This window comes from Pagrus pagrus (genome assembly GCF_965226575.1).
Source record: "Pagrus pagrus genome assembly, chromosome: 18".
Lineage (NCBI taxonomy): Eukaryota > Metazoa > Chordata > Actinopteri > Spariformes > Sparidae > Pagrus > Pagrus pagrus.
Window position 1 is genome coordinate 13,563,210 of NC_140202.1, and position 144,179 is coordinate 13,707,388.

A 144,179-nucleotide genomic window follows, 5' to 3' on the forward strand; every position below is an offset into this window, starting at 1 on the left:
ACCAGTCAGGGAGCTCGCGCTTCCTTGTTGTCCTCTCTGTTTCAGCATGCGTGGTCAGAGTTGCGTGAAGACCTGCCTTTGAACCTACCTGCTTTAATGTTCGCTAATGCAGGATTTCATCAGATAGGACCAAATTACTTCTATGACATGCATAATGTATTGTTATGTCTTTACACATCTCGATCAAGATGAAGAAAATGTACTTATGTAGAAGAAAAAAGGTCAGCCCTTCCTGCTGATTTCCCACCGGCTGCAACCTATTGTGTTCCCATCCGTAAGGCAGTGATATTTGTCATAGTAAAGTGATTAAAGGGCTAAAAATGTTACGGTGGGGGGTAATCACGCAGTGAGTTGAATTTTAACTTTTTACAGCTACTGAGTTCTCGTACTGTGTCGTGATATTACAAGCGTATCCACTGTGCTACAGCACAGCGAGTGAACATAATGTCGCACAGACAGACCTATCTCCACAGTGCTGACTGGCTGCACGCATTATCACTCTGCTATAGTGGGAAAAAATGCTTTGACTTGTTTGTATTTTTGAAAACCAATCACAATCGTCTTGCCGTGATGGTGCCCCTGCAAAACAGAGAGCAGTAGGGATGACGTATTTTAGTAGGCTAACCTTGAAGTAAGCATCACTCAAAAGCTTATGGGATTTTTCCGATTAGATTTTAGATTGTTTGCAGATTTTTTTTTTTTGGCAAATACAAATTTATGATACTTTAATCATTTTTGAAGTATAAATGCAATTGCCGGAAGTAAAAAAGCGAACATAGGCAATACAGGAAGTGCAATGTGGTCGTGTGACAGGTTGTTATGTGACAGGAAGGAGTAGCTCATCACAGAGTAATTCAACTCCAGGTCGATCCAGTGTGCGGTGATCTGTTGGTAATGCCTCGGGGCTCCGGTAGAGGGAGACGCTCCGCTTCTTCAGTTGAGTGAGTGCAAGAGCTGCGTGTGGTCCTCCTCATTCCTCCGTCACCACTATTCCCCCTGTTTAAGGTAATTACTGTACATAAAGCACTGTAAACTCGACAAAATATGTTAGCAACAATTTTCGCGGTGCTACTGTGAAGTTATATGAAGTAAAGAGTACGTTTTGTGCTGGTTTGACGACGTGTGTACTGGCTCCTGGAGAGTGCGTTGCCGTATTGAACTGTGCTCAGCCTCGACATTTAAGCTAGCCACTGTGGTGTGATATGTCTGTGCAGTAAGATAAAATGTTTATTTTGTTATTGAAGGGATAGTATTGTTAAAAACACATTACATGTCATCGCTCATGTAATAATTTTATTAACAATAGCATTTAAATATTTTAGGAGAAGTTAAAAACGCATGTTTGAAAAGGTATCTGTGGTCCTGACACTGAAGGTGTTGAAAGTGCTCCTGGTTGGACGTAAATAAGTCCTGTTTGTGTTACTTGAGAAATGAATACAGATGAAGAGTGAATGCAAGAGCTGCCTGTGGTTCTCATTCCTCTCTCACCACTATTCCCCCATTCAAGGGTACAACAGTCGCCTCCCACAAACCTTCTCACCACAATACACTAAAGACACTACTGTAAGATGGTTGATCTACAAGTTGAAAAGTAAGAGCTGGAACAGATCGCAACTTAAGTCAGCCTGTACGGACGAACTGGTAAGTAGATGAGTCTCCGTGCTTGACATAATGGAGTGTAATGTCCCTGACAACTTCCATAGATCATTTAGCCACTTGTAAACAACCGCCTTTTTTAAAGATATGTTAACACTTTAAAATTCACAAGTGGGTTATTTATTGACATATTTTATGTTGTTAAATAAAACATGAAATCTTATTTCAGGCGTCTTTCTGAAAAACCCCTTTTAAAAAATTAGACGAGGGAACTGGACAGGCTAAAATGCTAACTTTAGACCGTATTCACGCAACAGCCATTTTCCTTTGACTCCATGCTCAGGGTGGGTAACTCAAATACTGGTCAATGTTAAACTGCTGTGTTTGACGTGAATTTTATAAATGCAGGAAATCTGACAAATTATTGCTTCCTGATTGCTTGTTGCGATTGTTTGATCACGTCCAGTGCGTTTTCACTTTCAGGCTTAAATAAATGCTCATATTTTAGAATTGATTTTCCTATCGCATTGTGTCACACTATCAAACAGTAATCTTAGCTAGGAGTCGGCTCAGTGCTAATGTTAGTTCTTGTTTAACGGAAGGCTAACAGGTTATCAAACGTGTTTTACCTTGAAAATGAATGTGAATATGGTTTGTAATCACTGGGGGAACTCGTCATGGCACATGGAGACATGAGCCTAAGTAGGCCTACTAAATCCCTGCAAAAGAAAAGCTAACAGCCGCAAGCTTGTTTAGTTTTGTACCTTTTAGTGTGTGTTCAGGTACAGTAAGTCGCCATAGCTTGCTAGCCTGGAGGTTGTTGTAATTGCTTCACATAGAGACAGGGATTTTGAAAATGCTAACAAGTGGATTGCAATAGGGGAAGACTGAAATAGTCGACACAGGCTTATACCCACATCCGATGAATAAACTAAAGTAAACAGGCAAACTCCAAAGTTTTTATTGGGGTCAAAATAACTACATAAATATTATTGATGGGGTTTAAGTCCAGATCTGTGTTAATCAGATAATACCATTGGCCTTCAACCATACTATCAGGTTTGATTTAACTTTAAAAGTTATAAATAGTCAATTAAAGCATAAAGTATGTGCACAGTGACCTAGAGCGCAGATTAATGTTTAGGTGCTCAAAAAATTGAAACCTAAGGCTAATTTAATTTAACACATTTTTTTAATAGTTAGAAATATTGAACACGTTTTTCTCTCTTTTAAACAGGGCTCTGCTTCGCTCTGGGCTGTAAGAGGCACCGTGTTTGTTCTCACAGATGAGTCCCACAGAGAGAGTTATTGGGCACCGGCCTCGTGGCGAAAAGGAAGGTAATTCTTCAAAAAGAACCATGGTGTGAGGAAGCCTGAAGTCCACCAGTATGTCTCTGCTGCAATCTTACACATCAAACTGTCTCTGATATGACCTTCCTTATGGCGGATGAAATCGCAGAGGTCTTAGTTAACTGTAAATCCTATCGCAATGAATATTTCTCCGTCACTTTGCTGGGAAATCAGTCTGTTAAATCTATTTAAAAAATCTGACAACAGCCTTTGTTTTTTTATTTTTTTCTCTATGCTGATGCCAAGTTTTTGATTCCTGTTTTATGACATCTCACTGTGAATCATGTAGCCTGTAGATTAGGTGTATACTTGTGTTCCTCAAATCAGGATTGCTCATCAGCTTGCCAGTTAAACATTCCCCACTTAAATTATACCAATCTCAAAGAGAGTCATATTGACTACGACAGAACCGTATGGTGTCATAACTAATAACTCAGCGTCTTGATTTACCATCCATAATTCACTCCAGCAAGGCACTTACTGTCTTGGAATAAATTGGAATATTTAAGCAAACAGATATATGCCTTGTGGCATTTAAATAAGTAATACATCTGCCTCCCAAGTGTTCTCAATTCTGAAAAAGAGTGCAATCCAGTATACAAGTTTGATGCACCGCTCACCAGAATGAGTGTTTTATTTTTCATGCTTTTGCCATCCATTAGCTGTGTTTTTGAACCAGGTTGACACACTTTGAAAATACAGTTATTCAAAATGTTGGAGTCAAATTGAACATTCATTTGCCATGCGGTATGTAACGATGCGTATGGATGCAGTGCATCAAGGGCTTTGCGCCTCCCTCCAAGTGAGTTAATTTGTGTGCATTTGTGACAACTACTTGGAAAAGCACATGGTAGTGTCGTGTGAGTCTGAGAAGCCCATACTAAAAACACAGTGCTTTCTTTCATTTCTGATCAGTGCTTTTATCAACAACAGAGTTCAATTCCTCCATTCTTTTCTGCATAATCATTGCTAATCTGAAGCTGCGATAATGTAGATATGACTCCACAACATGCTCCATTCAACAGACCTCTGCCTGAAAGGTGCTTAAGGCATGGGGTTGGATGGGTGGGGGTGCATGGGGGTGGGGGCCTTCCACCTCCTCCAAGCTCTTAAGTCACTCTCCAGCTCCGACCCGTGAGTTACTCACTGAGCTGGCTCCTGCCTCGCTTTTTCAAATGCTAATGACGAGCGGTGCTGAAAGCCTCAAATTGGGCCATGCAATTCAGCCTGTGGTGTTTGGTGAGGCCCTGCTCATGTTGGAGACCGTGGTCTCTCCCCTGCCTCCCCCCTCCTGGTCTTTTGTGTGCTGCGGTAATAGGCACAGATGTTCCTCTTGCCTCACACAGGGCCACTTTTCCCCTAATCGCCACCTTGTATGCGGACAGCTTTCACCTGCCCCAGCAGCTCCCTCTCCTTTTTCCTCACTCGCTCTCCAATTCTCCCCCACCCTTTCTTACACTTTATCTTTTTTTTCTTTCTTTCCATCACTCCCCCGACCTCTGTGAGAAGGCCTTCCCTGATGCCCCAAAAATTTCTCCTTCTCTGGAGCTTGATTGTTTAAACGTTGAATTGTGGCGATGGAGAAAAGGCAAAGCGAGAAGGGGATGGATGGACGGAGGGTGTAAAAAGAGGCCAGGGTGATTTTTTTTTTGTGATTTGGGAATGGGTTAAAAAGAAAAAAAAATATGGGCGAGACTCTCCTCGCTCCAGCTGGAGAGAATTTGGAACATAATACTCTTGTAGCAGCTCAGCCAAACCTCAATGCTGATGGTGCATTTAGGCTGCCTCCCTCTATTGGGCTAGTGGATTGAGGAGCAAGAGGGGAGAGGAGAGGGGGCTTAAAAATTGGACCGAAGAGCAGTTTGCTTCATGGCCCCTGTGGTGTGGTGTGATTTTTCGTCGTGCTCTCAAACTGAGTGTGGAAATGTGTCAAAATTTGGTCTCTGTGGGGACCTCGGCGAGAAAAAGAAACTCGCCCTCTTGCCGGTGTTTTTCCAGCAACCTAACTTTGATAAGTATCTTAATCACCTTGAAATGAGACCATGGCAGGTGCCTGTGAAGCTTAATGGCACATTTGATATGAGTTATGTTCAAATTCAAAGTTGGAAAAACACACATTTTGTGGTAACGTTTAATAAAAAGCAACCCAAAACCACCTTATTACCTCAGAAGATCAAGTTACATCACATTTTCTTTTCACTTTCTATCTTATTCTCACTCTTCACGACAATTTAGATGTACAGTTCACTCAGAAAGCTCCACTTTTTTATACAAGTGGGCTTATTTTCAGAGCACTGCTTGTGTCTATAGTGCAGTACGTGCGCTACAGTGAAAATCAGTTGTTATCCTCGGTCTCCAGAAAGAACCTGACTTTCCCCCAGTTTGGTAGATGACTGGAGAATTAATGCATAGATAAAGAAGAGCTGCAGTTGAACAGCTAAGGATTAAATCAATGGATTCTCTTTGGTGGCTTAGTATACTGAGTATCTGCCTTATACTGTATTGCTGTTAGGGGAAAGAAGCTTCTAAGAAACGCCAGTCTGAGGCCAAATAATTGATCATTACTGTGCATGGCACTATAGCAGGAGCGAGGGATTTTAAAATCAATATAGTTTTTCTGTCTTCCAACACATATTCATTTAATGCAACACTCAGCCCGTGTCAGGTTGAGGATGTGATGATTGCTCGGAGAGCAGAGTGGGAGAAAGAGTCTTATTTTTGTTGTGATGCTGCGCGTGGTGCATCTGACACTTTTGTGATGTATCTTGACAGTTTTATGGTTCAGCAGAGACCTCTTTATTGCATGCCTTCGCTGAGTGCATCATACTGTAATCATAACTTAACCACGACCTTGGCCCGGCTCGGGTGGGAAAAGGAGGCTGCAACCGTTACTTATGATGCAACACGAGACGAGATAAGAGCTCATGGAGGTCATTGATTTGATTTTTCACACAGATGCACGGCCTCTTTGCTTTCCTCTCAAGGAAATCCCAAAACAAACTTGAGGTGAGGGCAAACTAACTTGCTCGGTTACATCAGAGTTTAGCACTAAACTTAAAGGGTAACACCACCATTTTTGCACATTTAAGTGTTTTTACAGGCTTTTAGGAGTACTTCTACATATGTGAAAAAGTTGTACAAAGCCTTTTGTGGCTCCAGAGGAAGCTGAATGTAATCGTACAGTGATGTCACTCAGTGGCTAAGTTGCATTGTGGGTAATGTAGGCGGCAGGTTTTGAAAAGGAAGAAGAATAAAACAATAAATGAGAATAAAAAAGGCGAAATCACTGGTTCCGCTGTCTTGATTTTGATCATTTTCTTTTTTTACAATGAGTCCAACAGTGTCATAGAGTCCTGCTGGGATGACATAGTTTTGTAGGCTAACCCGGAAGTTAGCATCGCCCTGGTTCCCTATTCAAAAAGCCAGTGGGATTCTCAATTGAATAACTGACTTATTTCTGGGTCATTCCTGCGGCACTTTACAGGAGTGCAATGCCAGACCAGTGGACTGCTTTTTAAAACCTGGCGCCAACATCACCCACAATGCAACTTAGCCACTGAGTGACACATCTGGAGGCAGTTCATCAGATTACATTCAGCATCTTCTGGAGCCACAAAATACTTTTCTTCACAAACGCAGTAGCACTCCCCCAAACCTGTAAACACACTTTAATGTGTAAAATGTCAGAGTTACCCTTTAATTTATCCAGGAGGCAGAAGGATGTCACCAAAAAGGTCCCAGTGTTATTCACTTAAACGGCATCTGACAATGAATGTGAACTTTACTGAAGGTGATGCTCTTACTGTACAGTATTCAGTAGCTCCCACACAAACAAACACACACACACACACACACACACGTGCTATGCCCAGCACATTCAGAGCGGTGTGATTATTCAGCCTTTCGTCAGCTGTTTGATTGCTTCTCTCAAAGGGCAAAGCCCTGCAGTTGCTTGCATGCAGGATAATTAGTGTTGTGATTGTACTCAATAACCACGGGTGCCTGTCTGCGAGAGCCCACAGGCCACTTTGGTCAGTTTGACTTGATGCACACCAAAGGAACTTGCACTTATTGAGCCAATCAAGCGAATTATTGCAGGTTACAAGGGTTTTGATGATATATTTATGCAGCATATGTATGACAAGACTGCTGATTCTGTAACAGCAACAACAGCCGCACCTTCCATCTGCTGAATAGTCTGATTCATATTCTGCGGAGGCCTGAAACTTTCCAAGGCTGTAATAGAAAACACTGTCATCTGATCACTTTTCACACGCTCAGTTAATTGGATTTACCTCTCTGCGAGTTTAATTGCAGCTCATTATTTGCGATTTCATAAACTGGTGTGTGCAAGATTTAACTAAAGATGCTGTTTGTAAGCTTTTCAGAAAACATCGCCTCTCTCGTGCGTTCAAGCATCCTGTTTCTGCCTGTAGCCACTTACGGTACCTAGTGACCAAACAGCTTCGCCGCACACGAGATGTGTGTCAATATTTGACCATTTTCCTCCAGAAGGAAAGAAAACATTTGTTTGTGTGGTAGACAACAGATTTTGAAATCGCCACAAAATACTGTTTAATAGTGGATTTACCTGGAGGGGGGGTGTTGAATCATGAATCATTTCAGTGATATTTCAAAGCAAGTCTTATTCAAAGGATGTTTAATCAATATTCAAGGCATTTTAAAATGTCTTCAGTGGCAAAGGTAGCATAGTGGAAACAGGTCGACGATCTAAAGCATAATTAAATATGTTTTCTCTTAAAAGTGTATTTATTTCATTCACTCTGAAGAAAGAGAAAACAGCCCACTGTGTCCACTGTGCTTCACAGGGACACATTTGCATTGCGTGATTAGGTGATCGACATATTTCTCTGACATCCTTGTGTCAGACAGCACATTTGCAAAGTCTTTGCAGGTCTTAATGAATATTGAGTGGTCTATCTCTTTTGCCTCCCAATTAATGAATAGATGTTGGTAATTATTTGACCAATGCCTCTCTCTCATGACATGTCCCATATCCATCACTAAGTTAAAAATAAATTAAAATCAATACAGCCGGCAGACTCTTAGGACAGTGTCAGTGCTTCCTACGGAGGGACCCATGCAGGTCTGAATAACAACTATTGATCCTCCTTGAGGAATATTCTCTTTTATCACCTCCCCTCCTCTACATGCACACACATGCACACACACAAGATAAGTGTTTCTTTTCCCTCTTTTTTCTCCACCCTAGTTACACACATTGGCAGCCGCTGACAAAACCTCATCTTGTTTGTTCTTATCGTCCCATCCGGCGATAAAGAATGCAAAAAGATCGGAAAAGTCGGAAACAAAAAAAGGCAGAGCTCTTGCCGATAAAAGCCGGCGCGGTTGTGATTTATATTTCAAACAACTCCCTCGCCTGTCCCCGTGCCTCCGTCCCCTGTGTGGTAGGTGGCCATTGTGTAAACAGCTCCTTGAAAAACAAATGGCTCCCTAAATCGTTGTAAAGAGCTGTGGCAGCTCGATCCGAGCGGAGGCCCGGGGAGAGAGAGGACGGGAGATAACGTGTGTCAGCAAACATTGACCGGGCTTTATCACAATGAGGTTTCTGTGTTGGAGGAGCTAAGAGGCTGGCCAGCTAATCGTCCTCCACAGAGAGCACACATTCCTACAGGTCAGGGCTCAGGGTTATATGTGTGTGTTTGTGTGTATGTGTGGGCAGAAGGACTTTCGGTATGTTTATGCTCAGACTCAGAGAAAAATGCAATTTTGTCAATTTTTTTCCCTCCACACACTGCCGGCTAACTTTGCATGCTGTGACCTGCGATAAGCCCAGACGGAAAAGCGGTGTTTGCAGTTATGACTGTGATGACTATTTGTTTACCCTTATCTAAACTGTGCGATAAATCACAGACGAAAAGTAACATCTGGCGTGGTAGGAGTCGAAGAGGAGACGAGGACTGTGTGTGTGTTTTGTTTTGCCTTTCTTTAAATGGAGGGGTCACTCTCAGCTGCCGGGGAGAGGGTGAGAGTTTACTGCTCAAGGACAGACCGGGGAATTAAGTTTCACACAAGCATGAAGGGGTTTACTCTCTTAACAAACGACATCCGAGGAGAAAGACACACTAAAAGCACTCAGGGTGATTCCGCTTCAGCTGTGAGGTTAGCCTCGAGGCATCTTTTCATCGCGGTTCATGACTCGGGAGTTTTGCCCCTTGTGTGTCTTTAAGTGTTTTCTGCTCCGTTCTTCTAGGGCACCGCACCTCAGTGCAATAACACCCCTTCTGTCTGTCCTCCACTCAGCTGCAGTTGCAAATCCCAGCCAACAGATGTCAGCCTCTCCAGTTGATTTCAAAAACACTGCTTTGAAAAAAAGCCATGCTGTCGGTGCGTTCAAAGCCTCAGACAGTGCACTGAGACTTAGAGAATTAGCAATGCAGAAGACATGCTGGTCTGAGATTTACTTTGATATACATCATGTATGTTAATGTAATTCTTTATTGATCCCCCCAGGGGAAAGTCTCTTTTTTTTTTGCTCCGTCCCAATGGGGGAGGTCAGAGTGCGGGGTCAGATACAGCATCACCCCCCCCACCTCACCCGGAGCTGGTAGGGGACCAGTGTCTTGTTCAATGACACTTCAACACGATGAATGCGTCCTGACACGGGGGTTTGAACCCTGGTCATGTGATTGAAAATAGCCTATGGGTATCACCACCTTTCTAGAAGGAAATGAAAAAACAATCTGAATGTTAGTGCGCACTGGGTTTCCTCAGAGGGGGTCAACTTTGCCCTATCCCTAAAAAAAAATATCGCTATTCGCTCTTTGCCTCGCATAAAGCCGAACGGTTTAATCCTGTTTAGCCGTCAGGCCTGTGATACCTCCTGGGGAATCGCTGCTATCCTTATCGTATTTATCCAGTGATGACAGATTAGTGGGCGTTAAATGCACTTCACATACAGTAGACATCGGCCCCGATTGGTACAGCGAGTTTCAGGGAGGGAGGGCGCAGACACAGAGCATCTTTTTCTGTTGTCAAAAAAGATGAATGAAAACCCACTCACTGAGTCGGGCGCATACTGGAACAAGATAATTCTTGGCAATAAGTCTCAAAGTGAACATCGTAATAATTCAGCGGCGGTGCACACACGCAGATAGATGCGGCGTTCTTCTTGGTGACTGCTGCATCTTGAAACTACTGCTCCAACAAACTGATACAGTTTGCAGTGGAGAAATATCCTGTCGGGGTTTGCATGGACACTGTGGGTTTTGCATGCCGGGAAGTGGTTTTACAAGGTTCCAGCATGGAGTTTTGTGCTTATGCTGTTCAATTACTATGAAAAAAGCTGTTGGGATAATGCTCATGAGCTCACATACACACACACATACACACATACTAAGAAGCTGAATGTGCAGGGTGAGTCTGTTCCTTCCAGGCAAGGGGCTTGTCTGAGAATCTAAGAGGCAGGCAGGAAGGCACGAGGTGGAGACCTCTTCAGATCTGGCTGCTATTAACAGTCTTGTGATCTGCTCATGTTTACCTACTCTCACAACACTGGTACTTGGGGCTGTGTGGAGCATGGGACGCGGGGCCCGGCCCCTTTGAAGTGAAGTTGATCCCTCAGACTACGCTCTTGGTAATTGCACCTTCTCTCTCTCTCTCTCTCTCTTTCTCTCTTTTCTTTGACCCCCCACCCCCTTCTCTCGCCTTCCTTTTTTTTCCCCATTTTTTTTTTCTTTCTCACCCAGTGAGATTTAGAGGATGCAGATGGGGAGCTTTAAATGTGATTGCAGGCCTCTTCACGTCTCCCCTCCGTTCCGCACCAAATAAAATAGCGAAAAAGTAAAACATATACAGTATTTTCGAGGTGCTCAAAGGTGTTTAAGTGGAAAAACATCTTGGTTATAAACGCAATAGTGAGGGATTTTCATGTGAGAGAGCTTATCGCCGCCGCTGATATACTGTAACTCCCTCTCTTTTTTTTCTCCGCTGCACAGCTTAAAAAAATCATGTCTTTCCTCTATAATTCACTCTACCAGATTTAGATTATCATAATTGAAAAGTGGAAGCAAACGCAATGTGAACAGACGGAGCATAAAATGTCCATGTTAAGCAGCAGATGACAAAAAATGCCATTTGTTTGTGCACTTACTGTCTGTCGATAAAGTAGCCGTAATGACACTTGATTTGAATTTTTCTTTTTCTTTTTTTTTTTAGCCAGAGATGTTTACTCCATCCACTGTCACTGACGTGCGCCGTGTTCAGTGGCGTGCAGCGTGGAACACCTGTGTGTTGTTGTAATTACTTTGATTATACCTACTATGGGGTATTACAGCAGTCTGGAGAGAGGGTCCAATTTAACCTGCAGTGAATTTCAATTCTAACCGAAAACAAGAGAGGAGAAAAAAATAAAAATTGCTTGCTGGAATATTTAATCAGCGGAGAGATATTCATATGGTTGCACGCTGTGAGCTCCTGTGTGTGTGTGTTTGTGTGCGAATATAATAAGCAACAGGGATGCATATTGGACTGTGGAGTTCAAGGGTTGCACTTTTCCTTTGCTTTTGATCAGTTTGCCGTGATGGGTATTGGTCTGCATCCAGACATATGACAGTCCAGGGGGCCTCATTGGTGAAGCCTGCTCTCCCAAAAGATGCCAGGTGCCTGATTCGGAACAAATGCTCACAAACAGAAACACAAACACACCAGAGGGACCCCGTGTGTGTGTGTGTTTTCCCCTCTTTGACTAGCAGAAGGGTAAGGATGGCAGGTATTGAACTGCGTTGAAGTAGAACGAGCAGCCATGGGCATCTCCCGGTTCATGACGCTAGTCAGAAAACTGACAAACCAAAGCTGCTTTTTATTCTGCAGCTACAATGTAAATGGAGCTCCCTCCTGTCCCTCATGCAATCACCCCAGACCCTCTAACTGTAGACAGTGTGTTGGATTCCCTCTCTTTCTCCCTCACTTTCTCTTTTCCTGTCTGTCTCTCGCGGTCTTTATATATCTCCGTCTCTCTCCCTCCACTCTGCTCCCCCTTGTCTAGTTAGAGGGCAGATATACCTTTCTTGCCAGACAAGAGAAACCTATACTTTATCACTGCCACATACGGGGAAAGGTATTTTCTCCCAAAGGGAAAACTGGCGTGCAATTATAATGTTCTCGCTGCCCCAAACATCCTTCGCAAAATATATAGCATCCTGTTTTTGACTTACATGAGTTTATGATCTCTTACATGGCACCGCAGTGCTGCACGTCTACTGTGGGTGTTTCCCTTTATGTCCCCTCATGGCTGGTTCACTCAACAATGCAAAGGCTTTTTAAACTGACCTGCAACTGTGAAATGTTTGTCATTTGTCATTTATTTGGAGTATGACTATATTCAGAATTTGATACAGGTCATGATTTGGCTTTGGATATTCAGATATTTTTGGATATTGTTCTGGTTTTTAAGCAGTGGCGATGCTAGAGTCTGTTGGGGCCCGGGGGGAAACAAATTTCCAGGGTGGCCCTCCAACCAGCATTCATCACCATTATGTTATAGTCCAAAAAAAATTAATGAAATCAAAACTTTTTTTTTCAAATATTCCATTAAAAAAATAAGATATAAATAGCATCACAAACTACAGCAACAGGTCAGTGACTAAATAACTTCAGAGATGTAATGCAAGTTAAATGGGAATCACATGGTGGGGCCCCCTTAGGGAGGTTTCCTACTGAGATGTCCATTCAAATAATCCATTGGTTTTTCAAGGGTTAAGGGTTTGTAATCACTAGGTATCCCATTTTGAGACATTTCTCTGGGGTAAAGTTGCTCTTTGCCTGTTAGGGTCAGCTCTGTGCGTCGCTTAGTCAACAGTTTGCTTGACTGGGGTAGAGATGCACATGTACAAAATGACAGTCCACATTTCCAGTCAGAAGGAGAAACACCCCTACTGCTAAACATTATAAAGACTTTGATATCAAATGGTTTTTGGATGTGCACAATTATTGCGGTTGAACGGATGAAATAAGGAGGCTGTCTTTGTTTATACACAGCAGTATGTAGATGGAAATGTTAGTGGAATATTCCTTTTCATCAGCCATGAAACAGCTAAGTAGGAATAGGATAATTCTATGGAATAATGGCGAAAGACAATATTTTATGCATGCAAATGTCAATTAACCAGGTGGTTTCATACAAGGCGCCATTAAATCTGTTGGCATCCTTTCCATCGAGAAAAGCCTTCACCGTTGTTCTTTGCATTATTTTTTCGATAAAACAGACTCTCCAGTTCTGCAGCATCTATGCTAACCGAGCCCCGAGAAGCAGCACAAGGCTTTGAAGACAGTTTTTCTAGTGGCTAAACTGTGTAACTACGTCGTCATGTTGGCACCCAAAAATACTTTTTTCCCATAAAGTTACATTGTGAAAGAAGTGGCTGTAAATACATTACATAACGTGAATACATTTACTTTTTGAGCATCACAACCCCCACAAAGTGACTAGTTTCACTATCATAATGTGATCCATTTGGTCCGATAACATTTCAAAAGTCTAGAAGAGCTGCAAGATTAAATCATTTTATATCTATTCAAGTTAGCAAGCCAGAAGTGAGTCAGCTCGACTAGTGGAAGTCTCTACTGCACAAGCTTTATGGGCCCCACAACGTGGGTACTTTTATGCCCTGGAAGTCAAGATTATTTGGCTTCATGTGCCACTGAGCAGCTTTCATAGGAATGAACAGGGCTCCATCGCCAATGTTATATCTAGATTTTCCTTGTTAGATCCATGACGCTAACCCCATGAGGAGCCACCATTGTTGTTTTCAAACGAACAGTTGCTTTGATGCCCGTATCCACCAGCAGTTCCTCATAGGACACTGATTTGTTGAACCACTGTGGTTCGCCCACAAGTGCATATCTTGAAGCCTAGGAGGATGGATTTATGAGTTCACGTGATCACGCGACCTCATGCTCCAGCTGCCGCCCAAGGTAAGTAGTCACTGACAGAATAAATGCTTTTCCGGGACAAGATGGATTGAAAACAGCCTTTGTAATTAAAAATGTTTCACATCTAAACAATGTAACCTTTAGTTTCACGTGCGTTTTATCCATATAAATACTCTCACGGAGATAGTGCAAACACACCTGTGATAAGTTGTGGTAAATTGCAGACAAATAAATTGAACAAGTAAATGGACAAAATTACAGATGACAGCACTTTGAGATGTCTGGAAGCAGTTTCTGGAGGCTGCACACTGCTGCAGCGTGCCCGTCATACTAGCCGGCTCTCACCCATCAGAGTGGTAAAGTGGGACAGATGTTGAGGGTTAGAGAGGCCCCAGTGGGATAGTGAGAATGATGGTTTGGCAGGGAGTGCGGGACAATAAAGGGAGGAGACGGGAGAGGCCAGGGTTTTCCTTTCACTACACCTGACCTGCCCTGGAACCTGTTCAGCCTCATCTGAAATGAAAGAAAGGTGCCCTTTGTCGTGCCCAACACTAATTTACATTTACACTCGCAACAAGGATTCTCAACGTGCCTCGTGAGAACGAAGAGGAGACGAGGCTTCGAAATGCTGGTGAAACCGTGGAGGAGTGTGGGTTTCAAACATTTAAGAGGCGCCTGCGTAGAATAACATCCCCCTAGAAAGACGGGGAGTGGAGAGCTTCAAAGTGAGAAGACATAAAAGTGCATTCTGAAGAGTCCAGTTATCAATTCCCGATTCATTGAGGCGGTGGATCAATAACTGTCCTCTTGAATTACAGGACAAGCCTTTGAAGTGAGCAGTGGGCGTACAGTAGAAGCATAATACTGTATATTTTGTTTTCCTGCAACTGATGCTCCACGGATTTTATAAACCAAGTATCAAACTTCACAGATTTTTTATATTCCCAACGGTGCACCAAACATATCTAATAAATGAACATCAGTTACTCCAGTTTGCATGTCTCAGATTGAGCTCGAGTTTCAAGTTTCAATACATTCAGAGCAATAAAAATGGATGCACTGGGTTTTACTGGAGAACTTTTCTCTTTGTGGCTATAAAAACACCCTGTTTCTTTTGTAGGAAAGGCGCTGTTTTGTCAGATTGGTATTCAAGTTATCGCCGGATGCTGCATAATTTTAGGCTGCAGCTGCCAGAGCATGGCAGACCTTCCATTGGTTTTACATTTTATGAGAGTTTACATACGCCATGTTTCTTCAAGTGGAAAATTGTTTTCTGCATGATGCCAACAGGTGGACTCATTAGAGAGTCAACATAATCTTGGTAATCATTCCTCTCTGCAATTAGAAATATTGATCATTTACATATTATCCCAAGCCACGGTTGAGTTTATTGTTTTACTCACTAATGTTTCGAGAGCCAAACATCTGTAGTAAACAGCAGTCAGGATGGGTGTTAGAGACGTGGACTGTGCTTTGACTTGAATTTGAACATCGACAGGATTTTATTTCTCGTTTGTAGTCACTACAGGGGACATAAAGGAGAAAAATAGGCAATATTGTCTGAGAGAAACAAAGTCCACACAAGGAGGAGGAAGGGGTTGGTGGACGTGACAAATGAGCGCTGGTGTTTCAGGAGACCGCTGTTTGTGTCACATGCAAAACCAAAAGTCATCAGGGAGTTCTTTTAACTTGCGTAATATGCTAAAACTCCACCACGTACTGTATCCTTTAACTATCATAGCTTACTGATATTAAACCAAACCTTGATCTTTTCCTAAACCTAAACCTAAGTTGTTTTTAGGCCTAAACCTAACCAAACTGTCGAGGCGAGCCATACCATGCAGTGGAAAAATGTCTATACAGGTGAACGAGTGTCCCCGAGTGATGAACATGAGCTCTCCTGTTAAGCACAGTTGTTGTGGCTCGTGTTCACTTCCACCCTCTCCGTCGCCCAGCCCCAATCGGCTTGCAGATGTTGACCGTGGACTAAAAGGTTGGCTCGGGGCATTTTAGTTCACTGCACTTTGTTGTCTACCTCTCACTTTGCGAACCAAACCTCGCTGGCCTGGCCTCCCAGGTCAACCACAACATTGACTCGCTCCCAGCTTGTCAACGTGTCAGGGTGCATGCAGGCGTGCTTGAGAGGATGGAAGGGCTGAGGCGGAGTGGGAGACAGACACATGAAAGGCTCGCATGTTGTGAAGATGGTAGTTGGAGATGGCCCTCTAAAACACTGTTCACATTATGCTCTGCCTAAAGAAAAAAAAGAGCAGTCCAGTGGAAATGAAATGACCCCTCTGGACCTGCTGTCATGTGACATCTTTGTTTTCCAAGGCTGCGGTCCAACCTATACGCAGCACAGACCTATTCCAGCAGCATGAATCAAATTTCCTCTCCTAATCTATTTTTGGTTGCTTCTGTGGACTGGAAACTAATTAATTACTGTGCTATACCTACTTGACAGCTATGGATCATCATGTAAATGTTCCCACAGCGGCTTCACCAACCCTGCATTTTACTGCAGCCCTAGTATAATCTCTACATGTGTTCGCAGACACATTAAAACTGTTCTCACAACAAGTCCTGTCATTCTGCTTCAACCGAAAACATTTCCAGCGTCACATCACATTAGATCAGTGAGCAAAAAGAGACACCGCACTTTAAAAAACATTCCTTTTTTTAAACACTTCTCTTCTTGTGGGATGAAGCGGGGATTTGAATCGCGGAACGTTTAAAGAGGATTTTCACCGCGGGGAAACAAATCCGTCTTTCCGAATAGGTCTGTTTGAAACCTGTGCGATAATAAGTCCTGGGCCTCTCATTTACACCACAGTCGCACACAGCGTAAACAGATGTTGTCCTGGCCAGTAGGGACAGATGCACTGGTGGACGTAAACCACTGTGTCCCCTCTCTCCATACAGTTTAAGTCACTGTCCAAACAGGATTAGTGCCGTACTTCAAAGTGTCAAAGCAATTACAGCACCGACATCAGCGTGATTTGGGGGTTATGGCTAACGGTGATGAACGCCTACTAGCTCTCAGTTGTCACCGCCCTCTCTCCACCTCCATCTGCTCCTTTTACTCATGCATCAGATTGGGCATTTTTGGGACAAAAGATGCACCGGTCCATCAGAGTCCTGGGAGGATGATCTGCTGGGTTGATTAAAGATGGCCGTTGGTCATCAGCAAACCCAATCCAGTGCTTTTTTTTTATTTCCAGGGTAGCTAATGTATTTCCATGGTGTTTTCTCTTATCTGATTGAGGAGACAAATGGACAGATGCATTAAACAAATGGTGTCTGATGCAATCAAACCTAGATGGTATTTATGGCGCATCCTAAAGGTAATAACATTGTCAGGAATTAATGATAAATAGCCTTTATTGTTTTTAATTCTAAAGAGGAGGAAAAACAATTAAAAAACTTAAACGTGTGCTGCATATCCAGCAGAGAAGAACGGGATCTACAAGACATAACGCTATCAGAAACTGCAGAATCTGCCATTTTTCCTCTATGCTAATCTAACTTAGTACAGATTTGAAGCATTCCTTGATATATTCTGTGGAGTGGGGGGGTGGGGGAGTAAGTTCATCACTTGATGAAAAATGAATTGATGAAAAAATTTACCTTGAATGTCCCGGACAAATACATCCATAAGCCACTTACGTAGATAAGCTAAGTGGCAAACCTTACTCACTCCTTTTAATATGCCTCGCTGGCGCTCAGAGAAAGAGGGAAAGCAGTACAGATATGACGTACCCTCTTGCTCCCCCTCATTAATCTTAATAAAACAATTGACCCCTGAATAGCTTATTCCTGCCCTGCACCATTAGGCTGCATGACCGAGGCTTTAAATATTAAGCAGGCTTTGTAAAATTTGATAAAATGTTTAGTAAATGGCATAAGGCACGGTACACTCATGGGCTCTTTCTCTTACCCTCGTGTTGTAAATGATAGATATGCTTTTATTAGACAGAATGCTGTTTTAAGCAGCATTGTGGTATTGATATTTGCCTTCAGCTTGCATGATTTAAGATGGCAGATACATGCAAGCCCATCAGGCTTTTACCTCCCCTACCTTTCACAACTAACTACTCTGACATAATCTAGCGGTGCATTTTCATGATTTAAAAAGACAGTGGCCATGCGAGCTTCACTCACCGCCTGCGAGAATGCTATAAGCCATTTCTCGTCTGTGTAATGCTTCGCTTTTTTTGCCCCTTTGCCCCCTCAGACCGCGGCGATGGAGCGCAGTACATCACACAATATACAGTAATTTGTCTCTGATTAAAATTTCTGCTGAGCTTTGAAGCCCATACTGGTGTTCTGTGCTGAAGTGGTCTTCCTCGTCTGGTAAAAATTGAAAGCCTTTTCATCTCAGAGGGCTTAAGGGGTCAAAGGAACACCAAATAACCCTCCCTGTTGTGTTTCTTTTTTTTTTCCCCCTCCTCAGAAGCTTGTAACAAACTGCACCTTTGTCGGACGCGGCCTCTGTCAGGCCGGGGCTGGGGGGACTGCCCTCGGGTTCAGGCTTTGGAGACCCTGTCAGCTTCAAAATGGGGTCTGCTTTATTTCACCCTCTGACCTCAGGCCCAAAAAGAGCCACGCAGGAAAAACAGAGAGATATACGATACATCAAGGGCCAGTGAAACTCCACGGCTGGGAAATGAGGAAGCTGCAAACTGCAGAGTGAGCAGAAAATGAAGGCGCTTATTGTAGGGGGATTTTTAACACCACAATTCCTATTTGGGGGTGAATCAAGGTTGCTCCATTGTGAAGTTTTGCCTTTTGATGGATAGACTGTAAAGAAATGTATTGTTGCAACTCTGTAAATAACCTGATATGAAAGTGAGTCGTCTGTCGCAAGCTTTGCATATGATTCGCACCTTCCTTACTTCCAATCATTTACAGATAAATAAATAGATAACACTGGATCAGGAATGAGGCACATTCATTAAACAGAGCTGTGCGGCGTCCAATTTTCTTTAAGTGTAAATTTAAAGATAATGAAGTGCAACATTTGATGAGAGCTAGAAAGGAGAGAATGCTCGTTTGCACCTGAATTGAGATTGACAAAACCATTACATGTAAGATTTTCTATTTTCTGGGAGAAATTGAGATCCGTGGATAAATTCTCAAGTTTGACTCATCTGCACTAAATGAATGAAATTGATTGACTTGGAGATGTTGCTGCATAGCCAATCAATCTAAAGAGGGACAACCCAGGGGGATGCGGAGAGGAAGGGCCTCCTTTTGTTTTGGGGCCCGATGTCAGCCAGTCCTTGACCTTGGGGAGGCGAAGGGGGTGGGGGGGTCCAGGCCTCGGTGCTGAGGCCTGGGTGAGAATGCTGGGACAAGGGCTTGGATGCTCAATATGGGAGAGCGGGGCTTTCAAGCTCAGGGTCACGGGGTCAGCATCAATGCTCAGGAGTATTAATGAGTGACCTTCGGAAAATGGTGGAGGAGGACGGAGGGATGGAGGGAGGAGGTGAAAAAAAAATGAAGGAAAGGGGGTGGGCGGGGTGAGTGGCAGAGGGAAAACTGTAAAGCCCTGAGAGAATGGAGGCTGAGACCTGTTTCTCCAAGATAACAGAGATTGGCCTATGAAAATGCATCCATCACAAGGCCACTAAGCCGGAGCCTTCTTTTGTATGTCCATGTCGGCTGAGAGCGAGGGCCGAGGGGGGGGGCGGATGGGATGGGATGGTGTTGGTGGGGGCCAATCTGTGGAGATGGAAACAGGGGTTAGGGGAGGAGAGAAAGGGTAAGGGAGGGAAGGGTCGCTCAGGCCAGGCTGGCTTGGACAAGTGAAGTGGGAACGCTCCATTGCTTATTCAACAGGGAGCAGATCTCTAAGAAGATAGAGGCCCACCAATCTTTTGAATTTGGGGTGGGGGGGTGGGGCCGCAGCAGCTAACATGCAGGAGATTTCTAATTTTGTCAGCGAGCCCTCGGCTGAGGGGTTTTGTGACGGAGCGGTTTGGATGGAGCGAGGCGGAGAGGAAGAGCTATCGCTGTAATGCTCTTTAAGGTTAAAGGCTCAGGTGCTGCTCTTTCAATAAGGCTTTCAGAGTATGTTCTGAGAAAAATATTAGCGTCAAGTGCATGTAACAATTAACCTGCTTTTATCCTCGCCAGTGAGATTCTTTTTTAAAAAAGAGAACCTCCTTAAATATGGATTTTGAATTTATTTCAAATACTTTTTCTGCCTCAGTCATAATAAACTTTGAAGCACATTCTTTGCTCGTTTTTTTCTCGTGTTGTGTTTAAAGTGCACTGCTGGAGTCTATTTTTAAAGACTTTTCCTTTAAAATAGTGAGCTTGTCAGCCAGAGCACAGTGCATATCCATCTTTTTTTACATCGCAGATCAATGCTATCTGCAGGAGCGCAGGAACAGGATCGTCTACGTCCCACCGACTTGTGTTTTCCTCCCCTTCAACTGCTGCGCTCTCCAGAATTTCCAAGAAAACATTCTCCCTCCCCTCCGCGTCACTGCGTGTTCACTTCCTGACGTGACGAGCAGGTTGACAACAGATGAGCAACACAAGAGAGATAGATTGTGCAGAGTGGGGGAGGCTGCTCCGTGCTGATGACTCCTATTTTGCATTGGAAGTGGCACACTGACGCATTCAAATTAATGTGGCTGCCTTCAACTTTTTCGCTTTTTCTATCTCTCTCCTTCTTTACCCTCAGGCTTTTTAATTTTCACTGGCCCTTCTTCTCTGCAGCTTCTGTCCATCCTGGAGACAGATGCACCATAGGCGCTTTAAGGCTCCGTAATGTATACATTATTCATATCACTCCACAAAAGGTGCTCATTAAACTTTACATGGCCAATGGAGTAGGCAGCCACAGATTGAAAGTGTTGCCCATATCACAAATGTCACAGTGGATTGACAGAGAAAGGAGAGTGTGTTACTGGGGGTTTGATTTGAAGATGGCTTTGATTTAACTCCAGGGTTATTTGCATCTGGCTTTATCCATCCTGCCTTTTCAGTTCACTGCCTTTTGTATTTGCGTTTAGAGGACACAAAATTCAAGGGTAAAAATGCACATTTTATGTACAAAAATACAACATTTACTAGGATTATTAAAGGGGCATTATGTAGTTTTAGAGAAGAATGTCATAATTGTCATATTTGCAACATTAATGAGGTAATAACTCAAACTTTTTTTCATGAATGAGTAAACAGAAAGAAAAATAAGGTCCCCAGAACACTGTTTGAAGCTAGAAAGGTGGCAGGGTCCACCAAATATAAACAAAGTCAAACAGTATGAAATTGTGTTGTCCTTTAAGGTCAGTTTGTTTATTTAGTATGTTAAGGCATACATTATACTACTGACTTAAATTCCCTCCCCAAACCTACATAGTGCACCTTTAAATATAAATGTATATGTTTTGCCAAACATGGCAGATACAGAGCAATAAGTTCCTGCAAGAAGGAGTCGACACAGTGCAGGATTTTGACTTATGTATGTATGTATGCAAAAACCCTATACAGTTATTCAACATCAAATGCATCTTTAAATGTGCCTAAACCCCAGCAGTGTTTCTCACAACACAAACAAGCTGCCACGGAGGGCCCTTTGGGTAAGACCTACACGCTTTTCTTTTTCCTTGGCCGGGGTCTCAGCTGAGAATTCATCCCTTAATAATACAACGCTTAACCCTCCTGTATTGTCCATAAAAGGCCGGGCTGGCAGGTACAGTAAACTGGCGGGACTAACAAAAGCTCGGCGTCGAGCTGAGAAAAACATCCACACAGGGAAATGAGCTGTCATTACAGTAGCAAGGCAGCACTCAGGCACTTCTCTGTATGTGCTCATCTCTTCTGCTTGCTACCCCCAAGGTCCTCTTGCACTCATAAATACATAATTACGCCCACCGCCCGCCATGATGATTTCTGTTTTCATCAGCTGTCAGAAATGACCTGAATTACCCATCACTGTTTGACCCAAATGCAGCCGTCAGATATGTTAATCACAGCTTACATAACCACTCAGCCCTCTCTCCACCGACTTAAACTGTGTGTACGCGTGTGCCTGAAACCCCTTTAAATAGCACCTGTCACCAACAGAACAAAATAAAGAAAAAAAAAATGAATGAAAGAAATTTAAAACTCCAGATGAGGTATTTTGCATCCATAAATTAACCTTGACTTTGACGTCTCTCGGCGGGAGGCGTGCCGAGCTGTACCTTTTTAATGTTTAACATGACAGAAAAGGCAGAAAAACAGCAAAGGCTGATGTCCCTGAAAGCTGTGACCTGAACTCATCCGGTATGCCGAGTGAGGAGGCGGAAAACAAGATAAATGTTACGTTGACTTCAAGAAATATTTTGACAGCGGAAATTAAATATGTATTTATGTAGATATTGTGAAGATAGTATTAAAAGGATGTACACAATTCTGTTTTTCGTACTTCCAATGATGAATTTATGATTTCAATTTATTCCATGCAAGTCTTCGGCATGGAAAATTCTGCCTGTACTGTATACAGTGAACTGGGAAGACCCCTTCAGGCATTTTAAGTTCATCCCCATTCATTTTCTATAGTCTCTATAGACTCAGACCCCACCATAACCTCACTTGGGTGTTTTAAAGTCAAGCGTGTTTGACATTTTAGTGTTTGAACTCACGTAGCCGGGTACAAGAAGAGTGTTCTCTTCAGACAAAACATGGCCGAGGTCACAGTGGGATTTGTAAGGAACAATCCTACAGCCTGATGGCATTAATATACTAATCTTAACTCCAGCCACATCAATATATTATGACAAAATTATCTGCCTTTTCCGAGTCCACATAAATTCATAGCCGGCGGTTATTTGCATTTTGTGTAAGATGTTTGCACAGTGTGACTAACGGATCACTTTGTAAAAGTACCAGTTGTTCAAGTACATTACATTATCTCGCTCCTATATCTGTTGTATGTAGCTGTAATTAGAGGCAGAGGTTTATCAGCTAATCACAAGTAACATACAAGTAAGAATTTTTGCTGTCAGCGCAAACGCATCACGGCAACAAGTTGCAGAAAAAAGGCTTTTTGCAATGTTATCTCATTAGCGGTAATTATAACAGATATCATCTTGTATTATTGTGTGAACCAACATATCCCCGAGCTAAAGTCCTTCCCCCAGCCCAACGCCTGTTTCCACATAACACCGGGTAGATTTCACTCTGCCGTCTTTTCTTTGCATAAACAGTGCCTGCAGTCAGAGTCTGCTCTGATCAAAGGGACAAATCTATCCAGGAGCAATCAGGTTGCAGCGCTAGGCCGGGCTGCTGACAACTCCAGGCTCTTTGATCAGAAATACATCATCTTCAGCAGGCTGCCTGCCTGGATGCCTTTGTCTGGGGCCAGGAAATAGGGGAAGTGATAGCTCCCTCTTGGTGCTCTTCTTCGCTGCTACGCCTTTTGGCAGGCAAGATGAAAGCTACCCCAATTATAAGTGAAAATACCCCCAATGAACTGAGCTGAGCTTCTGGGGTGCAGCTAGAGCCACCACCCCCTCTGCTATATCATCACTAAATCTCTATACGCTGTCTATGCATGATGGTACAAAAGATATTGTCAATTTCTCTTTTCTCTACCCCTGTCTTTCTGGGCGAAATGAGACTTTGGTTGAGATAGTGTGCCAGTGCAATTGGGGTCACATCCAAAAGCATCGGTCTCCCTCCTCCCAATTTAGTAACTGCAGTTCTAATAACATGGTCTTCTCGGCAAGGAAAAAGAAAAGTGAATGTCTGGGCCTCTAAGCGCACCTCCTTCGCTCCCCTCCCCTGCTTTCAACCCCTTGACTGTGAGCTAAAGCGATTTTTTTTTTTTTTTTCCACACAGCTTCAAGAGGTGGAACAGGAGATGTTGAATGATGGACAGGTGTGCAGGCATTGTGCTGTTCTGCTCTGCACTGAAGGAGATCATTGATTTGCATTACAGTCCCACACATAAAACACAACCCTCCGCACGCACGCACACACACACACACACACACACACCCACGCCCCCATCCACATCTTACCGTTCCACCCCTATGACTGCACCACCTCCCACATGGCAGCCCACACCCCGGCTCCTAATCAAGGAGTGAATGTTTATCTCACTTCCTGTCTTTTATAGGGGTGGGGTGTTATCTCCGGCTTCTGGTAGCACCTCACCTGGGCTGACCTGAGAGGGAAAGCTATCAGGCCTCGAAACAGGCTTTACAAGATGATGTCGAAACCATACATTACCTCACAGCGAATATACATCTGGAAGTATTAAATGAGGGTTATTGCGGGAGACTTAACCTTTCTCACTGTCACGCTTGCCTCATATCTTGGCTCAAACAAATCAAACCAATTTCACTTTGAATATATTACCCAAACGTTTCTTTTTTTTGCTATCTTTAAGCACGCAGGGGAAAAAAAAAAAAAAAAGCAACAACACCCAGGGAACGCCGGTGCCGCTTAAAGGTGTAATCCCCCACGTCAACAGCCTCAGAAGCATATCAGGTGTCTTTAAGCTCATCCACCTGTCAGTGAGCTCTTCCAGCAATTACACATCTGTCAAGTGTCACCTATCTCAGCTCCTCACTGACAAGGGTTATGTCAAGCAGTCAGCCATTACGGCGGCCCAAATGGAGTCTGCATTGTTTAGAGCCAGCAGGAAGTGGCTGTGGCATGGAAGAGTGAGCAGGGTCTCCATAGTGTGACTGGGAAGCCAAGCTAACGGTTAGTTTCGGATATGGAGGAAGGGTGTGGGGGGGCTTGTGTCCAGATCCCTTTTCTCGCGTCTACTCATATTTCTCAGAGCTGGAATGGCAGCAAGGGTGTTTTTTGTTCACTACAGCCTCGGGACTCATCCGGGCTGGTTAAATCTTTGCCCAGGGCAACGGCTTTTATATGCATGAGCTTGATTTGACCTGTCTTCAGGCTGTGAAGAGGGGTATGCAAAAGAGAAAATCTGGCTGAATATTAAATATGATATCAGGTTTAGCCTTTCCACTTGCTTTAATAGTGTCTCACAGACTTATTGTTGGTTTGAAACATATTCTGTGTGTTTTTATGGTTTTCTTTTCCCTCTAGCTTATTTTGCCCTGTGGTGGAAGAGACACCTTGAAGTAAGAAGAAGCTGCCTCACAGAGTTTTCGTCAGCTTTTTGTTAATGACAAACTTAAAGCAATAGCTAAAGCAATCACTGGACATTTAACAAAACATTAATTATGCTTTCTTGCCAAGACCGAGATGTAAAGATTGATACTGTTAGCTATATTTGTCCAATTAATCTGAGGCTACAGCCAGTAGCCAGTTAGCTTAGGTTAGCACAAAAAAAAACAAAACTAACATGCCTTCCTCCAGAGGTAAAAAACAAATGAATTAATCTGCCCACTAGTGCCACTTAAGCTCTGGACACTTATAAACACATTATGTCTCTGATGTATGTTTAGTCTGTACTTATTACGTGTAAAAATGACAAGTCGTGACTAGCGACTTGTCATCTTTAAGCTTATGCTCGCATTACTCCCTCCAATGTTTGGAAGAAACATGCCAAAACATATCAGTGCCACAAGAAAAATCACTTATTAACATGTTATGTCTCTGATAAATGTTTAAAGAGGCTCTATGTAAGAATGTTCGGCAATTTACAAGTGTGTATCACTATTTTATTGTCCATATGTGAGCAGACAGTCATGTGACGTCAAAAACAAGACTTTTCCCGTCACTCCCGGTTGCCTATACAAGTCTGTGCATGATTTGTCTAAGTTGTTTAATGCTGCTGGACTGTGGATGTGACTTTATGCACATTCTCAGGTGCCTTGTTGGAGACTATTATCATGATCTCCTCTGTAAAAATCAACCTCAACATCACTGATTGTAGATTGAAAACCGTAAAACATTGCTAAAGTAACTTGAACTAGACAACCATTGCATTCTGTTAGCCAATATTGTACATACTATATGGTTGTCCCACTGCTTTTAAAGGTCTTCAAAGACTCCTTCTAAACACTTCTCGGCCCTCTTGAATATTTCAGTGTATATTACAGTCTGAGAGGATCATCAGATCGTGTCCCCTCTGTGTGGCCTGTTGTAATGGCTGTTAACACCCCTTCTTTGTTGCTCTCTCGACTGAATTTTGTATCACAGGTGCTACACTCAGTGTTAAAAGCTCGCAAGTAAAGAAAGAAAGATTGAATCTGGGTCACTTTAATGCTCTCGTCCGTCACACCGCTACATCTCCTCAGGCCTGAGACGCAAGGCACATTGTCAAGTATTAATGAAGAAAATGTCCCTGTAGGGCTGGTGTTTGTCAAACCAAATTACATACATTCAGTTGGAAAGGTGAGGATTAATCTTTCAAATCCCTTCTGGATGTGTAGGATGCACCATGCAATCCCACACTGGAAATAACCCCCCTGACACTGACGAGAGTTGGCTGAGCAGAAGCATTGTGCTGTTATGGTATACATACTGCAGGACGTGATGCCAGTAAACCAGCAAATGTGCTGACAGCAATACAGTGGGTCCTATACAGTAGCTGCAGCAGCTGGTAAATATGCACACACTCTCAAAAACTGGGACAGAATAGATTCAAGCGGTGTGCCAGCGACTGTTTGGTGTTTTGATTATTGTGTTTTTCCCATTTTTGGCTTTTTCATCGAAATGAATAATTCCGACTGGAGACAAACATAACAAAAGGAGCAAGTGTGAGGCAGGCTTTAAAAATAATACGAAAAAGAGGCAGAACGTACGTGACAGTAATGTCTTGTTCAGGTGGTCATATGGCAGCAGTGGGAGCTTAAAACACATGCAAATGTTTCTTTCATTGTCATTATAATCGCATGAACAAAGAGTGCATGCAAAAATACATAGTCAAACCATGTAAAACAACCAGACAAACAAATAAGCAAAAAAAAAAAAAAGACTGTTTATTTTTTTCTGGTAAAATGGCTTTTTCCCCCCCACAAATCGCTTTGCAGTGATGGTTGAAGCTTTAGTCCCATGTGGCGTCTTTTATTTGGATGCTGCGAGAAAAAAAATAATTCTCAGTCAATTAAATGCCATTGACAATACGGAGACGGGCCGCTGTGAGAACGGCGAGGCAATCCACATCCTCGCTCATTTATGGTGGGGATTTGGTGTACCATGGGAAAGAAGCACTGGAGGTGGATCTGCAGAGTTCCCCCCCTCCATCTCTCCTGCTAGTGTCTTGCTGAGATTTAAATAAGCCTAAAGATTACTTGAGGGCCTTTAAATGCAAATTTTGGTGAGTGTGCAAAGCCCCTCCTGTAAACCTCAGCCTTATCATTTGCCTCCCAGATTAGGGCCTGTCTGAGATGGGAAGCTGGCTCCAGGCCCCCCAATAAGCTGCAGGCCAGGGGCCACTCCAGTGAGAGAGAGAGATGGATGGAGAGGGAAGGAGCTTGCTGTGGCTATGTGTGCCAAGGTCAGTGGTGGCTGCACTCACAATAATCAGCGAGTATCAAGAGACTTACATCTGGGGGTTTGCTTATCTCACTGTGTGCTTGTGTGTCTCTGCGTGCATGCGCGCTTGTGTTTGTGTGTTTTTAGCGCCTTCAAACACAACCACAGTGCGCTCAGTCACAAGGGCTCTGAGCCAGGATCTTTGACAGATTAGGCAATAATCAATTAACAAATTAAGAAAAAGTATGCCTTACTGCCTTGTATCCCATGCATTATAAAACACTTTGGTGCACAGCTACAGCAATTGGCCCAGTGTCATGCACTTTTTTTTAGGGGGGATAACAGATGTTAGAAATGGCTTTGATAGGTATATTGGCTCAGAGGAAAATCCAAGAGTATTTATAGTTTGAAACATGAAAGGATCCTGGCTTGTGGATGCATTTATATTTGAATGGCACCCACTTCATTACTTAATGATTTGAAAAGGCTGTTAGAGGAGCTGAGCCTGAGCCAGCGAACCCGTGACCCCGCTGAGTCAATGTGCTAAGCAGACACAGGCTCTGCTTCAGGCAGCTACACTTCTCACACCACGGAAATATGACACATGGAATGAAAGAAAATATATTAGATTAAAATACACCAGCTTGTGCACAAATGAAATCTCACACATAAGCTTGTTTGAGCAGCTATATCAAATATTTTAACCCTAAAAATGGATCAATTGACTATGTTTAATGTGCGGGGGTCGCTTTAGTGACAAACTCACAGAGAGCTGTCAACATCTCCGCAGTTCTCCTCAGCTCTTCAGAGCTTCATAGCATCTTTCAGCTCATTTATTTTTGTTTTGTCTTGCATGGCCAAGCATATCTCCACAGTGCAGGGACAGTGCTGGGGAAAGGTCTGGCTGTAACTATTATCATTCTGTGATAAAGTGAAAAAAAACAAATCAATCACGCTTATTTGTGATTCTTTACACCATTTACATTAGTAATACAGGTGGTGCAAAAAGCAATGATGGTGCGCCTGTAAAATAGCGCGGAGGGGAACTTGTTGAAACATTTGCACATGGCGAGGCAAGTCTGGACATTAAAAAAGCTAAATCCCTGCATGAGAAAAGGTAACAGCAGCTAGCTTTTATTTATTTTTTTAATTGTTTTTGAAAACGCTCACATGCAGATAATGTAAGTGAGAGAATGTGATTGAAATGGTTGACCGTTTTCAGGCTCACAGTGTCCACAGGATACATCGTTTTATATGCTTCCCATTCATTGTGTATGCAGGCAGCTGTGAAATGCCTGCTGATAGGGTTGATAAGGTTGGGTCGTGTTGCGAGAAACGGGCCGATGAGCTGGCTACTTTGTGCAAATGAGGGCTGTTGCTGAGATTTCCTGTTGACTTCAAGAAAACTAATACAGAGTTGCCTTGGAGCCAGCACCTACCAGCCATTACTGGAACTGCAGCTTAAGCCAGTTGGCTTTAGTGGTGAACTGTAATGGTTACTGTTAGCTGCTAAGTGGTATGACTCAGGCAGATGTTGCTCAAGGGGCACTACCATAGTAGCTATTTGGGAGCGTACATTTACTTCCCCTGCTCTGATGTTTTGGCTTTCCGTGCCTCCACTTCTCAAACCACCAGCCTCTGGTCTCAAGTCTGCAAAACTATCCATTTCTCTACATATCAGACTATCTGAGGCACTGAGGTCACTGAGCTGCACCGCTATCCTTCAGTGTACATCCACAGTATAGCATTATGTCACTCCACCCTCACTGTAGCCTACTTTCTGTGCATCTGGCACAGTGTGTCGGCACAGCTGGTGTCAACAAGGACCTATGCTGTCAGAAAGCACCAAACTCAGGTCAAGGTCATGGAGGGAAAAGTTAGTGATGGTAGGAGGAAGGGTGGTGGCAGTCGTGACTGATGTTGTGCTTGACTGCTCTCTGTCTACAACACCACCCACCTCCCCCTAACAAACACGCACTCACACACACACACACACACAAAATCCCCTTTCATCCCCTTTTTCTTTAGAATGTCCCCTTGTCATACAGCCTCCCCTCCTCCCTCCCAGGTGCTCAGAAACGATGTGGATGAGGTCGAGGACATGAGGAGCCCACCGGAGAGAGAACAGATGTCACATGCCTCTTGCACCACGCTAAGGGATGTGTATGTGTGTGTGTGTGTGTGTGTGTGTGTGTGTTCTGCGGTGTGACAGGTAGCGTGTCGTGGTTGAAAGGTAAAGCTGGGCCTTACTCCCAGAAGGAAATGGAATGAAATGGGGGGCAATAAGGGGGAAGGGGCACCTGGATAAAAAGAAATGTATGAAAATAGGGCCCGGGTGTAGACACCTTGTTGTCTGGTGTTCAGTGTGAACTTTACAACAGGCTGTCAGTCAGTACTTTAATATGGCAGCCCATTCGCCTGAAGAAAACATTGGCAGTTTATGTTCCTGCAAACCATGGATACTTTCAAATGTGTTATATGTACCATATTGACATTTCCACAATAGTTTCTTATCAGGAGATGGAGGGGATGGTGGTAGGCTGGACGAGAAGGCTGCCAAGACAGTGACCACTGTTCGGGACGTTGTTTCAACATCTGTAAGCGTGAAACCACTGGATGTTTTTAACAAGATGTCGAGTCAAATCCAGCCGTGTTTGTGTCGACGAAACTGTGTATTTTAAGCCAAAACATGATCTTTTTCCTAACCCTTACCAAGTGGTTTTTGTGCCTAAACCTAACCACAGCTTAAGCAGAGCATTGCCACAACACAAAAATGCAAAGTTGTGACGTAAAGCAATGCAAAGCTTCAACAGATTCATGGTTTGCAGAAAGGTACGTTGTTTTCAATCTGATCTTCGCAAACGATCCCCAATAATCAATAAAACAAACCATTATGTGCATTACATTTAAATCCCTGCCCCTGAATGAGCTGGTGTAAATCACTGGGAAAACCACCTCAGAGTGGAAAGTCATTTACTGCTGTTGCAGCTGACAAGACGAGGTCTTTTGTCATGGCAGCATGCACGCTTTCATTTATCATTCATGGGTCATATTGTTCTAGATTGGTGATTAGACAGTTGGCAGATTCAGAGCTGCATTAATGGCCCGAACATATGCACCTACACAAGCATACACATCGATTAGAGGTTACCTTTCAAAAAAAGAAAAGAAAAAAAAACACGTATCAGCCCTTTTGTTAGCTTACTTGAAAGCATTATCTCTGGTGAATTCAAAAGTACAGCATGTTCCCGATCAAGATAGCTTCACCTTTGTCATAATTACACGTGCACACATGTGGCCCGCTAAATGTACACTCACCTGTGAATTAACTCATTAGAAATCACGCTGATAACAGACCCGTCATGTCCACCTACCACGTCGAGAGTGATCCACTGTGTCCCCTGTGATACCTCCCTCTGTGATAATGTACATATTCATTATTCAACACTGGCTGTCAGATTAACAGAATATTCGGCAGATTAGCTGGTTAGCTGTCTGGTGGTCTCGCCTTTTATCCAGCGACTAGAGTGCCCTGACTGACTAAGCACATCATAATGGCAGCAATCCCAAGTGGTGTGGTGCAGGAGGAGGAGACCTGCTTTTGCCACTTTGGATCTACTTTGACTTTTCTGAAAGGTTTGGATGGATTACGCTGTCTCTAAATCTTTGCATGGACTGATCATAACTACTGTATGTTCATATATGTGTGTGAATATTTACATGCCATGTTTGGCCACGAGGGAAAAGGATTTATCCTTCAGTTGGAGTCAGAGGTATTCTGTACCTTCCAGGTACTGAAGCTGATGAATATCCGGTAGAGCTTAAGTGTTCAAAGCCACCTTCATGCTGCGGCCGGTGAGTCCTGCATGATAAGCAGGCATCTCTTTCCTGCAGCACAGGTCTCCGTTTGGATGATGAAGAAATCAGAACCGAGCGCCTCCTAGAAACGCGTTGGAAATAAACGCATGCATGTGTATTTGTGTATGTGCGCGAGTGTGTTTATACAAGTGTGTTTGTGTGCGCAAACCAAACTGTTTAATCTGAGCCAGTCATTGAGTTTAGTATGGTTTTGGCAGCTTTTTCGTCTTTCGTTTGAAGGTGACATCACTCAGAGGATTCTCCAATCCAGTGTGCACATTATGTGAGTCAAGCTACAGAATGTGTGTGTGTGTGTTGCACATATGCTGACAATTATGCGTTCTGTTTCCACAGGGAAACCAGTGAGCAGGATGGAAAGTGTATTTGAACCTACATTACATAAGTGTACAATCAGTGGGTATGGTAGTGATTCAAACTATGGTAAACATGTTGGCAAGAACTAATCAGAGGATCTTTCATCTTCTAGTGTTGCAGTTTATTCATCATTCTGGCACAGAGATGTATACTCTGGGGTTTGTGTTGAGGGTGTAACCTGTGTGTGTGTGCATGTGTGTGTGTGTGTGTGTGCGGAGGCCGAAAGAGTCTGAAGGTGCACAAACGTGTCTGTTCCCATAAATAATTAACATCGGCCATTTTACAGCAGCATTACCGTCTACAGCTTTTTTTCATCCAGAGCAGATGAGGCAAGATCCTCATCAACCCGTGTATTCCAACAAACACTAAGGTTAAAATCATTAATTGTTGGAGCGGATTTTATTGGACAGGCCTTTATTAATGTTTTACAAGAGGATTGCCTCATTCTCGAATTACCGTCCGGGCTGAATGTATCGCTGATTTGGCCTTTTAGTCCCGGACCAGCGCAAACACTCTTCTCAGTTCCATTTGTCGGGCCCCCTGAGTGTTTACAATTGCCTTCCGTTGTAAAAATCGGACCGGTCTGACTCTCCTTGTGGTTGACTTTTGTTAACTCCGAGGTGCCATGTCCCTGTTCTGTATGTTCAGGAGAAGCAGCCAAAAGAGCGCCGCGGGGGCATCGTAAAAGAGCCTCACAGGATATTGAAATAATGACTGTTGTTTGCAAAAACAGGATAGCCCAACTCAAATCATTTCCTCATGTATTTGTCCTGGGCGATCATAAAATCTTCCGAGAACACTCAAAGTTGTCTGCGGTCTGCTAATCCAATATGGAATGGGGCACATAGAAAAGAAACATTGCCTCTAACTACCTAGTTATCTGGCTGAGTCTGCCAAGCAGCCTGAATCTGTTCTGATTTTTGGCCTATCAGTCTGGAGAGCGAGGGCACAGGCAGTGAATTAATGGTCAGGAGATTTATTTGTTTGGTGTAATAAGGACTGTAAAACAGTAAGAGCTCTGTGCAGCCTTGCAGGCCCCCCTGCCCCGTGGGTACAATCAAATGTTGCCAGTAAATCAATAGAGCTGGAAGAGGTTTTTATAACCTGAGTTTAACACCAGGCTCTAAGTGCTCCAGGTGGCAGGTCATTTGTTCATTATCCCAACTTATCACAATAAACAATGGCAACTCTGATTGGACTACTCTGCTACCACGAGAGGGAAAAAATTGGAAAGGAGGAAGACAAAAAAATCTCAGGTGGGCAAAAGAGGGCTAATAAGGAAGGCAGAGAGTGGGCAGGAGACAGAGGAGCAGCAGAAGATTAACCGCCGTAATTACGCACAGGAGCACAGAGGAGGACTGGGACAGTAGGAGTAACAGATAGCGTGAGAGCTCTACAAGCTGTCAGCCTGTACAGATGACTCCTCTGATGCCACGGTTATAATCGTGCCTCTGTCTTCCAGTGGCACCAACAGGTTTGGGCTTTTAATATTGCAAATACAAACAGGGAAGCCCGGTGTACATCTCACTGTCAAAAGGAGACAAATGCAGTTGTGGGTTGCGTACAAAAGCAAGATGAATCGCTTCAATAATTTTGCAGCCTCTTTAAACATGTCTCGAGCTGCTGCTGCAAAAGTGAATGAGAAGTATCTAATGGTAACATATGACCACAGATCATTAAAAGACAATGGTGTTTAAAGGGGCGCTGTGTAGTTTTGGAGAATAATTTTAATATTTACAATATTAATGAGGCATTTATACAAAGTCAGAATTATTCATTTTTTCCAAACCTGAAAATACAAGCTGTTCTCAGAGGGAAATAAGGTCCCAGGAACACTGTTTGAAGCTAGAAAGGTGGCAGGGTCCGCCAAATAAACACAGTGCACCTTTAAACCACCACAGAGATGCAGCCCAGGTTCAGGCATCGTTTGTGCTCAAACACTGTTAAAAAAGGGAGCTCTAAACACCGCGCTCGTGCAGTAGGTAAAGCAGTAAAATAAGCCTACATGCTGTTTGCAGATGGCTTTACCCAAAGGACCTTACAGTAATGCGAGTGCATTTTTGTGACCCCACTGGGAATTGAACTCCTAACCCATGACAACCACATGCTTTATCAACTAAACTACACTGGACCACATGGTTCTGCACCTTGTAAAGGTGAGCAGTGTGTTTGGATAAGGCGCCCAGAAAGAAGGAACAACATGAATTATCCCTGTGCAAAAAATTTGCTCCGATCTCGGTTATTTAAATTTGGTGTGCTTAATTTATGACTCCTGTACAGGAGCGTGGCAGCTGGAGTTTGTAATTATACAACACACTCTTTCGACTCTGCAGCAGACACACTGCTGCATAATTTACATGTCTATTAGCTCATCAATTACAGTGTAATTACTCAGATGCACAACTAGCTTTTTACCATATTATAGAGCACGTCATCAAATGAATAAGCGAGCAAACAAACAAACAAGTAAACAAGGCGATAAAGACGGGGCAAACAAAGAGACGTTAACTTGAAAGGGTTTTCGGCGTGTGGCGCGACGTCACCGCAGTTCATCCAGCAGTGTTTTGCTTCCTCGTCCCTCTGTCTCCCCTTCTTGTGGCCTTATCCACGGCTTATCATCTCCACTTGTTTACCCCTGATTTCACTGCTCTGCAAACCGTCTCATGATTCATTACTCTGATTAATAAGCCTATCATGTGAAACAAAACTACTGTGGCGCATCTCAAGACTCATTGTCTCTCCCATAAGCTGTTTCTTCTTCTTCTTCTTCTTCTTCTTCTTCTTCTTCTTCTTCTTCTCTCTCCCTCTCTTTTGCCTCTCTCACCGCCCCTCTCTCCTTCACTTTTGGATGAATTAATGACAGAGTGATTTTAGGAATGCATTATGCATGATAAGAATTGGTCTGTAATGGAAACAAACAGAGACAGTGGTGCAGGTCGGGGTGGCAAATCTATTGACCATCAGCAGCGCCCTCATCCAGTATGCATTACTTATAGAGGTTGGATTTGTTTTTGTGCTGTGAATACTAAAACTCGAGCCGACGCGAGAAGCTCCAAGTGCTGATGACCAATATGGTTGGAATTATTGCCGTATCGATAACCTTAGCGGGATGTGACGGAAAAACGCAAGGCTCTCTGGGAACTTCAAACTGAAATGGCGTGTCTCTCCGGTTGAGTCGGGAACATGTGAGTCCTAAACAGTGTGCCTCTAAAATACAAATGGAAATGGATGAACCAGCAATAGCTTGAAATACCCATGGATGACATTAAAAGAAATAGATAGCACTGATCCTATCATCCACTCACTTGGAGCGCAGTCTCAAAAACATGTTTACTGCAGCTCTCCCATGATGCACAGTCACTGTTTCTCAAAACGCCTGCATCATACACAGACTCAGGCAAGGTTTCCTTGAAATATACCTTTAATAAACTGAGGCCACATTTTGTTAGTAGCATTGAGGCTCTCGTTGAGCCTATATAGAGTCAGAACAGCCCATTCAGCATTCGGCGCAATCACTGCTGTTGTTTTGGCTGCTGCAGGTCATAGCGGTGATAAATCTGGGAAAGTTAGCCTTGGTAATGGACTCCAGAAGGGGTCTGGGAGTTAAACAGTGATGAGCAATGGAAACTGTGGTCAGCAAGAGAGCAGCTGTAACCCTCTAACAGGCGTGGACAAGATGGGAGGAAGGAAACAGCCAAACGTTCAGAGGCCCAGCGATGGGTCTATTTTAGGAGAGGGGCTGTAGGGAGAGGAGGAGGGGGATCCACCAGAGCAGCAGTTGAGCAGCACATGTGGGGAAATGCTGCGGGCCGACTGTTGAAGGAGCTCAGCAGGAGAACAAGAGATGAATAGCTTGTACGGAGGCACTGTTAATTCCGAAAAACTAGTTTTTAATGTTGGGTGTGTCTTGAAAGTTTGTGTAAAGGGTAAGTGGAGCTTCACAAGTATAGCCCTGGAAAAAGATATGTGGCGAGCCACTGTTGCATAATCCTCTGGAGACATGGTTAGAAGCTAGCGAAGGCAAATGTGCTTTAAAGAGGAAGAGAGCAAAAGAGAGAAGCCTGCTGCTGTTTTGTTATAAGTGCTGTCTCAGGTTTCTCTCCTCTCCTTTTCACCTTTGACCCCGGAATGATCCTCGATTAATGCCATTTGTTGAACACAACAGATTCTTTGTGAACATGCAAAAAGAAATGGCCCAGGTATTGATATGTATATTAGCCCCCACGGGCTCCGACTTCTCTGCAGCTGAACGATTCCTATTGACGTGTTTTTTGCTGCCACCGCAAGTTATTGTCTAAATAATTGATCTAATTGATCAGGCTCAATGGAAATCAGCAAAATGACTAGTTTAACGCATGAAGATGTTTCTCGAGAATCAATACTGATTATTGCTCAGAAGGGCCCGACTGTTATTGCGAGGTCACCTATCAGATGGCCTTAGCTGTTTACATTTTAATCTGGTTTTATTTGTGTTTTGAGCTCCAAAGATTCATGCCATAAGGCTGAAACCCCCTCGTCTGGCTTATGTCTTGACAAAGTAAATAAATGATTCGGTACCCTCGCCGGTCGGGTTGGAATGTCAAAGGTCAGGGGGTCAGAGCTGCAAGCAGCCAAATTAGGTTTGAGGACACCATACGCTCAGTTCCCCTCTATTTGATTACTGCCTACCCATGCGCCCTAGAACATGGACAAACAAGCCGAGCACAGCTCACCGGAGAGTTTAATGTTGGAAATGTGAAGGTGAACATACGAGCATAGTGATTCAGTCACCTTCAACATCCAACACTCAACTTTTCAGCTCTGTTTTGATTGAGACCTTATGTGGTTAAAACCAATAGTGAATTTGAAGTAAAGCAACCATGTTGAGACGGTGAGGTAAAGTATTTGGCAGTGCACAGCGTCTCCATGGGAGGAAAAGAGTGCTATGTGTCTGTTATTGTTGAAAAGTTAGGCCTTCTCCTGTGCAATCTGTCATTTGTTTTCAGGGCAGTAGGCAACCCACGGGGAATAGATCTCATTTCCAACATTAAAGAGGCTTCAAGGCACTTGAAGTAAACAAATTAGACTTGGTGGTTCAGATGGCTCAAATGACAATATTTCTCAATAATTGGAAATGATAAAGAACGTCTTTGATATGGTAGAGGCTTCACCATGTCTAGAAAGCAGTGCGAAGGGAAGCCTGTGGTTTCCCTCCACAATCTCAGTCTCATTATAAATCTTCACAGCGATACGTTTTATAATGCTGTGTTTGGCTGAATAAACAGTTATGATTTGGCACAAAACAGACACTGTGGACGCCTGATTTGAGCGAGCTGCCAGCCTCTCTGTGTACACGATGGAAAGCAGGGAGCCAAGGAGACTCTCCGGTGGAAATTATGAATATAAAGTCATGCATTATAGATCTGCAAGTGAATTTATTTATTCTCCTGCAAAAGTCGGAAATGTAAGCCGGCCAAATCAATGTGGGAGAGTTCATCTCTGTCCACCTAATCATTTGCTAATGGCTACTATCAATTGTCTGCCTACGGCTTCTGCATCCAACACTGTTGCAATTAAAGTCAACAAGCACATACTGTACCGTCGGCTAAAGGTGCTTTAGCATGGGATTCCAGGTTAATGTATCGATTATCTTCTGCATGGTAAATTGGATTTATTCCACATCATCAGTCTTGTTTATTTATTTATAATCACACTGTAATTTATCAAAAGATGAAAGATTTCCTATCCTGCTGATGGGTGAGAGCGTTAGCTGTCAAGGTAATCCAATGTATTGTTTTTATCTTAAAGTATAGCGCGCTCCGTTCTTTTGATTTATGCGTCAGATGCTCTTAAATAATAAAGTAAATCTAAGGAAAGAGACTGAATTTGTAGAAAAGGACAAAGCGAGTCCTCGGAGAAAGAATAACACACCTAAATGTGCAGGGCTGTGGTAATGCAACACTGTACAGTGCTTGTATGTCACACAGACTTAACAGCAGCTTGCACTTTTTGAGCATGTTACTTATTTATTTATTTATTTGCCTGCTAGCCGGCCCTGCACCCTCATCCCTGTGCTTCTGCCAGCATCGACAAATACATCACAATACAGAGGAGTGCTTGCTTTTGGAGTATTATTATTTATTCATGCTGCCCTGGAGTCTTCCTGTCCATTCCAGACATTGTTTTAGTGTTTCTGTCACTGTTTTTGTAAAGACAGTGACACTGGTCTAACTACATCTGCACATCACTAAAGGGAGTAGTGGTGGTTGTGTATGGTGTGTGGTGTGTGTATATGTGTTCGTACCTATGTGTGTGTACGTGTGTGCATCTGTACTAGTGACACACACTGTAAAGTAATGTCTGCCTGCATAAGTGTGTGGTCTTTTGCTGTGGCACTGAATTCTTCCAACAGGAATCCATACGGTCAACATTTAAGAAGTATATTTAAACAACTTTATTCAGTGTGTATGCAATATTGTTTGCTTACAGTATATAAATCTATCTTCTTTAGTCTTAAAGTATTTCCTAATTACATTTGAGAGCCTGATACAATGTCATTTTTTATTCTTCAGTGCACTTGTCCTGTGTTTAGTGTAAATCAGCGTTCTGCAACGTTTTCAGGCCAAGGAACCCTTAGCTGATACACATACAGAGTAGGGACCCCCTACCACATATGTACATATTAAACCGGGCCAACAAAATGGTGGAGCTAACTTGCAAATACGTTTCAATGATATGTTGCTAGCCACACATTCTCATCCGAAGTCATTAAATACCAACGTGTGCTTTGCTACACCGATTTGTATCTCATACAGATGCACAACATCCCCTTGAGCCAACCTAAGCCTTCCTTTGGCTTTGGTGTCTTTGTGCTGAGATCCCAAAAAATGTGGTATTTCGCCTGGGTCGGCGTGGTTTTGGTGGACGTGGCAATGCATGCTTCAGCGGGGCTCCGAGTTCACGTTTTTCATGAATTTGTGTAGTAGATCCATCTATGTGCATGGAGTGTGATATTCTGCCTTGCAAGACAGTTTGGGTGGTTTTACGAGAAGTTTTTCTGTTGGAAAACCTTTTGGAAAGGTACGGTAGGTCTTTAGGTGATTGAGTATAAAACTGCTCAATTACCAGGGTGTTAGAATGATGAACTGGCTGAGTGGATTGTGCAGATGACTTTCATGAGGGTGGCGAGAGTTTGCGTCCCATGTGTAATTATAGTTTGGTTTTATGGCTTTTTACCATTAGACTTAGTGGGTTTTTTGTTTTTAGGCATTTAAAAGAATATTTCCAATTTTCTGCTGGAGTTTGGCTAGATTAAGGCAATAAAACGACTTGGTTGGATTTAGGACACAACAACAAGATCAGATTTTGGCATTAATAATACTTGGTTAGGTTTTGGAAAAGATCACGATCTTGTTCAAATGAATAACTCAGCGTTCGCTCTCAGTTTCACATGGGTCAGGAGCAGCAATGATCACCAAAACAATTTTAAAAAATCATCTCTGTTTGACGTTATAAGTCGCAAGCCAGCTAAGGCGCCGCCCCTGGGTGAAATACCAAGTTTTTAGGGAGTCCTATCTTTATGCGACCTGCCAGAACGCCTTTGAGGACATCACAAAATGTTGGTATTTGGTGCCGTGGGAATCAGAACAACCTGAGTGAGCTTACTAGTTCAAAGTTATGGATAGGTGCTGCAAGGTGATGAAGCAGAACGTTAGGTTAGCTTGCAAACGGGGTTGCAGGAGGAATCGTGGAAGCCTATCATCAGTGTTTGAATTTAACTTAACTGATCATATATATAATTCATGTTAATGCTTTATTTTCAGACAAACTGTATTTGCATTTTCAAAAAACTAACTGAGTACCCCCTAAATTATTATCCAGGTCAAGCTCTGAAAATAACCATAATGCAGAAGACACAACCAGGTACTTATTTTTTAATTTTTTTTCTAATTATTTAACTTCCTACTTTATTATTATTATTATTATTATTATTATTACATGTGGAGGTGTTCCCAGGCATCTGAGGCACTCTCAGGCTCAGGAGACTGTTCCTGCATGCATAACACAGTGTGTGTGGGGGTCTACACAGTAATATCTCCTCCTCTGGCATTGATGTCGACTAATGTAGCCCACCTCCCCTTGGGTAGACCTGTCTGGATCATCTCATAAGAATCCCATTCATCCATCCATCCGTCCCGTAATAAAATGGTCTTAGCCGAGAGAGGCTGTTTGATTGCTGCCGGCCAGCTAGGCGGCGGCTATTCACCATAATATAATATTCCCCCTGTAGTCTGCACTTTAAACCTGTCTCACACTGACAAGCGTGCATCACCCTGTGGGGTCAACGGGGTCTCCCATCACTGTCCAACCCCACCTAGTCTGACTGACGCAAATCCTATAGAACTGCCTGTTTTGAACTTGAGCACGCGTCCCCTGTTGACACTTCCCGCACGTCTGCAGATCTCCAGTAACAATATCACCTATGGAATCAATCTCAACGGCGTGTTTGAGGCCTATGGAAGCCATTGATCAGCGCTCTGATGTCATGGCCTTTCATAAATTGTGACCTTTTTAGTATTGGCATGCCCCGTCACTGCCGGAGACAGTCATGCTCGTGACTCTCTCCAGTGAAAGACTGGAAGTGCGAGGCAAACCAGTGTCACAGGTGTCAATGCAGCTGGTCCTTATTGACAATTAGGCTCCTCTGGACGCCTGAAATGAAATCGGAGATGACAAGACCCCGACTTTGATCCTGACCCGACACCTCATACCAGAAATATGTAATTGTAGCCCCTCCAGGGCAATTCAGTTTTTTTATTAAGAAATAAAAAAGTCAATGCTTGTATGAACTATGTTTTTTTAAGGGCGGGTTATGAGAAACGAGAAGATTGGTACTGTAGTGTCATTCCCATATATATTTAAAAGGAGATGTCCAACAGGCAGCATTATGTGTTTTATGTGCCCGGGGGCCTTTCCAATGACACCAAGCCATCTTGTGCTATTCTTTCTCTCTCCGAGGCTCCGAGCAGTTTGAGTTTTCAGCAGAAGGCAGCAGTCAGAAGTACTTTAGCTTGTTAAAATTGACCATAAACAGCTCATTGTTTTAAGAGGGCCAGGCACGGTCATTTGATACCGGCACTAGACTGGCTTCTCGCCCCTTAGCTATCCTGTTATTTCACCAAGGATGAAATATTGGCAGTATAAGGCAAGCACATACTGCTTGGGAAGGATGTGTATGGAGCATTCTTTACACTAGGGGAAATGTTAGGAGCTCAGACTCGAAACTCATGGTGGATATTAACGTTACAGGGCATTATAACGGCTTCATTTTGCTTTCATGTGCCAGAGTGTCACTTGTATCAAAGCTATTTTTCCTCAGTGCCTTTCTCTATTTGCATTTTTCTTTGAAATCGTTCGTGTTGAAACAAATGAACTTAAAGCAGCATGTGGTAAAAACATGATCAGAAAACAGCTAAAAAAAAATATCACATTTATTTTCAAAAAAATATCTGAGTTGTTTGTTTGGATGAAGGCAAAATTTTTCTGTGAAGATAAAAGAGATGGTGCTTTCAGTACCCCACCTGTCTCTTTTCCACAGTCCTCTCCCTCCACACCCTCCTCTCCCTGTTTCTCTCTTTCATATTCAGCCCATCATCGGTGTGCCTGACGGCAGTCTGATGTGTTCTCAGCGTGCTCCTTTACATGCACATGTCAGCGCAGTTGAATGAGTCACCCGAACTGACAGCAGATGGTGCTCTTTGGGTAGGAGAGGCCTGATCCGTCCGCTCAGCCCACTCTCCATGCAATCTATCATCATTCTCCTCCTCTGTCTTCTCCCCCAAGACCACTGAGGGGACTCTGGACCACCATCCTCTGTGCCATCATTTACCTTTGTGCAGGGGAATGTCAGTCTGCTCAGCCTTGGGCTTTTTATCCAGGGAGCTTGCGGCAGCTAGCCGACGTGCAGTTTAGACAGGGATCCATGGGGCACTTCTTAATGATGTGGTTCAGTGATAAACCAGGGAAGACTGACTGACTGACTGAAAATTGTCTCGGTGCGGTAGGAAGAGCAAGAACGAGAAAGAGAAGCGTTGTAGATAGACTGCTGGAGGAAAGCATAGTGAGAGGGTAACTGAAGTTTAATGCTTTAAACTTTTAAACTCGTCTCAGTCTCCAAATGTTTGCATTTTCAAGTGAATGAAAGCTGTTTTTTCCAGCAGCAGGGGCATAATTTCAATAAACCCTAAAGTGGTGGAGGCTACAGGAACACTGTAAAATAAGAAATCTGTATCGATTAGCATTCATTAAATGTGCACACAAGACACATTTTACTCAGAGTGTCCATAATGTGATATAAACGCCATAATGAATTCATTAGGGAACCTGATATACAGTGTGTAGGATTTAGTTGTTCACAAGCTCTCTGACCCGATTCTGCAATGCAAATGTTTTAATATGCCGGAGTGTTGCTTGGAGCCAATCAGGTATATTGCAGTGATTAGATTAAAATCCGATTTTTCCGTCAACTCAGCAAAGCTGTATCGGTAGTCAATTAAGATCTGTCATAATGTGATGGAGGACAGTTTGAAATGATCCCCTGCTCTGCTAAATGTATGACAGGCTACTACTAAAAGGGTCAGCGCCGTGACCTTGATTCACCAGAGGCTTTAAATACACAATCTGCTGGTTTCAGCATATGCAATATTTCTCGTAGTATCCAAGTGAAACGTCAATGAAGTGTGTCTGCAGGCGCCTGTGCAGACAGTCCTTTATACGTTTCCCATTTTCCCACACAATAGAAATCAATGCACAAGTAATTCACATATTCATTAAGAAAATATGTCCACAGTTCTAAGCCTATTTGTGAATTAGCTGACAAATTATTCCTTTCACATTAGTGCTTTGACTGAGCGGCAGGCAGTGGGATTCAGACTTGGACACTTTTTTTCCCCACTCTGTTAATAGTCCTACTTAATACTCATCAATCATAGCAGTCAAAAAATATTGATCGCTGGCTAGATTAAATCAGAGTTATTCCACTGCGATGGCTATTACAAAGTACAGCTATTACAGTGAAACAGTTCTTGATTTACTATGAGAGAGGATCTGCTGCCTTGTTGTGTGTATGTGTGTAGTTCAATCCAGCTGATTCCATCATCAATACATTTTATTTTGCCACAGCGAGTATCTGCATTTCCATTCACCACCTGGAGCTTTATCACAAAATAACTATGCATAAGATTCAACTTTGACTACTTTGTCTTGTGATTGTGTTTGTGAGGGACCACGTGAGGTGGATGCTGCACTGTATGACACCATCTTTGCATAATGCGGATGACCCATAGGTATGTGTGTCAGATATGATGTCACCAGAAATAGTCATGGTCGCATTACTAACACATCCCTAGCACCTGTGACACTTTGGATATCGTCTGAATCATACAAATGAGCTAATAATCGACTCTTTGTGCTAATAAACAATGATATTCTCCATCAAATACAACCTGTTCTTTTAGCCGCACTGGCAGTAAGGAACCACGCTCTGCTGGAGATGTACTCTCTGCCCCGTTTGACCTCTGTTGACTTCATCACCGGGGAGTTATGAAAGCCCTGTGAGTAGCGGGCCTGTTCTCTGCTGCACTTGTGTGAGCTAAAACGCCTTCAGACAGGTGCTGCAGAGTGTGCCTCACTGCACCGAAACAGCTGGGGCCGGTCATCAGCGCTCACTGGAGATGACATCACCTGACAAGTGTTCATCTGACTCATCTCCCGCTCTCTGGCTCCATCTCGGGCCCCTGACACATGCTTCACCTCGGAGGCACTCGTACAGGAAACTATGGGGCTGGACAGGACGAGTAGCTGCGGGCTTTAAGTTCAGTCATGCTGCTGCACTGTGCCAAGAAAGAGGTGAGGTAAGAGGGCAGCGGCAGGTGATGCAGTCTCACTCATCATCACACTTTGGCAGGTGCGATCCTTTGCTTCAGTGCATCACTAGCCCTTTAATATCTCGAAGAAGAATGCTGCACTCAGTGTGTCATATATTAGGGCAGTTAGAGAAGAAATAAGCCGGACACAAAGGGCAATTAAACTAGAGGAGTCAAGAGTAGGAACAAGGCTATTCCACTTTAGTGTGTAGGGTTGTGAATCAGGGAAGGTCCATCCCTGCCTAGGACATAAAACAGTGATCTCTTTAATTACCTAGCATAAAATCCACAGCATAATATTCTCACCCCAGTATTATACAGGACTGGAGTCGTATGATTCTCTGGAGGTGACTGTCTCGTTCCGTGGCAAGGGGAAAGACGGAGGTAATGTAAATGGATGGGCTCTTTTGTAGGCCGCTGTAAAAAGCAATCAATTAATTTGGTAATTTATACATTTCAGGAGAAGGTGAACTGGATGGAATATGTGATTTGCCATTAAACTGTCCAACACATCATTCTTAACTTTAGATGGCTTTGCATGCTCTGAATATCTGGTGAATGTGCTCTGCGGTTTCACAACGCGTTTGTAGTTGCCATTACTGCTACTCGCAAGTACTGATGCTATTTATCTGTTTATTTGTGCTTTATGCAACAGAAATAAGAAGCTATATGTAACTTCATTGTACCTGAGAATGACAATAATGACAATTCTCCACCTGTACAATGTGTTGTGGCGTATATTCTCTTTTTCTGCTATATCCTTTTGCTTCCAGTGCCAACTCTACAGTTTATGTCTACAGTGACTGTATGTCATTGTTTTTTCATCCATAATTTAGTTTAAATACCACTATAGGACATATGTTGTTAATAGGTTATGTTCATTTTTGTATAGTGTTTTAAGCATTTTTGATCATTTAGATAATTGCGTAAGTGTTTAACTAGCGAGGTTAGCCTGTCAGCTAGCCTAGTCACCCTTCTCTCTGATTCGTGATTAAATCCCTTATCTAGCACATAAGGTCGGAGCTTTACTGCTCGCTTTCACAAGACGGTGTACGTCAGTCACCTAAATTTAGGGCAGCTCTTCCAAGCGCCGAGTGCAAGAAAAGAGCCACAGAAACGTTAGCATGTGGGTAGGTTATGTCACTCACGGTTATCTATCTAAATGATCAAAATGTTAAAAACACTATATACAACAACGAGCAGTAAACTATTAACGATATCTACAAAGCAAACTGTGTACAGTGAAGTATAGTAGACGTATACCATAGAGTTGGCACCGGAAGACAGCTTTAAAGGTTTGTAAAGCGGATATACATCACACTACATTGTGCAAGTGGCAAATTCATTCATAATAAGTGAAATGAGACAATTAACCGTATTGTACATTCCACACTTTCAACACATCCACTGATTAAAAAAAATAAAAATAATAAAACTACTAATTATGCTTCAGTTAAGTAAGGTTAATGGATATATAAAGAAGTACACTGTATATATAGAGAGAGACTGTATGATGAGGATGGCAGTTACAGTAATCATGCTTATGATAAAGATGATGACGCCTCATAAAATCATAGTGGAGGTGTTATTATGGCATTGCTTCCTCAGCCCTCTCTCTTCCTTAGCGCATCAGATAAGTGCGTGCTGGTGCCGCCGCGCGAACAGCATTACATCATCCCGCTCCTTCCCGGCAAAGTGAGCCGCTGCACGATGAGATCAGAGCCCCCTTGTTATCCCAGTAGCAGAGCAGACTGCTGCAGGACCTAAAGGATCCTCTCCTCTTCACAGCCAGGGAAAATATGCGAGACGGCTGTTTTGTCTGCCGCCCCACACGACCCAAAAAATGGGAGCTCGGCACAGGTTCATCTACAGGTGAAGCCTCTATTTCAGGTGCAGAGCAGAGGAAATCTGTCGGGGGCTTTAAATACACTCGCATACAAACAGATAGCGTACACAGACACTCGGAAACTTGCAAATCCCCCCCAAAACACCCTGTGGTGTTTGCTGCGTGATCACAGAGCATACAAATCATTTTCTAGATCAAAGACACCTCGTAACTTAGAGAGCTTATTCAGTTTAAACCTTTTTATATCTCTTCTGAATTATTTCCAGTCTTACAGCAAACACAAACCCAGACAGAAGAGTTTCATTTATGGGCGAGATTCAGATTACAGATTGTTGTGTAACAAAAACCAGATTTTTTTAGCCTCGTCTCTGCTTCTCAATGAAGATTTAGCTTTATCAGATGTATGTTATTCTGGGCACTGGTCTGTGTCCTTCCCCTCTGGGTTACCAAGTGCTCAGTTGCCATTTGGGATTCAGCTGTATGAAGATGAATGGACGGATGATCTGATTCTTGTGGACCTAGGTGACTCCTGCCCCGGCTTCGGTTACACAGTCTCCGCCCTCACCCCCTTCTCCCATTCTGGTTATCCTGTCTGTGACACAGTAATGATGACAAAGACTAACAAGTAAACAGCAGCATCCAGCACCACAGAGGACCCTTTTATGGCGCAATGAAAGTGAGGGATGAAGCATGGTTGTCATCCAGGAGAGCTCCAGCAAATCACCGCGCAACGGCGAACAGTCGGGCGGCGGAGTGGAGATGACCGTGGCGGCGCTGGCATTGAGTTGAGCTGTTTGTCAACAATCAGTCGATCTGTCAGTGTAATGCAGCGCAACAAATCAGCTCAGCCACCAGTCTCTGTCCGTGGCCAAGTGCTGGAAAAGAAAAAAAAAAGAACTGTGTCACCGCCGCTGGAAGCTGAGAGCACACTCGCATACCTTAGTATGACTTGGTGTTACTAATGAGGAGCTGATCCTGCTTTAAAGTGGTGTCAGATTTACAGTTTTAACAAGTTTTCCACTTTGAAGTGCCACATTAAAACCTCATTAAGTCAAAAGTAATGTGAATACATTTGTTTTGTTCAACATTTTGGCCTCTATATCCTGATTAGCTGGTGCTTTAGACGTTCATGTCTTTTTTTTTAAAACACTCAGCAAAGTGGATGAGTTTAAAAATGCAGCCTGACAGCTTGTGGGCTAACCAAATGTTTTCTCTTTTTTCTTTCACTCCCTGGTTGCCAATGCATTCATGCCTACTTCTCCCTTTTGTTGCCCGTCCCATGCCAAGTTTCAGCAGCTGTGACAACACAGGGACCAGAGACTTGAAGAGATATATTGTTAAACACAAACCCGTCACGCACGCTGCCATTCAAACACCCCCTCTAACTAGATTAACACGTTGCCGGCACTCTGACGACTTCAACTTACAGACTTTTTTTCTGTTATGTGCACAGGGAGCAGGGGACAGTCTAATGACCTCATGCAAACCTGAGCGGCACGTCCTCGCTGCGCTTGGACACACAGGAACACATGTGCACATGAACACACACACACTCACACTTTTTTTTTTTTTTTTTCTCCTCCATGAAATCAGCGCTCAGACGCTGCGGCCACGCTTTCAGTTGTCCCTTTTCACTGCTCTTACTATTGTCGGGTAAAGCGCCATTGTGAGCCCAAAAAGGATTAGAAAGCGGGGAATAAAGAGCAAGCTGCACACATTTTCAAACTTCTTTAAGATGCTGCCCACAGTGATATAATACACCGCCGCCAGTACACAATGCGAGCGGGAGCTTTGGGGGGGAGATGTAATCCCTCAGGTCACTGGTTACACATGGTAAGACATTCTTAAACACACACACACTCAACCTTGTATTTTGTAGCGCTGGATTTGTGTGATTAAATCTGTATTGTCAAGTGCGGGGTGGGCGCGTAGTTATCAATATTAATCATCAGCCGAGCATATGGCCCTCAATCACCGCTTGATTAATCAATATATTGACATTATCACACCTGCGCAAGATAAATCACCCATGAACATGAGCTTGTTGTGCAGTTCATTCAATATACATGAGGGAATCATTCAAGGGGTAACATCCCTGTGGTACAGCTGAGGACGGCCTGAAGGTGATGCAGCATGTAGGAGGCGCGTGTGTGTGCGCGCGCGTTCGTTTACCTCACACACGCATGCAGCACGGGAGACGGCGTGTGGAAATGCATGTTCCACTCTGATGACATCACCGTCTTGGCTAGGTAGCAGGGGCATTTTCCATAGGCTGTCCTCTGTTGCTGTGGAGAGGCCTCCACCAATCCCCTCCCCTTCTCCTCCTTAATGTATACAACACCGGCTCCATGAATGATCTGTGACATCGCTTCCTTGGGCCGATCCAAAGACAACATTATGTGACCGTTCGGAATCCACCACCACCACCACCACCACCGCCGCCCACCGCCCCTCCCTCCCCACAAACCCCCTTTCAGCTTACGAATCGCCTGACGCAGGCCGTTTAGGGCTATTTGTCGCCTACTGTGTGAGCAGAATACTGAGCCGGGCCTCATGGGGGTCTGATATGACATGTGACAGCCCATCATCTGAGGGTATTTATGTTAACTAAGCATTTCCATTTAACAGAATCTCTTGGTCCTGGCTTGTACATATAATAAAGGTGTTCCGCATGTCAATCTGTTTGGGGATCTTAAGCATGATACAGTAAACACTGAACGCAGCGGCCCGGAAGAGAATTGACCAGCTTTGTATACAGTCTGTGATTTAACACTGAACAGAGCTCAGGCTAAGAACTGCTGACAACACTGTCCATTACTCTGGCCTCTCTGACCGCAGTCCATGCACAGTACATGAAGTGTGCACGCTATAAATCCTCGGCTGTTTTGCTCGATATCCACACCTGACACCAGCCGAAGATCTATACCTGTCTTGAAATGTCTCTGTACCCCCTTGTCTCAATAGCCGCGTCCCTTGGTGGACATTTAAAGAGGCGTGGGCAGCTAAAGCATTCTTTCTCTGGGGCTTTTCGGAGAAGAAAGAGTTCAAGAGGTCAGAGATATGTGTTATTTTCCCACCGGTGCAATACTCAGGATGTGTCAGAGCCATGTGTCAGGGAATGACAGCGGAGAAGAAAGACGGCAGGAGAGGTAGATCTGGCAGACAAAGGCCAGACTTCACACAGAAAGCTTGAGATCAATGGATCGGCAGGCTATGCACCCTACATGCACTCGCCAGCAAACACACAATGCTGCAGTTTGAAGGCAAGATTGACCTATCCGGAGCCCGTCAGAAAAACTTGAGCAAGACATACAGACAAACATACGAAGAGACGGACGGAAACACACACAAATGAAACACTTCCACCTCGATACCTCGCTGGGTGCATTCTGGGTGCTCCACAACAGTCCCCCTCCCCAAGCTTGTCATCTTGACGAATGGATCTGGGTAACTGTCAATTAAAATGAAATCCCATCTGTGGAGTAGAACGAGGAGGACACATTGAATGCAACACACACACACACACACACACACACACATGCAAACACAAAGCACAGTTGTGGAGACCAGTATGAGCTTCAGCCCAGAGACAGGGGTTGATCCACACGCTGGGCTTCATATGGGCAATACATCAAACAGACAACATTATCCCTGACTACACCTCTGAAAACTTCAACATGATTAATTATAATTAATTAGCAAAATGCTACGTGTTGGCTAATTTATCATATTTGCATTATTCAAAAATCCATCATCAAAATGTAGCCAGCAGCAGGCCTCCTGTATTTTTTTTTTTCCTTCTCTTTATAATTATTTTGCAACATAGTGCTAAATCAGCAAGTTGCAATTTGTGCGTTTTCAGTCACTCCCTGGAGATGATCCCAGACAGTCGTTGGTAAACAGTTTAGTTTCAGCCTTTGTGGAATTCCAGCTCAAATGAATCTGTTTTCGATGTGTGCGTGTGCGGATGCTAATTCATTTTAAAGCACATTTGTCAGTTATATCGATCACTGATTGACATCTTGTAACCTTGCTGAATAAGGCACGTTTGTCAATTTGTGCTGTTTAATAAAGTAGAGCATTCGCACGCCTCAAAGTGTATTTCTGAGACTCGGGGAAAAAAGATGAGCCGCCGTCGTTAAGCTTTATAAATATTTGCTGAAGTATCGTCTGAGGTTTTTTTTTTTCCATTTTTTTTTTCAGGTTTACAAAGAAGCCGCTAAGCTGTTTAAAGTGTTCTCCATTTAAAGCAGAACTATGACAACCATGTATTACTAATGACCTCAGCCGGGACTCCAGCCAATCCCTTTTATGCAAAATCATCACTATATGATTGAGACCAAAAGTGGTGGTGAAAGTCAGTATGCAAGCCTCATTACCCCAATTAATGGCAATTCTTATTGCATAAGCAAAACTCATCTGAGGGTAGAAGTCAATACCTTTGTCATGGTTATGATAATGGCCTTAAATGCTCATCTGTAGTCATACGCACAGGGAGAACTTCGGAGCCTGACACTGAAGGACATCAATGCTGCAATATGGGTAATTAAAATGAGTGCGTCCCAGCCATTGCAATTAAACAGGGAAAAAGTGTGTCAGGGCCTGTGTATGATTTGTGTCATTAATTTTCATTACCAAGTGTTTATTAACCTTTTTATCTTGTGCCGTCCTGATGCTAGTCTGCTCGGTGTATATCACCACCCTGGATGTGTGTGTGTTTGTGTGTTTGTGTGTTTGTGGGCCTCCTGGTGTTTTTTCCCCACCTCCTAAAGAATGTTTCGATCATGGGAAATTTCACGTGCGGTCCGGGGAACTGTAAATGTTCATGTTTTTAATACACAGCGTATTCATCAGCGGCGGGGGAAAAAAACTGCACGGCATTAGCAGTCAGTCCAGTGAAGGAAACGTTATGGCTCGTAATTAAATTTGAAATTAAGTGATATTTCATCTCTTCTCATTAATTAGAAAAGAGGTCTTCTGCGATATAATTATTTATTTTCAGCAATAGGAGAGGACAGTCGTAATCCTCTGAGTGATGTCAGGTGTTATTGCACATCAGGTGAGGTGGCGGCGTGCATACATTTGAGATGTCCTCTGCATCCTCATGTTTAAGTGAGGTTCCAGAGATTTTCAGAGCTCATCCGTTGCTCAATAGCTACAAGGCCATCCAGGTGTATTTTAGGTATTAACCGATGTCTAGCTGTTAACGTCAAAGCTCTGATCCTGATTCAGTCGACTACAGCACCAAAGAAAACACAATTGAAGGGGATCTGCAAGATGGCACGCATTAATCAGGCTATAATGATATTACCACTTCCTTTTTGTGCATCTGGGGGGGAAAAAAAGTGTTCAAAGTGTTGCTCAATGGTGATCACTATCAAAGCTTAAAGCGACAATCCCTGTTAAAGATGCATAGAGGTATGGATAGTGGCTGGTAAGGGATTAAGAACACGATCTCTCATTCCAGCCCCATGCATTCTTGGTAATGTCAAGAGGGGATCTGGAGAATAAATACCTTTGCCCAGATACATGGATACCGATGCCACCCCAGTCACCTGGTCTTAACTTTGATCAGTAATTTTCTAGTAACGAGATTTCTCTGATTTCATTAAATAGTCATTTCGCACCTGGAAGCCCAAGGCTTTGCCAAGAGATCAATGATCTAATCACGTTACCGTTAAGCCAATTGGCTTGAAAGTCCTTTGTGATATCCCTTTACTGTTTTAATGACTTAGTTCAGATTAAACAGGTTTTAGGAGCCAGGGATTAAGGGACACATCCATTGAGGTGGAAAAAGCTTTTTCTGATGCATAATTTATTGCAAAGAAAGGGAAAGGATTATCGAGGGGCCATGTGCCCGCCACTCAACATCCACTGGTCAGTGATTAGAACGGAGACCCCAGGACAGGAGAGATATAAGTTGGCTTAAAAAATGATTCAGTTTTTGTCGTCAAAAATAAGACGCAACGTTAATATCAGAGGTGTAGGTGTCTCACAGCTACTGTACGTGACTCACCACTTCCTCTTCACGAAGCAGCAAGTGTTGTGTTCACAACCCTAATGAGTCAACATCATTAACCAGCAGCTTTAAACAATGACTTACTAACCATGTCCTGTACAGTGGCGGGTGATGATTATCTGACTCAGTGAGGGAGCCACAACATCTAATTTGCACAATTAGTGTTTTATTAGCCACGTACCAAACTCACCTGATGGCTGCCAAAGGTGTAGCAATCAATACATACATAAATACATTGCTTCAAAACATCCTGCTTTTTTTTTTTTCATTCAAACTGAATAAGACAGATATTGTTTTCATACGTAAACAACTTGATTTTCCTGTCCAAGAGGGCTGCAACTCATCTACGGTCCATTCAGTTATACAAATGTCTCACATGCGAGGACCGCTGTATTTCTCCCGCAGACAGAGTGCGCGTTTGTTGGCCCCCTGGCAACACGTGTTCAGTCAAACTACCTCATGTATGGCTGGCACTGAGAAAACATGTAAATAAACATAATAAAACACAGCAGAGTCACATCTGCCAGTGAAAAGGAATAGCTCCGCTGGCATGAGCCCCACTCCCGTAGCTTTGTGAAGGTTCTAAAAAGTTAATTATGAATTGGAGACATGTGGTTGAACACTTTCCAAGCATATTTTGTCTCTCGCTGCCCCGCTCTCCCCTCCCCTGATTTTTTTCTGGCTCTTGCTTCATCCTTTTTACCAAAACTGTCCTTTTCTTTCCAGCCCTGATTTTATTCCTTCGCCGCGGTAATCTTCCTCAGGCTCCTCAATTATGTGTCCATAGGCAGGAAGAGCCATTTGCTCCCGCTTGAATACCATGAATAGCAATAACGGCGCTTCAAAAACACATTACCAAACACAATTAGAGCAGACAATGCTTCTATAACCTGCTAGGGCCACAAACTCACAGCCCTGTAAACACATATTTACTTTTAAATGAAGTTTATTCTCTGTCTCTGCTGGCGGGGTCCTTTATTATGTCTCTATGCATGTGTTCGCCTCCTGTGAGTAATTTTTAATGTATGTAATTGGCTGGAATGGGAGTGGATTTATGAAATAAGATACGAAAAACCCCTCAGGTGTGATGTTTAACAGAGCCTTTTTCATGCACTTGCCGTCAGTAGATGAATTGCCATTCTGTTGGCCTGAGGATACCAAAGCTGAGTTTTTTTATTGGTTCACCTGGTGCCTATAAAAGCCACTGGTAGGCTGTTAATGTGTCAGTGACAAACGGCTGATTCACCATGCACTGACTAATCCAATGCAGCCGAGAGAGAGCAAGAGAGAAGGCCTGAGAGCTTCATCTCCCTCAGACACCCTGCTCTAGTGAAACACTCCAAACACCGCCCCTGGCTGTGCAGGAAGTGAGGATTATGAGTACACACTCTGATACTCGTCTCACTTTGTCTGAAAGTGTGGGAGAGCTGGAGCAAGGAGCAGAGTAGTAGACTTATAGCACATGTTAAATATGTGATCCTTCTGTTGTTTTTGACACGGAGATGGCAGGTTCACATAATATGCCTAAAAATAACAGAGCTCATTTACTGAATAGGGAGGATGCAGTGTGAAGACAGTGATGTTTCACATGCTGAACATCAGAGATTGGTAAAACTAAACTTTTCTCATAAACACTTCTTAACTCTGTGTGCACCGTTATGTTTGAGTGACTTTTCAAGTCTTTAAACACAGACCTAATTTATATTGGAGAGAGTCGAGCTGTTGAGTCAGTTGAAAAGAGGAAATAAAATCCTTGTTTTAGACGGTGTTCATTTTCTCAATGAAAGCTAGGACTTGGCAGAGCGTCTGAATCATAACAGTCTGGTATAAAAAAGTACGAGTGCATTTCCCCCTAATTTTTATGTAGGACGAGAAAAACACCTGTCCTCGGTGTCAGTGTTTACAAAGACAGCAACAGCTGTTGCCTGGAGGTTGCGAGACAAATTAGTTATACAGGATTAAAATGAGACTAAAATGCAAAGTTTTGTCTATACAAAAATGTCTTCAGGTTTTGTTGACATATGGCAATGGACTAACATTAAATCAAAACTATCATGGCACTGGCAGAGCGCATACCTCCACTAAGTCCCCTGGATACGTACCTTTCATACCAGTTTCAGACCAAAAGCTATTGGGATCTATTCTGGGCTGAGACCCATCCTCCATCCAAGTTTCGTGGAAATCCATTTTGTAGTTTTTGTGTATTCCTGGTGACAAATCAACAAATAAACAAACGAACATGGGTGAAGACATTACCCTGGTGGAGGTAGAAAGGTGCCTAAATGACAAACCAATTGGCAGAAAAAATGTCGGTAAAGTATGTTTCTTCAAACAATGCATATGTTAAAACGTGATGTCTCTTTATGTTCCAAATTCTCGTTCATTTTTTCATTTTTATGTGTTGACAACGCTGTGTTGTTGGTCTGGTTTTGGCCTACCTGTGTCTGTCGCCGCAAAGACAGCCGACACTTGTCTTGTTAAAAATACCCAGTTCTGGCTGCAAATTGTCCCAATGTCATGCCAATATTATCCAGTTTTGTTGCCACTAGCATGGCAGGAAAATGTCCTGACATCTTGTCAAAAGTGTGTCGTGGTTACCTGCTTTCATATGATGAAACGGCGTGTTGCCTAGCTGTCATGCCACCACCACCCCCTCCACCTCCTGACATGGAAGACAGCTCATATACATCATCTGAACATGATAGAACAAAATTTAGTCTGGTGACTGGGCTGCAAAATGGTTTGAGAAAGTAAACACCAATTAATTATATTAATTTAATTAGATTTCATGTAACCACAAAAATGTAATGAGTACTAAAAGGCATTACCTCGAATACAGTGTGTCTGAGTGTGAATGCAGTTCTTCTTTGACTGACTTATTCTATGAAAACCATGTCTGTTCCCAGTAAAAACATAATTAGTCAAGACCAAGCTTAATCCACCTCAGGGAACGCAGCCAGGGATGTACCGTTAATGGAGGCATTTTTGCTGCAGAGCAACACCTGCTAATTCTGTGTTATCATATAGTGCGGGTGATTGTCAAACTGCATTATTACACCTGTCTGAAGAGCAACATACAATAGATGTGTAAGCCGCTGCACATCGCCTTCTGTCTAAGCATGTGGCGCTCAGCTTATCATGATTAATTATCATATCCAAACGTCCAAATGTCAGTGTTGACTCTGAGAAACAAATATGTGTATGTCTTTGTAGTGCGGTGGAGTTTGACTCACGCGGTGAAGTTATTAATCTGTTCTCCCCAACTCATCTCATTGTCCCCTGTATAATGACAGTCTGTGTTAATTGTGACTGTTTATAAAATGGAGCTCGACGTCGGAGCCAAGCTGCGCTAATCTCATCATCCTCGTTTTCTTTCTCTGCACCACTAGGTTTGAAAATCAACTATTGATGTTCCTTATTACATTAGGTGAGCTGCTTGATGGCAACACACAGCTGCAGGCCGTTTGTATGGATATCCTATTGATCTGATTTACATATATAGAGAGTTTGTTGTTTGTTGCTGAGCAGACACTGTGTGTCTGGAAGTGAACTATTGAAAATGTGACATTCTCCGTCACTTTGAAGGGAGTTTTTCTTCATACAACCAGTGACGAAAGTTTTATCACAAAAGCCACTACTGTATATTGTAGAAGAAAATGTATCCGTGGAAGTATCCAGATATGGCAATTTTCCTAGCAATTAGCAAGTTTTATCCTCCATCCATGCATGTTTTCATTCGTTGGAATTGTTCATGAATACGAATCTGTTACACCAACCCTACATTGTCAAAGAGTCAGGACATCACCTATCACTTTCAATGAGAAGAGCTTCAGCTAACACGATGAAAAACATGTTACGTTATCACTGAATGCTAACAAAACATTAACTGAACACGTTTCAATGTTTCAAGATTGCTGAAGAAAGCCCCTATGAGAATGTGGAACCTTGGTAAGCTACAATGGGGAAGAAATATAGAGTGCAGCAGAGGTGATGTGGCAAAAGGCCCGTAGGATTTTTGAATTGGATTTTGGATTATTGCTGAAAAAAAGGCCTGTGGCAAAGAAACGTTTATGCTACTTACACATTTTGTTGAGCCTTTGTGTTTTGAAGCCAAAATGAAACCACCAGAAGTAGAAAGCTAATGTTAGGCTGTAAACGAACCACACCGCAGTCGCGTGACTTCAAGGTCACCAATACTAAGCATCTTACCACGCTTAAGTACGCACACAATTGATTAATCTATAAGTTAGAGTAAGAATAGTTGGCCTGTAAAGACTAACTAGTGACGAGGTGACTCCTTGTGGTCAGCATGATGACGTCCCGACAACCCCTGTAGTCTCATTTAGCCACTTTATAATTTAAACATGAACAAAATGATTGATTTTTTAAAGGTATTTATCCAAAAACCCATTAACTCCGAGATGAGGGAACCGGAAGTGAAAAAATACTAACTGATCCCCAGGTTTTAGGACTATTTCATGTTGTTTTCATGTCTATTGGAAACAACCAAGACAAAAAACAAAAAAAGGTGAGGTGTACATTCTCAGGGTTGAAATACATGCAAACTTTTCAGTATTTTCTCTATAAAAGCCAAAATTTAGTGATAAAACCTGTAAGAATGTTGGATTTTATAAAACCTGCCCTGTGCTGCTTAAATATTCTTGCACAGTCAATGAGTTCATCAACGGACTACATTCATCATAGAAAACACAAGAAAATCAAGGAAGCCGACAATTTGGCATGTACTCATTAACCACTAGTGTTCAAAGCGTGTACATGCACAGAGATCTCAGCTTGTGATTGTGCAACACTGAGACAGTAACATACTGCACAACGTACTGTATCGACACTTCTAGAAGCATATTTAACTTTGCATTAGTTTGCTGCTGTGATCTGGTGCTAGCTGTAAACGATGCTGCCCTAATTTCATGGCTTTCCGGGGCGAGCAGAGGAATCCTGCCTCATTTGTCTCTAATTTGTTCCCAGTGCACATATGAGAGGGGTTATAAATACATTAGTCCTCTCCATAGCGCGGCGCGCTGGGGGGCCGCCGGGCAATCAAGCAGCTCGCTGTACGTATAGCGCTGCTTTTTACCCGTTCCAACAGCGGCAGCGTGGAGATGGGACAGCATGTACCATCTACCTCATGCAGTGACTGTGAGCAGGTTGCACAGTCCCAGAGGTGGGCTGCCTGCGCCGCGCATTAAAGCCTTGAGCGTTGGACGGATCGGATGCGAGCCGGCGCAACAAAGGGAACTGTGGGCCATGCAGATACAAAACTACTCCTATCTCTCATCCCCCTGATGCAATCCACCGGTGGTTTGAGTCAGTGGTGCGGAAACATCAATTAAAACATGACGATTATCACTAAATTTGTCATTAGCCCTGAGGAGGAAGCAGCCACGGCCAGAATTTCTGTCTTTTCTCTTGCAGACACACATGCACAGAGTATCGCCTGCGGGACTTTGCAGAGCGAGAGATAGGTCTTAACTTGTTCTCCACTTGGGAGAAAATCAAATCCTGGTGCATTTTCATCAGCTGTCAGTGTCAGACAGATATTTCTGCCGGGCTGGGCAGGAAATTAGGCTATTAAGCTTTTCACAAGGCCCTCGTCATTTTGCCTGCTTTCCTACAGATGTTCTATCAAAGTACGTCATTGTAGCCATCTATCTTTCCCATGGCTAAATACCTTCTTTCAGTATACCCAAAATGCAGTTCTGTCCTCTCCATTCTCTTTTGTTCTCTCCTCCTCTGCTCCTCTCTCTCGCTGTCTGCTGATATCTTGGCTTAATTTGCGCCTGCTTTGGGTTCAAGCGCAAAATCAATTCCGAGGAGGTCAGCAGGGGTCACTGGCCAGGCCAGAGCCAGAGCAAAGTGGATTACTGATTATCATGCAGGCAACATGGCCTCCATATCGGGACATCGGCGACCTAGATATCACATCTGTATTATGCACTGTCTGAGAACCAATCACAAGATTTGAAATGTGGTGAAGAGGTGGGAGCCACTGTAGCATAGAAAACCAAAACACATTCATTCACATGATTCAAACCTTATTTCCAGCCCAAGAAATGGGTGTCAGAGTAATATTTTTCATTCCAATAAGAAGTAGGAGGCAGACATATGAATTCTCAATGCTTGTTTTAAGGAGAGGCATCATGATGGCTTTTCCTTTTTGTTTTCATTCGGAGACAATGCTCCAAACAAAATGTGTCTTTAAATTCACCGTGAACAAACACTGTGGAATAAGAGGTTCTCGGGCTATGATTGTAACTCTCAAAGAAAACTGTCACCATACATTCAGACACCCTGCCATTGACTGTGACACTGGAGACAAAGAATATCAACAAACTCATATTTAATACCATACAGTGGTTAGAGGAGAGCAATCAATGCCATCAACTCTGAGCTGTGCTAATGTGTGAAGCTGTTGAATGTGGTGATGATCGGCTGCGTCAAAGCAGATGATTCTATGAGAAATGTGAAAATAGGGCAGAAGAATATAACTTTCACTAGAACACAGTGTTCTTACTTTATATCATTTTGTAAGATACATTGTTTTTAGACTAATCAATGTTAAATTTTTCCCAAAAGGCTGTGTACAAAGCCTGTTCTCCTTACTTTTAAAGCAAAAAACTTGTGGCACAGACTTAGATGACGAGATAGGTGACCACTCTCATATCTGTATGGTAAATATAGGCAACAACCAGCAGCTGGTTAGCTTAGCTTATGAGTTGCTGGTTCTAAGTGAGGGGAACAGCTAGCCTGTCTATGTCCAAAGGTTGCAAAATCTACCTACCTGCAGCTCCAGAGCTAATTAATTAACATGCACAGACTGCAGGAAGTGACTTGTCTAGCAAAGAAATAGTAATAATAGCAGCCAACTGTTGTTTTTACAGTTTAGTTTTTAGATGGAGTAGACCATCGACTGTATATGGATGGAGAACATGACAGCCCTCCTGCTCTGTGTTAGCATCTTTTTTCCCAAGGATGGATTCTGTCATTTTAGGTAGATCTGATCACGCTGATGTATGTTCAAGTGTTACTTGTTCCGATAAGTTTGTTTTCAATTAGTTAAAGGTGCAATATGTAAGGTTTTTTTGTCTAAAACATTCAAAAATAAGTGAAGTAAAGTAAAATGATTAACAGATCCTGAAGAAACAACAATTTTGATGTTAATGAGTGAGCTTTAGAAGTTCGCGGGCCGATTTTGTTAGCTTTTGACGGAACAGGCAGGCTGTTTCACCTGTTTTTCAGTCTCTGTGCTAAGCTAAGCTAATCAGCTTCTGGCTGTCGCCTTATATTCAGTGGGTATCAACCTCCTCATCTTATTACCACCTGATAGCAAAAAAAAACTTAATGTTCAAAAATGTTGCACAATAGTTTGAACTTGTTTATGCTTAGTGAATGTTTCCCTCAAAATATGAACTTCAAAATATAAGCATTCCTTAGAGACGTCCTCTCCATGGACATGGTCCACCACTGCAGTCATAAAACATTGGTCTGATTGGAAGATACCATGTTTGACATCGAGCAACCACAGCATCAACAGCAGATATGTTTGTATATGTAAATTATACCATTCTGTTCTCTGATTTATGGGTTTATGAGGGGAGGCGGCAGACGTGATGAATTGTCAATTGAAAGATTTACACATATATATACATGCCCATCATTCCTACTATTCGTCAGAAGCCCTGACATGCTTGCTTCAGCTCTGTTTTTCTTAAGCTCCATGCGCTTTCATACAGTCTGTTTTATAGGCCACAAACTGGATAATTGATTTGCCTCGCTTTTTATTTTTAGATTTGAATGACATTCCAGGGAATTTTTCCAATTGTCATGATCTCATTTGAACTTCCTCCTTTGCTTGCTGAGATGTCGATGGGGGATCTGGAGGTACCACGGCATTTCAAAAGGGGGGCACATTACGCAGCACTTTTATCCAAGCTTGATGGAACAGCTGCTGTTCCCTGGTTTCTTTTTCTCTTTATCTCCTCCCCCCCTCCCTCTTGTCAGGAGCCCTCTCAACTAATCTATCATCCTCTCTCTCTCTACTTAAACTTGACTTTACTATTGGAAGGAAAAGGTAGAATGAAAGGGAAATAGGATCTCATTATTTCAGACCCACCGCTCACTCTGCTCATGATTGATCATTATCAAAAAAAAGCCCATTTGGAAGCAAGTGATTTCTGCTTTAGAGGAGAAGGCATACATAGGTCTATTAAAAAAATGATATTCAAAGTCCTCACAGAATAAAGGAAAGCGTACTTTTCCTCTGTGCAGGTGCGGAGATGGAAATGATCAATCTTTCACTCTGCACATAAAATGCGCTTTTCAATAAGGTGTGTTGTTTTTATGAATGTTAACAAAGTTCCTGCAGGAGCTTTGGGGGAATGTAACTAAGTACATTTGCCCAAATACTGCGCTGAAGTAGCATTTGAGGTACTTTACTTAGTAGTTCAATTTCATGCAAGGCAAATACTACTTTCCACTCCACTATATTTGTCTGGCAGCTCCAGTGAAAACAACGTATCTCTAAATGCGGTGATTTTGAGTTTTCATTTTTCTGATCAACTGAAGGATAAAGTGTTCTTTTCTCCTACTTGGTAAGATAAATAAACTATTTCTAGACCGTCTTGGATAAGCTTGAAAATCCACTGTCATGAAAAAGTTGACTTTTTAGAGACACGTGGTTCTGACTGGACAGCGAAGCTACTAAAATATGATGCTCTCACAGCATTTGAATTATAATGTGTTTGTGTCACACTGACCACCACACCAGTATCCTTATGTTCATATTGAACACTTGCTCCTGATTTATGTTCTGATTTATGGACAGGGTGTGCAGGCCTGGGAGGTGGATGGGCATGCAGAATATCTCATATCCCCCGTCACAGACCAGCGATCGGCACTCGTCTTTTTACTGACTGTAACCACTACACCGTAACCAAGAGTTTGAAAAGCCGAAACCCAAACCATATCTCAACATAAGTTTATTTCCCCAACATTAACTATAGAGCAGATCCTCTGCACCGATATTGGCACTGAATGTAAAAAAAAAGAAAAAAGATGTCATGATTGAATGACATCATTGTCAAATTTGTCAAATAAACATTCTTTTATGATAGGGTAGGATCTTTAATAACAACATTGTGATTTATTCTGTAATCATAGTGTGATATTAATCATACACATCTCTGCATACTAAACCTGAAAGGACTGTCTTAAAGTTCTCAGTACTGCCAATTTGGGGTGCATTCAGATTAAAATCTCATCTTTCATCATTAGTTCCCGCGGTGATGCGGCCGAAAGATGCGAGACAAGGCAGGCACAAAAGTCATATTTTCCAGACAGTCTGAAAACAACTGTGACCTCTTGTGCCTCTTTTTAAAGCGAGTACAGTGACTCTGGAACAATGAGCTCCCAAACTGTATAAGACATCAGACCAGGGAAGACACTGATGACAACAAAAGACAAAAGGCCATGTGAAAGAGCAGCTTTATAAGCTACTCTGTGCACTCTAACCTGTCAGACAGAGTTTTGGGGGTCTTGGCCTGTCTGCCAGTAGATATGACATGCCATCAGGGAGCACGCCTTTTGGGAGCGGTCTAAAACCACACAGTTGGAGGGTTAGACATACAGCATATTTCTACTCCACACTGGCACTGACAAACTGTATGCAGTTTAGATAACTGCTCTTGACATTAACTGTAACAGTGCTGGCACATTTCAGCGTAACCGTTTTTAATATTGGGGTTAAATACACAGCACTCTGGCAACTTTAATTGCACAATTCCCAAGTTGTATAAGGATCACTGCCAACTGCAACTGCTAGCTGCAACTTCCACTGATATATCTCCAAAAGTAGATGAGGGAAAGTATTAAATGATCCATGGAAATGGGGCTCATGAAATCCAGAACATGAGTAGCCTCCGGCATGCCACACACTTGCTGACCTCACACCTCGTGCGGCACCCAAGACACGGCAAACGTATGCTCATTCATGTAAGACGTGTGCCTTTGCTGCAGCTTAATTTGAGTTCCCTCAGACTGAGCACAGTGGCGGAGTGCGCCTGCGAGGGAGCGACGCACCCAGGTGACTGTTCGCCAGTTTAGAAGAAGTTCAAGCCACTCCGGGAGGGCATTTATATGCGCTCAGCACATCTTTATCCCACAGGCCAGAATTTACAAATAGATTTCAAATTAGAGCCTCTGCTTTAATTTTCTAATGCAGTGACCCATTCTGCAGCAGTGTAATGGGAGGTCCCAGTGTGACAATTAAAATAAATCACGTCTGAACAGAATTCACCATATGTATTCATGCCTCATCAGTAACTGAATTGACGTAAATGATTTATCCCAGGGAACTTAAATACCAATGCCCATACCACATAGGGCGGCCACCCTGCAAGCGCTCAAGTTCTACATGCTTTTCAACAGCCCTGCTGTGTATAATGAAATTGACTTGTCTAAGATGAATGAAGAGATGCGGGGAGAAAGACAATGGTGATTTTCTGAGCTGTTCGAAACACATTGACCTTACTCCTTACTGAGTGAAGTGCTTACAGAATGCCTGCAGATACAACTTGTTGTTGCTTCTCCTGAATGTTTTGTCAACACTTTGTAATAACCATCATTAATAAATGTTAAAATCATAGTTACTTAAACTTTAATTAATAGTTAAAATCAATTACATGATTTATAAACCGTTTATTAAGCATTGTACTGTAGGTCAATAAACATCAGTTGCAACATTATAATTAGCGGTTGCTTAATTAAGTTTATAAAGCATTTTAATTGTTTGTTAAGAGTGAAATAACTTTTTGCTAAAGCTTACTTAACTTTAAATTTACTGTTTATTAATGATGGTTGGTTCTGGCCATGGCCAGGATTTTATAAACACTGAGGTCATGCCCCACCCAACCCCCGCCCCTGAAGACTACAGTATAAATCTATACATTTCAATGCATTACGCCAGGATCAATAATCGCTTAGGGAATAATATCGGTGCCAGCACAAAGGTGAAGGTTGACAGTAGTAGAAGAAGAAGATAAGTAACAAATATAGCCAGTTTTGGCTTGAACTTATTTCTTTGCAAAAAAATAACTTACTCACATGGGTAACACTTTATAATGACCATGGTTAATAAAGTAAATTAGACTTAGATAGTCATTTCACTGTAAAGAAACAATGAAATTAATAAAACATTTATTACAACTTTTCAATAAGCAGTCGCTTAATAAATGGTTCATAAAGCATTTAATTGATCGTTAACAGTGAAATAACTACAATGGAAGGTTTAATAGCTATACATTTGCCATTTTTAATGATATACAATTGTTTGTTTTCAATTACATGAAAGATATTATACAGTGTGACCAATATATATATATATATATATATTGAAATATTAAAGACCTATAAAAAATATCAAGGACATGACCTCAGTGTCCTCGATGGACATTTATGTAACAATCAGCTAACTCTAACAATTCTTTTGTTTGCTTCTACTTCAGAAAATGTGCTTTTCATGCAAGCCAGAAACTTTTCAAACTACTAAATCTTACTTGCCAGACAAAGAACTCTTTTTCTTTCTGGCTCAAAAAAAAAAAAAGAAGGCAATCGCCAATTAAGTCCCACCATAATGATTAGCCCATATTTGAACCTCACCAGGCCAAAGAAGAAAAAAAAAGTGTGACACCACGGGCTCCCTTCAGGTTTTATTAAGAATGACAGCTACAGTGTGTAGAAATGTCCTTTGATTAAAGCGGGGAAGCACACTTTGAGCTCTAAATATCATTATGCGCTCATGTGAAGCTACTTACACTGTTTTAGTCGCAGACCCCCACCGGCCATTAAAATAATGTGAATGTGTTGCCCACTGTGTATAACTAGTCACCTTCCTCCTGATTTTGACATCCTCATCCTCATGTGCCGCTTCACCCTCATCAGCTTTACTTTCTCTGCTTTTGATTAATCCTGTCTCATTTGAGATTTTGAAACTATCAATGGGAATTATTCAAATCCCCGAGGTATGAAATAGCTATGAGGAGGCTGTGGAAGACACTCATTAACCCCAAATGGAGGGGAGCCCACAGTAAATCTCGATGAATTCTCTCTGTCATAGAAATCTGATTAGTTACGGTGGCTGTACTTAATCCCAGTTGAAGGTAGAAGTTAATTTTGTCCAGTGTGTATGCAGTAATTCAAGATACGGGGGAAAAAAAGCATTATGTTTTCTGCCACATGCTGCTTTTAAAGTATATATTACCAGGAGTTTTGTCATAATAATAATAATTCTGTGGAGACTGTGGTTTATATATTTATGAAATTGGAGGCCTTAGAACCTCAGAAAATACAATTTATTGCAAAAAGGCAAAAAAAAGAAAAAAAGGGAAAAGAAATATGAAGTCATCAGCCAAGTCTGTGACAGTTTGCTACGACTGAATGAATCCAATAGTGCAAGATTTGGACCAATAACAGGATGCACTCGTATGGATTTAATCACTGGAATGTAATGGCTTGTTCAAAGGCCTCTACAGATTGTGTTCTATTGATCACACCATTGTAGTTAGTTCTGCACTTTCATCCTCAGAGGCACGTCTTTATCCTTTGTAAAGTAGCGGAGGATTTCTTTGCATAAAGTCATGAAATGCGCCGCGGACACCAGCTGAAGACATCTTGCCACATAAACCAAAAACTAGACACTCTTCCCTGGGGGGACTTGTTTTAGCTGTAGCACCACATCCAAATTGGATCAACAGCTGCTGTATATGATTCCATAATTTGCGGCATAATATGTTCCATTAATGCCGGAGCACTCGCAGGCATTACAGAGACAGTTGATGCAAACCTCTCAGGATGTGCTCTGCTTATTCTCTGCCTTATTTTCCCAGAAACATGGCACAGACTGGTGCCGCTGCCATTCTCTTACATGCAGATGTCAATTATAGAGGTGGCAGAGAGTGGTGAGCTGTGCTGCACATCTGCCTGCGGATGATGTCTCCCCGAGCACCGCGCAAACCGATGAAGCATGAATCTCAGCCATCAGTTGGCAAGACTCACCTTAACATAATGTCTGCAAGACGGTGCCAGACCAAAAATGATTCTTTCTTTCTTTCTTTCTTTCTTTCTTTCTTTCCTTCCTTCCTTCTCTTTTCATCCTTTGTCCTTCACGGGTCACATGCCCTGGAGGGTATATGGGGCATGTCTGTGCTTTACGTCTTCCTCTGTGCTCGTGATGGGGGGGTTCTTCTTCATCGCACCCAGAACTCTGCTGCCTGCTGTGTTATTAGGCAAATACAGTACATTAGGGACAGACCAGCTCCACCACTGTTGTCATCGAGAACATCTAGTTATCACATCTTGCGCTCAACCACCTGCTGAGTTCACAGAGCCATCAGCATCCCCCGTGACCCGCTTGTGTCTGTGTATGTCTCTGCTGGAGACCTTGGATATGTTAAACACCCCCATACGGCCGGGACCAAGTTCTCTATACTCAACGTCTCCCTCAGAAAATAGTTTGCTCACAATGCTCGTTTGCACCAACACGTGTACACACATGCACACACAAACAAACAAACAAACTTTAATTTGCACATTGTGTGGAACATAGCCCACCTCCAGTCCCTGAGCTGACTTGTACCGGAGCGAGTCTGTTTGTGCCATACTGTATCTGAAGCTGTTTGTCATCGTCAACATGGCTGTTTCCAAAAGCATCGGGCTCTAAGTGTGTGGATTACAGCGGTATACATTTGTATAATGCCTGTGATAATGGGATAAAGCAGCTTCCGTGGGAGAAATCTGTATGGAGAATGGATTATACCAAAGCTCTGCCTATGGGATGTTGAACCCAGGAGTTATCACAAGCAGTCAGCATCTCAAGTGGGTGCATTGCCTCAGAAAAGTGTTCTGATTCCGCATTTCATGTCCACGTTCTATTCTCTGGAGAGAAAACATGAGATGGGGAGGCCACAGTCGTGTATGTTTTAGTTAGTAATTACCATAGTAGCACTCGAAAGGATGAGATATAGCAGTTCCGTTGCAAATTTGCATTTGCTTTACATTAGGACTGTGTGCACATGGCCCGCGTTTATTTATTGTTCTCTCGTCCATGATACAGGAACCCACTGAACTAGTTTGTATGTTTCTCTTGATAGCCATTATAGAGGAAAATTAGCATTTCCATGCATACAAAAGCAATTACCGTCAATTTAGACACATTTCATAGAAACATGTCCCCAATTAGAGGGCCATTTCAGGGGACAGATAAGACGAGCAGCTCTCACGTTGAACATCTGAGGTCTGGACAGACGGCGCGTCCTGCTTTCCCCCTGATCCCTATCTCTGTCCACGGCTTATGAGGAGTTCAGTATGCAGCTCTCACTCATTTCAAGCACAGCTAATTTCACCCTTAATAACGGCGCTGGTGGCGAGAAACAAATGTTGCTGTGCTGATAGCGATGCTTTGATATTAGTACAACAGCGGCTGGATAGTCACGCAGACCGGAAGTCTTTATTGTCTACATCAAAGGCGGCTGTCTTTTTTTAATGTGCCTCGTATGTTTATAATAAAGTTGCTGCTGGATCTTAACAAGATTTAGCATAATATGAATTGTAAAACTGCATTTTCTCTAATTCCTTTATCGGCTCTAATGGTTTTTACGCAGGTACACTTGAGTGCCCTTCCTCAGTGTGTCCCGTCGCCATTTACATGAGGAGGAGAAATCTCAGATGACATCTTCGAATCTGCCCATTCATTAGCCCAAACAGGCTTATCTGCTTAAAGACTTTGGCTAAGACCCCATTCTCACTGAGGAATGACTCACCTCCATATTGCCGCGTTATTCACTAACAGCAACAATTACGTCACCCTGTTACTGGCTGTTGGAGATTATGGAGTTATTTGTGCAAATCCTCTTTTACGTGATATCCAATGCTCTTCCAGAGGTGTGTATGTGAGGACGGAAGGAGACGCTCAGCATGCCTCGGCTCTTGAGGAACCTGAGTGATTTAAGGAGTGTGCCGACTGTTATAACAACAGAGGGAGGAGAGAAGGTGGTGGAAGGAGAAGATGATGATGGGATTGATAACGAGGATGAGATCAGCCGCGTTTAGGTCAGCAGTGAGGGAGTCAGAGGACAAACAAGCACATGCTTTTCAAAGGCAAAAGTTTACATCTTGGATAACCAAGGGCGTATTTAACACATGACGTACTACCCTGAAATGTTCCGGACATTACCCAGAGGAGCCGTATGTGTACTGTAAATACAAATGTCTGAGTCAGTTGGCGGGACATTTAATGGACTTTACCCTGCCAGCTCCCAAGTGTAAAGTCTGTGTAATGTCCGATTGAGCCTTTGTCTGAATATTGTCCTTGTTGTTGAGAATTCACAGCAAGTGAGTGTAGTTGCTTTGTATCCTTCCCCTCTTTACTTGACTGTAAATTGCTTCTCACTCTTTTGTTAATGTTGCCGATATGTCAAAATTACAGGTCTCGCAATATCGCGATATTTATGACAACTGTGATATTGGAAAATTAAATATTGATGTCGTGTTAATAATACACGTATGATAATATCGTCTGACTAATCCAGCAAAGCTGTTTGACCTTGTGCATGTTTCTCAGTGAGTTCATCTGGTTGCCTTTTTACTAGTAGCTAATTGAGTTGATAGTAATTGTTCTTTTTGTATACTTTTCATTCTACAGTTATGATTATAGACTCTCTCTCCACTTCCCTCTACACTCAAACTTTGAGGGTAATTTATTTGTCAAGGCACAAAATACAGTAAACAAAGTTAAAGATTTGATTTGAAAAAGATTATATAGATATTGCGTTAAAATCCTTATCTTGAATTCATTTGGCCTCGATAATCTTGCAGTGAAAATGTGATACCATAACAGCGCCTAATTCATATAGTCATATCGATATCAATGCAAAAATAGTGGTAGTAAGCGGAGATAAATAGCTAACCTGGCTAAGAAATCAGCCTACTACACTGTAGCACTTCTGAAGGTCCTTAGGATTAACATGTTATATCTTTTTTGTTGATCTGTACAAAAAATATAATTGTAAAAACGACAATTTGTGGTCTACAGAGATTTATGTGCTGGTCAGACAGTCATTTCTTGAATGCTGTCGCCACCACAAGATTGCAGTGACTCGGTTAGCTTAGCTCAGAGTTTTGATGTGCTGGAGTATGTTGTATTATTTGGCACATAAATCTCCATAAATTACAATTTGTTGTTTTTACATTTCAGTCTTTGAACAAGAAAATAAAACAAGATATACTGTATAAGTATCATCATCAAAAGTAAAATGTTTGAATATCCGTACTTGTGATGAAGTTAAATCCTCATCGGGTAAGTTTATTTATTGAAGTTTATAAAAAATACTTGTTCTGTAAATACTTCTCTTACTCTTGTGATCAAAACATCGATCTGAAGTGCAGTTCTGAAGTTTTCTTATAAATATTAAATATAGAAACTTCTGATCAAGCCCTTTTCAATTTCAGGCTCAAATAACAACAACTGGTTAGTTCTGCCCGTTCTGAGTATGGATATGGAATCAGATAATTTAGGTAGTTAAACAAGTACAGTACTTTCTCGTCTATATTAGTTAACACATTTTAATGGGACTTTGTGCTATGCTAACTGGCTGCTGGATCAAATCATCTACCTCATTGATCGTATCAGACTAACCCAGCTACATTTATAAGTATGCAGAAGTATGAGCAGACACACTGTGGTAAAATGAAATAAAAAATAGTGTTACAGATAATCTTATCTGCACCGTGGTGGTTGTATCCTAGATGGTTACAGCTGCTGTAATGCAGTTGGGGTCTCATGATTCTGCCATTTATTTATTTGGGAACCATATATACTTGGGAGGAATGGCACAGGATTGTGAACTCAATCACAGTGCGAGAGGATGTCAGTGCGCAGGGCGCTCCCCGTGAATCACACACTGAAAGGCTATCACCCAAACCTCCAAGGTCCACTGCCAACTCATCAGTCATCGCGGACCAGACCGGGCCACAGACCGATCAGCCATGCACACGCTCTGGTCACTGGGGACATCCACAAACTCAGCCCCTCCTTCCCCTTCCCCTATATCCATACCAATATCCATAGTCTCCGCTGAAACCATAGCATAACATATTCCAAGGTCTGAGTGTGACTTTGCCTCTCAAAATTCTGTCACTCTGCCTAGATTGTGTATGAAACCGAAGGCCACAGCAGAGGCTTGTTTTGTCACACTGGCTGCTCTTTCAAGATGGATTTTCATACTTTTATTTATAGCTGTGATGTTTTCAGGTAGCAGTTATCGAGTACTTCAAGCCTCCAATTACAGAGCCAAATATGAATTTGGTGAAAATATACAACATTACACAGTAGTGGTAGTGTTCATGTCATGTTATATATTTGATTGCTATGGTTTGATCAACTTTTGAGCGCAAGATTTGAGTGCATACTGATATTTATTGGAATAATTATAAAACTGTTGAATGATACTGGCCAGACTTCAGAGATATTCCCCATATAACAGTTAAATAATTAAATATCTTATATCTTTTTCCACTATTTTAAATGAATGTTATTACGAGTTACATAATCTTACTTTGCAAATTAAAATTCAAACAAGAGAACCAATCAAAAACAACTTCCAAACTTTGAGTGTATACTACCTAATGTCTGCACAGAGCCCAAAGGTTACTATAAAACAACACCCAACCCAGCCACAGTCTATTCATCCTGCTAATAATGATAGATAATGACTACTTTTCAATTTTGGGTGAACTTGTCCTTTAAGTGGTATGTCCATTAACTGCCGTATTGGACAAGTTAAATTTCTGATGTGAGATAAAAATCCCGCAAGTTCACCAAGTCATTAGGATTCATCCTCTGGGGATCATGACTTTCTCCAACACCTTGGGGGCAATCCATCCAGTCCTCAAGATCTCAGCACAAAAGGCGGATATTCCCCAGATGCTGTAGCAAAAAAAAAAAAAAAAACACATATTGTATGTTTTAAACAGTCCAACATGATGTGGGCGATGAGGTCTGAAGAGAACATGCATGAATGAGTGACAAGAGCTGTGGCGGGACATGAGGGATAATGCAAATTTGCATGATTACATGGACAGATGAGTGATTTACCTACGCTTAAGTCTGACAGCCATTTTAAATGAAGGACGTATGAGTGGCATCTGATCCTGTATTCTTTAACTGTAGCTCCCGAACGAGAAGCGCGCATCATATCCTGTAATTGATGTATGACCGTCAGGAGGCGCAAGATGCAGGGAATGATGTTTATCTAGCAAATTTCACCACCGGGACACAGATGCATTATGGGATACGCAGTGAGGTTGATCCAGCGGTTGACACGAGTGAACTACTTTGCGTTTCAAAACACTTTAAAAAAGTATTATCTGCCTAGTTCACTCCGTGCGGCTTATTCAAGCCCACTGCCCCTGTGCGCGCTGTACAGACGTGCACGCCTCTCACATTTGGCACACTCATGCCTTGCCAAAGCCACATTAGAAAATAGATGATATGACAATTTCACACATATAGCGTTATCCTTTGCCTCACTCCGATTCACCTGTGGCCAAGCAATCTTCCTCAAGTAAGCACAATAATAAGTAATTACCATAATGTTTGAATAAAAAAAAAAAGGAGAAAGAGAAAAAAAAAACTTTGAATGGAAGCAGGAGTTGGGGGGGTGAGGGGGGAGTGTAGGGGAGGAGAAATATTTGATTAATCTTCTTAACACGTTTCATGTGCAGATTCTTTGAGTTAATTTCAAGGACCATGCCTAAAGGAGATTACCTCCCCATGCTCCTGCACATTTGCTCATGAGTGATTTTGTTTATTCATGTTTTATATTATAATGCTCCTCCTGCCGTCTGCAGCCACAGAACCAACGGCAAAAATGCAATTTATTTCCCGCTCTGCACACGATGGAGACAGCTGATAATGTCACCAGGAAATATGAAGACTGCTGGGACGGGACCAAACAGCCTACTATTTATGTATGGAATATAAATAAAATATTTTGCAAGGGTTTTCTTAACCCACACGCGCACACGCAGACACACACGCACTCACTCTCTCCCCCCCCCCAAAAAAAGTTTAGTGTCATTGAATTTTTTTTTAACCAACACTTAAGGCTCGCTGTGTGTGTTTGTGTGCTTCTTTGTGAGTTTGATTTACATATCTGTCATCTGTCAGTAGATCGGCATGCATCTGCAATAACATGGGTCATTACAGAGAGTCATATAAAAAGGTCAAAGATGCGTTCAGGTTCTCCGAGGTTGCAGATTATGCTTCTGCTCAGTCGCCAATCACACTTATCATCGACGGCGTATGGTAAGCTCATCCCAGCCGCTGAATGTTCCTCCCTCGTATGAAAACCCATCTACTGTATGTTGTCATGACATATACGACACGGCCCGCTCATATTTCATCGACGCGACTCAGTTATGAACATGCATCAAAGTCCCTTTCACCACTCCTGCTAATATGGATTTATCTGCTCTTCTGGCAGTGATGGGACGGCTGACGTAACTGTTTACAGTGACTCCTTTGCTCCCCTCCGGATGACGAGGACGATGATGATGACGACCGACGCTCCTTGCCCGGCAGACGGCCCGGATGGCAGGATTTATGGCCCGCCGGTGCCCATCCTCGGCACGAGAACGCATTGTCTCTGGGTAGATCGTTCAGCCTGTCCTTGCTTTATTGATCTCACTCCTCGCGAGTTCACAACTTCCGCGTTCCTGGTGCATCGCCTGACAGGGGAGAGATTTAGTGGAGGGATGAGGTCAGATAGAGGAAGAGAGATGGAGGTAGAGGAGAGGAGAGAGGAAGAGGGAGGCGGATAGAGAAGGAGAGCGAAAACAGAGAAGGGAGGGAAATAAAGAGACAGGGATAAGGGAAGAAGAGGGAGTGAGGGAGGTAGAAGGAGAGAGTTACTTCCTCTGGGAGGATGCAGCTCTAGGCCAGGTCAGAGAAGATTGATACTTGTGAGTGTGTGGAAGCCTGCAGAATTAGCCTCTGGTACAGTAGAAATCCACTGGTAAACACAGCCAGCAGCTCTCAAAGGTGTTCACATCAATCTCAGGACTCGTTTTGCGGTGCAAAGTGTATCCACACGTGCACTCATATCACACATGTGTGCTCGACTCACTGAAGTGGTCAGTAAAACAAACATCACAGAGTCTGACTTCAGCACTTGTTCCATCATCTTTTCACCTGATGATTTTCCTTTTAGCACTTTTAAAAAACCGCCGAGACTCTAAGCTTCTTGGCCATGTACACGATGTGTGCACAGGCGTGCGCAAACATGTGTTGACAGACGTGCACTGTACTCCAAGGTGACATACAGTACGCTTCAACCATTCACCTCCTCGGGAGCCTTTGGTCGTAGCAGTCCCTCAAATCCCGTTTCAGACATGACTTTGAATGACCTCCTCCCGTTTCTTCTGCCTTTCTCTTTTCAGAGAGCTTTGGCTTTTTTTCCCCAGAGTCCACAAGATTACATTAGAAACTCTCTGCTGTTCACAAAGCCCACAGGGAGCATGAAGAAGGCAAGGCAGTCGACTTACATAAGGCCGAACTCACAACCCAGCAGCCCAGAGGGAGGACAGAGACATGACTCTGTAATGTTTATGTCAACCCGTGTAGCCTAATTGGCTTGGCAATCATGGAATATGAACTGTTTGTGTGTCAGTGAGTGGAGGGTGGGTCTTGAGAGTAATCTCTATGTGTTAATATAAGGCACTGTACATTTGTTCTCTGTTTGTGTACACTATTCATTGTTAATGACTTGTCTGGAGCCTCATTCACCAATCCGCTGTCGGAACATTCATTAGCTGTGCATAAGGAGCCGCTCTACAGCGTAACCCCTTATCTTTTGAACTCAGACACTGTGATAAGGATTTCAGAATGACTAGAGATCAGAGTGCAACTCCATTCAATTACTTCTCCGCCATTTGAAAAGGAGACAGACTTCCAAATGGAGCCAGAGAGCCTGAAATGTGAATTGGCATGGCATTCTTTTCAAAAGACGAGGGAGAAGAAAAAAAGAAATGTTGGCGATATCTTATTGAAGTAGTGAACAGGAAAATAAAATGAAATGCGGCTGTGTGCTGTGCCGTCAGCATAGGGAGCCTTTGATAATCAGACTTTTTATTCTTTTACTGAAGTCGGTGAATGTAGAGTACACACAGAGCAGCACACACGGGAGAGGAGCAGAGAGATTCGGGGTGCGTGATCCAAAAACGAAATGGGTCATCAAATTACCCCTGTGATTGTGTGTACCTGCCCAATTATGATTGATCTTTGCAAGAGAAAACAAAGTGGTGTATTTTATTTGCATGTTAAAAGATGCTGTCTTTCGCTCTCTCTCTCTCTCTCTCTCTCTCTCTCTCTCTCTCTCTCTCTCTCCCAGCACCATAATTATCTCAAATGTGAAATGCTATTTAGGTATTCATAATTTATTTCTGTGTGGGGAGGACACAATAGACAAGCGCGCAACGCTCTGCCAAGCCCCAGATTTTTTTTTAGTTAATTGAAAATCTCATTTGCATGAGGAGAAAATCAAACACTCATTTCCATACATGAGATTATAAAAAGATAACTGCTAGTGTTTGTTGTTCCATATTTGATCTGAGCATTTCCACCTAATTGCTAAATGCTGCAAATAGGGCTAGAGTGTAACCTCCAAACTAATGTTCACAAGGCGACTGGATGTTATGTTTCGGTTCAGATGCCTCACTCTGTTTTCTATCTGTGTTTTCCAAAGTTTGCATGTGCAATCAGGCAGATGCGTGAGCTCCTGCGTTTCCATATCAGAAACACAGAAAATGCATAGCTGCTTAGCTGGGTGTCTGCCAACTTCGTAAACAGCAATGCCAGCCCAGCTGGATGTTGTGCAGGGAGGCACGCGCATGGAGCGGACTGTAGCAGTCAGAGCCACTGATCTTCTCTATGATTTGTGTGTGAGAGATCAGAGGTGTCCTGTTTCACCCCTAACAAACAACCCCATGTATTCTAACTTGCTCTCCTCCTCTCGCTCTCTCACACACACACAAACACAACCCCGTCTATTCCAGGCGGACACCATTACAGACCCGGCCTCAGCCTCTGTTCCCTACTTGAAGCTCATTAATGCAGCCTCCTACATGGGCGGACACTGGGAGATTCCCCTCCCTCTCCTCCCTCCCCAAAAAACATGATTAATATGGGGATTTATTTTGAACCCCCGCGTCAAACTGGCCCGAGCGTTGAGCAGGCATGACTTACACATGCAGCACCGACACATTTCTGTCTCACATGTTATGAATCAGTGCGGGTAATTTTAGACCAGGCCATAAACAGCAAAGTAAACTGTTATCCGATGAGGGATTTTTTTATAAACATGGCCTGTGGGGATTTGCTGTTGATGTAGCATGTTGCACGATTACTCAGAGACTGTGAGGAAAAGTAACACTGCAGTTGTTTTACACCTCATCTTGAATGTTTACAGTTTTGAATTTATTTCAGCCTGGCATGCTAGTTAGCACCTGTCGAGAGCCTCAAAAGTCATGTCACCTATTGGCACCCAAGCGCATTCGGTTCCTCCGTGCGCTCGACGTCATCTGCGGTACGCTCCGACAGGGTCAGGAAATTGTAAACACCCAGGTTCTCGCTGTTAATGATTAGGTTACGATCTTCATGTGTTACTCGTAGAGGATGCAGAAACCTAAACCCTGTGGTTTGCTCACACAGGTGATGATGAGGTGATAAGGGCTATGTTGTGTTGTTTTCCCCCCGCTGAGGTGAATAATGTAACTGCGATGCCGTGTACGGATTCATACTGTTTGTCTGTTTCAAAGCTAAATCCCTTGATTCGTAAACACATCTGCATCGACGGCGCACATCCGCGCTCCCACAGCTGTAGCGTGTGACGACCTCTATTCAGTAGCTGGGGAAAGGACAACTGTCAAATTAAATGACATAAGGTATATTTTATTTCTCAGTGCGTCTGACCTAAGCATTTTGCCTCAGAAATATGTGCTATGTATTTTCATCTCGGGCTCCAGCGCAGGTAATTGAAAAGCATTGCTCAGTGTAGCGTATGCACTCAGACATGCGATGAGGCCACCATTACGGTTCAGCATGGCCTGGAGGGATGAGGGGATGGAGGGATGGAAGAGCTGCGCGCCATGATAGAAATTTTAGATTAACTGGGACCCTCGCACTCCTCCCAATGTCAATGGGTAAACTGGAGACACCTGGAATCTCAAAACCACAATTATAACAGCCATGAAGTATTTTTATTATTATTGTTATTAAAGGTTAGCAACGCAATCTTTGTCCAACTGGAAGTATACTGCACTCAAGGCCTTAAATCTTCCTCTTAAATGACACACGTGATTTTTTTTTTTCACCCCTCTTTTTTTTTTTCCATATGGCCTTCACGGAGAGTGTGCAGTAAATGGGGAGGGAGCGTGAATACTCAGTGCCTCATGTAATAAGCATATAATTAAACTCCTCTGACAATTACATCATGCATTATCAGCCTAAGCCAGATCCATTACTCCTCTCGATCAATGGCTTGGCCACAATAGGCCTCCTACTCTGACCACACCAGGGACCGGCGGCCAGGCAGCTGCAGCCTCCTTTGCTGTATTGCAGCACCAGTAAGTGCTGTTAGTGACATCCAACACCAAGGGTTTGAATGGGGAGAGGGAGGAGGGCCGGCTACTTAATGCTAGGTGAAGGGAAGGAGGAAATGGGAATTAGTCGTGATGAGGACAGCGAGGAGGTGGTGCAGCTACTTGCTGAGGCTCTAGAGTGTAATGATGAGTCATGGTAGAGTGAATTAGAGTGTGGTCCTCTTTCCTCTGCAGTATCGGAGATTGCTAACTCTAATAATGAAATCCTCAAAGATTACTGGGGTCGAGCAAAGGCTAGTCCAGCGCTGAGTTGCATAATGATTATGAATTAAACATCAGAGGAAGTTCCAGCCAAGCATGCGGGCTCACAGAGATACGTTTTAAACTCCGGGTACATCAACAATTCAGATATGGAATATTTTAAAGTCGGCTCTTTCATTCCGTAATGACTGTGCGCGAGTAATAGATTCAGGGTGGAAAAGAAAGGGAATTAAGTTGTGGCATGGCCTCAAAGTCAAGCTTTCCTTCAAGAGATCATCAACTATTATCACATATTCGATGGCATCATTGGCAGGAGGAACTCAGGAGAGCGAGCACATGCGTGCCATCTGCCAATGTGATGTGAGAAGGGTATGAGATTATAATTTTGATCAGTCTGCCAAATCCCTTCTGCCTGTCAGAGTGGTCTGAGAGGAGCGACCGCAGGCCCTGCGAATAGATTAAATCAGCCCAACCTCTTTCTGGCTCCATCTGCTTTCCACTCTTTCCTTTCTCACTCTTTCACTCTCTAACCTCTATTCATCTATTCCCCCACTCATCTGTCCATTTCATCTTTTTTTTTCTTCTTCTCCTTCCTCCCATGCTCTCCTGCTCCTTTTCACCAAAATTATTACATTACACATCCAGAGAACATCCATTAGCTCGGAAACATGTTCTTTCTTCTCCTTCTTCTCTCCCTCTCCTTCCAGGAATTGGCTAAGGCAATGTTATTTCAGATTATACAGTTGTTAAAGCTCATTTTAAGCTAACAACGGGACATCAAAAGCGGTGAACCCTGCACAGAGGGAGAGGAGGAGGTGTTGATGGAGTTTCTGGGCAGGTGAGAAATGGAGAGGGGCTGTGAAGAAAAGACCTGATCAGATGGAAGGGGGAGATTAGAGAGGGAATTATTAATGGGGCCAGGGCCCTTTGGAGCAGGAGATTTGTTTGGAGGAGGATGCAAAACTGCATGCGAGATAATCGAGCGAGGGGAAAAAACTGATTTTCTCTCCTTTAGCACAATGTGAAATCGGAAGATATGAGGATCTGGACAGGGTGTATCGTTTTTACTCTTTCTTCAAAATCATTTTAATCATAGAATACAATATGAGGATTAAGGAAGTACGCTAAAGTGTTAAATGTAATGCCTTGATAACTTGCATTGTGCAGCCTATGCTAGAAAATGGCCTGGATAAAACCTATGCCCTTTTCTGAGATATGTGCTGCTATGTTTTTTTTTTTTTTACTCTGTATTCTTTCCCGGAGCAAGCAGGTCACCCCAAAGGGAGCTAGAGTGATTGATGCCCTGGTGTCGTGCTGATTGACTTCATGGTTGCATACCCTGGAAGAAGGGATGAGGTACAGATGAGGTTCACTGTGGTGGGGCAATCACAGCCACCCAGGACATACTTCATTTCTAGGCCCCCTTCTCCCCACGGATCGGTCCTCCATCCACCCACACACCTTGCAGGTTGAGCGGGCTAAAGGCAGGGCGGGTTCTCGGCGTAAACGGTGACCCCTGCGTGAGCGCACTTGTTTTGCTTTTCGTGTTTGATGGGGAATTTAGGGGTCAGTTGGTCTTGAACCATGCACTCCCAGGAGGTCAATATGACCATTGTGTTCTGACATGGAAGGGCTGCAGACTGGGGAGTTACCTGTGGCGTCTGTCTGTCATTCAGTTTGTATGTGGATTCAAGGGGCAGTATATAGATTGTGTGCACTAAATGCACCTCTGCTGTGATTCCATACCACCACAGGCTTTCTCATTTTTCTCGATTTGAGCTGTAATCCATGGGGATTACTTGCTTTAAAATGCATTTTAAGCTTCTAAAATAATATATTATTAGAGGTACACTTTAGAAATGACATGTACTAGGGCTGTATCTTAAACACAAAGTGGCTTGTGCACTGCACAGGCCTGGTACTGTATTTATATTGGGGTTGCACATGATGAGAAACAGATGGAGTGTGTCAAAGATAAAAGGGAAGGAAGTATGAAGTATGACTAAGGTTATAATGATGGGGAGCCAAGACCCAGGAGACCAAATACACATTTCTCCCTCTCTCTCTCTCCCTCCTGCTCTCTGTTTTGCATTTGCTGATTTTTTTTTTTCCTGCCTGGTCTCGAGATGTTTGCTTATTTAGCCTCGGACCAGATTCACACCAGATCAATCTGTGGTACGGCAGAGGAATAACCCCCCTCCAGCAGTTATTGGGCCGTGCAGAGATGGGGGGGAAAAACTGTAGCAAGGGAAATCTTAAGTGGCCGAGCTCTGGCTGGTAGTGAAGCCAGACTAATATCAAGCTCATTGCTCAGTTCTTCAGCCAGTATCGATCCACCATAATGTATGTTTAGCTGATCCTGTTCTGAACTCCTTTCAGTAAACAGGCCACGGTCAATACTGTCGCACCATGTTTGACTAACACCTCCGTGCCAAGCCAACAACCAGCACCTCACTGACTTGCACTGCATGTCAAGTGAAGCGAGTTGGAGCAGCAAAAAAAAAACAAAAAAGCAGCTACTTAAAACCAGCCGGCATTAAACTGCACCAGAATGGTAGCGGCAGCAGCAGTGGTGGCGATGCTAATGGGCAACAGAGTCCCAAACTGTCATGTAGCAGCGTTGTTTGTGTCATCTCCGAGAGCCAGCCCCCCATGTGCACCTGCTGCTGGTGGGGTTCATTATGGATTTCTCTAATGGCTTTTAGAGTTTTAATAGCAGGGTTTTGCATGGAGCGGGTAATGAATAACTCGATGTCGTCCCTGTGCCTAATGAGAGTGCCCACTGTTTCTCAGAGACACAAGGAAGAGACGAGCATGGCAGGCAGCTTCTGGAAGCCGTCTTTATTTATTCATTTGTACGTATTTGTTTGTGTGATGGATTATTTGTGCAACTGTCTCATTTTAGGGGGAAACACAAAGAAGTTATCCAGTCTTGTTGACTTGGTAAATCCTTTTTTGTGTGCCTTTTTTCATTTCTGGAGGATGCTTCTTAGCTTTTTGTAACAGCCAATATGCTTCCTACACAACAGAAAATAAGCCAGGGAACATCAGGGGGGAAACAACAGGGGAGGGTGATGGCATTACACACCTGTGGTCCTAATGAGGCTGGCTGCTCCCGCATCAGTCATATCCACTAACTGGGTTTTCGGCTTGCCATTTCTTTCAAATGGGGAAACGAAGTAGGAAAAAATAAGAAGTAAAAAGTAATAAGAGGCTGAATTTGAATTCATAACTGGAAAACGATCCTCCAACCTCTACCTTAGTAAAAGTAATACACACCTGAATTCACCGCCGGGAAACTTTGGGTCCTGGCATTCGTGTAAATGCCACCACCCACCCAAACACCCTTGCAGATCAAGTACACCCCATCATGGTAACAACATTGTCACGCTGGGTGGAGGCCACTGCCCCCTGCAATGCAAAAACTGCTCAGGAATGGCCTGAGGAACATGACAACCAGCTCAAGGTGTTGACCTAGCCTGCAAATTCCCAGCCCGGTGAACAGAATAAAATGTTGGCATTGTATGTTTTCAGCACGGATACATGAAAAGTTGTACCATATTAATAATTCCACAATTTGTGTCATGTCATGTTCAGATTCTATATATTTGAGCTGACTTTCATGTCAGGAGGTGGAGGAGATGTTGGTATCGCCACAGTTAGGCAAGAAAACGAAAAGCCAGAACCCGCTGTTTGGAACGGTGTTTCCACATTCGCGAGTGCTAAACCACTACATATGTTTAATTCTGGACATCGGACATTGATTTCAGAGGTTTCCATGTATTCTCCATCAGTTCATATATTTCTTAGGTATCTGATCTGCAGTGTCAGTAGAGCGACAGTTCGGTCAGATCGTAAAAAAATAAGAGTTTACCTCCTACAACCCCAATCAATATGACCTCTAGAAAACACATTGGCATAATCAATCACTCGGTCGCTTGTTTTAAAATTCTGTCTTTCAGCAGCAGGTGACAGCATGGATTACCATTAATACCATTCATTCGGATACCTGCGCCCCTCTGCTTCACATGGGGCAATACTTTTTGCCGCTGAAATGTTTGATGAAAAATAGAAAGTGGAGTCGAAGACTCTGCTCGTCAAGCACTTTTTCTGATGAATCACTGTTATGTTGGTGGTGTTGTCTCTCGGCGGAATGAAGCCGGTTCGATATTCTCACTCTGTCTCCTCCGGAGCAATAGACAGCTGTCTGTTCTCGCAAATTGACTGCAGGTGCTGATGTAATGAAAGCGTAGCAGCGGCGGCTTCTGTGGAGAACAAGAGCAGAATAACGCCCAAGCAAAGGTCATATGCAGAAATGATATAATGTGCATAGCTCGGATGAATACTGCGCACTAAACACATAAAACGAGGTTGGCTTTTACTCCTTTCATGAAGAACCCCATTGAGGGAAATGTAAAGTAAGTGAGTTAAAGCCTTTATCCCCTATTGATTCGCCGTATTGAATCTGTACCAATCACAGCAGAGGAGATGTAAAGAGATAAAGGCGCTCACAGAGGAATGTTCAAGTTTAGGGAAAATTGAATTGTTGAATGTGCAAAACACCTCCCTGATATTCACATCAGGAAGATGTTTTGTGCTTCATTTTAACTATGTAGAGCTGTCACACTGCAAAGTAAAGGGAAATCCAACTGTATGCACTTTAAAGATGGGAGATACAGAACCATGGAATTCAAACTAACGCTGCGCCGCCATCATTTTCAAGGTGAAACGCCCACTCCTACATAATGCAACGTCCTCTCCTCTTGCTTCGGCAACAATTGCTCCTGTAAATATCGACCCCGTACTATTCTAATGTACTGCAATGAATGAGAATAAGGCTTTCTCTGAGACGGACCATCCACATTAACTAATGTGTGACATATAGCGGTATGGGCATGTTGTCCCCTGTACAGCATGTGCACTTTGTCACAAGAGTTTTGAAATCAATCAGCCCTGTGTGAGTTATTCACAGTCCAACATCAAAAAGGCATTACTTATCTAAGGCTTTTAATTTCCAATCCATCTGTCAAGCCAGTTGAAATATGGAATCTCATTACTTTGAACAAGTGGGGAGGGGGACAACATAAATCATTTTATTTTCATCTTACCCGTGACAGAGTCTGTTTAGAACCGGACCAGAGAGAAATGGCGGAGAAAGTGGGAGCCGGAGAGTGAAAGTGACAATCAGAAGAAGAGAAAGAGAGATCTAAAGTGACACTTGGAGGGACAGAGAGTTAGAGAGGGGAGGGTGGAGGGGTTACTTTTTCACTTTCGCTGATTTTTTCACGTTTATCGCCTGCACCTCTTGAAAAAGTATGATTATATAATTAAAGAGTGCGGCTAAAACTCATGATTATATTCAATATCGATAAATCTGCTGATCATTTTCACGATCGATTAATCATGTCGATAAAATGTCAAAAAAAATTTAAAGCGGCGTCTTCTTATCGTCCAACACGTCCTTGTCGTGTTGCTTCTTTTGTGCAACCAATGTCCAAAACCCAAAGACTCTTCATTTACTATCACAAATGACACACAAATAAGCAGCAATCCCAACACCTAAATGTGCACTATGTAGTTTTGAAGCTGGAACCAGCATGTTTGACATTTTTGCTTGAAAAATGACTGAAACCATTCATCTTCTTTTGATCGACCAAATCAATTAATCGACTAATGAATAGTTTCAGCTTTATTTACGAGTCATCGAGTCATTGAGTTCCCCCCCGACACACACACACACACACACACACACACACACACACACACACACACACACACACACACACAGAGTACTTATATGCACTTGTATGTTCCTACCTTCAGCACTTACATCATAGCACTTATCAAGGTATCCTTGATGAATAAGCAACTACTTTGCTCTGACGAGGGCTTGAATATTTTTTCTATCCTTTCTACTTTATCAACAGAGATATGTTGTGGTTTTTTTCTTGTGACAAATGTACTTGTGATTGTAAGTCGCTTTGGACAACAGTGTCTGCTAAATGCCCTAAATGTAAATGTAGATTGTTCAAGATGTGTTTAATTGTTCCTAAGCACTGCAGATCTTGCTCTGTATAAAAGGAAAAAGCAATTGCAAATAGGCTAATATTTGTTAAAGAGAATTAAAAGAATAGAGTGCAAGTGTAATGCAAAGAGGCACGTATTTATTAAGATGCTGGTCATTCGGTACAGCAATAATCACTTCCGTACATGCCCACAGGGGGGGCACTTTTCTGCTAATTATTCATGTCACCCTGGGAGGGACTGAGGCACAAATTGAGTGTAGTGCCCCTTTAAATCCATCACTGTACCATAGTCTAATAATTCATGTCTATTACAGACCCTCTAAATTATTAATTTGCCAAGATAATGAAAATATGCTAATTAGAGAATTGCTATTGAAAAAAGAATGCATAACACTCCTCAGCCATCATAATTAGGATAAGTAATTATTTAAGCATTACTTCGTGAAGTTGAGTTATAACGGCCTGTCAGGTCCTTGTGAAGGATCAGAACACCAAATTGTGTTTGATTGACGGCAGCGTTTTTGATGACTCATTTGAGGAAATACAGTCCTGACAGGTTTCTGAACGTCTGAGTGAAGGTTGTAGAAATGATTGCCTGTGTCACTGTGGGCAAAACACAAAAATGCTGTTGCACGCAAGAATGCACAGGCATTATGTTTATGCGGGCAAACAGTATTGAGTCCTGTCGTTCCACACAGGCTTTCGCTTTGGTCGTATAGATTGTGAAAAACAATTTGAAACGCAGCCCAAAGAGTGAAACAGCACTTGTTCCCAAACTGTCGCCCTTCACTCAGCTGCTTCTGATTAAGCAAAGGAAACCCTTCAATCCCTCTCCCTCTTTTTTTCCTCGTACTTTTTTCTTCTCCTTTCTTTCACGATGGGGCCGCTGAGCCATTTCCAACAGAGAACTATTCTGAAAGTTTATCAACAGCTCCTAGTCAATCCGTTCCTCCTTCTTTGTGCTCTCTTCTCCGGGGTCCCTTTCCTTCTTCCTCCCCCTCGGGGCCTGCTAGAAAGGAGAGCTCTGTCATGGCCCTGCGGAGAGAAAATGGCGGAATTCATCCCATGCTGTGTCGGTGATAACACTCCCGAGCGTGACACATCCCGCCTCAGATTACAAGCAGAGGATTCATTCCTTGCATTCTCCTTGTCACCTCGCCTTCAATGCCAGCATTAAGTAATTTGCCATAGAATAATGGGCCCTATCTGGGGAGAGGCCCTGCCTGCAAAAGACTGGCTGTCTGTGCAGCCGTCATGTTACAAGAATGACATCCAATGTGGTTTGCATGCATAAGGTTTATAAACACAAATGTACAAAAGCAAACGCATGCACGCATTGGAGCGACGAAACAAAACATGCCACACTGAACACACACCCACACACAGACTGTGACCACGTTCTGCAGAGAGAACAGCACAGCACGGATTCTTTATCAGAAACATGGCTGCCTTAGCCTCCAATATGATTCTGTAAGTGACCCAGATTACAATAAATGACACTAACTGTGAGTTATCAGCTGATCTGTGAACTCACCACCGGATGCAGCGCAGTAGCTGTAGCCGGAGAGAAAATACTGCTGACTAATGTCTCTCTCTGTGTGCCTGGCTGGTGCCAGAGCTGATGTAACTCTGCCAGGAAGCAGTCTGTTAACAGATATTTGAGTCGCAGCAATTGCCAGCCAAGACTGAGTCACTCGATTCTTCAATGGGCTTTTTTTTTTTTTCTTTCTTTTCTTTCTTTCTTTTTTTTTTTTTTTTTTGCCATTTTAGATCTACTGTATGAAAATAGATAAAATGTCCAGACAACAGCTACTGAATGATGTCATTGACAGTAAACAGAGCACAGGAAAAAGCCGTTTGTTGGATGTTATTTATTTCAATGTGAGATTCAACAAGAGTTTATAACAAGACAGACCTTCAAAAACCATTACGAGACCGACAAACTTCTGTTAAGTCTCCAGTTTTGCTGATAAAATTATAGTATCTGTCTAACATAGGACATCATTTACACCTGGCATTAACATACAGTCTGTAGCTGGACGTGCTCTCTGGATAAGGTAAATACATGTTAATGCACTGTAAATGGACTCTGTTTGGATTAGCCACAGTCACACTGTGATAGGATCTCAGCTAGGTATTAATCCCAATTCATCTAGCACGGTTGTAAACTCTATGTCTATCCTGAAAGCAATACTGATAGAGAGAAGATTATCCACTATCCACTCGCCACTAAACCAAGCCATGTCACATCATGACATACTTCACTTTTTCCCACAACTCATAGCACCAAAATCAGCTGAGCTCAACCCCCTCTCATCCCTCCAGACGGCCAGTTCAAGCCTCGGAATGAACCAATTCACACGTTTCACCCTTGTACCGTTCCTTTCATTTTAATAGCAACACTGTTCCCCGCCTTCCTTCCTCCCCTCCTGCAGTACTCTGCTTAACAACGATGACCCGCGCTGACCCCGACACAACCTCACTGTCTTCTCCTGAGTAGCTAATGGCCAGCAGGCCTCATCTCTCCATTGACCCCTCGCCCATACTGAGGTGAATTATGGCACCTGAGCAGCGGTCTAATGCGGCAGGTCCTGACACAGAGACATCAGTCCAGAAGGGCCGGTCCGGGCAGACTAATGATGCAGGCATTGGTAAATGACGGGCAATGTTAGAGAGAGACAGAGACAGACAGGGAGAGAGAGAAGGAGAGGGGGCGGGGGGGTGGGAGCTTATTAGGGCTGATTGCCTCATCATTGTGTAGGGAAGACAAGCAGAAAGACTATGGAGTTCATTCCTCCAGGGTGACTCCGTTTCTGCCCGACTTCATTCCAGGCGCTGATCAATGAATTGATTATGGACTTGATATGAGAGCTGATTGCGAATCTGGCGGATACCGAACACTGCTGCTGACTAGCTGATGTGACAGTCTTTTGAAGTAACGTCTCACCTTGCCCATTATTCACGTTGTGTTTGCACTGCACAGATAAAACGTTGACTGAGAGAGGTCTCTGAAGGTCAGTTTTTAACACGCCTGGTCACATTTTTTAATTTGAAAGAAATTAGATTTCGCATCACGCTCTCCGAAGGCAAATAATGTTTGTTTGCGTGTGTTTATTGGCTGCTCCTACCCCTCTGTCTCAATCACAGGCTAGAATAGATTCCCTGCAGGGTTCGGCTGCACTGCACAACATGCTTCTCCTCTGGGATCTGGACACATTCTGCCTCCTGCTGTCAGGCTCAGGAGACCCACACCCCCCCTTCACCTCCACCCCCATCTCCTTTCTTCCCTCCTCCTTCTCCCTCTAACCCCTTTTTTTCCCTGGCCTGAGACAGAGGACGTGTGATGACAGAGGTGTCAGCACAGGTCACAGTGATCCTCTCCTACCGTTCTGTTCCCACTGGCCCGGGAGTCGATACATTCCTCCCCGTTCTCGGTCTCCATCAATCTGCTCTCTGTGCTCTCAGGATCCACATTCCTGCCCATCAAGAGCTTCCACTGTCCAGCCTGGCAGGGGTCTGGTTACACTGGACTATAGTCGGAGAGAAGTCTGTGTGAATGTTTCTCTCTCTAATCCCTCATCTCGTTTTCTAGTCGTCCAGATTAGTCATTGTGTGCGTGTCTCTCTCTTGTTTCTTTCCATCTACCTGCTTATCCGTTCTCCCTCCCTGGTCAGTGTGTGCTGTCTCTGTGGCCCTCTCCTCACTCTCTATAACTTCCAAGCCATCCTCCATATATGTCCTCTAGTTAGGGTTCAAAATTAGCACCTGCCAGGGGCCAAATAGCAGCAATATTTGTCTTCTAAGGATAAATCAATAAGGGTCATTTAACACAACTTTTTCACAGAGTAGCATTTTAATGCCTACGGGCTCTTTGCCATGCTCATGTAACAAAGTACATTTACTCAAGTACTGAACTCAACTACAAATTTGATGTACTTGTACTTCACTTTTTCATATTACACAACTTTATTCAGCAACTTTACTACATCTCAGAGGCAGATATTGAACTTTTCATGACTACATTTGTCTGACAGCTTTAGTTGAGTTTTCAGATTACATTTTTTTCACACCCTTCCTTTCCATTAAAAACCATATATCTCCAAATATGTCTTTTTTTTTTTTTTGATGACACTGAAGGATGAAGTGTTTGTTTATAAGTGATGGAAATCCTCCTACTTCTTCAGGTAAATACACTATTTAAAAATTCATCTCGGAACAGCTGGAAAAGGCAAAGCTGAAAAAACAGTTATTATACTTATTCTTTGTGTCTTTTTTCCCCACCAGGGTTTTAAATTTAAGCAGAATCGTATGTCTGTGTTTAGGATAAGATTAACACAATATTGTTTTCACAACAAAACATACAGTAAGTCCATGCATTTATATCTGAAACCTGTACAAGGCTGTTGAACAAACAGTGTGCATAAGTCATCCATCCATCTATGACCACGTCTCTTCCGTTCAGGGTCACGGCTGCCTCGCTGAGCCTATCCCAGCATGCACTGGAGGAGACGGTACTGGTTACCAGTCTCCCACAGGGCTCACATAGACGGACAAACAAATTCACACTTATATTCACACCTACGGGCAATTTACAGTTTCCAGTTGAGCTAACCTGGATGTCTTTGGACAAGCTGTTTGCACAGCTCCCAGTGTATATCTGTGAAACCCTACGCGTGGAGCTAACTTCTGGGGTGGTCAACAAAAGGGCACTATCTCTGGGTGACTCGACTCTCTGCTTGATAAATTCCCTGTATCGCACAGGCTGTTTATTGGCTTCCTGCTTTGCTGGTTCTATAAATGGATGTAGTCCCTAAACTTCTGGAGGTAAGCAGGTCCTGTTCACTGGCTGAATATTAACTTCATATTACTTAACAAATCAACAAAGCATGGCAAGAAAAACATTAAATGTATGTTCTTTAATAAATCTGCACTTGTCAATGTTTTTGAAATAACAGTGGACCAAAGGTATATGTATCAGATATCTGATATCTGCTGTATTTTACTGTTTCATGGTATTGGCTTTTAGCTGTTTCAGGAGTCGTGTTAAGTTACTGCTGGTGAAAACCAGTGGCGGGCTAATGATATTTGAGGGTCAGGGGTGAAAAGGGGCACCAGCTGTATGTGGTGGGGCACCAGGGTGTAAAAAGTGCACCCTAGAGGGCATTTTATCATATTTTATCTACCATACGGGCATCCGAGAGGGCGATTTTGCGTGTCTTCGGACATGGGGGCACCAGGGGAGTAAATTTTCTTTTTTAAAAGCCCACCAGTCCACTAGTGGTAAAAACCCTACATTTCCTGATTTCCTGACCAAAGAAGGAGTTGGTTGAGACCCAAAAGACAGCTAAAAGAAGAGTTAATGTTGGACTTTCAGTTCGCCTGGTAGCCGTAAACATGAATCCAAGTGGCGGCTAGTATTGCTTCATGTTTGGTGGAATTGTAAATAGCCAACCAGCAGCTTATTTCTGTCAATAAAGTAAGCAAAATGATTTGACATTTTCATGTTTTATGAAGATATTGATAGGATGGTAATGCATCCTGCGTTAGAGTGTAGTTCAATCCAATAGGACAGTGTTGTGTTTTCAGCATAACTACATATATCCAGGTTCAAAGATTTCGAACCTTCTAGTTTCAGCAGGAGCTAGCTCACATGTTTTATGCATAGAGAGAGTCTACACGTCTACAGCTGTCCTAAAGTTTTATTTGACTTCCATTTCTTTCTTACTCCAATCTTTTCCAATATTACAGCCTTGCACTGTATCCCATCGCCCAGGGCAATATTAACGACAGACTGACAGACGGTATTAAACAAGAAAGCTAAAATCAGATTTTTTCCCACCCCATGAGTGTTCACTTTGCTAAAGTTCTCATTACCTGAGGGAGACAAGGGCTAGAGAAGTCTCATTTCAGCGAGATTTCAGAAGCTAGGTACCCAGACCTTATATCTTTATATTCAATGTTTCAGATGCAATCTCCTCCACACCCTCTTCTCTTGGTTATGAAGTAACCCCTGCCAAATACATTGGCTTTTCTCCCTTGGCTAATCTCACATCATCACATCAGGCCTGTTGTATTGATTTCTGGGGAAAGTAGTCCTAAATTGCTCTTCCTTTGTCAATCTGAGGCTTGTTACCAGGCAACAGGATGACCCCCCCCTCCTGCCGACCCTACACACACTACACAACCCCAAAACGCACACGCACTCCAACACTCACGCACACAAACACACATGCTCAATTACACTCTTGACATAGTGCCAAAAATGCAATCTGAGAGTACCTTTTCCCCCCGTCTAATGCGAGATATGAAACGGTGCTGGTGACAAATATGTTTCAGCACATGCAAACACCAAATCAGTGTTGGAAGGTAAAGCCGTGTCTTTATTGAAGGTATAAAATTACTCGACTAGACATTTCTTGAGTAAAACCCCCTTTCTTCCTTTAGATTTCGGTTTAAAAGTGCACTGTAGTTTTGGGGAAGACATTTTTAATCGACAGAGTAAGATCTTCATTGACTGAATGTTATGCCTGAACAAACTAAATATACAAATATTCAAGTTTTTTTTCTTTCTCCAAAACTACATAGTGCCCCTTTAAAGGAAAATTCAGCAGAAAAACTTCAGCAATAGCATCTGTTTAGGCCGTGGGATTAAGACACCCAAATATTCACGCTCCCCTAATTTTGATTAAAAAAATGTCTTGTAGCGACTTTGTGGCATTTTGATGAATGATGAAAATAATGTGGGTTTTTCAGTTAGAAACAGTGTAGTGTGTGTAATAATTTAATAGCATGAATGCTGAGCTGGAGGCCATTCGGTTAAATATTGCCTTTCACATTAAAAGTGATGACTGTCAAGCCAAATTCCTGAGAAGAATTCCAGCTAAGATAAATCGTCTCTGGCTTTTTTGATAGATTGTCCAAATATTTAAATACAATTATTCAAATACAATTCCTCGCATTAATCACATTTGGACAATGCTCTTCTGTTCCCAGCGCCAATTTTTCATTTGTAACTGCCCTAACCCCTTCAATCTAAAGTGGGAACTCATTGGAGTAATTTCTGTCTAATTCAAATATTCAATCTGAAATGCATCGGGTAGATGCACACACTGCAGAGGGCACACATTCACAACCTCAGAGGGGTGGAACTGCGTTGGGAGCTGGGGTAGGCTGGGCTGTGGGTAGGCTGGGCTGTGGGAAGGGTGGGCGGGTGGGAGTTTCGGGGGGGGGGATTAAATTTTGGACCACCTGCTTCCATCACCTGGGACATATTTTACATGATTGAGCCAAGTGCTTGAGATTGGACACACATGACAACATTCAGGCAGCCAGGCTGGATATGAATGTGCATTTTTGGCAAGAAATGTGGGCAATATTTGTATCTCTGCCGCTGCTCTATCTCCTTTATGTCTCTTACACCAATAAGTTATTCCAAACAAACAGACAACTGACGGATAGGGATTGAGGTTTTAATGAGAAAGAGACAGACAGAAGCGGAAATGAAACACTGGTTGCCCATACAAATTGCTGTAATAACCACATCTACATTAAAGCTTTGTAATAACTTATACAGCATTGCTTTATTGAGGTGGGGAGGGAAAAAAAAGAAGAAAATAAATGCCTATCTGCAGTGTTTCTGAATTAATATCTCATTATGGTTCCGCATCATCATTTTTTGGTCTCATTTTAAAAAGGCAGGGGATTACACACTAATTACATATTGCATGGTGGGGAACGTCTCTGCTGGTGATGAATAAAAGTCCAACTGCTCACAGGGAAGTGTTCCTTTTTCACCGAGGGGGGATGCTGCTCTTTATCAATCAAGTTGGCTTCACAGGAAAGAGGATAATGAATCGGAGTAAGACCTCTTGATCCCAGTCGTTTCTGTTTATTTGTCACTGTCTCCAGATCGTTCTTGTTAGTCGTTTTATTTGTATTTTCTTTAAATCCTCCCTGACACTTGGTTTTGAGGATCTTACCCTAAGATATACGAGCTTGAATGACATTCCTGTATCGCTGGTTTTCATCATAATTTGGTCAAACTTGAAACAAATTTCCTCTCTGTGTTCATGAAAAGATTTCTGTATTCATACACATTCACTGACTCCTTCATGTCACAAGGGTTTTATCTCCCCCCGTGCACATATTCAAAACACGGAACTGGAAAAAAAAAAAAGAAATCCCTCGCCATCACATCTTTCCACTGATGAAATTGGCTCCTTTTAGAAATGATTCCAAGTGTGCATGTGTCTATGTATATGTCTGTGCATGTGTGTGTGTGTGTGTGTGTGTGTGTGTGCCCGCATCGCAGGGAGGCTGCAGTGATAGCCTCAGGCTGCACTCCTCTGTATGTATCTGATCTAGGCCTAATGAAGCTGAAAGCCTGGCAGTTGTGAGGAGCATCTGCAGAGCCACAGAGTGATGGGCATCTCATTCTGCTGCCGTGTCCCAGGGGGGCCACACACATCTGAGGACCCTGCCTGCTGTTTGCACAGTGACTCGGTGCCCCCGTGTATCCGCGCTGCAGAAGGTCATGCCACATATGCTGCGGATGCCATCTGGAAGGTCTGCTTGACTGCCACAACAGCCTCTCATGCAACCCTGGACTGGTGATATAACCGGCTCAGAGGCTGACCAAATACATTTTTTGGGGGGGAAATGAAACTGCCAAGTTTTTTTTTGTTTACATGCATACCTCCACATGTAATCAACGTGAAAAGTCAAACTGATCCTGGTAATTATTTATTTAGTTTTCTGTCTTTGTTCGCTGTCTTGACACCCCTACAAATCTAAAATACAAGTAATAAACACTGAATCTGAGGAGAAAATGACTTGACACTGATAAAATGAACAGTCCATGGAGCAAGATAATTTCACTTAAAGGTGCAGTATGCAATAATTTGCCACCTATCGAATTCATACTCAAAAGAAATGGGGGGCAGCAAATCACCAGAGTAACCACTGACTGCCACATACTTTCACTGTGGTTAGCTGGTTAGCTCAGTTAGCTAGTGCAGCTAGCAGTCTGGATAAAGAGCTCAAAGCACAGGGGAGTTTTGGTGTTTACTTGGTAGCACAGGAGCTTTGGACTGGGATCTGGCAGCGCTAGCTGGGTAGACAGGCATAGACATCATGTAATGTCACACGTAAGTCAAAACTGTTATATTTTTCACATTTTATTGACTATTTATTTTTTAAAATGTTTTCAACTAAAAGTCTCACATATTGAATAATTCTTAATTATTTTTTTGCATTCTTAATTTTAACACACTGAAGTAAAGAAGGCCATGAAATAAGAAAAAAATCTCAAATTTAAGTAGAAGACTTAAATAATTTAAGTGGAGTGTGATTATGCAGCAAAAACAAGTTGTTTCGTGAAATAGAATGATATGTGGCTTCCCTCTGTCTAATGTACCTTGTTTTACCAGTAAATTATTAAATTTAATGATTTGAGGCGTACAAGACATTTACGATCAATGTAATAACAAACCACGGTACAGTGTCTAGTAGGATGAGTGGTGTCTCTGTCTCAGCCACTCTGCTATCCACTATGACTTGTTTCTGCACTATGTAACTTCAGTGAGAGGGTAGGATCGCAGCGTTACACACATGTTTACTTCCACATTCAAGTTTTCAACACATAACATTGTTATGACGTAATGAGTTTTGTAGTAAGCCCCTACATTACATCTGACAAATTGTTACACACCTGGGATTTGTATTTATTACAGTGGTGTTGCACTCAGAGACTGTGGGGGGCGCCAAATCGCACAATTTCTACATAATGTTGCTTTAATTGACTGCATACTTTTACTAAGCTTTTCAACACATGAACACAAATGCAGACAGCTCAAACAACACCAATCAGACACAGCAACTGACAGCCATGATATATGACGTACAGAGCCGATCGCACCCTCAAAGAGATGGACAGTTGTGGTTTTGATGAATCAAAGACATGCTGATCCAAGGCCCGTCTAATTGTGTTATTTTTCTCAGCTCTTTTGTGCATCTAAACAGCCTTTTAGCCTGTTATTATTATTATTTATTCTTTCATGTTGATGCTTCCCAATTTCCACGATCTAGAAATGATTACATTACAGGCATTAATATGGCAAGTGAGTCCCGTGCAACAGGGTCCAGGCCGCTGTACCCCATACATCTAAATATAGATTTAATAACAGAGGCTGTTTTTTCATCAGGGGCCTAAAATGCTTACAGTGCAATCTACAGCTCTCTGTCTCTCTCTCTCTCTCTTCTTCTCTCGTGCATATAAACATCAAAATACTAGTCTGAAAAGGAGAAGAAGTACTGCAGCTCTCTCTCTTTCTCCGTCTCTCTGTAATGAGGAGAGCGAAGAAGAATGAATGTCTGACCATTTGCTTTTCGAGCTACATTAACCACGGAGCCAGAAGAGATGCTCCTTGGCAGATTTCATAACAGTGGTGTAATAAAAAAGGGACCTCTAACCAGTGGTGCTCTGCAGCGAAGGCATTTAGGCAAAATGACTAACTGATAGGCCTCCTTTCTCTTCCGCTCCACCTCGACTAAAGCTTCTGACAACTCCTCCACGGTGTTCTTTTGTCGCTCATCTGCATCGCCGCAACGACGAGCGCTCACGTTTCCGAATAGGTGGGAGAGGGGACCGACGCACCACGAAACATGAGAGGTCTTGGCAGTGAGAGGACGACATGTTATTGGATGAGAGAGGAAGGCTGCTTCATGTAAACCGCCAGGCATCACGCAGGACAAGTGGTGATGTACTCGCTCCATCCTGACACGTCGAAAACATCTCGCTGTGAACGCCTTGCCAGGAAGCTTTAACATCAGTGCGTCTCCCGCTCAATTCTCGTGTCAATTAGTTTAGATTACCTCATAGGAAATCAAATTACCGCTCTGATGTGAAGGTGTTATTTATCAAAATTTGCACACTTGCAACACAGTGAATTCATAATAGATCCGGTGAAAACCGCCCTCGTCTCTCTTTCAACCACTATATTCCTGTGGTCTCTCTGCTTAGTCTGCAGTCAGCCGGTGGTTCTGTGTGTCTCTGTGCAGCTTCCATAGGGTATATTGAATGTGTCTGACCCACACTGTCTTTTATGGAACGTCTTCCAGTGGTTCCTAATTACCTTTGGTTTTATGGTCAGACCTGTGTCAGTCCCCCGCTCAATTTGTTCCTGTGAAATATGGCTCGGCCTTGGGTTCAAGTAGGGGAGAAAACACGGCGCATTGATTAATCAAGGCATGCAGGTTCAACCTCTGTTCTCAGAGAAGTCAATTCAATGACAGGTTTTCACCTGGGGCACATTCGAGAAGTCTGGAGTTGCCTCCTCTCTTTAATTAATTTCCTTCTATCTTTCCTCCATCGCTCTTTCTCTCCTCCTCTTTCCTTAAACTGATTATGTGTAAAAATGTTCTGAATCTTTATGAGAATTAAAAACTAAATTATGCAAGCAGACAAATTGTTAATGCAGAACATTTTGCTTGTTCAGTGCGTGCGACGTGATCAAGAGAGGCCGGAAAAAAAGAGATTTGAGACTGGCCCCAGAAAAGATGATGTTTCAGAGAACGCAGAGCAGTGTTATATGTGGTAAACAGACTCTCAGCACAATATGTCTGGCTATAGATGTGGAAATTACAGGCCTGCTTGACTTTTACTGTCTGACCTACAGAACTGCTTTGCACTGTGTCTGCATACAAAAACAGTTATCATTCTGCTTTACAAGTGAAATAATCCAAACATGTTATTGTTAAAACACACAGAAGAAAGAAAAAAGTTGCAGAAAATACTTTTTTACCTTTACCTCTTTACATTTTGCCTCATAATCTTTCTGTTATGTGTGATTTTAAAGGTGCACTATGTAGTTTTGGGGAATAAATTCTAATCAGAAGAGAGAAATCTTCTTTGACAGACTAAATAAACAGTGTCTTTGTTTCCATGACTGAATAAACAAACTGACCTTAAAGGACAACACAATTTAACACTCTTTTACTTTGTTTATAACTGGCGGACCCTGCCACCTTTCTTGCTCCAAGGTTCTGGGGACCTTATTTTCCTCTGAGAACAGCCTGTTTATTCAGTTATGGAACACGTTTGTATTATTTCCTCATTAATACTGTAAATATTACATTGTTTTTGTTTGAATTTCTTTTGCAAAACTACATTATGCCCCTTTAAGAGCAATGATCTAATGAAAATAAAACTGTTACGCTCCATACATTGGTAAAAACAACCAAATGAAATGGCCATAGTTCGTAAAATTCAAAATTGAAAACATTTGGGGGAGCAATTTTACCCTGCGAGGTTATCTAAATGCCTTCGATGTCTCCTCAGTTTGCTTTATTAGGGAAGTGTCTTAGCTTACCATGAGCAGTGAGACAATTACAAAGACAATTTCACGGGGAGGGTTTCTATAATCATCAATGCATGCTGGGAGCCCATATCAGAGTAAGTTTCATTTGGACTGAGGAGAATTCATTTGTAGTTTATAACTCACAATGCAGCCATTAGCAACTGCACTCAATCAGAGATTTTGAAAAGAGAGCGAGAGAGGGGGGAAAAGTGAGGATGGAAATGTGAAAACAACATGCAAATTAAAGCTTTTGAGCTCGAGTAAATGAGCGACTTAAATGATTTATCCAGCGCAGATTAAGTGCTGCCTTTTAAGTATGCATTGTTGAGTCTCTGGACCTAACACAAAAAAACAAATTCATGATACTTATTAAATATTTCTCGCAGAGCAATAGAATTTATGCAGAAGGAATGTCACAAAACTTAACTTGAAGTGAGCACGAGTCTGCAGCAACCAAGGCTGAACTTGTTGGGGTTTTTTTAGGCTCGGAGAGAAACCGGAGCTGGCCCCGACACCGGGCCACTTACAGTAATCCCCATTATGCATGCTTACATCAGGCTGCGGCGTTGTTTTGATGAAAACATAACAAGTCATAATGAATGGAAATGAATGTATGTTTGTGGGATCAAAATAGCACATAATTACACTATTACCCCTGACGATACAGGTATGCCCCCATCTAACACCACAAACATCAAGGTCTCTCCAGCAAATATTTCCTTGAGGTTAGTTTGTAAACAAATTAAATTCATTAAGGGGGGATGACTGGAGGTAAACACCAGCATGCCTCACGCGTCGCTCGTAGCCTACGTGGGCAATGAATTTTTCCCTGCTGAGGTAAATATAATGCAATTCATTCAACACGATGACATTGGACTTAAAGCATAGCAGGTGATTTTGCATTAATGCACAGGACTGATTATTATTGGTTTAAATTAGGATGCATTCCCCCGAAGCTTGGGGTTTATTGTGTTTAGAATATCATCGCGTTAATGATGGTTTATGATGAATGAGTTTGTGCCACGCCATGATAGACGTGGCTATTAGGGCTAAAAGGAGATGGGACCCACACCCACAGGAGCCGCAGCAATTAGTTTCAGCCAGATCAGAGGGTGTTGGCATAATGACCTGATTCTGGCAGCTTATTCTATTCCTGATCTCTAATCATGGCCGCCACTGGCATCTTTCTCTTTCTCTCTCTATTTATCTCTGCCTCTCCCTCCTGGTCCGGGGATATGCGTTAATGAAATAATAAAGACTAATGTGAATGTTGCGGGCCGAGTGACCACTCACACGTGGCTCTCTTGCTTTAGCGACTACAATTACACAGTAAGTTTGATCGGCGGTGATAGACAAAACAGCAGGGGCTCATAAATATGGATGGAGAGTCTGAGAAAATAAATTAACAGGGCCTGGCCTCTCGGCTGCCCCACTTAGACTGTCAATTACGGACCTGACAGGAGCCTTGCGAAAGAGCCACACAAGGATGACACACATGCACGCACACACATACACAGTCATTAAACTGTGCATTTGAGACCATTGTGAAGCCATACAGCAGTCCCCTGCTTCATTATCAGCACACAGAGTTCATGCTTTCTGACATGTATCAAGAGCTTACCGTTATTGAGGAGTGTCAGCCGGTGCACAAAATCCAATACATAAAAAAAAAAAAAAGAAAAATGACAGAAATTCTCATTTTCACATAATGTACAATTATTTTAAGTCGGAGCAGATTTCCAGGTGGTTTTCAAGGAGTCGTGCAGAGACATTTTGGAGGCCAGGGGCTAAAAAAGAAAAGACAGGCCAAACTCGAATCTGCATCTCAAAACGGGTGGAAGGAGGAATTCTGCACCTTTTTTGAGCGGGGTCAATGTTTTTACATGACTTTTTTTTGCCTCGTTTTAAAACGTGGCAGTGATATTTTAAATTATGTATGCTGAGAGGATGACCCGTTATAAGAGGGCAAGGAGTGGAAGGACAAACAGGCAGGAACCGAAGACCTATTTGGACCATGTCTGTGCGCATGTCTTCTGGATTCATGTTCTGCGTGACAGGGTCAGCCCTGCAGTTTTGATACCAGCAATAAGTCACCTTCTGACCTGAAAAGCTGGCTCGGAGCCAATTTATGAGGATTTGCAGAGAGAACGAGCATAAATTTGTATGTGTCAATATATCAATACAATGTGATGCACTGATGCAATTTAGCTTCTTGTTTTGGTTGCTTTATAGCATGTATTATATAATTTATTTACGGCATTTATAGAGCCCTAATTTTCGTGTGCACGTATTGGTGGCTTTTCGTTAGCGTTTGGATGTTTCTCCATATGAATAGGCTTCGAGAGAAGTGGATGGGGCCACGGCTGGGGGTGTGAGGAAGCAGCCTCGCGAAGGTATATGGAGAGTTATTGATTTTCCCTTAAAGACCCTGATGTTCCACAAATATCAGCTGCCATAATAATCTAAAAGCAATAACATTTCTCCTGCCAACCTTCCTTTTTTTTTATAAGGAGCCGGAATGTCTGTGCAGATTATCCTCGGCCTGCACATAGCAGAGGGTCCAGGGTTGGGGGTCCAGAGAGCAGGCCGTCCTACAACACTACTCCACTTCTAATGAAAATTCGAGCTGTTGTAGACCTCAGAGGGTCTGAGTTGTATTCTGCCAGCAAGTCCAGCAAGGAAAAAGACCGCCTTCAGCTATTCGAAAAAAGAAAATAATTTGCTTCTAAGCATTTGAATAATGAATCTCACAAGTTACCTTTGAGGATGTCGGGCTCTGAATAAGCAGTCAGATGCGCGAACAAACAAGCCACCAGAGTATTACACACCATACAAAACGAATGCGTATTGACTCGCAGCATCAAAGAGATGGAAACTTTTAATTTTCTCCAGGATACTGCTGAGGCCATGTGAGTTAAGGTATAAAAAAAGTTCATCTATTTATAGTTTACGCTTTTACGCGATGGTGCGCGTAAAGAGAGTCGGAGGAGAGATCAGATTTGAAGAGAAGTGAGTTCTTTGTTCTTTGGGAGATATTTAATATTCAGTGTTTTTTCCAAAGATTGCCAACATTATGGGTTCAGCCAATGAGCGTTTAGATAGTTGATTAACCGAGCTGAGAGAGAGAGAGAGGAGTGAGAGGTCCCAGACATTGCGCTCATACTGTAAACAGCACAGAGTCAGAGGACAGTGGTTCTGTCTTCAGATTTTTATAAAAATGAGGAAGGAAAACCGAGCAGACGGTATTCACGTCGCATCAGTCAATCAATCAATCAGACAACACAGATGGCATCTCAGCGAAGCACATTTTTCTCTCAGTGAACCTGCAGGACAGTTTCTGATGAAGTTAATCATCTGTTGTACCACTTTTACACCGAAAGTAGCGGCTGTGTGCAGGTTTTTTTAACATGGGCGATTGGCTCCTTTTCCATTGCCAGGAGGCGAGCTTGCCTTTCTGTTTCGTTATTTCTGAAGATCTTAAACTTGTTTGAAAAAGTCTTAATCAATAACATTCTGAATCAGACACAGCGTTTTTTACCGGAGCCGGTGATGGAAGTTGCGAAGGAGTGAGACATCTCACTTTTTCTCTCTGTGTCATCTCCGTTTAGTGCTCCACATGTGAAGCACTGATCAGGCAGCCAGTAAAAAGAAAGCGATGGTTACTTTTTTGATATCTTTTTAGTCTCTCTTTCAAAGTCAGCCCAAACCGAACGATGTTCGGGCGCTGCTTGAGCAGAGATGGATGGAAAATTGGTGTTGGAGTCATTCGGTGTGGGAGTGAATGCCGATTGTACCCATTCCCATTAAACAGAAAAGCGAGATGTTAGTGGGTGTTAGTTGGTTTCTTGTCCAATGTGAACGGGGTATTAGTGATAAACCTTTTACTCTACATCCTCGCTTGTTACTAATTACAACATTTTTAAGAAAAGCGAATGCGCTCGGTCCAAATGAACTCTCCTGCCACCATTTGTGAAAAAAGGCTGCATTCAAACCAACGCTGATGAGAGATAACAACTTTATCAACAATCCTGCTGTGAGTATTACAAACTGTTGTGCAGTGTTTTGGTGCCTTTAAGCCTTTAAAGGCATTAATCTGTTACTCCAACTGGATTTCCTGGATCGTGTTTCATCATCTCACGGGTGCCTTAAAAGACATGCCCCCACCAACGCAGCCCCATGCAGTGTTTTAATGCAGGGCTGTTTTTTGTCACAATCTCCACTAATAGTCGATGTCTGCTGCCTTCCTCTTCCTACAGAGATGACAATGCTCAATGGATCTCAATTTCAGATTACATTTCCTTCGCAAATATAATAACTTTCCTCTTCTTTCGACTGCAGCTCAACTATTAATTCAGTTTTTTTAATTAATAATTCAGCAATGAAATCAAGAGTTTCCCCAAACAATTAGCCGAGTAAAGATGCTCCTTTAACATTTGTTTCGCTGGACAGTTAGAGGGTCATCATTTGAATATCGCCGAACTTTAACTTTAACCAAAAATGCCACTGGAAGCAGATGCGAGCAAGTCCCTCTCAGCGAGTAAAATGATTTCATTTCGTTCTGTGATCAGCAGACTGTTCTTTGTTGGTATACGGTCTTTGTTGTCACAAAAGCAGGGGAGATCAGCGCCTGCCAATAGAAGTAAAAGCTTTAGAGATGGATTGAAAAGCGGCAACTCTCTGCCAATTCTCCATGATCATTAACTCATTGACAATTTTGTCAGCAAATTAGGCATAGTCTGCGTCAGGTTTCCAGGCAATTTCCTTGTGAGCCATCAAGTTGTTTATCCACCGTGCTTCCTGCTAAAAGAAAAAAAAACACCCTGTGAGGGAAAAAAATCTTCATGCTTTGGTCTGTAAATTGCAGAGAACTGTCCATACTAACCCGTATCGGGTATAAAGGGAAGAAATTGCTGAAGTCCATATTGGACACCGAAGACGATTAGTCTGGAAGACAGCAATGTTGACGATGTGTGATATTGACTGTGCCACCTAGAATAAGTTGCCATAACGGGATCTTATCGATCAGAATCATCGATGGTGTACAGTAAGTTTCACTGCCCTGCAGACAAATTCAATTGTATTGATGAAAGCATGTTGAGAGGATCAAGTGCATATCTATACCATACTGCGCGTGGGAGGAATAGCAGAATGATATACAGCCGATTAATCAAGTTAAGTTACACCCACAACAGTCTAGACCGCATACGAGTGGTGTACACATGACCAACATATCAAACGAACGCAGATCACATAAATGTGCCGGGCATCTCATGTGTGTTCCTGCTGTCCCTTCACAGGTTTTTCAAGATGTGGAATTAATTCTGGGTCTAAATAAAAGAAGGGAAAGATAATATGCAAATGGTAGCATGTACAAAAGCTCCACTGTGCGTGTGAATGGATGGGCAGATGGACAGATTTCAGTAGCTGTAACTAAAGGATAGATTAGTGGTTAATCTTGTTGTAGGGTTTCTTCTTTCACTCCGAATCATTCCAGGAAACAAGAGCAGATTTGAAATCCATCCAAATCTAATTAAAACGCTCAATACAAAGGACTGTGCTTTTTTGACAGTTTGATTGGAGGGATGAGAGGCACGGTGAGGGAGGGCCTATACTGTAACCATTTCACAGGAGGCTCCATGCCGTGTTGTTCTTTAGAGGGGGTGCCTTTTGTTGTTACTGGAGACAGATAGGCATTCCTGATAAATGTGAAAATGTGTCAAAACTCAGGAGGGAAGCCGGGAAAGTACCAGAGGTAAATTTGGCCTACTTGGGCGTCGTTACAGCTATTGTGTGACTGTCAGTAAGTTCACCCACATCGTGCTGTATTTTTGCTGATGCGGTGCCTGCTTAGTAAATTACTAGTTCCTGTGGTGCTGCTGTGTTGCCATGCAGTCTGCAGTTGTCAAATATTTTCTGAAATAAAGTTGAAATCCAGTTTAAGGTATTGCTTTAAAAAGGAACAGGGAGATCCAGTCATTATCTGCTCACTCCCATGCCGGTGGAACATCAGGTAAAGTTCTGTAGTCCACAAAACATTTCTCGAGCAATTCAACTGAAGTAGATGGGAACTTTGAAAATGTAAAAAAACAACCAAATAAAAAAAAAAATGGCTCCATACAGCATAGATTCAGAATAATCTAAGTCTCCAGGAGCCCCGGGATCCCAAATTGATTATATATGACGTTATCTGAACTTTTCATTGAGTCAAAATCTTCACTGTAGTTGCTAAGCTAAAAGTGTTAGCGCACACCCTGTCTGAAGTGGGCGCACAAGCTTGACTGCTATCTAAGGTAATAATGTTGCATTTTAGGATTTTTGGGGGGGGGATCTCTCAGCTCCCAGAAGCGTTCCTTATACCAAACCAGCTAAATGGATGCATTTTCTGTTTGTTTGTTCAATTGTTTTTTTGTTTTTTTTTAAGTCCCCATCTACCTCAGTTGTTAAGGAGAATGCTGCAATGTTTTATTGCTGTGAAGATCCAGAGATGTTTTGAGGAATACAACACTTCAACTGACTTTCCATCGGCATGGGGATGAGTACATAATGACTGAATTTTTCATTTTGGATGAACCTTTTTCATTTTTAAGAAAGTTTTTTTTTTTTTATAAAAACACTCTACAACATCTGAAACAACCACTGCTGAACTGCGACTCTTAAATAACTGGGCATGAAGCCACAAGGCAATATGAGAGAGCGGCTAGCTTCTCATGGACAGGACTTCACATGCTGTCTGACCACAGGCGAAAAAAGAGAAATCAATATTTCTTTACAGACCTGGGAGACTCTGAGGGCTTGCTTAACGCCCTAACAACATGCTTTAGAGCGCTGTCTGTCCTGTAAACCTATCGGATCTCTGCAATCTCTAACTCTGCCCGGCGACAGGCCCTCCCGGGCCCCCCGCTCGTACTTTACTGTCTGGCCCCTGTAGTCCCAGCCCTTGCAGCCCCCTGTCCCATTCCCTGCAACCTCTCGCTCCCCAGCCTCTACATCAGCAACAGCAGTGCTGTTAGCATTGTTAATGGCTATTGTTATGAATGAGGACCTCTGCTCCTCTTTCTTCATTGGCAGGCCCTGGGCAGGCAGATGGATAGGCTGCTACTTCTTCTCTGCTATCAGGACAGCCCAGACGCTGGGCCCGGGACTGGCGGAACAAAGTAGGAGGAATGATGCCCCAGTGGGGAGAAAAGGGCGAGAGGGACCAAGGCGGAGAGGAGGGCAAAGGGGGAAAGGGATGAGGGAGGAGAGTCAAGGGAAGAGGGCGACAGAGAGAAAAAAAAGCAGAATAGGAGGGGGCAAGAGACAAGGGTGAAGGAGCAAGGGAGCAATAGAAGGGAGCAGGTCTCTCCTCCCCTGAATAAATTTGGAGCGCCATTGTGAGGGGTGTATGAGAGGAGTGTGGCTGCTGTCTGTGGCAGAGGCCTATATTCTCAGCAGCCTGTGGAGAAGAAAGGAGGAGGGGGTGAGGGGCACACACTGCCCCGTTACTGGCCCCCTGCCGTACCCCCCCTAACCCCCCCTCCCTCCCTCCAGCACCCCTGCCTGGTGATGAATGGTGGTACTTGCTGAAAGTGAAGCCTGCTGGTGAGCCTTGGCTCAGGCTGGGAGGCAGGGGGAGACTGCTTGGAAGATCACGGGGACAAACTCAGCAAAAGGCTGCCCTTCACTCGCCCATATACTCCACCAAGATGGCAGGGCCCGCTGTTGGCACACAACCACAGAAACGGGCGACAGAAAAAAAAAACAAAAAAAGGAGACGGAGCCCTAAACGTATGCCTAAAGAGAGCTCTCTCTTGCAGAATCATAATCAAATCCACCAAGGCACATTATTTGTTTTTGTGCATTCGCCAACACTGTGAGAGAAGAATCCTGGCAGAGGAAAGGCACAACACTTGCAATAAACAGCAACTGTTACCATACGACTGTTGCGAATTAATCCTGCATATTCTTCTCATGTTATATCTGGAACAGGAACAACTGGTGGAACAACTCTTCTTCACTATTGATCATGATCTCACCTCCATAAATTACTTATTGCGGTCGGGAGCGTCAGCCAAGACATTTGCTACAACCACAAAAATGGAAAATACTAATTGCTCACTCAAATAATGAATGTGTTATTTGCTGACTACATCACAAAATATGCTGCTCTGTAGATATGTTTTTTTTTTTTGTACATGAAAAAAAAAAAAAAAAAAGCCATGTCAAACAGCAGTGCTTTCTTGCAATCTCTCTAATGAGTGGTGTCTCTGGCCCTCACTACACACTTCCCTTCTCGCTCGGCCTCATTTTCTCTCTCTGTCACACACACAAAACGAGAAAGTGCTCTAGAGCAGACCTTGCCGTATTAGAGAAAGAGACAGGGAGATGGAGAGAAAAGTAGGAGGAGAGATGGAGAGAGCCTGGGGGCTGGCCTCTGTCCCGGCTCCCCCAGCCTCTCTGGATCCCAGCCATCTGCCACAGCTGCTGCCTGGCTTTAACTGCCACTCTAATTGACAATGAACCCAGAGCCCTGTGATAATTGTGGCTGCTTGGTGACTTGGGCAGGTAATGCCTCCCTTTCAGGATTTATCAGGCCCCATCTGTTCCTCGTAGTGCTATATGTGGCAGAAAAGGCCCCCTGCCCGACCATCAGCACTCGCCACTACTTCATCCCCTACCTCCTCCTCCTCCTTTAGTACACCATCCCCTTTCTCCCCCCACCATCCATCCCTCAATCTGCCCCCCTCCCCTGCTTGGTCTTCATGTGCATTGTCATAGCCAACCAATATCCTGCTCCCTAACGGCTCCTCGGTCTCCTCCTCCAGTTGCTGAGCAAATATTGGGCTGTTTTTGTGAAAGGATGCTTATTAGAGAGCAGCTCCCTGGCTAGGGGCAGCCACACCCACCAGAGGGCACAGCTCTGAGGCTCGGGTTGTTTGTTCAATCATTAACTAAGAATAAAAGACCGCTTGCCGTTGCCTGAAACTCCCCCTTTTCCTCTGTTCTGTTGCGTGAGATGAATGTTGTGCGTGGTAAGTCAAGAACAACTGGAGGGGGGGCAGGGGGATCATAACCTCAACACCCTCGCCAACAACACACCATCTTTGCTCTGTTGATTTGATAGTACCCATCGTTCTCACGTGGGGGGAACAATTGAGATCTCTGCAGTGTTAGCAGGTGTTGTGTCCAATGGTGTTTGATTATTGCTATGCTCAATCTTGATCAAGTCTGCTTGCCAGCAGTCCCCCATGTTCTGAACTGTCACTGTCAACAACATTGCACATTTAGCATGTCAGAAATTGTAATTCTGATAAATTGACAGATAATTCTCGTATCATTCTTTATGTAAATAATTGACAATTCCAATATGGAGCTTTTATGGATATGCTCAGTGCAAACAAAGAGTGAACTTCCGAGCCGGCGAGTTTAGCACTTTTTCTTTTTTAAACCAGTCAACAGCCGTTCTTCAGATGCTTTGTGGAAATTGTTATGACAACAGGTTGTCTTCACATTCACGTCAAAAAGCAGCTCTGAATGTTTCTGTTTCTAACAAAAGCAAGACGGTACGGTCCTAAATAGTATCATCCGAAGACGCAGACAGGAAGCACACACCACTACGGGCACGGCCTCCCGTGCCAAATGCTTTTTTCTATTGCCAGATTAATGTCAGATACTGGCAGATAGCTGGAAAATATGTCAGCTTTACTTTCCAGAAATGGACAGATCTTGGCCATGTGCTGCCTAATTGTGGGCAGTGTTTTCCCATCTGTTAGGAGTAGATATAATTTTCAGACAGAGTGATCAGATATGGTACACATTTACTATCATCATCCTAAATGGAGAATACATATTTATTCTTAGCATGATTTGGAGCGTGTTCACTGTTCATAGGTCAGGTACAACGTGTACTGCTGCAGCTCATTTGGGCGGGAGCCACAGTGTGTGTCGTTGCCAGAAAAAAGACACAAAAATGCTTCAGTGGTTTTTGATCAGCACAGAAATCAAGTCATAACTGTTTATGGAATTATTTTCCCAATTCGCAGTGGGAAACGAGATTTTTTTATTTATTTTTTTTGCTCTTCACTTAATTATTGTATGTAGCCTAAATTAACGGTAATTGTATTTCACGGAATAACACAGATTCGAGCTTCCTTCCCTGTTTGTAAACTATGCATAGAAAACATGTTTTACAAACCATTAAGCTCACAAATTTATTCACACAAATAAAACCAGCCATCTGTAATTTAGCATTATTTCAGTGCATTAGGAACAGAACATTTAACTCAGCCATAATTTTAGGCTTTGAATTAGAGCTTGGATGAGAAGGCACTCTAAACAGGAGTGGCGTGTGGACACAGGATATCACACAAGAGTGGGAAAATGTCATGCGGAGAGTTTATGAATATGAAACAGGGTTACAATTGAGACACAGAAAGGCATTCTGCGTAGCTGACATTCAATCATTTAACGAGTTGGTTGTAGAGAAATAGATATTTGAATATGGATGTGATATAAAAGCAGCGCTGTATCATAGGAGCTGCGACGGCGAATGGGAATAATGGTTCCCACTTTTTGCCGAGATTATGACATGAAATTGCTTCGTTCTCTGACATTTACCAAACTATTCGAGACCTAGGCCTGATTTACCTGCGCATCCCTTTCTAATGCCTCATCACTTTCAGAGCAGATTTCAGGATTTCAAGTGCAAGGACATCTTTAGGCCGTGAAAGCCTCCACCTACCAGATTCAGCAGGCATGTGACACAGAAACAGCAAGGTCTCTCACTCTCTCACACACTTACACACTCGCAAACATACACACAGACACACGCTCACTCACAAATTCATCCTGCTGACAACCCACCAGTCCTAATCCCTCCTCATCATGGCTGCCTGAGCCCTCAGGGTTTCAGTCATTTGCTGTGTATCTACCTCTGGATACTGACGCTGCTGTGTTGCCCGCTCAGGTGCAGGTGTGTTTGTGTGTGCGGTCGTTCAAAATGCGGTCGCGTGATTTGAAACAGGCATTAGCTGGCTAAATACCATGCTAACCTTCAGTGTGCTCACCTGGAAAGTAATCTTAATGGTCAACAACATGGAATTAATGTCTACAATGGTTATTAGATTTTTAGAATCATCAAGAAATGAATGGCTCAAGAATATTGGTTTAAGAACATGAGCAGGACTGTGGTGGAGTGAAAACGTATGTAAATTCTGAAATTGCGTTTATGCAGCACCCCCTCACTGTTCAAGCCTACTTTACATGTGATAGTCTACTCGAACAGGGCTCGTTCACAGCCTCTATTGCAAATTGTAAGATTGCCTATTTTGTTCTCAGTTGGATCACCAGCACCATTTTATCTTGTTAACACAGAGCATCAAGCAACCCACTACCCATTTGTGCTACGTGGGATTTTTAAAAAAAGCAAACCCTCCACACTGAGGCTAACAGGAAGATCGACATGTGACTTTTTAAACATGCTGCATCAAATAATAATCTGCTGTATAAAAGACCACAAACTAAGTGGCTTACTAGCATTTACATGAGGCTCAATACATTTTTAGATTTGTTTTTTTTATGATGTAGGACTTCAAAATAAGAAGTTTTCTATCTCAAGTGACTATCTCAAAATAATAAGCAATTTTCTTGAATAATGACATAAACTTGTCTACTTATCTTGAATCCAAAATAATGAGAGGTTGAGAACTAGTTTAAGAAAACTTCTCATTATTTTGGATTCAAGATAAGAAGAAAACTAGTTCTCAAACTAATGATTTATTATCTCAAACTTATGATGTATTATCTCAAAATAGTGAGATATTATCTCAAAATAATGAGTTATTATCTAAAACTAGTGATTTATTATCTCAAACTAATGAGATATTATCTCAAAATAATGAACCATTTTCTCAAAATAATGAGCAATTTTCTCAAAATAATGACATAAATTTGTCTACTTATCTTGAATCCAAAATAATGAGAGAAATAATGAGGACTAGTTTTAGAAAACTTCTCATTATTTTGGATTCAAGATAAGTAGAAAACAAGTTCTCAAACTAATGAGATATAATTTCAAACTAATGAGATATTATGTCAAGCAAATGAGATATTATCTCAAAAATAATGAGATATCTCAAAAATATGAGATACTAAGTCATTGTGTGAGCTACTAAGTCATCTTATACACTTCATATCTCACTTATGTGAGCTACTAAGTCATTATGTTAGATACTTAGTCATTATGTGAGATACTTTTTTGAGAGAAACAAATCTCTTCAAGAATAAAGAATTAAGCTCTGCACTCAAAACCATGTTCTCTCTTCTCAGTTCTCTCCACCAAAGCCATATACACAGCTATCACATGAACATCTCTACAGAACATTAATTCAAAGACTGGTGTGACAAATGTAGCACACTACTGTCAAATACTTTTTATATATGTTTGGCTTAATGAAGCCATGTTACATTCCAATGTATAAAACTGAGAAGGTGTTTTTTTTCTTTTTCTCCTTTTTTTAAAAGTGCACACTGATTAAATCAGTGCACAAATACAAAAAGGAAACAAAACAAATGTATTTACTGTAGTTCTACCCCCACAGCCCTGATTATAAGCGCAAATTCCCACAGACATTTTTAATGAATATGCATTTTCCCTATTCCGTTGAAACATTTTAAAGCACATGCAATCTGTAAGGCAAGAATCTGATGATAGCTCTGAGGATGCGATGTGTTGGATCAGGCTAATTAAACACAAAAACTGCTCGCGGAGCTCTCTGACTCACATTATAAGTGAGGACAAAGAGAGTAGAAAACTAGTATTCAAACTAATTATTTATTATCTCAAACTAATGAGTTATTATCTCAAACTAATGAGTTATAATCTCAAGCTAATGATTGATTATCTCAAGCTAATGAGTTATTATCTCAAGCTAATGAGATATCTCAAACTAATGAGATATTATCTCAAAATAATGAGTTATCATGTCAAAATTATGATTTATTATCTCAAGCTAATGAGATATCAAAATAATGAGATATTATCTCAAAATAATGAGTTATTATCTCAAACTTATGAGTTATTATCTCAAGCTAATGAGATATCTCAAACTAATGGGATATTATCTCAAAATAATGAGTTATCTCAAAATTATGATTTATTATCTCAAGCTAATGAGATATCTCAAACTAATGAGTTATTATCTCAAAATAATGAGTTATTATCTCAAAATAATGAGTTATTATCTCAAACTTATGAGTTATTATCTCAAGCTAATGAGATATCTCAAATTAATGAGATATCTCAAAATAATGAGATATTATCTCAAAATGAGTTATTATCTCAAACTTATGAGTTATTATCTCAAGCTAATGAGATATCTCAAACTAATGGGATATTATCTCAGAATAATGCAAATTGATATTAACTCAGTCTAAGTCGCTAATTTGATTTAGGAAAGCTAAATCCTTTTTTTCAAATACTAAGTCATTATGTGAGATACTAAGTCATGTGAGATACTAAGCCATTACGTAAGATACAAAGTCATTATGTGAGATACTTTTTTGAGATACTACATCATTGTTTTCAAATACTAAGTCATTATATGAGATACTACTTTGTTGTTTTCAAATACTAAGTCATTATATGAGATACTACTTTGTTGTTTTCAAGTACTCAGTCATTATGTGAGATACTAAGTCATTATGTCAGATAGCTAGTCATTATGTGAGATACTATTTTGAGATAAAAAGTCATTATTTTCAAATACTAAGTCTTGATTTTGAGATACTAAGTCCTTATTAAACTCCACAAATCTCTTTAAGAATAAAGAATTAAGCTCTGCACTCAAAACCATGTTCTCTCTTCTCAGCTCTCTCCACCAAACCATATACACAGCTATCACATGAACATCTCTACAGAACATTAATTCAAAGCCTGGTGTGACAAATGTAGCACACTACTGTCAAAATACTGTTTATATATGTTTGGCTTAATGAGGCCATGTTACATTCTAATGTATAAAACTGAGAAGATGTTTTTTTTCTTTTTCTCCTTTTTGCTGTACTGATTAAATCAGTGCACAAATACAAAAAGGAAACAAAACAAATGTATTTACTGTAGTTCTACCCCCACAGCCCTGATTATAAGCGCAAATTCCCACAGACATTTTTAATGAATATGCATTTTCCCTATTCCGTTGAAACATTTTAAAGCACATGCAATCTGTAAGGCAAGAATCTGATGATAGCTCTGAGGATGCGATGTGTTGGATCAGGCTAATTAAACACAAAAACTGCTCTCGGAGCTCTCTGACTCACATTATAAGTGAGGACAAAGGCAATGACATGATCTTAATCAAAATGACAAGAACATTAAAAATGTAGCATTGCTCAACACAGGCAAAGATAAGAATCGATTTGGGCTGCTGATGATGGTTATCACCATTAATTATTGAATTAGTTCTCCATCGTCATATAAGTGCACTGCGGCATCCTTCAGGGAAGGGACAGGAACATGTTTCTCTCTGCTAATGTACAATTTGAGCTCTCGTTTACTATTCTACATATTGGCCCTCAAGCTAAATTCACACTTACAAGTTAGACATGTAAACACAACATACTCACTTTATCCTTATGTCTCAGAGAAGATGACTGGCTGTGCCGTTTTCTCTCTTCCTATTGGTCTTTATCTCTTTGTGAAGTGTGCCAGTGGATTGAACGCTAGCAGTGTGATAGGACACATCTCCAGCTCTCTCTTGTAATAACTACAGAGTCCCGTGTGTTGTGAGCCTGTGATCCTGCGAGCCTGCGGCCCATCAGAAACACCATGTCCCTCAAGGTGCATTAATCCGACAGGCAAGGCTTGACGCTGAGGGCTGGGGCCCAGCTATCTCCTGCCTTGGCCTCCCAGGATGGCCCTGCTTAGGCAGAGGAGCTCCCCACTGACCCCCAGGCTACGGGGGCGCTGAGATTAGCGGCTTTGTAACTTTGTATCTGTCACAGGCCAGTGCTGTGGGGATGGACGGGCCTGGATTAGCACAGGGGAGAGGAGAGCTATTCTACATTTCACACACAGCTAAGAGGGGATTCAGGATTCTGGTCACTGCCAACTGGGAGATGGAGTGTAGATGAGAGTTTTGGAAGATATTGCATGCATGTGTATGTGTGTGGGTCTGTCTCAGGATGTTTGAAGTAGAATTAAAACAAAGATTAGAAAGTTAATCCCGGGTTTTGAGAGATATACTGTTCACTGTTCACTGGAGGAGATGTCCTGTCACATGAAACCCACGTGCACCACACGGTATTCAAGATGTGGCTTGTTATCGTCGCCAAAAGGATATGTTGTCACCTGTCCATTTGTTGGTTGGTTGATTGGATCAGCAAGTGACAGATCCAGGGATTTTTTTGACTTTTTTCATTAAAAGTTCCTTTGAAACCCAAGGCAGTGTTATTTGCTATTGTTTTTTCATTTATTTTTTATTGATTGGTTCAGAATTATGAACGCATACGTGACATTTTGTTATTCAGGATGAAGACTTGACTTGATTTTGATATAAAAATGCAACGAAATGCAGGTTCTATGATTTTTTTTAGCATATATTGTTAAATAGCTGAACAACCTGACCGTGGATGACGGAGATTATGATTCTGTCTGCACTGTTTTGTTGTCCTAGTGCTTGGCTGTTACAGACCTGGTGAGCTTAAAGGGGCAATATGTAAGAATTATTGTTCCCTCTCAACACAATGTGAAGAAATGGACGTCTATGTATTGGAGAGATACCTATTGAAGTTAGCATGCTAACTAGCAAGCCCCAGGCCTGAAAACCTTTCTCCCAGCTGTCCAAAGCTCCTAGCGGTGTAAACACCAACATTCCCCTTGTAGTCCAGCTAGCTTCAGGGTTAACTGAGCTAACAAGCTAACCGTAGCTACAGTCATGGATGTATGTATAAAAAGAGTACAGTCAGCAGCAGTTAGCAGTTACTCGAGTGATATGCTGTCCCTATTTGTTGGGAATATGGACTCAAGTTGGCCAATTCTTACATATAGCACCTTTAAACTATGGTTGAGTGATACAAGGCTGTCAAATTTGATATTGGATTAGACTAGATAGAATTAAAGAGGACTGTCGGGCCTTGGCAAGGTATGCACTCTACTGACTGCAATTCTAGTTTTTTCATTAATTTTACACACATTATTAAGACACTGGTTTTGTAAACTCAATATAAAAAAGTCTGGGTCAACGTCCATGTTTACCACAAAACAATATCTACTAGCTTTGATTAAATGCTGCAAGGATCCAAAGCTAATCAAGAATCTCCCAAATTTGCCTCACACTAGTTATTGTGTACTGAAATGCTTTTGAGCATCTTCTCATTCAATGAGGCATAATGGGCCGGGGTGAATAATCCAAGCAGCAAACATAATGCTAATCAGACACTCAATCATCCCAAACAATACACAGCGGACACTAAATAGAAAGATGACTGTATAGTTCACGTGAATAGTCACCCTGCAGGTTCCAGGTTACATTGATAGCAGAGCATTGTGAGGGTCCATTACCATATGTTTTAGCCATTGTCATTAGCCTGCTATTTGTCGGTCAAGGGACCCTGACACGGCAGGGAAGGAGCGCTCATTTATCATAAACACACAACAGTGATTCGGGCACTCACAAAGAAACCTCGCACCTCTGCATTAATATTCATTGCTTCATTGGATTTGGTTTGCTATCAACAATACTTAACAATAAACAACATTATACTCTTTCTTCCTTTTTCTCTCTGTTCCACTCTAAGAACTCTTACTTGCTCTGGGTTTTCCCTGTAATTTTTTTCTATTATGAGAAGTCTCTTTTTTCTATTTAGTGTCATTCTTCTCCACTTTGCATAATGGTGTCAAGGTTAATAGCCTTAGTAATAGTGCTTACATCGCATATTCCCAAATTCCCAGGCTCTGCCAGTGAAGAAGATCACTAATTCTTCAAAAACGCAGCAACTGAGAAAACATGCAACAATTGAAGCTTTACTTGTTGACATTATTAAGTGAGTCAGTCCTTCACAATACAAGCTATGGCAGTTAGAAGGCAATACTTAAAAGTCTCTGTCTAAGTCAGTGTGAGGACTGTCACAGATGGAAGGACGGACAGATAGAACCACCTTTCAGACGACTTGGCTTAGCCTCGCTAAATGGCATCCGACAGCCAGATTCATCAGTGGCTCATCTGTGCTGTTTACACTGTTTAATTGTTTGACAGTTCCTGTTTATGCTGTGTCACTTCCAATCCTCGCTGCCTCCATTAAACGGCCGAGCTTTCCTTCAATAAATGAGCAGCATGAGAAATTTGCCAGTAGCCGCACTGCTGGATGTGATCAAACAAAATGTGGCTGTCCAGCTTCCTGCAGGCGTCACTCTCACATCCTGGAACTGAGACGAGGTCAATCAACACTTAAGGCACTATTTGTACGGAGGGTGTGCATGTGTGTGTGTGTGTGTGTGTGTGTGTGAGTTACTCTCAATTTCCCTGCAGCCGGTTGGTTTTTTACCAGACACCACAAAGTGGGAGGCCTGATCGAGAATCAGTTGAGCCTTTGAAGTCTGTTATAAATAAGATGGTTAAGAGGACCTGCATGGGCAGTGATCCTGGATCGCTACTCTAAGAAGCTTGATATGTACGGGTCATTGACTTAAGATGACTTATTAGCACACACACGCTGCAGGTAATGGAAGCGTAGTTATACAAGCTTGCACTTTGCATGCCATGACTATTCAACCTTCAACAACTCCTATATAGCCAAGAAAAGTGGACTCGGGGGAGAGAGCGAGTGAGCGAGACTGAGAGAGAGCAAAACAGACAGCCAGAGGGAGGAAAGAGAGTCGGTGGAGAGAGTCAGCGAGTCAGAGAGAGAGCGCGGGCCTGCAAAGATGAAAGACAATGCAATCAATAAGATATATAAGATAACAAATAATGCCCTGGGTATCTCATTAATCGTAACATAGGCTTATTATGCTGAGCACAGGTTTATAAAGCTGGGTCACTTTGGCTCTCTTTATTGAAATATCAGCAAAGGTGAGAGGAGGTAAAACACCACTGAGACTAAAACTTGCAGTAGCTTCAGCAAAATGTGTGACGGAAGGTCACCCACTCACCTACAAAGGCAAGGAGCCTGTTGTTTGCTGTTGCACACCGAAACATATGGGGCCCCATTTTCGCAGGGAAAGGCCAAGGAGAGGATTTTAGATGACTTTTCATTTCGGTACACGCTTAAACACTAACAGCCAACGATTTCATAGCACACTTAAAACCGCGCAAACTATCCAGAACGACTCATACGTGCTGTAAAAGCGATGTGCTGTTTTGCACATCAGGTTGTGTGTGTTGCTCCGTGAGTTGCGGTGTGTTATTGTAGACACTGTGATGACATTGGACCCTCCGTCATTCTTCCCTTCACGCGTAAGAGGAAGAAAATGATAGCTTATCCCTCGATGCCCTTGAAGGCAAGGTGTCTCTACATAGTATATCCATCACAATCAACACCAGATCATTTATATTAAATGCCTTCTTCTTCTTCTTCTTCTTTTTTTTTTTTTTTAAAGACGTTCCGAATGGAGGGTGAATTTAAACAGAGCAATAAACAGTGATCGTCGCGCGCAACTTGTCCTTCTAATTTACAGCCTGGAGCTGGGCACTGGGCTAAGGAGAGAGGAAGGTTGGGAGTCCAGATGCATAATGACCTACGCATTTCCACCTGATCTCTATTCTCTGGGTGCCATGGCTTTCTGCCATAAAGGTGCATAAAATCCATTAGCAGGGACCACGGTTTACAAAGAGTAATATTGTAATTTCCATAAATGCAATGTCTGTTGGTCTTTCCATTAATCTTGATGACATTTCAGCATGATAATTTATTTATATATATGTATACACATCGCCTCTTTTAATAGCAAATTAATAAAATGAACTGTTATTAGCATAAAATATGGCTTGCAGTTGTGATTGGGATTACAGTCCCCGGGTAGCCAGGTCAACACCTAGCTTAATCCTCATTTTAAATTGGTAAAGTATGCTGTCAACTTGCTGTGGCTGGAAAAGCTCTCAGCTCATCACATGCACCACTACACAGTCTTTATTGCTGTCTGGTCTGACGTTGACTTGTTCCAATTTTAGTTCTACTGTTCTGTGGGTTTTTATTTGATTGTTATTGTACATGTTTTCTGTCATCTTATTTTTAATGTATCCTAATACTTGCAAGTGGGTATAAATAGCTCGAGACATGAGCAATCATGAATCATCGAGATGACTGCAGGGATAAAAAGTCCCAAACTCTTAGAAAGTCTCAAACAAGGGGGTGGGGGGACAGGTTCTGGTGACGTGTATCTGCATTACAAAGCATTTCAGCTCCAGGATTAAACACATTCCCCAATTACCGAGCACATTCTGCATGTGAGCCTAAAAGCAGCTTAGTGACTGCGAGCATGACATCACCTTGTAGAGTAATGCTGATTCACACACATTCTATTGCAATTGTCTTTCTCCACAAATCACTAAATCTCCACAAATGTCACCCAGTGCAGAGTGCCAAATGGCCTTCTCCTTCACATTAGTCTGGCTGCAGACAGAGAGAAATGTTACCTTCATCAGACACTGATCAGTGAGTTCCACAACATTGCCCCCAAATGTATCTGGGCATGTATATGTGGGACCTTTTCCATGAATTGGAAATTTTCCATCCCTGAATTTTCGTATGACTAATGGCATATTGTTTTCTGACTTACAAAGACGGATATGGTGCGAGCAATGCCACTGCATAAATAGGCGAGCGAGACGTGCTTCATTAATAAACTAACTCTCGCATTTTTCTTTTTGCATGTGATAGGTTGCTGTTGGTTTTATCATGGGATTTGCTGCTTGAACTAGCAAATAGCAAGTGCTGTTATAGCTTCAGACTGCTATATAATTGATTGAGATCCGGGCCCTGTCGTTTCTGGATGGCGGCGGCAGCAGCCATGAGCTGTGTGCAGGCAAGGCTTTGACCCGGGGGCCCCTGGCAAGTCGCGGCTCACCTATAAAAAATTTCCATGGATGATTAATACAGGAATCATGTCAGCTTATTAGGGCTCAATTCAGCAGCCAGTGGAGGGGTGTGAGCATGCATGTTAAGAGCTATCCAAAATAGGACAGCCTGGAATAGCTGGTGAAGTCTGGGTGACTCGGATATGACTTATGCGTGCACACACACAGACACACACAAACACATAGAACCAATCTGAATCTGGTCCACCCTACCACACCATTTCACTGAGCACTGAAATGCTTGAATGAAGATGGATAGGATTTCCTGGAATGTAATCCGGAGGAGGCTGCTGGTCATTGCCGGACCCCATCTTGGTTTCAGCGTGCGCTGTCACTTACTCACCCAGCCAGCTCGTTCGTGGTGGGTCTAAATGCGATGGGCTTTACGTGCCCTTGATTCCCCTACAAAGGGAAATTACCAGGGATGCTGAATATAAGCCAGGCATTCATGGTCATGCCTTTGCAGATGTCCAAAGTCAAGGTCTTGGTCACTTTGGCCGCTCTGCCTGTCCCTTCTCCAACTCCACTGATCAATATGTCATAGAGCACAGCCCAATCAAAGTGAAATACTCAGGACACGCCTCCTGATAACATATTTGCAGCCATAAATGTAAAGATTAACGATAACAAATGACCAAGCCAGCCTTATGTATGCCCTGACGCTCTCCCAATGCATGAAATTTCAGGCTAGCCGCTGCTTGTCTTCAGGTTCATTACCTCCACATGGAGGCATGGGGGGTTTCAATCATACCACCCCAAAATATAACCCCCATCCTGCACACAAGCTCGCACACACAAACACACACATGCACGCACACACACCACCTCCTCCTCTCATAATGAAAACATAGGTTAGGCACACATTAATCAATGCAGACACCAAGTTCTATGAAATCTAAATGGGGTAAACATCCCCTGAGCATTCATTACCATTTTGTGTCAGGCTAAAGAAATGAAATAAAAAATAGAAGAAAAAATACATTAGTATATTGATTCTAATACTGTATTTTATAGGTGTCAGCCCATACAAGAAATGGGTTGTACGCAAAACCTTGTGATCCCGTGCATTATAAAAATCCTCATGACTTTGGAGCTTACCCTTACAAGAACATATATAAGCGAAATAGGCCATTTAGCTTAAGTCCATAAATGCAAATTGTGACAAAGCGCAGATATAATGTGAATGTAGGTTACAGCCACATCGTAAATATTGACACGGTAAAGTGTAATATGTGTTGAAATGGAGCCTTGTAAAAGCAAGGGTTGTGACCCTGATTGTAAAGAGAAAATAAGACTACAAAAGAGCAAATTCCTTCTCATCATAAACTTTACGGCACATCTCTTTTAAAAGTCAGAATAATCACCCATTTGTCAAGCTGGGCTATATTGTTTCAAAGTCTAGAAATATTGGTGGCTAATTGTTACAGCCACCTTTTTCACTATTGCTCCACATTACCACAGAAATGTCCTCCACCTCTCATCTGTCTTAAACATATTCCCCGCTCTGGACTGTTCCTGTAGGGCAGTGGTAAGTCATAGCACGACATGCAGATATTAGAAATGCAACAGTCTAGGCACAGGCCTGACCCGAGGGGGGGAGAAGAGAGGAGAGGAAGACAAGGGGGAGGGATTGACATGCAGAGGCTCTCAGCGCTGTTGGCCTACAACAGAAGAGCCCTTAACCAAATGAGAGGGCTGGTCTGGATGTCTTCCACGAGCCTCTGTGGGCCTCAGCAGTCCAGGAGCTGGATGAAAGCATAGCTATGATGTATCCACAGGCTCAGACAGTTGAGAACATCTGGGGTCTAAAACAAGATCCCTTCCTGATTCATCTTGTCTTAGAGGAGAAAAAAACTGTTGCAGATTTAAAAGGGTTTTGTGTGTGTACGTGTGTGTGCGCACGCATGCTTGTATTGCTATTTTTGTGCGGACTTTTGCTTTAAGCCGGCATTGTGAGGACACGTTTGCTTTATGAGGACATTTTGAAAGGCTGTTTGAAGGATAAGACTGTATTTAAGGTTAGGGTTAGGATTAGGTTTAGTTTAGAGGACTGCAAATACCAAAAGGCATCTGGAAGGCACCCTACGGTATGGATAACATCAAGGGATAAGTGTACAAAACTAAAAGAGAAAAAAAAAAAAAGACAGTGAATCCTAAAATGGAGTAGAACTAAAGCATGAAAAAAACAGCCATGATGACAAAAGTCATTCCTTTGGCTTCATTAGGTGACAGTCAGGGTTACAGGCTGGACACACTGGACGCGCGTGCAGCGCTGCTACTTGGCGTTACATCTCGCTTTTCATTTTGGCATCCATGTTTACAGGTTAGACTGGCCACACTGAATGCATGAGACGCATGTCAAGTGTAGCTGCTGCCTCGTGTGACCTAGAGATTTGGATTCTCGCCTATTTCTGCATGCGCTTCTTGGCAAAAATAGGAATGAAAATGACCTGTACACACACACTTTCACATCATACTAGCATTTCACTGCAGTTTATATGTCTGGATCTTTAGAAAAAATGTCACAGACATGAAGCGAACACACAACAGGTGAGGGGTAGTTTCTTTCTTTCACTTTCTCTCCCTCCCTCCCTCTCTTTCCCCCTCGTGCTTTCTTGCTCATTCAAAGGGGATAAAAGAAAATCGCGTCATTATATTTATTGATAATAATCAAAGGCAAACTCCATGTGAACAGATAGGGCAGGCAAGAGCCACGCTGCAGCAGCACCACAGCCGCCATACAGTACACAGGCCTCCACTGTGTCCAGCCTGTAAGGGTTAAGTGCATAGTTGTGATTTTCAAAGGAACAGTCCAAAAATGAAGATTCAGTCATTATCTGCTCACCATCATGCCAATGGAAAGTCGGGCGAAGTTTCCACAAACTTTTTTGATGGGAACTGTTTTAAACCATAAAAAGGTCAGAGACCCCAAATTCCAAAACATATGATATTACACTCTTTTTTAAGTTGAAATCTTCACTGTAGCCGCTGTGCTAAAAGTGTCTGAAGTCAGTTAACAGTCTAAGTAACGTCTTTTCAATTTGGGATCTTCTGGGAACTCTAATCACAGCAACTACTTAAGTTGTTTAGGAGCATGCAGTGAAGTTCCAAAACTGTTTCGTGCACTACCCTTCACCTGATTTTCCATCTGCAGATAATAACTGAATTTTCATTTTTGGCTAATACGCAGTGGACACTGGTAAAGGACTAATGTTATACATGGAGAACACATGTGCATGTATGTGGAAACTGTGAATTGTTGCTGATCTTCATGTAACCCTGAACTTCATGCTGCCCAGCAAGGCTAATTCTGCTCTGTTGACACTATCAATGATACGGTCACACCTCAGAAGAGAGATTCAGACCAATAAATAAACATCAGTCAGGACACAGATAAAGCAGTTATCACCGCTGCCTGCAGCCATGATGAGCCTACGTGAGAGACAGTACCAGTTGCCCTTTACCGTGGTGCAAATTACATGCAGAAGTGGCATGTCAGACATGTGTGACTGTTGGCCTATGAATACATAGGCAGTAATCAACATTGTTTAAAATGCTCATTTGCATATGCATGCATCATTAATTCTATGCAAATGAGGCAGTGGGGACTGCACGAGTGTGACTCTCCTTGTAACCCAATAGTATAGCTGTCAGAGGAAGGTTACAAAGGGAGGCAAAGTCATTAGTTTGTAACACTTATAAAGCTTCAGTCTTCCTCTTGATGATTAATTAAGAAGATGCACAAAAGTAACTTTTCAGTGATGTATGCGCTTCTGTACGCTTCTCTATGTCTTAATAGTGCACATGCATTGATAATGGTGCACATACAAGCATGTAGCCTCAGGAGGATTAACAATAAGAGGCTGTCTGTGGGCATTTGTGCCATAAATGCATCCGCCCATTATGTCAGACTCGAGCTCATCCCTCGATCCTTGGTGGTGTTTCTTTTATTTTCAATTATGCATGCTTGCACTTACGAAGCATGATTTATAAGTGATTATTTATTTCCCTTGCGCGATCAAAGATGAACGTGTTGGAAAGACCAAATGCAATACATAAAGTGGACAAAGCGTCCTGCAAGACATCCTGTCTCATGGATCATGAAATCACAACTGACTGAAATGCAGCTGGGACAATGAAACAAATCTGTGTTTTCACAGAAAGAAAAACTTGTGCTGTAAGTACCTCCTATATGTTCCACATGCAGGAGGTTCAAGAAGAGGCCGGAATGTTCTCATACTCATCAGGGTTGGTAAATGATGATACTCTCCATGAACTTGATATGCATAATGCAGGAGAGATGTTCTAATAACAAAAATACAGCATCAATAATGAATTGTGAGAATGGACTCGCACAACAAACCGCTCTCACACCTACTACTTCACTTCTTCCAGCGTCTCCTTTCTGCTCTGTAATGAATCAGTCTGGCGCGGGGAAAAAGGTGGCATCAGCAAATATAGATGGGAATGACACCTTCTGGAGTTTGAGAAGTTGAAGAGGCATCTAATAACGCAGCTCCTCCTCCCCTCCCTCCCGCCTCCCCTCGCCATGTATCCCCTTAGCTGATGCGATGCTTCCGGAGGGGCCTAAGAAGACACATGATGACAGCCATGCTCAGAAGAAGATGGTAACAAGACGTGATGCATAACACATGAGAGAGGCTGGGGTGTCATTACAGAGGGATGAGCAGGCTTCATCAAGCACATCACAAATACATTTTAGATGACACCTCCACTTGTGATGCGCTTACTTCAGAGAAAATAACATTTATTACCCGGTTATGTTTATTGGAAATATGCAGATGTATTAGACAGCTGTAGAGGACCCGGGGTGTAGATGAATTACTGAATTCCCATTTGTTTTACATAAACTTTTTTCTATTACTTTAAAATACTTTTTCTTTGTTTCTTTTTTTTTCCCTCTTCACAGAATATTGGATATTAGTATTCTGATGCTGATAGACTGTCCCTTTTCACTGCTGTGTTCAGAATAAATTTGATATGCCTGAGTGCCTCCAGTAGACTTTGTTTTGCTTCCAAAAAGCGGTTGTTATAGACTCAATAAACATCCAAGCCTCGCGTTCCCCCTCTTTTTTTCCAGTCAGAGAGCATCCCAAAAACTGTCATGATTGCTTTGGAAAAGAGCCTATATGAAAAGTTATGCAAATGAACTATTTAGGAGAATGCTCCTACCAGTGACATATGCTTGTGTCCAAAAACATTAAATCCTTGCAAGGTCCATGGGAATCATGTGTTTGCAATTTGGAAGCTGCAATGATTTCTTTTTTAATTCCTGGCAGACTATTTTTTTTTTTTTATTTGTTCTGGAGACTTCTGGGAAGGTTAAAAAAAAAAAAACATGCTGATGCTAAGGTACATCAGAGATAGCCATCAATAAAATTGGCTAACTAGAAGTGCAATTATATGTCTGAATATTTTTCCAAAACAATTATGTCGAAGTATAATTGTGCCAAGCTTAAGCCTTATTATCTCAGCTGTGCATTTATTATGTAATATCAAATGCTTGGAGTGGAAGAACATCATGAACATGGCAGCTTGTTATCAAAAATTGTTCACAGGATGACATTTTTACTTAAAGTTACATTTAAATGTGCATATAGAGAAAAATCTTAGATGCATGAGATGTACATAATATGTACATATGTATGTATGTATGTATGTATATGTATGTTTCCTTAGCCACACATTATTTGTCACACTTCACACTTCATTACGACTGCTTTCTGTATTTCTGTAGGCATGGAACTAAATACATTTGCTCAAGTCTGTACTTGAGTACAATTTTGAGGTACTTGTACTTCACGTGATTATTTCCATTTTCTGCTATTTTGTACTTCCACTCCACTACATTTTCATGGCAAATATTGTACACTTTACTCACGACATTTACTTCACTAGTCACTATTTACTTTACAGATTGCATGCTGCATCAGAAGCAAAGCTGCCTCGCAAGTTTTAGATGATTTCCTGCTCAAACACACCTGATTCAAATGATCAGCTCGTCATCAAGCTCTACTGAAGCCTGATAACAACCCATTGATTTGAATCAGGTGTGTTGGAGCAGGTACACATCTCAAACATGCAGGGCAGGAGGCCACCAAGACCAAGAGTGAGAAACACTAGTATACAGTGTGTGCATACATGCATTTGTATGTATAATTTACTTTTATTTGTACTTTTGATACTGGGGACATTTATTGCCAGAAAACTTCTTTGGATATTCAGGTACATTTAACAAATACTCAGACTTTTACTCCAATACTGATGGTATGGGTGACTTTCACCTTCACCAAAGTAACATTCAACATGGTATCTTTAATTCAACTCAAGTATGACTTTTGGGTACTTTTTACAACACTGAATGTGTATCATGATATAGAGTCATAATATTTACTAGCATCTGCAGCATTTAAAGATGTCTGGCATTTATTCCACCAAGGAAAAAGGACAAAACATGCTTGGTTAACCATCTACTACACTTAAATAAGGCCAGTGAGTCACATGTGGGTCATAGTACGGTTGTGTATTTTTTTATTTTTTTTATTTTACACATTTTTGAAACTATTTGGACGTGTTTGTGTCTGGATGTGTTCGCCCCACTGAATGTCTAGAATGTTGTTTATTATCAGATGGGAGCTTACTAAAACCACGCTCCCCACAAAAGAAATGACTATTTTAGAATCCCATTGTCCTGCGCATCAAATGCTTAAGCACTGCTCAAGAAGAGCCTATTTCTGTATTTCCTATATTCCAGCTTCAGTATTCCCGTGCCGAGGTCTTCACGGTAGTGTACAGGGATGATGCAGGGAAAACAGGAGAGAGGGAAACAAAAATCTGCTGAGCTATTAAAAGTTTTTATAGAGAGTGAGAGAAGGGGGGGCAATACTGGTTTCCTCTGCTCGCCTGTTAGCTAATAAAAATGCTTACATACAATGAGAGAAATACACAAGAGCAATCAATATTTTATGTAACAGCTCGGGCTGGGCCTGCAGTGAAGAGGGGGAGAAGCCAGGGAGGAGATGAAAAATAGATTGCATTAAATTCAGCGCAGTGATTTATAACAATTATGTCATCCATGTGATAGACAGACAGAGAGAGGGGTTGAATAATTTTGGGCATCCGCCTCTATTTATGTGGTCAGGGCAGGAGTAAGAAGGCAAGACCCTGGATCTTCAGGTAAAAAACTACAAAAAAATCATTGGGAGGAGGGGTCTAGAGAGCCCAGACAGAATGAGAAAGTGCCACCTAATGTAAATTCAGCGAGGCCCGCCTCGGCCCCGACTCGAGCCCCTTCCCCTGTCCAGACCCTGAAGCTCCGTGGTGCTCCGCCGCACTCCGCACCGTGTCACCATCCACATTCTCCTTCTCTGCTCAATGTTCCATGACAACAAGGTGAGACGGACAGCAGAGGTTAGGCTGAACAGCTGCTTCCTGGGTTGGAAATTCCAGGCATTGAGGGCCATCTGTCTATATGTTCACTGACGTATATGGGAGCCATCTATCAGGCTGCGAGCCCTGCAGCTGCTGGGGCCGTCACAGCCCAGTCTGCCACCCGCCTGCCTGCCTGCCTGCCTGCCTGCCTGCCTGCCTGGCTGCTTGCTTGGCTGCCTTCTCCCAGCCTCAACCCCAATACAATGAGAGCTCCTTCTTCACTTTGTGTCACACAGAATGGGCTGATTTGATTAAGTCCTGGGCTCTCATTATGTTAGGTAGGGGTGTAGAATTTCAATGATAATCCATAATGCATGACCGGGGGTTTTGTTGCCATGGTGACATAAATTCAAGGTTACCAGCTCAGACGCATAATTGGGTGCGCATTGAGCGCTGAAGAGGTGCTGTTAAAATTCCCCTCATGAAAGTGGAGCATCAATCATGCTGTCGCAGATTGCAAAGTACTCATAATCAGATGAAATGCTTGGCAGAGAGAAAACGTCACAACAGGACAGGTTTCCTACTCTTTGAAAACTAATCCAACATTTGAGAATGGACCGCGAGACAACTTAACATATTTTTGTTTTTGTTTTCTGCTTTTTTTTCTCCCCCCACTCCTCGGAGCCTCCTCTTTGGCTTTTTTCAGACTGTACAGTAAGTTGGTCTCAGTTCATTTGGCCCTTATCTTGCTCTCCCAGGCATGAATATATACCCTCAGTCTGTACAGCTCCCCCCAAATGATGGAAATCAATTCTCACAAGAGATCAGGACCTCTATGACAAGCAGAGCCTCCAGCTCAAGGCTCATCAGGCCCATTTGAACGGCAGACAAAAGCAAAAGATTTCTGCCCCTTGTGCCTTCTCCTGAAATCCCATTGAAAATCTGCTCATGCCTTCTCCAATCTGCGCCACAGTTCTTTTATTGATGCTCTTTTTTGGAGGGGGGGGGGGGGGGGGAGGGGGTTGTCGACAAGGGGATGTGCTCGCTTGGAGGCGTGTGCGGGACGGGAATGGTGTCGGTCCCCTGGATAAAACCTCCCCACCCCCCATCGCTTTGACTCCTACTTCTGGCATCACTAACAATACAAAATCGAAGACTTGATGAGTGGCTTGAAGCTACTTGTTAGTTGTGGAAAGTTTTTTTTTTTTTTTTTTTTTTCGACCAGTTTCAGGAACAGAACTGAAAGCTGAAGTTTTGTAGGTCGGGGTGATTGTACAAGTCAGCGTCTACTACTTACCACCGTGTCTGTGAGTAATCTGGCAGGTTGTTCCGTTTCAATCACACGAGCTCTATCCTGAAATACCCCCCGTCCATCAATACAGCACCACTATAATTTTCCTATGGTTAATAACCATAAATCAAATGAGATTCATAAACCATTAAGATGGTGCTTATTATCTCTTCCACTAGGTAGTTCAGATATTCATAGCCTGGAGGTACGTGCCTTCAAACCAATAATCTGCTCCATCTATGCAATATTTCCCTCTTTTTATCACATGAATTATGCTTTGTGTCATAATTTACCAGAACATCTCTCATCACTTGAGTAATACGCTTTACTGAATTCATTTTCGCTGCTTGTACACCACTCCGCCGCGCACTACACACTGCCTCAACCCTTCTCCGGGGCCACTGAGTTACAAGGTCAGACATCAAGTTGCAGAATCCCGGATTCACGGGATGCGGCTGGAGTTGTGCCTTTTGGAGTCGGAAAGCGCGGTGCCTATCTTTACGACAGGTACATGAAAAATTGATGCAGTTTACTTTAACTCAAGTGAAAGTCTTCTCTTTTCAAAAGCAGACAACAAACACATAAGGGAGTTTCAGCAGTGCTCAAGCATCAAATTAAGGCCCTACAAGAAGACATCCGTGTATGCCAGTCACGGCTCACCTTCAAAGGCCCCATGTACGACTATAGAAGCCATTTTGTTTGAGAGTACAAAGGAAAACAGGTTATTAAGAGGAAGGCTTTAAAAAATGGAGAGACAGACATTCCTTTTCAAGTCCAATTTTCCCCTGCTACTGTATTTGCCACCTATCATTCCGATGAGCGCGTTGCTTTAAAGCGACTCAACAGGGTTCCCGCCGAAGATCTGAATCAAGTTTTTAATGAGCCCCGTCATTCTCGCTGCTGCTGTCACAGGTGTGGATGTGCTGATGCCGGAGCTCTGCGGGACTTAACACAGGCGGTACCCAGTCAATTAATGGGTATGAGCTATTCACACAGAACAAGCGTCGAAACTCTGCGCTGTGTAGCTTTGTTTTCACCCCGGCGCTCTGTTGAAATCAGTGGCTTGTAGATGCAACATCACCTGAGGAAATGCACTCAAGTTTACATCAGATACAACTTTCATTTCTTCACTGCAGTCGGCGCCATGCACTTCTTCCTCGCTTGATTTCCAGCTGTTGTGTGGCCCTTGCTTCACATCTCCCTGTTGATTCCTAGGTGAATTCCTTACAAGTGCAGTGCAACCACCCAACTTTATCATAACTTTCAATTTAATCAGGGATTGGCCTTTTACATTAGTCTGTTAGTCTTTGGGATTTGGGGATTTTTCTGAGCAGTCCAGGGATCCCTCCTGTGTGTGTGTGTGTGTGTGAGCGAGGGTGTGTGAGAGAGGAAGGAAGCCTGCAATTCCCTGTCCTCCACATGAACCCTTGATACTGTCCCATATGTTATATTCGCCCATTTCACTTGTCAAACGGCTGATGTGCGGCTTGTATGGAGAACAAACATGTGTTCCAAATGTGTGTCAGTAATGCTACGCAGTGACCTGACCCCGGCGTGTATTTATGTGCATGTGCCTCAGCATGTTTTATTCTTGAATATGCGCAATATGTAGCCCCACCGACAATGCTCGGCGGACCCGAGGCTACCCACGCAGAAACAAACGAAACCAATAGAAGTGCAGATGCCGAATTAGAAGCAGAGGAGGAAGGAAGCAGAAAGAGGTGACGGGGGGAGGGAGGGTGAGGGAGAGAACAGAAGGAATGTATTGGTCAAGCACACAGAGTGTCAACAAAGCGGTGTAAAGACTTGTCACTCTTGGTCACTGCGCTCACTGCTCGGCGACTGGAGAGGAATGCGCTGGTCATTCAAGCCCCCAGAATAGGCAGTGCTCCTTTGCCCCTTCCACCCTGTGCACCACCATTGTATCGGCGAGAACATTGTTCGGGAGATTCCTTTGTCCCTTTAGATTTTTGGAGGTCCCCTTTCAGGACATCCACCGAGACCCCCTGTGCAGTCAGGCCATAGCTGCTCCCTAAACAGCTGTCCGGGATCAAGCCGAAGTCACTCTAAGCTGGCTCCCATTTGAGCCAATGCATTACAGATGTTTATCCTTCAGAATTAGACTGCTGGCTAGCTAGCTGTAGGGAGGATGATAATGCAGCTTCTATTCGACCGACTTGGTGTGGTTATGTATTTCCGTATTGGGGTCTTAAACCAAGCTGACCCCTGGTAAAGATTTCTCTGTTCAGCCTCCTTTCCAATGTGATTGAATTCAGCCCCAGCTTAGGGGCCATAATAAGCCCTTCCCAATGCTCCAGCGAGCAGATCTCCAATGCACAAACTGTGGCCTCCCCCCATTGTAATGTTTACAAGGTCAAGGTTGCAGGGTCAGTGTTTCTGGCTTAGTTAAATTGGCATGCTCTTTTTTTGGTAATGGATTACCGACTTGGTGATGGCTTGATGCTTAGTGTCACTTTTATCAAGGGCAGGAGAATAATATGGGGACAAGCTGAGGATTTAGGGCCAAATGCAGACAATTGAAGCATCTCAATAGATATCGAACACACAGCGGTGGGGATTTGCATAACCTGGTCAGAGGCAGATAGGAAAGAAAACACTCTCTTGGACCTGACAGTCTGAAGGATCATTTGAGTGATTTATGCAGGAAATTGTATTTGCGAAGCAAGGGAGATAATTTAATAAAGCAAGGCCTGGCCTAGTCCTCAAGAACAGGGGGCTCTTTGCTGAAAAATGATACAGCCTCCTGTCTGAGAGGATGGCAGATAACGAAGGCCAATATTTACTGTGGATTTGTGCTCCTTCTATTTCCTGTCTTAGTCGTACTATTATCTTGCCTAGTTTCCTGAAATGAGCAAACATATTATATGCATACATATAAATGTTTAATATATGCAAATGTAACCTGTTTCATTTCCTTTATGCAAATGTTGTATCATTATTATTAGCAAAAATGACGAGAATATCAGTGAATCGCGAGGCAGCTTTAACTACAGCGGTGAATAATCACGCTATTACAGAGAGGGAAGAAAGCACCAAGAATCCAGATAAGTTCATGTACGTCAGGCTCATAACATCAATCCTTGACAGATAATTAGGTCCTTTATTTAAAGCGTTTCTTTTTAAAACAGGGTGGCGAGGGACATGTCTTGCATTCCAGTAACAAGACAAGCGTCGCATCTTGGGAGATGAGTTGAATTGTGCTGAGGACGGTGACCTCTGCTCGTGTAGCGGCATAAAAATGATAAGGACAGAGCCTGTGGTGGACTCTAAGTGGAGTGCTTTGCCTTTATTGCATGTAAACAAGTGTGAAGAGCCATATAAATACATGTCCTCGGCCCAATAAGTGATATATTCTCGCTAAGTACACTGCTTCACCTCATTAGTGTGCGCCTGAGCTCAGACCTTTCCCCCGCATCAACCGAGCGTCTTTGCACGCATCCGAACATATAGGGCCTTCCTTCCTGATATTGTAAGTATGGAGAGAGAGTTGGTGCCGGTTAATGTTGCATGTCAGCAAAGTAAGGGTCTCTCTCTCTCTCCTTCTGCAGTAGGTCTGTTAATGTTTAGAGTCAGGAGGCCCAGGGGACTCTAAATCCCTCGGACACAAAGAGCCTCTGTGTGCTGGCGAGGTCACATCTGCCCAATGACTCTGTGTGCATATAGGGAGCACTCTATAGGCCATCAGAGGGGCCTGCTGCAACTGCCCCACTTCCATAATACTACTCTGTGTGCACTGCGCCGGCCAGTGGGCTTGATAGAGCTTGACATCTCACCGCACGCACATTAAACTATCTGTCACGTCATCCCGTCCTCTTCAAGATGCTAGGGGAAAATGAAAACCATCATAAAAAGCATCTGAAGCAGCGGGACAAAAGCATAAAACTAGCGTTTTAGTCATAATGTTGCATTGATACGACAGACAATAACGGATCGCACCATTACCGGTCGTCGCTGGCATTACACAAGTGTCGGCACACGATTATCTTAATGAAAAGAATTTCATTTCACTCTATTGGTCTTATCATTCCCTGAAAGGCACTCCACCTATTTAAACCTGACATACAGAGTCATGACGAGGAGAACGGCGCACATTCGGTTTGACATTATGTCTTTCAATAACAGATGTTTACTCAGTGGCTTCCATTCTTTAATGAAGGTCCTTAAAGGTGAAACGAACGCTTTGGAAGTAATGCTCCACTCATTTTTTACTAAGATTAAAAAAAAAAAAAGGACACTAGAAGGACTCTTCTTGTTTATCAGGTCTCCTCACCCAGCGCTGGAATATTAACACACCTAAGAAGTGATTAGCATTGCTATTGACATGGTAAACAGTGATTAAAAATATATGCCTTTTAATGGGCCCCCAGCCTTGCCAATCAGATAGCATGCAGACCAGTCAGCGGTGCAATAAATCATTAGGTCTGGCCAGTGGAAACCAGGCCTATCCACTGAATCCGGGGTTGACTCGATATGGAGATATCAATGAAAGCCTTTGTTTTGTCCACCGCAGCAAATTAGACACGCCACCGTGCTCGGTTAATGTACACACACTGCAATCTTCCATGACCTGTACAGGCTGAATTTAGCACTTGGGATTTCTCATAAAGCAGAAGTTTCATTCCGGTCGGCTACACAGAGTGAATGCGGCCCACATGATAGGGCTAGGATGGCGAGAACGGCAATCAGCTGGAATGAAAATAATCTGTTCTGGATGAGACAGCACTGTTGTCAGACAGCTAAGCGAGTGAGTTGAGAACTAGCCTGTACTTAACCAGCTGTAAACATTGCTCGAAAACATACAAAAGAAAAACTTCCACTGCGGGTTGACCTTCGACCTTGTTTATATTGCTCCGGATAAAACTCTGAAGCGGGCCAGTGGCCGGTAAAATGTACTGGGCCTGCGCCGTGCGCGCTGAGAGCAGTTGCACTCTGGGGACAAAGTGGAGGGGACCTTTTAGGAGGTGACAAAGACAGGGGAGGTTGGATGGGGTCAGGCTGGTTTGATACCATCCTATTGAGGTCTTAATTGCACATAGAGAGGCTATAGGGGCCTTCTGTGCATTCACTGTGAAAAGGACTGAGCCAGAGAAGGTAATTTATGACTGGCAGGGTGAGGTTACAGGGGGAGCATCCCCTTAAAAGAGAGGTATGCATGCCTGGTCCCTCTCCTGAGCTCAAGTGGCTCAATAGACGGCAATTGAGCTACTTGGGAGGTGGACCTCCAGCCCCTTTCTCTTTCCCACTCTCTCATTCTTTCTGTCTTTCTCTAACTCTCGCTCTAACTCTGCTCGTCTGCTCCCTCCCATGTCCTAGATCAGCTCATCTGGGTGTGCTGCGGCAGGATATCAATCTTAATGAAGCTGCCAGGCCAGTGTCGTATCAACTTTAGACTACAGGCCTTGATAAGCATACCAATTCTCTGTAACAATACCCAGGGTAATAACCAGGACAATAAGGTCTCACAAAGGATGGAGTGTGGAGACATCTGAATTTTATGGGTGCCGTGTGTGTGTGTGTATATGTGTGTGTGTGGAAAAGAGAGGGCGAGAGAGAGAGCACATAAATTGTCTGTCAGTGTGTGAGTGTGTGTGAGCGTGTAGGAAAAGCACGCGTTTAAACTGAACATGTACGTATGAGCGGTGCATGTGCATAATATAAAGTGTGAAGAGTTCCGACTTATTCGAATCATATGTCTTCATGTCACACGTGTCGGATTCACGGTAAAGCGGGACCACATATGAAGAGCAGAGTCATGCGATCGGTGCGGCTCGGGAGCTCGAGCCGTGCCTCGCTCAACTATTTAAGACATTTAAACTTTGCTGCATAATCGACAGGTCACTCAGAGAATATCCTCCGGCGCAGTGGAGCGATTAGGTTTCCCTCGTCACTCAGCTTCCCAATCATGTCTGAGAGATGAGTCAAATGTTGTGTTTACAGTATGGTTTTATCTCCACAGCCAGATAGGTCTGGAGTGGGGAATGTGGGCGCCTGCCTGCTGGCTGCTTCTGGTTTGGAGGGCGTTGGAGGACAATGTGCGACTGTGTGACCGTATGTCTGTTTGTATCTGGGGGGTTTGGTCACATGAGGCCAAGATGAACGCCTGTGGTCTTAATTTATTGTGGTGGGTTTATGCGGCTGTGACTATCGCGCACATTAGCAACATTACTCCGCTTTCATCTGCAGAGTTCCTCTCAGATTAAAACGGGGAGAAAAAAAAGATGCTAACCACAAACTTATTTAAGAGGGATGGAGGGAGGAGGGGGATTTCCATTCCGACTTCCTCACAAGGGCAGGCAGACATGTGGTTGGATGTTTGATGTCAGCCTCAAGGAATTTGTTTGCACAAATGGCTCATATGCTGACTGTATTGATGTGAGTCGGCTCTGCTGAGTTATCTTGCATCACCTTCTTAGGCTTAGAAGCCTTACCTAACATATAATCACATGCAACAGCAGCCAGTAGGGCTGGGCAGTATTTTGATATCATATCGTCATCGTGACATGAACAAGACTATGAATTGTCTTAGTTTTGGATATTGTTATGTAATGTTATGTCATGGTTGGCTACCTTGTTCTAGTACTTGCCTTTTCCCACTTAGTCATTATATCCAAATTACTGATGATTACTGATCAAACATCTCTTAAATCTTGTAAATATTTTATCCAGCATTAGAAAATGCGAACGAATGCTTGTTGTTCTTTGGAGTTGGTTTATCAAGACAAGCAGTAGGTGGCACCAGTCACGTTTTTTAAAGAGCGCCATTCGGACCACACAATAGTGTAGAAGTGTATTCATTTACGTATTAAAGGTGCAATATGTAAAAAAATGTAACATGTCAAATTTATATTCGAAACAAATGAGGGGCAGCATATCTCCAGAGAACCGCTAGCTGCTGCTAACTGTAGCTGCCTTGAGCTAGTTAGCAGTGCAGCTAGAGGTTCAGACTGGGAGCTCGGGGACCAGGGGGGTGTTAGTGTTTACACCGCTAGCATGGGAGCTTTGGACCAGGGTGGGCTGGGGCCAGCTTGCTAACAAGCTTAGCATGCTAACTTCAGTAGATATCTCTGCAACATATATAGATCACATTCTGTTGATAATTTTGTTTATTTTTCAACTACAATTCTTACATATAGTCCCTTTAATGAGAGGGCGGTTACATCAGATCTCTGTGGAGCCGTGACGAGACTGTTTTCAGTCAGACCAGAAACAGCTGATCAGTCATGTGAGTTTAATGTTCGCTACTTAAGACCATTAGAGTTATACTATGCGGGGTTTTCCTGAGAAAGAATATAAAGACTCATGCAAAAATAATCCCTTTCTATCATCACTTATTACCGGCAACAAGTGTGTGGCTTCTGCCTGTGTTTTCTTATTTTTTTAGTATTTTGCTTTGTTCTGGATGTCTCTGGGGATTTTTGTTGTCTTCTTCTTTGAATGGTGTGTTTACAAAAAACAACCGACAAATCTTGCGAAATTTACTCTTTCAAACAGGCAAAACCCACCTTAATAAAGTGTTCAAACGTGTTGCGAAATTGAGGAACTTCTGGGGAATTTTTCCATTTCCATCAACCTTTTCTAATACGATACTTGTGCACAAAAACACGCTGATGGAAACACGGGGGCCCTAAATCTGGTCGTGATCATGTTTTCCATATCCACTTACAATACCATCCAGAGATGTGCCCCGCAAATAATCCACATTACATTTGAGGTGAACACGCAGACACTCTTCTTGGTTTATTGTGGATAGATTAAAAAGATAAATCCTACAGAGAGCAGACAGAGGGGGGTCATCCAGGAGCTTTAACAGACCAAGAAATGTGATGATGCCTCTTGATTCATCTCCTAGATAAGAGCTATAGAACCGACAGACAGGCCTCGCAACGGAGCTCGGTTGTCACAGGTGGAGTTTTGAATGGCAGGTCCATTCTCTCGTGTGGAGGCTTTTCTGTTGGAGCTCAAAAGGGCTAATTAAAAGAGACTACGGACCGGGCTGCAGGGTGTTTCTCATTACAGTCACATACTACAGTATAGGCCCTAACCTGAATTTCCTCAGGTTAAATATATGCTGGTAACAGATCACTGGTGCAACCTTGGGGGGCTCGTAGTGGCTCTTCATCCTCATCTGTTTGACACTGATAAAGAAACAATAAACACATCCATTCGATACGGTTACAGAAACAATTCACACATTTCTATGATCAATGGGAAGATGAGTAACATGGGGAGAGCATTTGATCCTACGCATCCTGAATCTGTGAGATCAGTTAATGCAGTCCACGGTGTGGACAGTCTGGCTCAGCTGGACATATGAGATATTTATAGATCTGGCCTCCCTGTGGATTGGTCGTCTGGTGGGCTGGCCTTTATTGATCCCAGTTTCAGGAAACAAACACACCACGGGTCAGACGTCCGTGCACACCTTGGGAATGTGGACGCTGGACGTATTGCACACAGGTAAGGACAGTGGCAGAGGGGGAGAAGAAGAAGAAGAAGCAGCAGCACATGGGTACAGTATATTTGATTTAGATTCCATGTGCGATGCTCCAGGGGCTAGAGGGCTGACATTCAAATTAGGGTTCGGAAGCAGAGATTTAAAACCAGATAAATTATAGCCCTCCGAGCAGCTGAATGTCCTGCACATGGCTCTTCTCGTTTCCCTCTTTTGTTCCCGGTGATGTCTGGGGGCCCATCTTGCACTGAGGGTGCAAGTCAGCACCGTGTTGCATTTTAATTTCTCTTGTTTTGAGGCGGCAGAGCCCATCGCTGTCAGCCTCCCAAATAATAACGTTTTATGGGTGCACATGCTGATGCTACTCAGCTATTAAGATGAGGCAGAGACAGAGAAAGGGGGAAAGAAAGGCCTCGGTGCCCCCACTGCTGTAATTTAGGGCACTCTTATCCCTGCCATCAGCTCAGATTGTAATTCAAGAAGCAACAGTGTGGAGGGCCTCGTCCTTTTTTATGCACAGCCATTATTGGGGCGGTGAGATACAGTAGTGGCTTTTAGCACAGGAGAGGCCAGACATAGATGGGTCGTCCAAGTGTTTTACAATTGAATGTGCTAAACCGCTGCCACCATGCAGCCACACAGGCGGCCAAGGATGGGCCCTGATTCAGGTCTTTCTCTCGCCCCCCCTCCTCCTCCTGCTGTCCTCTGCTCTGGGCCTCAGTGATGGGCAGAGAGGACCGGGCTGTTATCCCCTCTGGTAATTACCACCATTAAAGCTAATCCTGGTCCAATTCAGGCTGCTTTTGTTTTGAGCTTTATCTCTTCAGTGCTGGAGAGTTTCTCCTTTCAGAGCAGCACACAAAGACACAGTTTTTAGAGTTGGTAATTATCTGTTTTATCCCCTCGGCTGGGAATAGGATGAAAAATACTCGAGATGGACAGAGGCATATCTGCTCTCCATTTCCCTCCTACTGCCTCTCCCCATCTTCTCCTACCTCTTTCACCTCTTTTCTCCTCCTCTTTCTCTTTCGCCCCCTTTTTTCATGCAATATGACAAAAAAGATAATTGTTAAATTCTGTGCTGGATGTTATTGAGAGATTAACGAGATTGAGCATGAATTTATCAATCTCTGTGACAATACTGAGATAAATGTAATTATATTCGGTACTTATTAGCATGATGGTAATGCTGGCCCCTAATTTTCCGCTGTAATTGCGGCTCTATTTTTACGAGGTGTTAACTGCTATTAATCACATTGATGATTCAGTAAATGTAGCGCAAAGATTTCCATTCAATTCCATTTCCTCTGACCTATCTCTCAGCAGATCTGTCTCTTATCAAAGGAATAAAAGATCATTGTTACATAAAAGAGGGGAGAGAGAAGGAGAGAGCTCTCCCCATGCAGAACTTGTTTTAATGGATTTTTTTCACCCCTTTTCCTCAAATCAAACTCAATGTCATAATTTTCAATTTGCCCGTTTTCATTGCCAACGTTTTTCCCTTTTTTTTATTTTATGAGCTGGCAAATTGTGAACTGTCAAAGTTAAAGTGACATCCCGCAGTTAGAAATAGACCGGTCCCGGGTTAAGAATAATATCTGACTGATGAATGTGCTATGTGTGAGTGTGTGATGGAAGGGCTGCTACGCTAATCAGTGTGAGTATTGTAATTCCATGTCTTGTGCACCGTGTTAATGCCAGTAACAGTATTCTACCCATCATACTAGTTGGCTATCACTCTCTCTCTATCTCACACACACACACACACACACACACACACACACACTGGTCTTCTCTTAACGCAATAGCCTGTGCACATCTTTAATAAGCACCATCTGACTACTCGAATCAACAACAGAGTTGGTGTGATAGGCAGCATGAATCCAAATGCCCTTGTTATATCCAGCAGCACACTCCACCAGCTTCCCTCCAGCATGTCATCACTTTGTTTCAGTTGCCCACTCACAGCTCGTCTTCACTCCAGATGGCGCTTCACTTCCTGGTCCCGGGCCTGCTGTGCTGGGACCTTCTCCGATTGGCCGGCACACCTGCTCCCCCGCTGCCCGAGACGTGATTGACAAGTGCCTTCCCCAAACAGAGGCCCTGCTGCCGCTGACATTCTGTTGTTGAGTGACAGCCCCCACGGTGTCGAACTCCCCGCTGACGATTCTGGGCATGACATCATTAGTTTCTCTCTATCAAACAGCTGTTCCTGATTCCTGGTGTTCATAAAATCGGGCGTCCGTTTCTACAGATTGTAAATAACATTAATTAGGCTTTGCATGCGTCGCACAAATCAAAACTGGCTGAATGCGTCTGATGTTTGTTGAGGTGGTAAATCAAGGCACAATTTCAATATGTAGCCTTGTTCATTTGAAACAAATTACAAGGGTGAAGTAACCAGCACATTTATAACAGTGAACCATTTTACTTGTGCAACAGGTAACAAGGGAAACCTTCTACATGATTTCCAGACAAAATGACCAAACAAATTTGAAAAAGAAATAGAAAATATTGAACTTGCTTTAGATATAGTTAATTTTTTAAATATTTATTATGTCTTAGTATCAAAAATAAAGGGTAACTAATTTTATTAAGGGGCTATATGTAAAAAAAGTCAAAAATCAATAGTTTTGACATGATGATGTCCATTTATTGTGTTGCAGAGACATCTACTAAAGTTAGCACTTAGCTAGCCCCATCCCGTTCCAGTCCAAAGCTCCAATGCTAGTGGTGAAAACATTAACCCTGGCACCGAGCTCCCAGTCCGTGCGTGCCTAACTGAGCTAACTCGCTAAAGGCAGCTACCGTTAGCAGCATTTAGCAGTTACTCTGGTGATATGCTGCCCCTCATCTGTCTTGAGCATGAATATGGCACCTTTAAACTGTGTTCACAGGTCTTGAGGAGTACTACCTCATATGTTAAAAAAAACTAATATGAAGCTTTTTGTGGCTCCAGAAGAATCACTGAGTGGCCACGTTGCATTGTGGGTAATGTATTCGCCACATTTAAAAAAAATTAATAAATAAAAGAGGCGGTTCTGCTGTGTCAATTTTGAACGTTTGTTTTTGCACTGTCCATAATGCAACGCTAGACCAGCGGAACTTTAAACAACTTGGTGCCTACATTACCCACAATACAACTGAACTGCTGAGTGACATCACTGGAGGTTATTTATCAGATTAGGTGTAGCTTCCTCTGGAGCCACAAAAGGCTTTTTAATACTTTTTTCACATATGCAGTAGTACTCAAGACCCAAGACCTGTAAACACAATTTAATGTGTAAAAATGGTGGCGTTACCCTTTAAGTACAAGTATATTTTAGTATGTATATTTAAGTATATTAATTAACCGAAAGAACATCCCAAACTACAGCTTCACAAATGACCTGGTGTTGAGTCAACATTCTCCCCAGGCTGTTTATTGCAGGGCTGTTGTAATGTGTTACATTGCATTACGTTGTACAGGTGTTTATATTTTCCTGGTCACTTTGTGCGTTTACACAGCTCAAAGCTTCTGTCAGGTTCCTATATCCCCAGTGGAGAAGGAATAGGGGAATGCCACCTGCGCTGACAGCATCGGCTGACGAGGCTGAGTGACAGGAAGAGGGCTAAGTGGTCAGACCATCGGAGGCCGAGGCAGCATGGTCCTCAAGCCTTGGCCAGATGGTAGGCTTCAGGTGTGTGTGTGCGTGTATGTACTTGTGTGGGTGTGTGGCTCGGGGATCTCTGGGAAGGAAGGAAAGCAGACATCAGTGTATTTCTCGGAGGAGCAGTCTACACAGGTAGCTAATGGATATGCTGCCTAAGACACCTGAGGGCATCCTCGGGCAATGCACTGGCACAACGCCAGCAGGAATCAAGCCTGTCATCATTCAGGCCACAGGCACAGGTAGGCATAAGGAGAGTGTTTAGTTTTTTATCTTATTTTTGTATTTTTTAGGGGCGGTTTGGAAGGAGGCAGGGAAGCCAGGGATGCTGTCCCATTCCAAGAAAGAGAAAAAATAATAGAAAAATAAATAAATAAATCACCTACTTCGGGCAGAGCCTACACCAGCCCTGAAAACACAAATTATTCCAATTTGCAGGGCCAGCCTCGAGCACTAGTGTCTGTTTTGCAAGCTAACTGAGGCCATTCCAGTGTGTCTAATTATTGCATCCGTTCTGACAAGAGGCGACTTTGCTTTATGTTGTCGTCGCCTCATCGCTGGCAACTTGTGACCACAAGGCATTTGAATTGTTATGGTGTCGCTGCGTGTTTTTTTTGTATTTTCCACCTCTCTAAATCTGATTATAAAGTATGTTCCTTATTCTGCCGAGATTAGCCATCTGGCTGTGGGATGCAGGGAGGGAATCTCTCTGCTTGTTAGTGACTGGCTTTCACAGCTCTCCCTCCGCTGAGCTCAAAGCTTGCTGAGTGACACCGCTGCCCACTCACACAGACAAAAATACCCAGCTAACTGGATGGCATATGTGAGACATTCACCACAGGGTACAGCTCCGCGTGTGTCTGTGTGTGTGTACAACAGAAAGACAGACCGTGGGTGAATGAAAAAGAGAGGCTGCAGGAAAACAGAGAGAAAAGTGACTTTTTTCTCTTAGGTATTGTCAACCGAGGAGGAATTAACTTACGTGCGGAGGAAGCTTGGCCGATGGCTTTCCTAGATAAACTGAACCCCCCGAGCAAAAGTCCGGGACATCTTTCCCTCAGAGGATTATGTGGGAAAGTGTGAATATTTGTCCAAGCGCAGCGCTGAAAGCTGTGAGTAGCGAGCACATGTGGGAAAGGTGGGCTGAAATATGTCGGACAAATTGGACTTTGTCAGCCCTGCCTGCGAAAGCTCCTCAGATGGTCTAATTGAAGCTGACATGGCTTTACATCTGTGGCTTCCTCTCTGGCTCGGCCTCTATTTGTCTTCTCACTCATGTTATAGTCATTAGCCGTGTTCGTCTCATTGTCCTGCTGTGCCGCTAAAACACACATCCACTTAATAAAGCCTTCATTGTGAGTGATACAGTAGCACCTCTATGATCGAAAATAAATTGCCTTTTTTTTACTGGAAAGTGCGAAGATCGGCTGGAAAGTGTGAAATCTCCACAAATACTTGTGGAATTATCTGAGCCAATTTAATGCCACAATGAAGAATTCATTTGGCTGTCATTGTATTTTGAGTCTATGAGGCAGAAAACTTTTTAAAAACACATAGTTGTTCTTTCTCTAGAGCAGGGGTGCACAAACCTTTTCTCTTTGGGGGCCAAAACTGAAACTTAAAGGTGGACCACGGGCCAAAAACAAGCACCTAATATGTTGTTTATGGATTGTTAAGATGCAGAACATACCATATGGAAGAGAGAGAGAAAGATTCTGGTAATGCAGCCTGATCTATATAGTTTTCTTTCTTGTGTGACGTAAGAACAGGTGGTTTTGCTGGGATCATCTTTAAAAGTTCCTCAATAATTTTTTTCTCTTGCGTCTCACGCCTTTCGTAGCAGGATCCCACGTTCACTTAATTCTCCAACTTCCTGCAGGGGTCCTCGATAGGCCTCTTCAAAGGCTGTTTTACCTCTCAAAAAATAAAACAGCACAAACAAGGATCCATATTATAATTTTCTTTTCACTATTATCGTGATTTATTTATTCATTTTCACCAGAAACATCTGGCAGGCCACATGAAGCCTTATGGGCAGCCCTGCTCTAGAGTGTAAAAGGCAGTGGCCTCAGAATAAAACTTATGGAGCTGCCACATCTAGTATGAAAGGAAAAGGCAGTATTTGAGGTCAAAAGATGCCTGCGAGTAAATCATTATGTCAACAAACTGGTAAAAAAAAAGAAAAAGGAAACAGCATTTCAACAGGGGGCGCCACACTGTAAATCCAGACTTCAGATACTGTACAGCACAGTGAGGAGAGGAAATGCCCACAGGAGGCAGCTGGTTTATTCAGACACACACACACACACACACACACACCCACTCAGACCCACACACACAAGGCATTCGGTGCCTGCTAAGAGTTAAAAACAAGTCACCTCTCTGACATTTACGCAGGGCTGCTGCTTCTTTTCAGATGCACTGTGGGATATGACAATACCCGCGGCAGGAGGGGCATTGAAAAGACTTCTGGGGAGACAGGAAGCCTCCACTAGCATGGTGCACCTGGACTACCTAAACAACCAGCACAAAAAAGACCCACTTGATTGAGTGCATGTGGGAGGACAATGAGCACAATAAAATAAATGGAGTGCTGAAACAATGCCAAATGATGTCACCTGGCAGTCAACTGGACCCCTGCCACAGCGCCGGTTTGCTTGGTTGGCCTGTGCTGCCAGTTACACTTACTCTGTACCTTGTTTATGCTCCAATTTCCTCCTCTACAGAGCGCCGTTTTTCCAAATCTAGATTTTCCTCCCCCTGGCTGAAAAGGCACAGTGAGTGAATAGGCTTTAATTCTCGCTGTTTGGATGGCTTACCGATGCAATTTTTCAAAACACACTTCACAGATACTACTGGTGCCATCAAAGACCCCCAGAGGAACATTAGCATAGAGGAGTGTTTATACTTTGCATTGATAGTCCATTTACTCTGGCAGACATCAAAGAGCAGAATACCAGCTTTGTTGAATGCCATTTACTGTGGCACGAGATGTTGCGATGAAACAAGCTGGCTCTCCTGTGCTTCTTCTCCACCGAGAGAGCAAAAAAACAAAAAACGGGGAGAAATTCATGCGTGTTGCGACTACAAAACAATATAATCAAATAAATAAAAAGGAAGTTGATCTTGACGTCCTCGGCTGATAAGGATTCACTGTTTCCAATGAGAAAGAAAAACCTCCCTCAGCTTAAAACATCACTAAACTGGCGCCGCATTATGGAGCTGACTACATCTACAGAAACTTATTCACCCTCCAAAACTGACTAACATATTCCAATACCATACTAACACACTAATCCTCATGCAGCTGCTAATCACTGCAGCCACATTCTCAGCACTTCGCTGTTCTGCGTCCAGGTTGGCTGATTTGATGAGTATCAGATAGCCCGGACCTAAGCTTCCTGTGTTGCCTCTCCATTTGGTTCCCATTTAACCTGTCTCACAGCCAATAAAAGACCTAGTCAATTACAACAAACCGGGAACTTCATATGCAGGAAATAGGCCAATTACATTAAACCTGGAGCGCTCCTGCAGCCAGCGAGCTAGGGGTTAAAAGGGAAAAAAAAACAGAAATATGTAAAGAGGCAGGGAGTCGAGCGGGAACGGCAGCAGTTTTGGTTTTCAATCTGCCAGTTAATCTTCAAACAGCAAGCTGGCAGTGTGCTGGTCACTGATAAAGGCCCTGGTCTGTCATCACACAGCCTCACCTCCAGTCACTCAGCCCTCCTGTCAGGACGTCATCTGGAATCTGGGAAACAGCTAAGGGCAAGGAGAGAAAGGCCACAGAGAGACGGCGGGCGGAGGGGGGGGGGATCTGTGTTTGTGTGTGTTCGCATGCTGCTCAGCTCCCTGTCCGTGCGCGGAGGTGTTTGTGTCTACGTGCCTGTCTGTATATAAATGCGCTGTTTTCGCTCGCACATGTCTGTGGCGCGACCCCTGTCCAGACTCTCCCCCCTCCCTCCCCTTTTCTCTCGCCTTCGCACACACGTATACATACCCACGGCGCGGGCCCGAGTCGTAAAATCAAACGCTGATTGTGTGATCATGGGTAATTGTGTGAGGAGAGGCCATAAAGTCTAAAAAGAGGGTGTATTAGTGTTTTGTGGCTGTGTTTTATGGGAAGGTGTGCTTTTACGTCTGGGGATGGCTGTGCTGAAAGGTGAGAAGGGGAGGTATCAAAGAGCTGACTTTGTTGTTTAAAGGCAGTCCCCCTGAGGTAGACTGCTGCTGAAAGACAATGTTTACTGCCTGCTGATTGACACTGTAAAGGCACCCAGACGGCACTGAGGAACTAATTGGATATGGCAGAAAGAGTCACCTGTCTTGATGTCTGTAGAACTTCATTATTATTTTTGACACGAGATGATTTAAGTTCCACACGTCTGATTTGGAGAACTTAATTCATTCGGCAAACATTGTTTGAAACACGAATTGCTGCAGTAATTCTGCTGACTGTCTGCTGTAAAGACGCTTAAATGGGACAATTTTGCCCCCAAAGCAGAAATACATATTTTTCCTCTTAACCTGTTGTGCTATTTATCCATCAAGATTGTTTTGGTGTGAGAGATGTCTGCCTTTTCTTTAATATAATGGAACTAGATGGCACTGTTCAAAGTGCCTCTAAAATACGTTTTGAAAAATTCAACAGCAATGTCTCTTTCCAGAAATCGTGACCTGGTTACTCAAGATAACCCACAGACCTTGTTGTGAGCAGTTTTATGTAGGAACGCATTTCTTTCTACTTATCTACCCCCACTGACCCTACCGCCAAGCAAGAGGAAGCGTGCATCTACTCAGTCGCATAAAAAGTACCCAAAAATCAAACTTAAGAAGTAAAAATAATGTGTTAGAATTTTACATGGGAAAAGTGAAAGTCACCCATTGTACTTGAGTTAAAGTATGATACTGAATGTGCCTAAGTATCAAAAGTTAAAGTAAATTAACATGTATTTACAGGCTATGGTTCAACCGATTTATCGACCTATTCAAGATATCTCTTTTTTTTTAAATCAGATTGTCAATAAAATAAATTAAGTTTAAAAATGCACTACTTTGGCTTTGATGCAGCATGCAATCTGCAAAGTAACTTAGTACAAGACATTACAAAAAGTACAATATTAGTTTCCAAAATGTGGTGAAGTGGAAGTAAAACGTAGCAGAAAATGGATTTAGTCAAGTAAAGTACCTAAAAATTGTACTTAAGTATAGGACTTGAGCAAACTTGAGCACACTTAGTTACATTCCATCGTTTGCATCTATTAATGGATGAGAGGCTAGCTAACGTTAAAGCTCAGCTGTAATGACGTCCTCCTCGGCTGAACTGTAATATTAGCTAGCTTAGTTGGCTAGCCTCTCGTCTATTAGCAATGCAGGCTTCCTTCTGCGTGGTGATACGGCCAGCAGGTGTAGTTTTCTTGAATGAAAGTTTCGACATTAAACTGCTCAAGAGGAGGTCTGTGGACTATCTTAAGTGACTGGGTCATGGTTTCTGTAAAGAGACATTGCTGTTGATTTTTGTATACGTTCAGCACTTTGGCGCAACAAGCTGAGTGCCATCTAGCTCCATTCAATTCAAGAGGAGGCAGAAATCTCTACAGCTGATATCTCCAAAACTAGGGAACTCATACCAAAACAATCCATATGGGTAAGTAGCACTACAGATGAGAGTAAAAATATGGATTTTTGATTTTATGTTGAACTGTCCCTTTAATTTTTCCCCAATACTGCATGCTTTGGACTGATATTGCTTTTCTGTCAGTTATTCTTCATCTGTTAGGAATCAATACATTCTCCATCATTGTTGATGGTACTCTACAGCATTGAATGTATTACTGTAAATGACAGTAATAGAGCCTCTATGACAAGCTGAAAACACATTAACTCATAGTTCTGATTTATAGCTTTATGTGTGTGAGTAATAATTCAAAATGATTACTGTTTCCTCTAATTATTACATCTAATAATGATGTTTTTGTGTCTTTCTCCCTGTAATTTTCTTTTCACGGGCACCTGAATGGGCGCTTTCATGTCTGTAGCTTGCTGTTTATACATGTAGCCTATTTGCATTCAGTCGAGATTAGTTGCTTATCCTTGCTCCATGACCTCCAGCGTAAACATTAATTGTGTGATACTTTCAGGAGTACCTATCAGGTGTAGGCTCTCTCAAAACACGGTGGAGCATGCGCAAATGATTTATATACTCAAACCAAGGTTGCTCAGTGTGAGTTCTGTATGTAATCTCTCGCTGTACATATACAAATGGACCATTGGCAGGAGGTGGGATAAAGGCTGATTTACTGTAAAAGGTATTGAAGTGATACCATGCTGCCACAGGAAGAATGACTGACCTAGAGATTTGAATACTGAGTGCTGTTTATGTATTCACATGTATACAATGCATGTTCTTCTGTCGCTTTAAAGGCCATCAGTTGAGACAGTCTAATTACGAAGAAAACTTTTGATACTGCATCCAATGATTCTGATTCTGCTACTTAGACACATTAAAGATTACAAGTAATGTGTTTTGTTTTAGTTGTGTGGGTCTGTGTGCCTTCGGATGCCCCTTTACCTTATAAGTAAATGCAAATATAACTCTGTGTATGTCAGAATAAAACAGCCCAGCCGCCAGAATACAATGTTGGCATTGTGGCAAATCTGCAAACAACAGATGTGTTGAATGTAGTTTGTTTCATACGTACTATATCAACATTTCTGAAATGTGAGTCATATAATCACATTCAGATTACATGTTTATGAGCTGACTTTCATGAAAATGAGCTGCTGTGAAACCGCTGGATATTTTTATGATACGTCTGGACATTTTCCAGTTATGTTGTGGCAACAAAACTGAATATTTTTTTTAATAGACTTCGGGATAATTTGCAGCCGGAAACATTGTATTTTTAACTAACGTCATTTTCCAGCATTGTTTGTGGCGACAGAACCAGGTTAGTCAAAACGTGATCTTTTCCTGAACCTAACCAAGTGTTTTTTGAGCCTAAACCTAACCAGAACATAAGCACGGTCTTGTCACAACATAAAGTTGAAAACTTAACAAAGAAATGTAAAGTTGCAACAGGAAGAAAAGTTTTTTTCACACATCATACTTAAAGGAGACATATTATGCTTTTTCCTTTCCTTCAGTGTGTCATATAGGTTCATGCACAAAAAAGATACTTGAAAGATAAAAGTCTGCACCAACATGTCCCACAGAAAACACTGCTCCCGAAGTGCTTGAAACACCTTGTCAGTAGTCCCGCCTTTAATTCTGTGACACATTTGGATAATATATTATATTCACAGGAGAAGGGGAGCTAATTGGAAACTGTAACAGGACAGAGACGACCAGAGAGAAGGTGAGTGGTACAGGCTCGGGCGTGTGTGAGCTGACCAATCAGAGCAGAGTGGGTGTTCAGGAGGGGGGGCTTAAAGAGACAGGAGCTAAAACAGCATGTCAGACAGAGAGGGAATAAAGTGCAGTATGAGAAAACTGATGCATGTAAATCTATACTAGTAGTAACACAAAATAAAACTATGAACCTGAAAATGAGCAAAATATGTCTCCTTTAAATGTCAACATTTATTCTGCAGACTGGGTTGTTGTGTGACAAACTCTAGTCTCCTCTGCTCTTCCTGAATCATAGACTGTGATGTGGAATATGCTCCAAGATTACCCTTAAACCTTGACTCCGGCTTCATGTCAAAGCACTGGCATAACTAGACACAAACAAATCTCCTCTCATTTCGCTGTGCACAGGCCCGCAGTTCACTTTCTGATTAGTTCACTTTGCGGCCCTGCATTCAGACAGGGTTCTGGGATGTCCTTTTTTTTCCTTCCTCCTTAAGCTCCTAGATCATTTCCAGGCCCTGCATCCAATAATATTTGGTGGAGCCTACATACACGCTGGCATAGTGAGGTGAGTCAGTCAGTCAATCTTTCATTAGGCCTGAGGTGAACAGGGTCACACGCCACTCCTTCACAGACCAAGACAAGCAGCACATCTGCTACGGGGCTGATGCTTGGAATGATAATGCCTCCTTCTCCTCTTATTTCAGTCTTTCTTTCCTTCCTCTCCTACCCTCCCCTGCTTTCTATCTGTCTGTCTCTCCCTCCGTCTATCTATCTCCTCTCATCAGGAGGCTACCGAGGAATAGGGCAGCAGCATTGTGTGGGAGGTGATTATGTGTGATCTGCCGACTCAGACTTGACCTTTTCCATGTTATCCCTCAGATTGAAACCAACACTCGTGGACTCGCCTCCTCCCATGCTCACGCTCTGTTCATGTTACTTTTTTGCTGTTGCTTTAATGTTTCATACATACTTCGCAGAGAAGGGACTTCTGACCACACGCCTGCAGTAATTGCCCAGTTCCAGTAGCATTTCATGGCAGGTTTGTGGTTTTCTGTGTGCATTTCTGCGCGTGTGTGCACAATTTTAGCAACCGAGGATTATAATTACAGGTGCGGCCATTCGGAGAGGACTGTAAAATGATTAAATGATCTTAAATTGTAGACTTACCTTATTTTAAACATTAAACAATACTGTTCAAATTCTATTGCGAGCGTTTTTTAATAGCAGAGCTTGTTTTATGGATTTACTTTGGGTTAACCAACAAAGCAGCATTTACAAGACAAGAGCAGACTTGTTCTAAATTGGAGTTGTTAGCAAAATTCAGACGCTTAGTTCAATTTTAACGGCAAAGTCCATTGTTCTTTTCCGCCGCTCCGCAATCCAAAGCAAATGAGACCAACTTGTGTGCAATTTACTCTGTTGTCACGCAGAGATGGTGAACATACCTCGCTCTTTCTCTCTCTCTTTCTGCGAGCTTTGCTGTCGCAGCAGTTGCTGTCAGTTTGAGCGGTGCCTGCCCCCAAATATAATAGGGTTTTCTTGACTGCCTCCCCAGGGATTGACTGGCGGTGGAGAATTCACCATGGCTCATTTGGAGCAGTGCAGGGACGGGCTTCATAAAACTAGCTCCTCCATGTCTCCAGGCGGTTCTGTGGCATTCCAAAGAAGGTGTTAGTTTCACTGATAATACTTTCATGGACAGACAGCACTTAGGTTTACCATGTTGTCCACCGTCTCTGGCTCTCTGTCTGTCTGCGGCGCATGTCACAAGACTCAAAAAACGAGACGGCGGCGTGTCGATGTGGCTGCTGTTTCAGGAACTGTACTTCATGTAAATGAGGTGTCTATTAAAAAGCACTGGAGATCTCAAGAATTGATAAATGACTGTCACGGTGTGCTGCTTGTCACAATTGTCACATAAACAATGATTCATCGCCGGGGTCATGAGGAATTAAATGATAGGTTCACATTTTTCCAAGTCAATTAAAAAAAATATATATGCACATGCCCATACGTACACTGAAAGAGTTAGTGGTTACTGTAATTATTTCCTATGTCCACAGTCCTTCGTCCTCATTTGGTGTAAAAGTGCTTCCTTCAGGGGCTTCAATTGTCTTTCTAGTTACTGTCTTTTACCACCATCAACTCTCGCTATGCTTCCTTGTTGAGCTACAGTAGAGGGACGATAAGGAAAGGAGGTAATCCAGCGTTTAAAAAACTGTAACCTTGGTATATGCACACTTGTTTTTTCTTAATTTTACCTCATGTTTAGCCGGGTATGACAATTAGTCTAGAACCTCTCAGTTCATTTTCGATTTTCTAATGGGCTTTATCATTGGGCGCTGACCAAAATGCCTCAGATACAATTGGATAGACCTACAACCAATCAGAGCAACAAAACG

The 144,179-nt window shown here is 42.8% G+C and overlaps 1 long non-coding RNA gene across 3 annotated transcripts; it reads left to right on the forward strand.

Moving 5' to 3' along the window:
- Positions 1-922: 922 nt before the first annotated feature.
- On the forward strand, positions 923-89,946 carry LOC311273539. 3 transcript variants are annotated; one of them, XR_014624684.1, is made up of 5 exons: positions 923-1,005; positions 1,508-1,641; positions 2,834-2,934; positions 27,157-27,283; positions 89,581-89,946. It is a non-coding gene; the product is annotated as an uncharacterized lncRNA (long non-coding RNA). The 3 variants fall into 3 exon arrangements; XR_014624685.1 differs by lacking the exons at positions 27,157-27,283; positions 89,581-89,946 and adding an exon at positions 18,314-18,697; XR_014624686.1 differs by lacking the exons at positions 27,157-27,283; positions 89,581-89,946 and having other exon boundaries at positions 2,834-3,665.
- The last annotated feature ends 54,233 nt before the right edge of the window (positions 89,947-144,179 follow it).